Source organism: Cricetulus griseus, chromosome 3 (genome assembly GCF_003668045.3).
Source record: "Cricetulus griseus strain 17A/GY chromosome 3, alternate assembly CriGri-PICRH-1.0, whole genome shotgun sequence".
Lineage (NCBI taxonomy): Eukaryota > Metazoa > Chordata > Mammalia > Rodentia > Cricetidae > Cricetulus > Cricetulus griseus.
Genome location: NC_048596.1, coordinates 181,767,396 through 181,907,319, shown reverse-complemented (window position 1 = coordinate 181,907,319; position 139,924 = coordinate 181,767,396). Strand labels below are relative to the sequence as shown.

General features: G+C 47.7%; 6 protein-coding genes across 22 annotated transcripts in view; 4 read left to right on the top strand and 2 right to left on the bottom strand.

Annotated features, from left to right (window-relative positions):
- The window catches only part of Ripor1 (RHO family interacting cell polarization regulator 1), an 18,033-nt gene extending 1,141 nt beyond the window's left edge, over positions 1-16,892 (bottom strand). Inside the window, exons 1-18 of one of the 3 annotated variants that reach the window (XM_027405838.2) lie at positions 16,603-16,749; positions 6,623-6,749; positions 6,354-6,506; positions 6,120-6,198; positions 5,717-5,740; positions 5,569-5,622; positions 5,285-5,437; positions 5,126-5,189; positions 4,996-5,039; positions 4,792-4,917; positions 4,134-4,282; positions 3,929-4,058; positions 2,318-3,718; positions 2,118-2,230; positions 1,129-1,261; positions 748-883; positions 479-640; positions 94-252 (exon numbers count right to left, since the gene is read on the bottom strand). In XM_027405838.2, the coding sequence (XP_027261639.1) occupies positions 94-252; positions 479-640; positions 748-883; positions 1,129-1,261; positions 2,118-2,230; positions 2,318-3,718; positions 3,929-4,058; positions 4,134-4,282; positions 4,792-4,917; positions 4,996-5,039; positions 5,126-5,189; positions 5,285-5,437; positions 5,569-5,622; positions 5,717-5,740; positions 6,120-6,198; positions 6,354-6,506; positions 6,623-6,726 (3,184 nt within the window). In that variant the 5' untranslated portion in view covers positions 6,727-6,749; positions 16,603-16,749. Of the gene's footprint in view, positions 1-93; positions 253-478; positions 641-747; positions 884-1,128; positions 1,262-1,315; positions 1,872-2,117; positions 2,231-2,317; positions 3,719-3,928; positions 4,059-4,133; positions 4,283-4,791; positions 4,918-4,995; positions 5,040-5,125; positions 5,190-5,284; positions 5,438-5,568; positions 5,623-5,716; positions 5,741-6,119; positions 6,199-6,353; positions 6,507-6,622; positions 6,750-16,602 lie in introns of those variants that run through there. The other 2 variants (XM_035442640.1, XM_035442641.1) reach the window with 2 other exon arrangements.
- Positions 16,893-27,117: 10,225 nt separating this feature from the next.
- Positions 27,118-41,671, top strand: Agrp (agouti related neuropeptide). Of its 2 annotated transcripts, XM_035442638.1 has the most exons (7): positions 27,118-27,176; positions 28,952-29,097; positions 31,266-31,446; positions 40,628-40,749; positions 40,866-40,997; positions 41,154-41,236; positions 41,433-41,671. In XM_035442638.1, the coding sequence occupies exons 5-7, from the start codon at positions 40,868-40,870 to the stop codon at positions 41,613-41,615; spliced, it is 396 nt and encodes a 131-aa protein (XP_035298529.1). In that variant the 5' UTR covers positions 27,118-27,176; positions 28,952-29,097; positions 31,266-31,446; positions 40,628-40,749; positions 40,866-40,867; the 3' UTR covers positions 41,616-41,671. The 2 variants fall into 2 exon arrangements, with proteins under 2 accessions (XP_035298529.1, XP_035298528.1); XM_035442637.1 differs by lacking the exon at positions 40,628-40,749 and having other exon boundaries at positions 40,866-41,236.
- Positions 41,672-42,271: 600 nt separating this feature from the next.
- On the top strand, positions 42,272-85,334 carry Atp6v0d1 (ATPase H+ transporting V0 subunit d1). Its single transcript, XM_027405834.2, has 8 exons — positions 42,272-42,544; positions 70,140-70,311; positions 78,508-78,686; positions 79,962-80,041; positions 84,072-84,149; positions 84,261-84,437; positions 84,526-84,603; positions 84,710-85,334. Exons 1-8 carry the CDS (start codon positions 42,415-42,417, stop codon positions 84,869-84,871), a joined length of 1,056 nt encoding a protein of 351 aa, XP_027261635.1. The 5' UTR covers positions 42,272-42,414; the 3' UTR covers positions 84,872-85,334.
- A 434-nt stretch (positions 85,335-85,768) lies between these two features.
- Positions 85,769-91,337, bottom strand: Hsd11b2 (hydroxysteroid 11-beta dehydrogenase 2). Its single transcript, XM_027405833.2, is given in 7 exon segments — positions 85,769-86,885; positions 87,043-87,180; positions 87,294-87,479; positions 87,596-87,808; positions 90,959-91,114; positions 91,117-91,167; positions 91,170-91,337. Coding segments are annotated over 7 exon segments (1,194 nt in total). The 5' UTR covers positions 91,216-91,337; the 3' UTR covers positions 85,769-86,481.
- Positions 91,338-110,798: 19,461 nt separating this feature from the next.
- Zdhhc1 (zinc finger DHHC-type containing 1) lies at positions 110,799-136,377 on the top strand. Of its 13 annotated transcripts, none has more exons than XM_035442633.1 (15): positions 110,805-111,057; positions 120,214-120,292; positions 121,861-121,925; positions 122,876-122,922; positions 124,540-124,782; positions 129,841-130,016; positions 130,150-130,215; positions 131,674-131,775; positions 132,072-132,196; positions 132,281-132,439; positions 132,668-132,780; positions 135,232-135,314; positions 135,519-135,612; positions 135,746-135,824; positions 135,934-136,377. In XM_035442633.1, exons 5-15 carry the CDS (start codon positions 124,540-124,542, stop codon positions 136,215-136,217), a joined length of 1,524 nt encoding a protein of 507 aa, XP_035298524.1. In that variant the 5' UTR covers positions 110,805-111,057; positions 120,214-120,292; positions 121,861-121,925; positions 122,876-122,922; the 3' UTR covers positions 136,218-136,377. The 13 variants fall into 13 exon arrangements, with proteins under 13 accessions (XP_035298526.1, XP_027261630.1, XP_027261629.1 ...); XM_035442632.1 differs by lacking the exon at positions 121,861-121,925 and adding an exon at positions 118,462-118,645; XM_027405824.2 differs by lacking the exon at positions 121,861-121,925 and having other exon boundaries at positions 110,804-111,057; positions 135,235-135,314.
- A 152-nt stretch (positions 136,378-136,529) lies between these two features.
- The window catches only part of Tppp3 (tubulin polymerization promoting protein family member 3), a 4,379-nt gene continuing 984 nt past the window's right edge, over positions 136,530-139,924 (top strand). Inside the window, exons 1-2 of one of the 2 annotated variants that reach the window (XM_027405832.2) lie at positions 136,530-137,412; positions 139,819-139,924. The exon at positions 139,819-139,924 is cut by the window's right edge and continues 88 nt beyond it. In XM_027405832.2, the coding sequence (XP_027261633.1) occupies positions 139,825-139,924 (100 nt within the window). In that variant the 5' untranslated portion in view covers positions 136,530-137,412; positions 139,819-139,824. Of the gene's footprint in view, positions 137,413-137,435 lie in introns of those variants that run through there. The other variant, XM_035442636.1, reaches the window with a different exon arrangement.

Below are 139,924 nucleotides of genomic sequence, written 5' to 3'. Positions count from 1 at the left end.
TTGGGTAAGAGGCTTTGTCCTCATGATTTCATCATTCATGATTTCAGGACCATCCATGGGATCAGCATTCTGTGGCCAGGGCCACTGCCTCACCTTCCTCTGCAGTCTCTGTCACATAGGCATCCATGGAGGGGCTGTCCAAGGCTTCTACATAAATCCAGAACTGGAAGATGGTGAACTGCTCCCCAGGGCCTGGCTGGGGCCTCCTAGGCAGCTTCCGTCCCAGGGCATCTTCCAGGAACTTCAAACACACTGAAGGAGACAGTACCACAGCCTGAGTTGGGAGAGACCCAGGCCTCTAAGGAGGAAGAGAATGTCCCCATTCTAGCTCAGCCCCAGGGGCTCCTTGTCCATACTGTACTCTGAGAACAACCACTCACTAGTTCTCTTCAGTGCTCAACCTGTCAGTCAGTATGGGCTGACAAGTCCTTCCCTAAGGGAGTTAAGGAAGGAAGGGGCAGGTAGGCAGCTCACTTACCAGCCTCAGCTAAGCCTGGCTGGCGCAGGGAAAGTCGGGCACCGTACTGGCTGCAGAAAGTGAGGAGCACCTGCTCCACCGGGCAGATGAAGGGGTTGAGTCCCTCTGTACACTGGTCCCAAAATGTCAGGAAGCCAGACCGAGAGGCAGAGAACTGCACCACTGTGAGGGGTGAGGAAAACCATCAGCAACAGAGGTCAGGTGGGGGGTGGGGTGGGAGTGGAGGCATGTAAATGGGAGTAGGTTAGGTGTAAACTCCAGGCCTTTACCTTCCTGGGCAGAGCTGGCAGAGTTCCCCCATAGCTTGCTGCGCTCACATACTTCCTCGAGCACGCGTGCTTCCCTCAGCAGCCGCTCTAGAGCCCATGCCTCCTGGCAGCGCAGGGGCCCAAATGTGCCCAGTTTCTAGAGGGCAGGGTTTGCCAAGTAATTTAGACCTCATGGTAAGGGTTGTGGGGGGATGGAGTCAGGGGAGTACAGGTCTCAGCATGCATTGGGAGAGGCTGAAGTAGGAAGAGTACAGTAGGAGTCAAATGCCAGGACTCTGGGGCATTGGTGTGTAGAATTGAGAGGCTTAGAGGGCCAGGATTGGAGTGCAGGGCTCCCTGGGTCAAGGGTTGAGGGGGGAGGGAGTGGGATTAACCCCTCACCAGCAGGAGGCGGCTGCAGTGGTACAGGTGCTGGACCAAGGTAGCATCCAGGGCTGGACACCCTGTGCTTAGGGACTGAGCATTTGATGAATCTAATCTGTCCTCTGCCACAGCCTCTGGGCTGCTTGTGGGCCTGAGAGAAAAATGGAATCAAACACCCCAACAACACACATTGCCTTCTGGTCACCAGAGATTATTTTTATTAAGTCCCTCCCACCCAGAATGGAAGAACGATGTGCAGACACAGACAATAGGTAAGTTCACAGAGGACTTCCAGGAGGATGAGGCTGCAACCAGCAATGAGTAACATGGGTCTTTATAGTCAGTCTGCCTTTTGCTACCCCTGCTAAGACCAAAGGGGCTTCTGGGCCTGAGATGGGCGCCAGTAGGGTTGCAGGCGGGATGGTCTATAAAATGTGGACTGCAAGGGACGCAGGGCTTGGGACTGGAACCTAGGAAGTCTTAAAGGGAGGAGGGACCGGGTACGACTCTCAAATCTGAATCTGTAAAGTCTACTCCAGGAATGAGAGCTGAGAGACCGGGACCTCCGGGAGAGTCGGGATCTTGATGGAGGGGGCTGATACTGGGGGACACAGCATACATGGGGAGGCACTGAAAGAACTCCTTCACAGGGTGAGTCCAAGGTGAGGTCAAGGGAAAGAAGAGAGGCAGGAGGCTCACAAGCTGATGGGGACTTGCAGGGGAGGCAGACATTGCAGAGATGAGCAGGGTGGCCAGAAACACTGGGATAGATGGAGTTGGTGACATGGCATCAAACATTCATGAGGTATACAAGGAAGAAAACACAACTGCACTTGCCACAAGCCCATCCTCATGTGTTCTCCCTAGCCCCACCTCACCAGTTCCCAACTTGCCTTTCTGCCAACCCACCTACTTCTCCTCTACTTCTCCTTATATTGCTTTACCCCTTCCCCTTCCCCTCTCCCCGCCCAACTAGTTCCCAGTCTTGCCTTGCCTGGCCATCTCACCTGGCCCCACTGTCTTCATCTTCATCATCATTGAGGAAGCTGAAGCTCTCCAGGGCATGCTCCACAGTGATGCTAAGGCTGGAGGCTCGGCTTCGAGTCAGGCCTTGTCTCTGCTGAAATTGTAAAGGGGGTCAGAGCTACTGCCACTGGCTGGCAGCTCTCCCTATGCAGCCTACTCCAGCCCAGCCTAGCCTCCTTACCATGAGCAGACTCTCTAGTCGAGTCACCTCCTGCTCCAGACCCTGCAGCTCAGGGAACTGACCACGATAGTCATCCAGGGCAGCCATTAGGGTCCCCAGGGCCTCTTCAAGCCTTTTGTCCCCAGCTCCTCCAGTTGCTTCGGGGACTGGGGCTTGAGCAGCTGTGGCCGGGCTAAGTTCTGAATGTTGGGGTGCAGGGGCTATGGATGAGGGAGAGAACCTTGGGCTCTTAAGAATTTGTTCTGGGGAATTTGGGGCAGGGCTTGTGAGAGTCTCTGAACCAGAACAAGCAAGACTCTGGGAAGAGGTGCAAGATGCTGTGGGGTCTGTTTTAGTGTAGGGAGTGGAGGCTGAGTGACTGCAAGGCAGAGGTTTAGTGCCTGGGAGTGTGAGGTCTGCAGAGGAGCTGGAGGTTAGAGCAAGGTCTATAGCAGAATTGGGGCTTTCCGTTGTAGAAATGGGGCTTGTAGTGGTCAAGACTGGGTCCATAGCATTGGTGGTATGACTTGTAGTGGCATGAGTTGACATCCCAGTTTTTTGAATAGGGCTAGTGGTATTGTAACTGGGGCTTGGAGTGGCATTGGTGGCGCTTGGAACAGTGCAAGTGGGACTTACAGAGGTGTGGGTAGGGCTTGGGGTGCTATGTGTAGGGCTTACGGTAGTGTGGGTGAGGGTTATAGTGGTGTGAGTGGGGCTTGGGGTAGCCTGGACTGGGTCTGCAGCATTGGGGATAGAGCCTGTAGTGGTAAGGGTAGAGGGCATAGGTTTATGGATAGAATCTATAGTAGTGGAAGTTATGTTTGGAACACTGTTGATAGGGCTTACAGCACTATAGGTAGAACATGTATGTTTGAGGCTTGGCAACTCAGAAGGGTTGGAGTCTGTGGCTTTGTGAACTAAGTCTAGCTGTGTAGATGAGGCAGGGTCTATAAGTGTGGGGGAAGGGCCAGTTGTACTGGGGGTGGGTCTTGTGGCAGAATGGCCAGCGTCTAGGATAGGAGGAACACTACTCAAATGCTCCACATGGATGGAATCTGGATATGCGAGTGGGCTAGGTCCTGGGGTTAGGCTTTCTGAGCCTACAACTTCCACAGCCTCAGTCAAGGCAGCATCCACACTGGCCTCACTGATGTGGCTGAGAGTCCGGCTGTAAGGGGCATGCCCATTGACTAGGGCTGGGGACACAGCTGGCTCTTCATCCATGGAGCCAGAGGTGAGGGTCTCTGGCCTTCGGAAGGCAACTTGGATGGGCAGGGGCTCTGGCTGTTGCACCAAGGGCTTGGGAGTTGATGAATGTCGAGCAGTGCCTGAGAGCTGTGGGCTGGATGAGTCATCTGAAGACTCAGATGACAGGGACCAAGCTGTCCCGTTCTCTAGCTCCTCCTGCCGCCGTAACATGTTCTAAGAGAAAGAGACACTTGAAGGTTATACAAAAAGACCCTGGGAGAGGCAAGCGGATCTCTGTGAGTTCGAGGCCAGCCTGGTCTCCAGAGCGAGTGCCAGGATAGGCTCCAAAGCTATACAGAGAAACCCTGTCTCGAAAAACAAAACAAACAAACAAACAAAAGACCCTGGGAGATGGTAAGACCTGGGGCCTGGATTGTGACTCACATAGAAGGCCTGCTCCCGAAGTGAGGGTGTGTCTGGTGGGCTCTGGCTATATGTGGAAAATCGCTTAGTGACAGTGGAAGCTTTGTTGACTGTAGAAGCAGCTGACGGCTGGTCATCCTTGTCAAAGGGACTGTGACAGTAAAAGGACATTAGCCATGCTACTACCTTTCTTTTACCCTGCCATAAGCCCTTCATCCCTACCAACCTCCATATGACTTCCAGGCTGAGCTTGATAGTGCCAAGGTCATTGATGTCCACAGCCACAACCTGGGGCAGGGCAGCAAATAGGTCCTTGGTCTCACAGGAGACACTGCCCACAACTACATGGTTAGCCAGGCCCTTGAGTTCTGTCACCTGTAGCCAAGAATACATGGAGGGTCACGTGAGTGGGTGTAGGGGCTAATGAGCTCCAGGGCATTCAGAAATCTGAGTTTGTATGGAGGTTATAAGGTAGTCACAGGATCATGAGGCCATGCAGATTACAGGAAGATGACAAGTTCTAGGGATCACAGGGCCATGGAGGCAATCTGGCCTCTATGAGCATCACAGAAGTCTAAGTTTGGCAGGGTCATTGGAATTTTAGGTTCACAGTTCAATGGAAATCAAATATCCATAAGTTTGAAAGCTCATCAGAAGGTCTTAGTATCAAAGTCATGAGGTACAGGAGTTACAGATTGTTTTCAAGGCCACATAAAGAGGGTTATGGGTGTCACAGAGGTCATGAAGTCACATTTACAGGGCCATGGAGCTATAAGGGACCTCAGGAATGAGAGAGCCTTAAGAGAGATGGTTATAAGGAATTCACAGGATAATGGGGTTCCATAAGAAACAAGCTGTCTTATGGAACTGGTCAGAAAAATCACCTTGATGGACAGGAACTCTGTGAGTAGGGGGAGGAAGACAGTCTCCTCACTGTCCCACACCTGCTTCCCACTGCTCTCTATTCGGCCCCGCAGTTTCCATCGCTGACGGCCATATTTCATGCAGATCTGGGAAAACAGGCAGGGTGAAGCAGCTCTTGGGATTGTGACCCTTCCATCCCAGCCTTCTCATGTACAACCTCATACCTCATATTGATCGCCCACACACAGCCTGGCAAAGCCAGCCAGCCCTGGGCACAAAAAGGAGAAGATGAGCCATGCTGAGAGCCTTAAATATACCCATTCCTGCCTCTCTTCTGCCCTTACAATTCAGTACCTTTCATCCGGAGATGAAACTCGCCCAGCTGGGCCTCCAGCTCATTCTCCAGAAGACACATGCTCTGGGAAGGAGGGGTAAGAATGTGAGGGAATGAAGACCGAGTTCTCTCTCATGAGCCCACACCTTGCCTCTGCCACAGTGGTCCTTATCTCTTACCTCTGTGTACTCTCGATGCCCTCTAGTGGCCTCAGCCAGGCTATCCCGTGCCTCTCGACTCCCTGGAGATCCTGTGCTATAGGCACGGACCATGTTGTAGGCACCATCCCGGAGACGCCGCTGGACACAGTATGCTTCATACAGCTCATCGATCTGGGAAGGTAACAATAGGGGTAGCAAGAGAGAACTGAGACTCACCACTGGGGTTGCCCACGGTGGGCCTTCCATCTTTCTCTACGACAGCCAAACCCACTTCCCACTCTGCATGCATATTGCACAAGTACCTTACTGGCATGGAACTCCAGTCGTCGAAGAAAACGTTCAATGGACTTGACTTGCTAAGGGAGAGTTGAGTCAGAAAGAGCCTAAGTCCTAGGACTCTTTCCTCTCTCTGAGCCACCCCCCTCCCAACACAATTCGATATACACTTACCTTGTCCAAGTCATACAGGAAGCCCTACAGAGGGAGATAAGAAGGGATACTTAGAAAGCATCAGGAGGACCCCAGGAAAGTACCTGCCCATCCAGCTATTCCCCAGTAATCAACCAAAATGTTTCCTCCTTTAACAACCGTCTTCCCAGTATGAACCCTGGCCATCTCCTGTGCCACTGCGATAAAATCTCTTGCTGTCAGGAGAGAAACCTGAACTCTCCCACTGGAAGCTTTTGTAAGGCACTAGGTCTCAAGGAGAAAGTGCACTCCAAGAAGTTGGGATAGAATCACCTACCAGTTCACCTTAGAACACAGCTCAATATCATACAAGGTTGCTTTGCTCAGCCCCTACACTGTACAGACAAGAGGCATTGGTCCTGGGCATCCCCTAACATTTACTCACTAGGCGGGAATTCCTCTTGGACTCTTTTATCTGGCCCTGGAGCTTCTCCTGCTCCTGTTGATGCACTTCCAAGTAGGCCCTAGAGGAAAGGCAAGTGACAAGAGTCAACTTATCCAGCCCCAAGGTGATAGGGTGCTGGCAGTAGGAAAAGGGTGCATGGTTGAGGAAGATTCAAACTTGCACAGAGGAACTTGGTGGAATCCTGGGACATTGTACAAGGAGGGCGTTGCTTACGTCAGTCCCCGCTTAAGGGCAGCATACACCAGGTCCAACCGCTCTGGCTGTGGCACCTTGGGGGCTGGGTGAGCTACGGAAAACATCCTCGACACTCGGGAGAGCACTAGGGGCTTCCGTGGGGGCCCTGGCGGGCTGAAGACCGTGAAGCTCCTGAAGAAGAGACTGACTTTAGAAAAAGGTCAGCAAGAATCCCCCAAACCCTCACTACACACCCAGTCCCAACCCCATCTAACGCTCTCAACCCCATTAAACCCTTTGTCGCGTACCTGGGCCCGCGCTCGTGGCTGCCGAGGACGCCTGCGAAGGACTGGCTCCTATTGACCCGGGCGCTGAGCAGGCGGCGCTGCGGCCGCACCGACAGGGACATCATGGAATGAGTCCGCGCGGGGCTCCCTGGGGGTGGCGGGGGTGTGTGTCTAGCACCAATCGGGTCCCCGAAGAAGCCCCCTTCCCGTGGCCGGGTCCCAGGGCTGGAGCAGGCGCCCCTGGTCTCCAGGTTCAGCTGCCCCAATGGGCTCTAGCCTTGGCAGTCTTAGCCTCATTGGCCCCCTCGCTAATGACAGGGCAGTGGCAGGCGACTCGGCCTCGGACTCAGCGTGGCCTCCGCTCTGCCCCTACTTCCTGCGGAGGTAAGGGCTCCGCCTGTCGCGGGGCAGGAAGGGGGGTCGCTCGGGGACCCTCCTCCAGCTGGGAAGCAGCAGGAAAGAGGCGGGGCGCGCGAAGAATGTGCGGAAGCGCCTGTTTACCCGGGGGCGGGGCGGCATCCCAGCCCTTCCCCTGACTGCCCCCCCTGCAAGTGGCCGAAAGCTCGGGTGCCACCACCCCGGGAGGCCGTGGAAGGTCATGGGGCGGGGCACGGGTTAGGATCTCAGCACAGCTGAAAGACAGGCCTGGCCAGTGCAGGTTTGTAATCCACTCCCGTAACCCACCGCCCAGTGTAAATGGTGACCCCGACTCACAGACGCCTTGACGCCACGGTTCTCCCGGCTGGGCGCCCGGGGATTCCCAGAGTGGGGGGCAGTGCCGAGAGAAGTGCCCCACCTCCTCCACTTTTCTATAGACCCTTCTTGGAAACTAAGTCATGGACGCACGCTTCCCCTGACATGGGAGGGAAGAAGTCCGGGGCCGAACCCCCACCCCAACCTACTCCAACGAAACACGCACCCCAGAATTCCTATCGGGCATCTCTTGTGGCCATCTCTAGAGCCCTCACAGCTCCAAGCCGAGTCCTACCTCTCTTCTTGGAGTTCATGGTGGGTTCCGGACGGTCCCGACCGGTGCTCACCCACTGTGTCCCGCTGGCCTGGGGCTTTTGGTACTGGCCCTGTTGGGCTCCAAGCTCACTGCCGGCGGCTCTGGCCCCGGTTTCGGCTGCTCTCAGCGCCTCCCGCCCGCCCAGTTCCTGCCTCCTGACTCAACCCGCCGGGATGGGGCGGGACTGGTCCCCCGGACTAGGGGGGCACCCGACCTCTGTCTGCCTGGCCTCTACAAGGGGTGACTAGGGCCTTTCCTCCGGAGTAGGTTGACACAGGGTTTGAGGTCAGGGGCGCCTGTGAAGGGAGTTGACCACCAGAATGAAAAGACTAGTGGGACAGTGATAGAAAGGTGTGCAAGCGGTTGGTTAAGAGGACCCAGGAACAATTCCCAGGATCCACATGGCAGCTCACACTGTAACTCCAGTTCCAGGGGATCCGACACCTTCACACAGATATACATGCAGACATATATGCAGGCAAACCACCAATACATATGAAATAAAAGTAAAATTTAAAAAAGAAAGGTGTTCAAAAGTGTTTGTCAGGCTGCTGAGAAAAGATTCACCGTAAAAAGGACTACGAATTAGGGTTCTGTGGGTGTGAAGGGGCAAAGTAAGAAGTTGGGGGTGGGGGTTGAATGCAGGGATTGTGCCAGTGAAGGATAATAAGGACTCTGATGAAGCTTAGAAGAGAGGGGAGTTGAAAGGGTGGGGGCTTGATCAACCATATATTATATGCTGCTCCAAGACACCGAGGAGGAGCTGGGTGAAGAGAATTCCAAAACCCCCTGCATCACCTTTACAACCACAAAGGGGTTGCTCAGTTTGGGTGTCACCCTTCTCTTGGACCTAGGAAAAACAATCAGGTCCTATTACCCAGCCAGGGCTTCCCCCTATAGTGGAAGCTAGGACAGAGAAGTCAACCTTCTATCCTTGGCTCTTCCCTCAAGTCCTGAATTCCCTTTACTGGCTTTCTTGATCCCAGCATCTCTTTCTTGAATATCCCTTGTCCACATCCGACATGAACTATGCATTCCTGTGTACTGCTCACCTAATACAAGCCTTTATGCATCTTTCAGCTCCCATACCCAACACCCTAGCCTTATCATCTTCTCTGGAATGCCCTTTTCCCAAACCACAGCCTCACTGTTGATAATTGATAATTATCAGTTTCCCTCCATCACCACTACCACATCTGCTTGTTACCTGAGACCTCTGGTTCCCTGAACACAACTCATTTATTCAGCTACCCACTGAATGGCAAGCATGTGCCAGTCACTGGAGATACAGCCCAGAATTTCACAGACACCACTGTGCACAGAGATCACAGTCCGCCTCTGCTTGCTTTCTCTTCCAGCTCCCTCCCACCTTCCTTCCCTTGCCTTTTCTGCATCCACAGCCACCCTCTATCTCTCGCCTGCTGTTAGTATCTTTAGCACTCTGCACTCTGTCTTGCCTGTCAGAAACCAACCCTGGCAAACCAACTCCCTGTCCTTGCAGCTCCTACACCCATCCTGGATTAAGCTGGGAGGTCTTGGCACAGCAGCTAGAATCACAGTGCAGTTCTTAACCTCAGATGGTTCTTGCTTCCTACCTGGGAAATTATCCTGTACAACGCTAGTCTTTTCTTCCCTTCTCAGAGAAGATGGATGTCTCAAACTTTCTCTTCAACTTAACAGCAAATTCAAGTCACTCTCACATTAAAAGTGAAAACAAGCCTGAGAACTATCCAAAATGCCCATCAATAATAACAGAATCAATATGTGATAAAAAACAATGAAAAATAAACAAATACATTCAGTAACATGAGTGAATCTTACAGGCATATCAACTACCAGCAGACACAAAATACAAGTTAGGATATGTATGGTTCCCTTGATAATAAAGTTCAAAAACAGGGAGAAAGTATACAAACATGGTGGCGCATCCCTATTATGTTATCACTCAGGAGGCAGAGGCAGGAGGATCAGAAGTTCATGGCTACCCTAGGCTACATAATACCTTGTCTCAAAAAACAAAAGCACACAAAACTAATTTATGATGGCAGAAGTCAGATTAGTAATTGTCCTGGTTGGGTTTTGTAAACAACACAAATGTAGACTTATATGGGAAGAAGGAATTTTTGTTGTTTTTTGTTTTGTTTTTTTCCAGACAGGGTTTCTCTGTGGCTTTGGAGGCTGTCCTGGAACTACCTCTTGTAGACCAGGCTGGTCTCAACTCATAGAGATCCACCTGCCTCTGCCTCCCAAGTGCTGGGATTAGGGTGTGAGCCAAAACTGCCCAGCTGGCAAGAGGGAATCTTAATTGAGAAAATGTCTCCATCAAACTGGACTGTAGACAAGGAACATTTTCTTCTTTCTTTCTTTTCTCTTCTTTCTTTCTTTCTTTCTTTCTTTCTTTCTTTCTTTCTTTCTTTCAAGACAGGATCTAGTTATGTAGCCTTGACTGACCTGAAATTTGCTATGTAGATCAGGCTAACCTTGAACTCATAGTGATCTGCCTGCCTCAGTCTCTTGAGTTCTGGGATTAAAGACATCAACCACTACAACTGGCTTTGCATTTTCTTGGTTAATGAAGGATGTGGGAGAGCCCAACCCAACTGGGGGTGGTACTGCCCTTGAGTAAGTGGTTCTGGGGTATATAAGAAAGTAAACTTGAGTGAGCCATGGGCAGCAAGCCAGTAAGCAGCAATCTTCTATGGCTTATGTTTCAGTTCCTGCCTCCAGGTTCCTGCCCTGCTTGAGTTCCTGCCCTGACTCCCCTCAGTGATGAAGTATAAAATGAAATAAACCATTTCCTCCCCAAGTTGCTTTTGGTCATGGTGTTTTACTACAATAATGAAACTCTAATTCAGTAGTTATCCTTAGGCTGTAACTGGAAATAGGCAAAAGGAGTGTTAGCAATGTTCTATTTCCTGCTGTGGGATCTATTTCCTGATCATACATAGGTGTGTTCTATTACAAAATGTATCAGGATGTACATTTAGGACAGGTGTGTGTGTGTAGTGATGGGATCTTAGCTATATTCTCCAAGCTAGCCTCAAAACTCTTTTTTTGAAATTTTATTATGTATACAGTGTTCTGTCTGCATGTATGCTTGCATGCAAGAAGGGGGCACTAGATCTCATCACAGATGGTTGTGAACCACCATGTGGTTGCTGGGAATTGAACTCAGGACCTCTGGAACAGCAGTCAGTGCTCTTAACCTCTGAGCCATCTCTACAGTCCCTATCCTCAAAACTCTTAGGCTTGAAGGTTGGTGGTGGGGCATGCCTTTAATCCCAGCACTTGGGAGGCAGAGGCAGGTGGATCTCTGTGAGTTCGAGGCCAGCCTGGTCTACAGAGTGAGTTCCAGACCAGGCTCCAAAGCTACACAGAGAAACCCTGTCTCAAAAAACAAAACAAAACCCTATTAGGCTCAAGCATCTTGTTGCTTTAGCCTCTTGAGAAGCTTGGACCTTAGGTATATGCCACTGTTTCTAAATACTTTCTGCATACATTAGATTTCACTATATAGTTGGATTTAAGCAATTACAGGGAATCTACAATGTAGCTCAATGTAGCTCATTATATATATATATATATATATATATATATATATTATATATATAAAAGCTTTGGATTCAATCACCAGAAAAGCACATATACACACATACATACATGCACACACACATGCACACAGTGAATGAATAACTATAGAAAACTATAGAAAAGCGGTGGTTTATTTTATTTAAAAAATAAAAAATAAAGCACCTGGGAGGCAGAGGCAGACAGATCTCTGTGAGTTAAAGGCTAGCCTGGTCTACAAAGCAGATGCCGGGACAGCCAGGACGGTTACACAGAGAAGCCCTATCTCAAAAACCACACACACACACACACACACACACACACACACACACACACACACACTAAATAAATAAATAATTACATCCCAATGTGTCTTGCTTTAGTTACCCCATTGCTCTGCTCCTTCTGAGTCAAGTTTCTGGAATAATGGTCTACTTCCACATCCTTGCCACACCCACCTACTCCTCTTCCCATGCTGGCTGGCTTTTTGCACCCACCCCGTTCTTAACAAGGTCAACAATGACCTCTCTGTTGCTGAATCAACCCAGTATCTAATGTCTAGTCCTTCTCCTGCCTGATCTCAATAAAGTATTGGACTTCGTGGTTCCCTTCCTCTTCATTAAGCCCTTCCTTCCCATGAATTTCAAGAAGCAATGGGGCTGAAGAGATGGCTCAGCAGTTAAGAGCACTGACTGTTCTTCCAGAGGGCCTGGGTTCAATTCCCAGCACCCACATGGGTCACAACTGTCTGTAACTCCAGGATCCAACACCCTCACACAGACGTATATAGGCAAACCACCAATGTGCACAAAATAAAAAATAAAGAAATAAAGAAATAAAGAAATAAAACAGAAGCAGGGCTGGAGAGATGGCTCAGAGGTTAAGAGCACTAGCTGTTCTTCCAGAGGTCCTGAGTTCAATTCCCAGGAACCACATGGTGGCTCACAACCATCTGTAATGAGATATGGTGCCCTCTTCTGGAGTGCAGGCATATATGGAGGCAGAATGTTGTATACATAATAAATAAATAAATCTTAAAAAAAAAAAAAACAGAAGCAACATACTTCTGTTTTTCTATCTACTTCTCACCACACATTTCCCCACAGAGGACCTGTTTCTCTCTTTATCCCCAAATGGACTTCAGCCCTTGGGCTTTGTACTTTTCTGCATCCTTATCTGTACAACCAAACCACTTTTGTAAGCATCAGGCCTGCCTATCCAACTGCCTCCCAGATGTCTCCCAAAAAACTAACTGACAATGTGTCAGGCCTGCAAGGGGAGATGATGAACTGGGTTTGAGGTTGTTGGACTGACCTGGCCACTTCTCCAAGTTTTAACCATCCCATAACAGTCTTACTATCTATTTGCACCCTTGTTCAAAACAGAAACTGGGAGTCATCCTTGGTCCTGCTATGAGTTATACCACCTCCACTCAGTCACCCACTCTTGGCTGATCAAGCTTTTAGATGTCTCTGGATCCAGTCCTGGTGTTACAAGCTTATAATCCCATCTACCTGGGAGGCTGAGGCAGAAGGGTCAAAAATTCAAGCCTACCTGAACTACAAGGGGTATAGCTCAGAGGCAAAGTGCTTCATCAACTTGCTTAAGGTCCTAGTTTAATGCCCAGTATACATACCTACATACATTCACACATATAGAGTGTATCTCTAGAATCTGCACCCTCACATCAGGCCCAAGCTATTACCAACTCTATCTTAGGATCCTAAGGCTCCCTGTCTTCCTTTTCTCCTTCAATCAAATATTCTTTATTCACTAACAAGTCTTTTGAAAATTCCAGTCACCAACAATGCCCAAAACAAAAACAAAACAAAGAAAAACAACCCTGTCCCTTTTTGAGTATTTACCTATGTAGGTAAGTCTTATTAGCCCTGTTTCACAGCTGAGGTCAATTGGCTGTATGTGACCTTGGGTGAGACATTTTCTGTTTCTTGAGACAGGGTTTTTCAGTGTAGCTCTGGCTGTCCTGGAATGTGCTCTGTAGACCAGGCTGGTCTCAAACTCACAAGGCCGCTGGGCGCAAGCCTTTAATCCCAGCACTTGGGAGGCAGAGGCAGGCGGATGGATCTCTGTGAGTTGGAGGCCAGCCTGGTCTCCAGAGTGAGTGCCAGGATAGGCTCCAAAGCTACACATAGAAACCCTGTCTCGAAAAAAAAACAAAAACAAAAACAAAAACAAAACAAACAAAAAACCTCACAGGGCCAAAACGCTTCTTAAGCTTTTGGACTTCAGATACTCATGAGAATAATAACCATAACTACTGCTGGAAGCATGAAGAAAGATATCTCCATCTACAGAGAGTGTTTAGGGGAGGGAGAAGTACATGTAGTACACAAATATTTTAATGATCATTAATTTACCTGAGATTACACAGCTAGTAAGTGGCAGGGCCCAGATTCAAGCCTAGGCTTTCTGATCTAAGACTCTAAACCTTTAAATTCTCTCTATTCAGACTATTAGGAAAAATTCACAGCTACCTCCTGCCCCTAAAAATAAAGCCTATGCTTCTTTCCCATGCCGGTCCTCCTCTCTAGCAATTGTGACCCCTCCTACCACACTCAAGGTCCTTAGCATCTGGACAGCAAACTCCATCCTCCCATACCTCTTTTCCACTGTGTGTGTGTGTGTGTGTGTGTGTGTGTGTGTGTGTTGCTAGGTTAAAGCTTAGGATCTTAGGCAAGCACTCTACTGTTGAGGTACATTCCCAGCCCCCTCTTTTCACTACTAACTAACTTTTCACTACTAACTAACCCCCTTTCCTTTTTCTTCTGTCTCCATAACTTCTTCTTCCAGGAAGCCTGCTCTGAGTTGGTTCCCCCTTTCTGGAACCTCTATAGCTTCCTCTCTCTGATCCTCAAGGCCACATAGCTAAATTGTAGTTCTCCAGGGCCTATCCTCCCACCAGTCTATACCCTCTGGGTCCTGGAGCCTACATGATTGCCCACTACTGTAATTTCCTGGGCCCTCCACCAGCACCTGAGCATCCGGGAGATGAAGGAAGTAGGGAGCAGAGTGTGAAAGTGGAGCCGCCAGTCTTTGGAACAGGATCTTGACCTGCTAGAAGGGTAGAGCATAGGACACAAGTCTGGGTCTACCCTGACTCCCCTACCCAACCTAAGACTCTTCTTTTCCCTTCCTACTTGTTACATCACATACCACATGTGTGATCAGCAGCTGCTCCCTGGGACAGGGTGGTGGTGTCCTAGGATTTTGGATTCAGAGTATACTGGTTGTTCCATCCATTTTCTTTCCCTGGTAGCAGCTGGCTGCCACTATAACCCTATACTCAGGAACTGTTTGAAACACCAACGCATACCTCACCTTACTGTTAGATGGCCATGAGGAATGTATAATTGACCATTTCTGGAGGAGGCAATCTCTCTCCTGTTGGGGTGGATGGAAAGGGCTGACACCCGACTCCCATCCCCAGCTAATGGAGAGGATCTCTCTCAACTGGAGGGTGCTGGCTGCTAAGAGACAGAAGCCTTAGTTCCTGTCAACTCTGCAGAGTGTTCTGGACATGGAAAAGAATCCAGGTTCTAAAGGTTATGAGGTGTGCAGCTCAACAGTGAATGGAATCTTAACTGCCTGCAGGAACCCAGTTCTCACAGACTCCCCAGTAGCTCATGTGTGCCAAGACCTGCGTGGGACGGAAAGTACGACTAACACTATTATCCATCTAGTGCAGTGGTCGGTCATGTTAGCCATAGCCTCTCCAAGAGTCTCTGGGTCCAGCCCGGCTCAGCTGTAGGGCTACACAGTAGACTGAGGTAAACATTAGCTATAAATAACCCAGGCAAAAGGGTGGCTGTGAGGGAGAAGGGGGTCGAGAGCAGAAGCCTGTCCCTGTCTCCATGGCAACTGCCCCAAACCCAGCTGCTGACGTCATCTAGCAGCCGCCAACCAGAACTAGCAATGAAGAGGGGAGGGGGACCTGCTGTGGCCTAGGACCCCCACCCCACCCCGGAACCGGGTGGAGACTGCTTGTTGGCCTCACTTCCTGCCAGCCTCCTCCCTGGTCAGCTGGTCACATTCCCTGTCCCGCCGTGCGTTCTGGGAGCTGGACGGCCTCCCCCAGCTGGGTCTGGCTAGGACTCGAGTCCCAGCGGTGGTGGATTGGGAACGCTCTGACTCACCCTCGCTTTCCTCGCCTACTTTTCCACCTAGGCTTAGCCTAGTCCAATGCTCGGTGTGCTTCCCTCCCTCCCACCCAAACCCAGGCCCCGGTACTGCTCATCCCGCTCTGCTGCCCACAGGACCCAGGACCGGGTAGAAGGTAGACGAGGGAGCCCTGACAGACCCTTGTCCGGCTGTAGTGTTGTGTAGCTGTGTTACTGTTTTTTTCCCCCTACGCATCCCCACTGTCAATACTAGGATGGTGGATGGTGCAGGGGCAAAGATTCAGATCCAATTCTTGCTTTTTTCCCACACAGCTGTGTGACCTTGAAAACGACATTAACTTCTCTGACCCCTTATGTACATCTACCAGATGGTCACAGACCTCCTCAAAAGGCTGCACATCAGCTGAATGCTGCAGACCCAAGACGCACGCAGCCACAGAGAGGGTGGCCAGGACACCGTTATTATATTAGATTGTAGATACACCAGAGTCCAGCCAGAACTGATTTGGAAGAGCCGGTAAGAGAGGTCAGATTCAGGCTTAACTCGGAATAGGAGGACAGAGCGTGTTGAAGCTGACTTAGCCGGGGCTCTCTAGTCCAGGTGAACAACCCCTTCCCCAAACCAGTTCTACAGGATGCTCAGTTCTGACTGTTTGTCGAGTTCCCATAGCAGCTTCCATTTCCAGGGACAGGGTCTGGTCACCGACCTCCGCCAGTACGACCTTCTCTTGCTTCAGCTTTGGTTTGGGTGGAGTGTGTGGCCTCGGGCAGGCTCAGTCACCTCGGGCCTGGCCCTAAAGCAGCTTAGGTCGGAAGGGCCGAGAAGACTAGGTCATCTGGGAGGTCTCCTGCACCCTGCTGTCCCCTTCCCAACCCCAAATCAACCTCCCGTCGCGCGGTGGGCAGCGTAGGCTCGGGGGAAAAAGCCAATCCCGGGCCCAGATAGGCGCCGTAGGCTCGCCCTCGGGCCTGCCCACCGCGGAGCCCCGGGGCACGGCCGCCGCGGCCTGGCTGCGGAAGGAAAGAAGGCGGCGGGCGCGGCAGACCCGGAGGCTGCGGCTTTTGTGGGGCGAAGCTGCGTCCTCCGCGCCCGGGGTGGGGGGTGGGGTAGGGGGGTAGGGGGTGGGGAGGAAAGACACCGCGCGATCCGGGTCGCGAGAATGGGGTGAGGCGGGACCCGGTCGCAGATCCCGAGAGCCGCTGGGCGGCGCGGGTGCCGGAGGCACGGGATCCACCGCCCGCCCCCTGTCCCGGCCATGGCCTTCGGAAACGGCGCGGACACTCACATGGCTGCGCTGGGCTTCAAGGACCTCGCGCTGTCGGTGCTCTCGGCGTTGCCTGGCCTGCTCGCGCCGCAGCTGCCGCTGTCGCCGCCGCCGGCGCCTGCCCCTCCCTCAGCTCCGCCGCCCCGCCCCGCCGGCCCCACCTCCTGCGTTCCCACCGGCTCCCGCACCCCTAAGGGGCGCCCACAGCTCGCTCCACCTTCGCGCGTAGCCGGGCAGAGTGGTCTGCCTACCGTGTCAACCAGCTCGTGGGAGGGGAGACCTTGGGGAACCCGAAGGCGTCTGCGGGAACCGGGCAGCTTCCTGGGAATCGCATGCAGACCTTAAAACTGGGGTAGGGGGCGCTAGGGAACCCCTCCTACTTCCCTCTTACCCAGATCTCTGCAGTTCTAAGGACCTCAGGCCCCCTTCCTGTCACTAAAAACAGGTTCTTGGAGCTGACACTGAAAGTTGGGGTAGTTGGAGAAAATGGTTAGGGTCTGGAAAGCCATAAGGGAGGCCGGAAGCCTAAACATTCCACAGCTTCTGGGTCGAAGCACTGTCCTGCACCCTTTTCCACCTTTTCAGCCAGCTTCAGTTCCCACTGTAGGGTGAGTGGGCTATTGTCTGGCTAATACATCAGGGCTCATAGCCAGGCCATGCATGCATTCACCACTCTTTGAGTACTGCTTTCTGGGGAGTTACAGATTCTGCTACTGGGATATAAGTGGCTAACATGGTAAGATCTGGGTATGCATACTGGGAGCACATAATTGCCATCCAGGTCAAAGCCTCATCTTCTCCAAAGCTAGGTCTGGAATGCTGGCCCTTCCAAGGAATGGGTTATGGTTGAATAGAAAGCTGGCCCGACTGATCTCCCATGTGGTAAACAGGCTGACTCCTGTCCTCTACCCCTCCCATTAATCAGATGCTACTAGCGCTTTCTAGCCCTTTGTCCCCGATCCTCACCCCTTGGCTGTCCTGTTTCCTGACTCCTGTAGCACCTCATGTTTTGAAGTATGTCAGGCATACTCAGGAATGGTTTGATGACTTTTAAAAGATCCCTGGATTTCTGAGCCTGGCTCCTGGTCTCACCAATCCAGTATGGCAGACACGGAACTCTAGGGATACCAAATTCTTCATCCTCTCAGCCTCTTACCAGAGACACTCTCAGCCTCTCTCAAGCCTCCAGTCTTTTCCCCAGAACACTTGCTTGTTTCAGAGCCCTGGATGCTCTTGTAAATGCCTCACCCCATCCCTAGCTCTTTTTTTTTCTTTTTATGTGCATTGGTGTTTTGTTTGCATGTATGTCTGTGGAAGGTTTCAGATCCCCTGGAACTGGAGTTACAGACAGCTGTGAACTGCCCTATGGGAATTGAACCCAGGTCCCCTGAAAGAGCAGCTAGTGATCCTAACCACTGAGCCATCTCTCTAGCTTCCCTCCCCAGTTCTTTTGATTATCTGACTGGGTACTTTGTCCTTAACCTTGTAAAGTATTACTTCTACCCAGGCACCCGTTTGTGGTCAGAAGTTGATCCTCTCTGGAACTCTCAAAACTGGTAACCCTAGGCCTCAGGCTATCTCTGAAGTCACCCCTTCAGCAAGACATTCTTCAAGTACCTTCTCCACAGATAGCCTCCCCTCTCTCCACTCTGTCAAGCTTCTGACTAACTCCTTTCATGCCTTGTATCAGCACCAGGTAGCAATCAAGTCATGTGCACTTTGGGGCCCTGTGAGATTAAGGGACCCGACTGTGGTCTGTAAGCATTGTGGGGGCAGAGATCTCAGAAGTGCTTCTCACCATTGTCCTGGCCTATAGTGGGAGTTGAAGGACTATTTATTGAATGAGTAAGTGAATGAGCAAGTGTCAGTATCCGGCTCTACTGTCCTTCCCTTCCCTCCCTTCTTGTCTTCTTCATTATTTCTATACACTAGGTGGGTGCTCTCCTACTGAGCTACTATGTCTTTGGTCCACTGAGACAAGGTCTTGCTACAAAGGCTAGGCTAGTCTCAAATTCACACTATCCCTACTTCTGCCTCCAAAATCTGGAATTGAGGGTATGTGCCACAATACCTGGTTCCTAGTCCTCCAGTTTGTACCCACTTAACACTTTTTTAAATTCATTCTCTCCTCTCCTCTCCTCTCTTCCTGTTACTAGTGTTTGGTAAATCCATCAATGAGTATTCACTGAGCACCGAGAGCTAGGCAGCATGATGGTTGCTGGAGTGACAGTGACATAGAGCTGTCCCTGTGTTGTCAATTGACTAATCAAGGCACTTTCTGAGAAACTCTTACTTTGTTTTTTGTTCTTTGGGTTTTTTTGTTTGTTTGTTTTTGTTTTTGAGACAGGGTTTCTTTGTGTAGCCTTGGCTGTCCAGGAACTAACTCTGTAGACCAGGCTGGCCTCAAACTCACAGAGATCCTCCTGCGTCTGCCTCCCAAGTGCTGGGATTAAAGGCGTGTGCCACCAACGCCCAGCCCCAAGCAATCTTTTAAACTATTAATCCAGTCATAGGTTCTACTACCTAAGGGGTTTCAATGGATCCTCATTGCCATCTAGACTGTGATAGGGCCTTAGAGAAATCTGGCCCAAGACAGCCACTCTTCTTTATCTCTCATCTACTCCGCACCACATCTGTACTTCTACTAGACCAGTTTGCCTGGAGTTCCCATCCTCTGACCGTGACTCTTCTCCTAATCTGTCTTCTGTTTGGTGTGCTTTATCCCCCACCACATCCTCTTGGAAAACAAATCAAATGCCACCCCTAACTGTGCCCTCTGGTTTCCCAGTTATTCTATCTGGGCATCCATCCCTGTGTACTGTTCTTGTCTATAGCCAGACCTATGACAAGGAGCAGATTGGACTGCAGTGATAAGATGGTACCCTCTGAGTTTACTGGGCCCTTCCCCCTTTCCAAGAGGCATTGAAGGAAGGGGACATCTGAGGGCCATGGAATGCTAGAGAACTTCCAGGCCTCTCCCCAACCACTAGCAAGCAGGCCTTGGACAGATAGAGCAGAAACTCACTTCACAGAGGAGACACCTGAGGCTAAGAGAAGGCAACCACTTTCCAGGTCATGTGGTTAGGAAGGGCTAGGTCTGAGTTCCAAACTGGCTCCCAGAACCATAGTCAGTTTTTCTCTTTCCTGATTCAGGCACCCTGAGCACATCTTTTGCCAGGCATTGACTTTCAAGTTGAAGAAACATGGGCACTTCTAACCTGGAAGAGCTCACATTCATGGAGGAATAGACTCAGGCCTGAGAAAAATCCCCTTAGCAAAATCAGAGGGTGGTAAGGGCCCTAATGCATGGTGCGGACTGCTCCATTTGGGAAATTGTGCATTCGGGTTTTAAAAAACCAAACCAAACAAACAAAACCAGAGGCTTCCTTCCTTTTCCCCCACAGGTTACAATTTTTTTCAAGATTTGTGTATTGTGTATAGTGTTCTGCCTGCAGAGATGAATGCAGGCCAGAAGAGGGCACCAGATCTCATTACAGATGGTTGGGAGCCATCATGTGGTTGCTGGGAATTGAACTCAGGACGTCTGGAAGAGCAGCCAGTGCTCCTAACTGCTGAGCCACCTCTCCAACTCTTTTTTTTTTTTTTTAAGATTTTTTATTTATTATGTATACAGTCTTCTGCCTGCATGCCAGCAGAGGGCACCAGATCTCATTCAAGGTGGTTGTGAGCCACCACGTGGTTGCTGGGAATTGAACTCAGGACCTCTGGAAGAGCAGTCAGTGCTCTTAACTGCTGAGCCATCTCTCCAGCCCCCTCTGCAACTCTTTGAGACACAACTTCCCCTTTGCTTTCTGGGAAGAGATAAAATAGAAACCTCCCCACTACCATGTTTTGACGATGTCATTTATTAATTGGCCAGATATTTACCAAGCTCTCAGGAAAACATTTAAGAACATAATCACTCACCTTCCAGGGACCAAAGTTAAGGTCACTACCATCCTTGTCCCTGGGGGCTCAGGATCAAAACAGGTTTTGTTCTGATCTCTTGAGTTTTTGCATCTTCTGGGTCATCAAAACTAAAAATGTGTGTGTGTGTGTGTGTGTGTGTGTGTGTGTGTGTGTGAGAGAGAGAGAGAGAGAGAGAGAGAGAGAGAGAGAGAGAGAGAGAGAGAGAGAGAGAGTATTGTGTGTGCTGGTAAGTGGAAATAGTTAGGAAGGGTCCTTAGTGTGACATGTTGGAGGTTCTTGGCAGGTAGAGAGCAGGTCTTTGAGGTTCCTGTGAGATAGGATGGCAGCAGAGCTTAAGGCAAGAAAGGAGATGCAATCTCTTTTGCTAGAGGAGAACAAAAGTCCAATATGGCTGGAGAACTATGAACGTATGCAGTGGTGAAGGGGCTAATCTTGAGAAGCCTTAGGCACTGAGGGAAGGGCAAGATTTTTATCCTTAGAGTAACGACAACCTTGGCTTTAAGCTGGGGGATTTTAGAGTCATATCATATCTGTGCTTAGCAAAGGTCATCCAGGCAGTAGGATGTGGGTCACAAGGACCTTGGTACAATTTCTAGGTGAGTTCATAGTGGAATGGGCCTCGCTGGGGATAATGGGGAAGGAGGAGAATAGGAAAAACTAAAAGAATATTTGTAAGGCAGAATGCAGAGGTTGGTGCTTGAAGAGCTCTGGAGAGAGGGAGGCAAGGGCATTGGACTTTGGTGTTTCCTTAATGAGGGGAAGCCTAGAGAACTGAGTTATGAGGACAGTGACATGGTTAGTTTAGGCAGGAAGCATCTGAAGGGAAGTTCCCACAAGGCTGGACACATGGGTAGAGGAAAGGGGGATCTAGGCTAGAGACAGCTTTTGGAAGAGACAAAGATCAATCATGCCAGTAAGATGTCTAGTGAAGGTTAAAATATGCGAGTAAGGTGGTCTACTAGAGCTCTATCAGCATATGGTGGTGATAGAAGCAGGCTCATAAGGACTAAGTAGCGGGTTGTATGCCCTTACCCAAATCCATTTATTCTCTGAACCCTTCCAGCCCCAATATAGATCTTTGTGTGTGTGTGTGTGTGTGTGTGTGTGCAGGGGGTGTTTCAAGATAGGGTTTCACTGTATAGCCCTGGCTGTCCTGGAACTCTATAGACCAGGCTGGCCTCAAACTCACAGGGATCTGTCTGCCTCTGCCTCCTGAGTGTTGGGTTTAAAGGCGTGGGACACATTAAATCTTACTTTTTATCATGTATGTCAGAGATGATGGGCCAAGGATGTTCCCTATGTTCAAGTTCAGGCTTTAGCATTCCTCCCTTGTGGTTCTTGGAGCAATTTCTTTCTGATGCTTTAAATATATGCATTCATTCACTTGTTAAAACTGAAATTTGAGGGCTGGGCATGTAGCTCATTGGTAGAATACTTGTCTAGCAAGTACAAGGTCCTGTACACTATCCCTGAATCATTAAAAGAATGTAATTTCCGGATTGGAGAAATAGCTCAGTGGTTAAGAGTCCTGGCTGCTCTCCCAGAGGACTGAGTTCAGTTCCCAGCACCTACATGGTGGCTCACAGCCATCTATAAAGGGTTCTTCTGTCAGATGCCCTCTTCTGTCATCAGGTGTACATGCAAATAGAGCACTCATATACATAAAATACATAAATAAATATTTTAAAAATCTTTTAAAATGTAATTTTAAGTTAGTTGGGTGGTGGTGATGCATGCCTTTAATCCCACACTCGGGAGGCAGAGGCAGGCAAATTTCTATGAGTTCAAGGTCAGCCTGGTCTAGAATGAGTTCAAGGACAGCTGGAGCTATGGAGAGAAATCATGTCTTAACCCTCCCCCCAAAAGAATGTAATTTTAGGAGGCATATCATCTCATTAATAAACAACAATGAGATATACCTTCTCCCCCCTTCAAATTGACCATGATGGGCCTGATGCATGAGTGGATACTCTGAAGAGAAGGGGAATTGGCTTGATGGTTTCAGAGTAGTGTTGTCAGTGTTATCAGAGTAGCAAATACAAGGTTGTTTCCCTCTCCCTGTTAACCTTCTTTGAAAAATTTACCCACAAAAAACATTTGTTCAAGAAGGAAAAGATCAGCTGGGTGGTGGTGCATGCCTTTAATCCCAGCACTCAGGAGGCAGAGGCAGGTAGATCTCGGTCTACAGAGCGAATTCCAGGACAGCCTCCAAAAGTCACAAAGAAAACCTATACTGGAAAAAAAAAAAGGACAAGATCTGCGTCTGAAAATGTTGATTACTCTTTTTTTTTTTTTAATTCAGAGCTAAATAGATGACACAGTGCATCAGTGAGGGATGCTTGAGGAGGTTGTGACTGCCTGTAGGCACTCTGTGGCCAGTGGGAAGGGAAGGCCTGAGTAACATCAGGGCTGAGTGGCAAGAGAAAATGTTACATTTTTTAATATGTTGACAGTTTGTGGTCCCTCAACACAACAAGCACAGTGGGTGGAAAGAAGTTCCAGAACAACCATATCTGCATCCATTGCCCATGAGAGCTGTCAGCACCTTCCTGTGTCAGTAGACCATCTTGTCCCAGAGTTGTGATTTCTCTTGACTGAATTTTTCCTCTTTGTATTTACTTATACTGTGATACATTTCAGTGACCTTGGCACTGGTTTGAAAAGCAAACATGGCCATAACTTATTTGGACAGCTCCAGACTGGCTTCTGCACTAGGAGGTGTAAGTTTCTACGCAAAAGTAGGCTGACTTCCCTGTGGACTCACCCAACACACCAAACTGTGTCTCTGTTGTGGTCCTTGTTGGTCCAGTTTCAAGCCTCCATAGGGAGCAGTGTGTGTGTGTGTGTGTGTGTGTGTGTGTGTGTGTGTGTGTGTGTGTGTGTGTGCTGGTTTAGTATGGGTAAGGGTGGGGTGACTGTGTCTCTGGAACTGGGCTGGGCGTCCTTCCTTCCTTCCTGGCTCCTTTCTCCTAAGGGACAAGTGGGAGGAATGTCCTTGCCTCTCCCAGGTCATAGGATGAGCTATTCCCCTAGGATCCTTTTAGGCCAGGCCTCTTAGTAAAGGCTAAGGAATATGGCTCCCAGTTGTTTCTGTGTGTATCCCACTGTTCGAAATCTGACACAGACATAGCAGGGAGGGCTTATGGAGATGAGAAGCGCCCTGGACACCAGGCATCTGGCAATCCCTTCCTACCCTGGGCTGTGACTGGCCAGTGAGGATCCCCCAAAGTGACCCCTGCCCTGTCAGATCCAAGCCCAAACACAGAGTGGGCCTTTGGTGCCACCGTGTGGGAAGTATACATAACGCAGTTACAAACTTACCCATGCCAGGAGTGCCCCATCATCTAAGTCCTGTCTCCCTAATGGGGTGTGCAGTGTACAAGCTCAGTTGGTGTGTCAGTTCTTCTTACACTCAGACTTGGTCTCAGCTCAGGCACCTCCTCCACAGCCCAAAGCCTCTTCAGGAGCGACACATTCCCTGTCCCTTCACTTCCTAGTCCTCACTCCTTCCTGTCCCCATCTTCCCCTTTTTAGAAGATCCTTTTGGCTTCTGTAACTGCTACTCTAGGATTTCTAATTGCTTCTCTCTTGCTAGTTCTTTTTCTGGTGCTTGGGGGCTGGGTCCCCTTCCCTCTTCCTTGATATTCCAACAACTTCCAGGACCTTACTTCTGAATTCACATAACACATTGTGTTTTAGTCTTCTCTCTCTCAATCCTTTCACTCCAAACTCAATATGCAGAGTTGATCTGATCTCCTCACAACTGTGCCACTGTGATCATTTCCCTGACACTTGAGTCATTATGCTCCAAGAGAGCCTCTACCTGTACTACCCTGCTCTTAGCTATGTATCTGAGAATTGATTTCCCTGAGTTAGTCTAGTCTTCAGGGGTGGATTGCCTCTATAGGCTGTGCCCATCCTCACTTTCTTACTGGTCCCTCATCTCTGACCAGTTCCTCCCTAAGAGGGCCTAAGTTCTGCCAGACTGAACTTCATGTTCTCTAAATGCACCCCCTTCTCTCATATCTGTCTTGAGCACCTGAATGCCTTTTCTGGTTCCTTTTCCTGACTCACACCTGTCTATCTGTTAGGTCCCAGCTGCAATGTTAGTGCCTTTTAGATAGTTCCTATGAACTCCAGGTTTTGTCAGGATTCTTTCCTTTGCCCTCAAGACATCCTGTATTTGTTTCCTCTATCACTATCATGAACTAACTGCCTGTTCTTACCTAGAGTAACCTACTCCACAGCCACATCTAGGCTGCCAATTGTCTATGCCCCGAAGACCCAAATATATATATTAAAAAAAATGGAGTTTTCTGGGGCAGTGGTGGCGCACGCCTTTAATCCCAACACTCGGGAGGCAGAGGCAGACGGATCTCTGTGAGTTCGAGGCCAGCCTGGTCTCTAGAGCAAGTGCCAGGATAGGCTCCAAAGCTACACAGAGAAACCCTGTCTTGAAAAACCAAACCAAACAAACAGCAACAACAACAACAACAAAAACATTGAGGAAGGCCATGATTTCTTCACAGTAAACCAGTGGCCAAGTTGATTCAGGATCCAAGACTTACCTTTCTTTCCTAGGCTTCTTTGCTCCCCAAGATACCATTGTGAACTTAGGATCCTTGAAGGCCTGATAAGACTTGACAAGAAGAGTATTGTTCTAGGTGCTCTTGTCCTTGAGGGACAGCAGCCATTAGCTTAGGCTCATTAGCACCTAGGGGGCTGTCCCAGGATGCCAAGGGAGCTGGTATTCAGTGACCACAGGTTAACATATCTGATGACATCCTAGTGAGACTCCCTTTTCCTTCAGAGCTATGCAGTGGGAATGATGGCCATACGTCATTCAGGGAGGGCCTGAATTCCTAAAAGGTGCTGGTGGCAGCAGTTATGGGTCCCAGGTTAATTATTTCTAATGTCATACAGAAGAGAATGTGCTGAGTGGGACCTCCCCCACTCATCCTTGGCTTCCCCAGACCTATTCTACCCATTACCGGATTGGAGTTTAAGGTTATTTCACTATCCCTCAGCCTTTGAACAACCATTGTGCTCCAGTATCACGGGAACTCTCCGCTGAGAATTCAGGGTCCCACCTTGGGTCTTTGATACTGCTGTGTCCTCTGCCTGCCCTCAGTAAACAGAACCAAATTTCTCTGTAAGTGAACAAAAAGTGCCAAAGAGGATGCCACTTGGCACTTAGGAGGTGCCCCTTCTACCTTAACAAATTTACTAAGCAAACAACCAAAAATAAATACAAAGGATCCATCCTTTTTTTTTTCTTGTGACTCTGTTCACCAAACTACTTTCCTTGAACTGACTTCTTTAGAATAGCCACCCAAATCTCTGCCATTGCTCCCCTCCCAAAGCTGCTTCTTTGTCACTTAATACAAATGTGATGGCATGCTCAATGATTACTTGCTGCGTTGTGAGTGGCTAGAAGCCTGTGCCCTGAGATATTTTTTTTCCGCTCTTGCCTTGTCTAGACCATGCCATCTTGGTTGTTTGTTTCAGACGGCCCAGATGTGCAGCATCTCTCGTCTGAGCTGCCAGGATTCACTTGCTCTCTCTAGTCTTTCTTGCTGCTGTTTTTCTCTGAATTTTTAGCATGGAACAGTGGCTTGACAGCTTCACACTAAAGTGGAAAACTTTCCCTGAGAGCCCTCCTTGCTTCCTTCCTGGAATCTGCTTACTTCCATCTCCCTGGCCTATAAAGCCCATGACTCATTAGGCAGCCAGGAGTGCCTTCTCCACTGGGATTTCTCACAGGAAACCTGAGAGCAGCTCAGGCACTGCTGTTTTCACACTGCCCACACTTGGCCCTGGCTTTTCTTATCTAAAACCCTGATTTGTTCTATCACAAGAGGCAGCAGAGTTGTTAGTTTTTCCCTAGATTTGGGCACCCTCATTAAAACAGGGCTTTGTATCCAAGGGGCCCAGAATGGAGCTTCTGCAGAACTTTAAAACTCTCCCAGTTTCAAAATCCTACAAATCATGAAACCATCTTTGTTTCGGTGTCTGCATAATGACAGTCTTTGGATCTCCCTAGAAATCTAGAAAACTATAGGATTTGTATACAAACACACACTTTGAGAGAATCTATGACAGCTGGGTGAGGAGTAGGGTGGGATTTTGATAGAATTGACAGATGGGGTTCATATCTGAATGGAATGTGCAGTATCTCAGCAAATGTTTGAAAGGCTGGAGGAGTGTTTGTGTTGAATTCCTGAGGGTTGTCAAAGGCCCAGTAGAATTTTAAAAATGCTTTATTGTTGCTGTTTTGTTGACAGGGTCTTGTTACGTACACAGTACAGGCTGGCCAGGAACTCACTATATTGCCCAGGATGGTCTCAAATTCCTGGCAATCTTTCTATCTCAGCCTCCCAAGTGCTGGGATTACAGATGTGTGCTCCATGCCCAGCTAAACATATGTTTTACAAATATATTGGTGAAAGAAGGCAAAGTTATGAATGTGGTTAATGAATTAAGTAGGCTTAAATGAAGTTTGAAAAATCACCTTTAGAGTTCACTCTTTTTCCTTTTTTGTTTTTTTGAGACAGGGTTTCTCTGTGTAACAGCCCTAGCTGTCCTGTAACTCACTCTGAAGACCAGGCTGACCTTGAACTCACAGAGATCTGCTTGTCTCTGCCTGCTAGGTGCTGGGATTAAAGGTATGAACCAACCATAGCCTGGCTTAGAAGTTACTTGTTTCTTCTTCATTAGAACACCCTGTAACAATAACCATCAGTTTCTTCTCCAGCCCTATTTTTATTTCAGAAAATTTTTACTAAGTCTCTCAAATAGGCCTTGAATTTTTTTTTTCCCCGAGACAGGGTTGCTCTATAGCTTTGGAGGCTGTCCTGGAACTAGCTCTTGTAGCCCAGGCTGGTCTCAAACTCACTGAGATCCGCCTGCCTCTGCCTCTTGAGTGCTGGGATTAAAGGTGTGTGCCACCACCACCCACCCCAGCTTTGAACTTTTAATCCTCCTCGTTTAGCCTCCAAGTAGTTGGGATTACATGTGCACATCACCACTTTTGGCAATGCTTTTAATATGTTTCAGAGCTATCATTCCTCAGCCATTAGACTCATTTACTCACGTGAATCAAGCCAGACTGGGGAGGCTGAAGCAAGAAAACTGCTATGAGCTAGAGGCCAGCCTTGGTTACATAGTGAGTGCTGGGCTAGCCGTGGTTATATAGCAAAATGTCTCAAACAAAAATCCCAAAAACAATGACAGCAAAGTTGTCAGAATCACTTATGCCAAACCCTAACAAAATGAAGGAGACCATGAGGTAAGAGTTCTAATGTACACATGTGCTTGATAAAAACTATTTTAATGACTTCCAAAAAAAAAGAAAGAAAAGAAAAAAAACCACAACTTTGCACAAAAGTAAACACACACACACACACAACACACACACACACACACACACACACATACCACCCCACACTTCTATAAGGACACTTACCTTGAAACTGCTTCTTCAGCCTTGAACAGATGCCAACTAGTTGATGATCTTTGTAGAAAAAGTAATTATTTCAAAACTACTTATGATACTTCATCTTAAAAAATCTTTGTCCTTCCTTGTCTCTCTAGGTGTGCCTATGATTCATTATAGCATGCATAGTCTCAATTGTAATCCTCAGTTTATTCTTTTGTTGTTGTTTTGTTTTGTTTGAGACCGGGTCTCTTTATGTAGTCCTGGCTGTCCTAGAACTCCTTATTTAGACAAGTCTGGTCTCAGTCTCACAGAGATCCACCTGCCTCTACCTCCCAAGTGTTGGAATTAGAGGCCTGCACCACCACACCCAGTCTTCTGCTGCTTATTTTTAAGTATATTCACTTGCGTGGAGAACTACTTTCTGGATATTATTTCAAATTGGCTCACTTATTTTGCCTTGATCTTGAAACATTTTACCCAAGACATAGTATGCGGGAAAGTAAAGGCAGAGTGCCTAACTTAATAGCTTATGAATTTCAAGACAACAGCAGGGCATGAAACTAATCATAGACCCTTTGGAGCAAGGAGTCCATGCAATTATGAAGTTACTAAATGATGCTGAGATGCTAATTGAGCTTTGACAAACTCTTGAACCAAAGTAGAGTCTGTTCATATGAAAACTAATTATGCACCCATCCATTGTGCAATGTCTGGGTGCTTCTGACTGATGTTCATCAATTCTAGAGGAACCTCTAGATTCCAATTTAGTTCTCTGAGAAGCAGAGCTACACACACAGCCTGAAGTCATTTAGCATAGAGCTAGTTTTTGTTGTTGTCATTTTCTGAAATCTGATGAGGAACACAGAGAAGACAGAGCAGGGTGAGGGTAGAGTAGAGGGGGTGAGGATGAATGAAAAAAATAACAAAACGAATTAAAGGAGGCTTATAGGAATTCCTTCCAGTGGAATTTTATTTTGTGACCTTTCTCTCTCTTCCTTCCAGGTCTGGGCACCAGATGAACAAAAAATATAAATAAAAGGACATGGCTGCTCCTGAGGAGTTGAGGTTTTTATTATACATAAAAGGGAGAGAGAGTACAGGCAGAGACAGAGGCATCTGGAAGAGTGCAGAAGACTGAACCAGGCCATGTGAGAGGGGTAAAGGGAGAGGGGAGAGGAAGAGACAGCAACCTGGGGCCAAGAGGTCAGGAGTGAGCTAGGAGACCAGGAGACCAAGAGGGCAAGAGAGGAGCATAGCCAAAAGGGCTGGGTTATATAGGGAAGAGAAGCTAGGGGAAGGCCAGGGACTGGAGAGGTTGTAGGTAGAGGGTACGGTGTGCCATCCAGGGTGTCTCCATAACAGGTATTGGCAATGCTGAGAGAGGCCAGCAGACAACGTCTGCTTTGATATGTTAATAGACACCTCAGCCAGTTTGTCCCAGGTTTGAGACCTAACGTGTGTGTGTGTGTGTGTGTGTGTGTGTGTGTGTGTGTGTGTGTGTGTGTAAAACAGAGACCATGTGACAGGCTATGAGGAAGTTCCAAAAGGGAAGTGCAGGTAAACATGTAGTCACAAGGGGGCGTATATTTACTTTCAATAACAAAACACTCAGAAAAAAACCTGATTATTATTACATACCTAGCATATACAAAATATTACTGACTTCGGTATAAATGTATTATAGAGCTGAGGATATAACACAATGGCAGATCATTGTCCAGCATGCCTGAGGCCCTCAGCACTACAAAGAAGGAGGAGGAGAAGAAGAAAGAAAAAAGAGCCAGTAGTGGTGGCACATGCTGTATTCATACCACTTAGGAAGTGGAAGCAGGAGAATCAGGAGTTCAAGATCATCCTTTACTATTTAGCAAGTTCAGTGTCAGCTTGGGTCACTGTGTCTCATAAGAACAACAACAACAAAGCAATGTGTACTCATTAGAGAAAATCAAAGAAGACAAACCCTTAACTACAGAGAGATGGATAGATGATAAGCAAGCATCGTGGAGATGCAATGACAGAATACTTAATTTTATTTTTTTTAGATTAGTGTGTGTGTGTGTGTGTGTGTGTGTATGTGTGTGTAGGTGGGAATGTACAGGTGCCTGAAGAATCCAGAAAAGGCACCTAGGAGCTAGAGTTGTAGGTGGATGTGAGCCTTGAAGTGTGGGTGCTGAGAGGAAACTTAGGTCCTTTGAAAGAGCAGTATGTGCTCTTAACCACTGTGCCATTGCCATTTCTCCAGCTCTAATTCAGTTTATGAAAGGATCTAGATAGTAGGCATAAAAAAAAGTTTACTCAGCCGGCATTGGTGGTGCACACCTTTAATCCCAGCACTTGGGAGGCAGAGGCAGGCGGATCTCTGTGAGTTTGAGGCCAGTCTCCAGAGTGAGTGCCAGGATAGGCTCCAAAGCTACACAGAGAAACCCTGTCTCGAAAAACCAAAAAAAAAAAAAAAAAATTTACTCTTTGCCAGTTGATGGTGGTGCACACCTTTAATCCCAGCACTCGGGAGGCAGAGGCAGGTGGATCTCTGTGAGTTTAAGGCCAGCCAGTCTGGTCTACAAAAGCTAGTTCCAGGACAGGCTCCAAAGCTACACAGAGAAACACTGTCTCAAAAAACCAAAGCTGCCTTTATTGACTGTGTCCTGCTCCTGGGAAAGGTGGGATTAATATCCAAGCATGAAGGAGCTCATTAAACTTAATAAAATTCTGCAAAGAACGGACAGCTGAGAAATGTTAGTCTTATCAATATGTGCAGTGGTGCTGTAACCCTGTATTGACTGTGGATGGAAGGATGTCCTCAGATTTCCCCCATGCACTCACACACAGACACAAACATGCACTATTTATTGTCTCTGACACTAGCTGCTTACACCCTGTAAAGGGGCTGGGTCCAGTGAGATAAAATAAATAGGAGTGGGTTTTTCATTTTTCCTTTTACACATAAGAAGTCATTTCCTGCCTTCAGGTTCCTGCCTTGACTTTCCTGGATGATGGACTATAAGCTGTAAGCTATAAGCTGAAATAAACCTTTTCCTCCCAAAGTTGCTTTTCATCATGGACTTTATCATAGCAATAGAAACCCTAACTAAGATAGGTACTTAGATGAGGTACGAACCCCAAATCTTCATACTTTAAAATACCACATCTTTCCTTAGGCCTTTCTCCCAAAAGCCCCAGAGAAAGGAATCATGTTTGTCCCTCCTGAACATACCAACAGCTTTTGCTAAAGCCTTGGGGAGAGGGACTCTTGTCTCTATCCCACATTTCTGTCTGCATACCTCCTTTAAAGATCCGATTCCTTTGTAATCCACAGATTTCAGCTTTAACAGTCAGTGGGGAACTGAGAGACACTGTGCCCATTGTCCTATTGTGCCCCTCGAGAGCCCTAGTGACAGATGAAACCAAAGGCTAGAACTGGAACAGTAACTGCTGGCATTGTTCCTGCCTGCAAGCTGGTGTTTGCCACCTGATACCTTGATGGGACCCAAGCACAGGTAAGAGTCTGCCAAGCCCAGGATGTGATTGAGGTGGTGTGGAGACTTGTATGGCCCAGGGTCAATCTCACCTCCTTTTCTCCAGTAGCTCTGGGACACAGACCATTGCAGATCCTTCATTTTGGTGAGGACAAAGCCAATCCTGCTGTTCTTGCTATGATCACTCTTATATCCCTGATACCTTGTTGATTCAGGCTTAAACTGGCTTCCATGTGGGCATGAACCTGACAATTTCTGAAACTCATCTAAGTATACAGCCTGTCTCCTACAGTTCAGAGTATATAAATCTCTGATATGTTCAGGTAATTGGAAGGAGGACATGGTGAGAAGAGAAACCCTTTTACAGTAGATGTCAGGCACCAAAGCCCTCAGGCTTTAGGCCAGAGTATAAGAGTTACTGTGAGAAAGGGGATGGGCTGTTAAACCAGAAGCAGAAGCCTAGGGAATCATGTTTGGAGAGCAGGTTAGATTCTAAAACCAGCATTGATTTATTTTCAGAAATGTCATAAACTTTGCATTCATTCAGCTAGTCAAGTGCAGTTACTGCTTTTGAGAGACAAAGGCCTATCCCTGTTAGTCAACAGGGTGACACTGTTGAGGGTTTTATCCTTGGATGCAGAGATAGCAACCAAAATATAGCTGTCTACTGGATCAGCTTTCGATCAGAGTTCCTTCCTCACACTTGCCTGTGATGTCTATTCTTGGTTGTCAACTTGATTACATCTGGAATTAACTAAAACCTCCCAAATGGAGGGCATACCTGTGAGGGATTTCTGATTAGTTTGAAGTGAGAAGATCTATTTCTAACTGGATCTTTGAGGTAAGAAGACATACCTTTAATCCAGATCTAATTGGGGCCATGCCGTCTGTTGGAAGCCCATATAAAGACATAGAAGAAGGAAGATTTTGCTCTTTGCTGACTTGCTTTCACCTTGCTGGCAAATCCACTCCTTCACTGGCATTAGAGCCCATTTCTTCAGGATTCCAGTGAATACTGAAGACTAGCTCAGACACCCAGCCTCGTGGACTGATCAACTACTAGATTCTTGGACTTTCCATTCATAGCTAATCACTTTTGGATTAGCTGGACTACAATAATATATATGTAAATGTATATGTATATATACATGGACACACACACACACACACACACACACACATATACAGGGAGGGGAGGGCAGAGAGAGATTCATTCATTCCATAAATTCTGTTACTCTGGAGAACTCTGACTTCAACCCCAAGGACCTCAGGCAAGGGAGGGGATTTGAGTAGGCCCAGGCAATGGAAGGAATCTGGTCCAGTTCCCCTGACATCTGCTTCCTTGCTGAGTCATATAAACTTTTCTGTAAAATGAGACTTATCATCTGCTAGGCTGCCAGGATCAGAGACTATTGTTGTCAAGGCTTCTTTCCTTCTTGTCTAGTCATTCCCCTGTCCTAGGCCTTCAAGAACTGATGAGAAACACTGACTGAATCCACCATCTCCCAAAGAATGGAATTCTTTTTTTGTGGGGGGGGGAGGGTTTCGAGACAGAGTTTCCCTGTGTAGCTTTGGAGCCTATCCTGGCACTCACTCTGGAGACCAGGCTGGCCTCGAACTCACAGAGATCCGCCTGCCTCTGCCTCCTGAGTGTTGGGATTAAAGGAGTGCGCCACCAACGCCCGGCAAGAATGGAATTCTTTAATCATAACAACTTGAGAGGCAGAGACAGGTGGATCTCTGAGAGTTCAAGGCCAGCTTGGTCTACAGAGGGAGTTCCAGGATATCCTCCAAAAGCTACAGAGAAACCCTGTGTTGAAAAACCAATAAATAAAAAATTAAAATTAAAAAATTAAAAAAACAGAACCAAAAGCTGAGTATAGTGGCACATACGGAGAATGCCTGCTCTTGGGAGGCTGTGGCAGGAGGATAATACAAGTTTGAGGTCAGCCTGGACTACATATTGAGTTCTAGGCCAGTCTAAACTACAGCCTAAGACCCTGTATCAAAAATTAACAAAAGGGCTGGAGAGATGGCTCAGGGGTTAAGAGCACTGGCTGCTCTTCCAGAGGTCCTGAGTTCAATTCCCAGCAACCACATGGTGGCTCACAACCATCTATAATGTAGTCTGGTGCCCTCTTCTGGCCTGCAGGGACACATGCAGGCAGAACATGGTATACATAATAAAGAAAAAAAACTTAAAAAAAATTAACAAGAACCTCAGAGAACTAGTAGTAGTAGAAGTGCTTTTCACCACTATAATAAAATATCTGAAGCAGGACTTTTATGGGGAAAAATGCTTAGCTGGATATAATGGTGCAGCTATAATCTCAGTACTTGGGAAGCTGAGGCAGGAGGATCAGGAGTACAAGACAGTGGCAGCTACATGAGATCTGGTAGTTGATAGCTACTGAAGAGAGCGAGTTATTTTTCTTCATTGGTGTCACATGCATTCAGGCAGCACTAATCGGACTCTGGGTTATTAAAAAAAAAAAAAAAGTTTTTGAAGGGGACTTGTTAGGGAAGCTCCAGTGGTGTTCAAGGGGAATGAAAGGATATATATGATCAAAACATGTTGCATATATGTATGAAGCTATAAAAGAATAAATAAAAATTCTATTACAAACCAAAGGCTTATTTAGCTCACAATTTTAAAGGCTGAAGAGACTATGTGGCAAATTGCAGACTTGGCAAGAGTCCAGTGACAGATGGCCGAGTACAGGCTAGGCCACACAGTCACCTTTCCAATATGTGAGGACTCAGGCATTACGCTGGCCTGCCCCTGTCACCTGGCAGAATGCACTCAGGCAGCCCAGGGTTCCGTTGTTGTGTAGTCTGCACACAGGTGCAAAGGACCCCTTTAAAGAAAGACCCTGCCCACTTATGCTCTCTTTCCCACTCTTTCCTGCTGTTCCCCTGGGGCAGACAGACTGTTCTGTCTCCTTCTTCTCTTCTGTCCTCTCTCTGTCTCTGTGTCTCTCTACCTCTTTTCTCTTTCCTTCCCCACCCCTCCCCCCTTTTTTTCTAATAAAATTTCTCACTTAAGCTCTGTCTGCCTGGCATGTTTGTCCCCCACCTCAGTCAACATTGCCAGCCATGGACTCCACCAAGATTCACCTTGAGCTTTATCATAACACAATAGGCAGTGGGGACCTGAGTGGAGCCCCGCTTGTCCCTTTTCTAAGAAATCAATGGCAGGGAACTTACAGGTTCTTGGAAGATAGCTCCTCCATGACCTAAACCTCCAAATAGGTCCTTCTTAAAGATTCTACTATCCCTCAGTACTGCCCTCTGGGGGTTAGACTTTAACCACAAAAACCTGCGTTGGGGAGGGAGGCAAACTATACTCCAACTCTAGCTCTAAGGAAAGCAGGACACATTAGAAAGACAGAAAATATTTTTTTTTTTGTTAACTAAATTTTTTTCTTAAGATACATTTTCAGCCGGGCGTTGGTGGCGAACACCTTTAATCCCAGCACTCGGGAGGCAGAGGCAGGCGGATCTCTGTGAGTTTGAGACCAACCTGGTCTACAAGAGCTAGTTCCAGGACAGCCTCCAAAAGCCACAGAGAAACCCTGTCTCAAAAAACAAAACAAAACAAAAATACATTTTCACAATGAAAAAAAAAAAAGGCAGAAGATTCTAATTGTAACAAAAATTGAATTGAGGCTGGGGGTGGTGGCATACACCTTTTATCACAGCTCTTGGGAGGCAGACAGGCAGGCAGATCTCTGTGAGTTCAAGGTTAGCCAGAGATATATACTGAGACTCTGTCTCAAAAAATAAAATAGGGTCAGGTATGGTGGTGCACGCCTTTAATTCTAGCACTCAGGAGGAAGAGGCAGGAGGATCTCTGTGAGTTCAAGGCCAACCCGGTCTACATAGTGAGTTCCAGGCCAGCCAGTGCTACATAAAGACCCTGTCACCAAATAAATAAAAGTAAAATAAATTGAATTAAATCAAAGATTGCTTATTTTCAAAAATTAATATAGGTAGGGACGGGAGAGAAGACTCAGTGGTCAGAGCACTGGTGCAAGTGTGAGGACCAAAGTTTAGATGCTAAAACTCATATAAATGCCAGGTTCCCATGACAACCCACCTGTAATTTTAGTGCTTGGAAGGCAGAGACATGGGATCCACAGAGTAATCTGGCTAGCTAAACTAGTGTGTGGGTGAGCTCTGGGTTCAGTTGAGAGACTGCCTCAAGGAATAAGGTGGAGGGTGATCAAGGAGGAGTACAACTTTGGGCCTGCATGGGCACATGCACACCTAGAAAAGTTACTCTACCTCTATCAATCTATTGATCTATCTATTATAGATCGATAGATAGATATAGATATATGTATACACAGGGAATTATGTCAAGTAATTCAAGCCATGTTTAGGGCAACACTGGAGGGCAAAGGGGATTGGAGTGGCAAAGGGTGTAAACATGTTGATTTTCTCCCCTGGACTCTACTTGCACTTATGGATGATACTGGTTTCTATGGCAGCAGATTTTCTGCGCCCATGAATACTCACAGAAGTTGTACAATGGAGTGATGGCTACAGATGCTTGCTGATGACTCACTAGCTGAACCTTGGAGGATGGCTGGCTTCCCAGTTAAAGTTGAAACAGAAAAAGTTAACTATTCATTGGGCTGGACCTTTGGGAGAGAACCAGGTTTGAGACAGAGTATGTGTTAAGCAGTGTTAACCATACTGAGTAGTAAACAGTGTGTCAGTTATGAATCCAAGGAACTTATACTGCCCCAGCCCTCCCTAACTCCTACTCAAGTTTCATGACCAAAGAAAGGTCTCCTCCCCTAGGAAGCCTTCCCTGAGGTGAGTGCCCAAACTGGACCAACAGGTCCTTGGACATTCTTGAGTCAAAGTACTTAGCCTGTTGAAGTTTGTTTGAGACAGGGTCTCTCTATATAGTCCTCACTGTTGAGGTTGGCCTTGAACTCACAGAGAGATCTGCCTGCATCTGCCTCCTGGGGTTAAAGGCATACCTAGACACTTAGCTTTAAAATAACAACAGTATTTTATAATGTAGCTTAGACTGGCCTCAAGTCATGACCTCTCTCCTACTTGCAGCATTACAGATATGTGCGTCTGCACATGACTTATGTCACTATTTTATTAACATTTTATTTATTATGTATACACTGTTCTGCCTGCAGGCCAGAAGAGGGCACCAGATCTCGTTATAGATGGTTGTCAACCACCATGTGGTTGCTGGGAATTGAACTCAGGACCTCTGGGAAAGCAGTCAGTGCTCTTAACCTCTGAGCCATCTCTCCAGCCCATGTCACTATTTTTTTTTATTATTATTATTTATTAGTTCTAGTTAGGGAACAAGCTTGTTTCACATGTAAGTCCCTTCTCCCTCTCCCTCCCCTCACCCCCATCCCTCCTCCCCCACCCCCAGCCTACCCCCACCCCATCCACCCACCACTCCCCAGGCAGGGTAGGGCCCTCAAAGGGGGCTCTGCAACGTCCACCAAATCTTCCTGTGCTGGTCCTGGGCCCTTCCCCATGTGTCCAGGGCCAGAGTGTAACCGTTCATGTGGGATGGGCTCTAAAAGTCCCTTCTTGCACCAGGGAAAAATACTAATCCACCACCAGAGGCTCCCTGGAGTGCAGAGGCCTCCATATTGACATCCATGTTCAGGGGTCTGGATCAGTCTTGTACTGGCCTCCTGGACAGCATCTGGGGTCCATGTGCTCTCCCTTGTTCAGGCCAACAGTTCCTGTGGGTTTCTCCAATCTGGTACAGACCCCTTCGCTCTTCATTCCTCCCTCTCTTCAACTAAATTCCCGATTTCAGCTCAGTGTATTTCTGTGGATGTCTTTCTCTGCTTCCACTGGATGAGGGCTCTAGTTCCTGGGTCGGTCAGCGGAAAGGTTCGTCACTATATTTTTAAAGTTGACATTTGTAGTGAAATATTTTCTTTTCTTTTTCTTTTTTTCCCCCGAGACTGGGTTTCTCTGTAGCTTTGGAGCCTGAACCTGGAACAGCTCTGTAGATCAGGCTGGCCTCGAACTCATAGCGATCTGCCTGCCTCTGCCTCCCAAGTTCTGGGACTAAAGGTGTGTGCTACCACCACCTGGTCCTTTTAAATTTTCTATATTTAATATTTTCAAATTATTTATGTTCAATATACAATTTTCATTTGCCATTTAGGAAGTTCTTTATTGTAAAGATAATTCTTTTATCTAATGGCAAACAACAGCTATGATAATTATCCTGGATCTCCACATTGGATGAATTCTTTCTTAAGACAGTTCCTTCTGTATTTCTGGGGTAATGTCCTGTTATTTCTGCAGTGTCTGTTGGACCCTGATGCATCAGCAGACCTGACATTTACTTCCTTTAGAATGCTGTGAAGTCAGAGAAGAGTTTGAGAGTAGTCCTGCTGATCTGAAAGCTTCTGAGGCTCCAAGTTTAGGATTGTCTCTTCTGCCAGAGAACCTTATTAACACAGCATATGGCTTTGTTAACTGAATGTCCCTGCTGGTAGACACCACCTTGCTGCGTATCACCTATCGCACTGTATTTTGATGGTTGGGTCTCTTCCACTGGACCTGACCAGGGTCATGGATTGCCCCATAGCACCATAGCCCTTGTCTGCCACTGTCCAATGGGCTGATACTCTTGTGCACATACTACCAGGTGAAGATAGCTGACCCTCAGAGTGGAAGGAGGCACTAGTGGGGACTTGAAGAACTGTCCTGAGGATAGGTACTACGTTTCCAGAGCCCCCATTCTCCTGCCTCAGTCTCCAGAGTATTGTGATTATAAGTGTGCTTCAGCTCATTGGTGCACCTTTCCAATTCACAAGCTACCCCTGCTTAACCTTTCCAGCCAGAATCTCCAGTAATAGAGGCTGAAGAAAAGATACGGGAGCCAGGCAGTGGTGGTACACTTTTTTAATTCCAGCACTTAGGAGGCAGAGGCAGGTGGATCTCTGGGCCAGCCTGGACTATGGAGCAAGTTCCAGGATAGCCAAGGCTACACACACACACACACACACACACACACACAAACAAACAAACAAACAAACAAACAAAAAACCCCAATAAATAAATAAACAAGATCTGGGAAAGCATCTCACGTACACTTCATGTACTGCTGTTCTTGAGTTCCAAGTGACACAGCTAATATATAGCCCTACTTCTTTCCCTTGTCACTCCATAGAAGACAAAGTTCAGAAGTGGGGCACCAAACTTCCAGATCATCTTCCAAACAGGTATCAATGGCAGGCCTATTCAGTGACAGCCTCATCAGTGACTTCCTATTCAGTGACTGCCTATACTATTCTCAGGGGAGAAAAAAGGGCTGCCCTTTGCTGTCCTAAAGGGTGAGTTCAGGGACTACTCCCCTAAAAGGGCTTTCCCAAGCTCCTCATGCTTCCAACCTGGGAAGGAGAAAGTAGCCCCTGAGCTCTGAGGACTGTACCCTGAGTCACCTACAGGAGAATACAATGCCAGCTGGACCCCAGCTATCAATGTCTGTCTGTGAACAGGCTTGCTATAGGCCCATTCTCTGCAGAGCACCTCTTTCCCATGAAGCTTGAACCCAAACATTAACTGATGTGTACTCCAGGTGAAGGCTCCCAGAGGGCAGTCTGTAGTTTTCACTCCTGGTGGGAGGTTTTCCTCAGGCAACCACCAATCAGAAGAGTCCATATGAACTGGCTATATCCTTACAATTCTTTCAGCTTTTCTTATTGTACTGGGGTCTCCAAGATGATTCATTCTGTATTCCTTTTCCAAATGAACATATGAATGGTTTTTTAAAATTAATTTATTTTTATTTTATTGGTGTTTTGCCTGATGTTTGTCTGTGTGAGCATGTTGGATCCTGGAGTTACAGACAGTTGTAAGCTGCCATGGTCCTCTGGAAGAGCAACCAGTGCTCTTAACCATGAGCCATCTCTCCAGCCCCATGATGATTTTTTAAAGCCAACCAAGGGGCTAAAGAGTTGTCTCAGAGGTTAAGAACATTTGATGCTTCAGCAGAGGACCCAGGTTCAGTTCCTATTTATCACCTATATGGTGGCTCACAACTATCCATAACTCCAGGTCCAGGGGATCCAAAAACACTATTCCGACCTCCTTGGGCACCAGGCATGTACATGGTGCACATACATGCATGCATGCAAAAACAACATCAAAAACCCTACCAAGAGCCTGGCGTTGGTGGCGCATGCCTTTAATCCCAGCACTCGGGAGGCAGAGGTAGGCGGATCTCTGTGAGTTCGAGGCCAGCATGGTCTACAGAGCGAGTTCCAGGACAGCCTCCAAAGCCACAGAGAAACCCTGTCTCGAAAAACCAAAAACACAACAACAAAAACCAAAAACCAAAAAAAAAAAAAAAAAAAAAAAAAAACCCTACCAAGTGTGGTGGTGAATGCCTTAATCCCAGAATTTAAGAGGTAGAGGCTGGTGGATTTCTGTGAGTTGGAGGCCTGCCTGGTCTTACATAGTAAGATTCTGTCTCAAAAAACAAAACAAACAAACAAACAAAAGGGTCCCATGGGGCCTGCTACATTCACAAATGGGAAGCCCTCACCATGTCCCCAAGTTGATGAGACCGGCGTGGGCAGAGACCTGACAACACAGGGAGGAAGGGAGCTGCCATTAACACTAATGAAGCAGGCAGGCTGAAAGCTTTTTACTCTGAAACCGTGTGCCCACCCTGGGAACAGTGCGTTCTGCTCCCTTGGTTTACAGAAACCCTAGGTGGAATAGGGCTTGGGGACAGGAACAGTGGTGGGGGTCTTAAAGAAGGGAAAGATGAGGTAGGGACAGAGGGTGTGGCTTTAGCTGGGAGAGGTTTTTTGACCTGTCTTCCAAAGAAACCTTGGGTCTAGTTTTTTACTCCACTCCTGGCTGGTGACACTCACTGGCCCTTTGGTGCCCTTGATCAAAGTTCCTGGAAGCAAAGAAAACAACATGCTATAAAGAGGCTAAGTGAACATCTGTGGGACCAGAAATTAAATTAAGATCACAGGGCCGCCTGTCTCATTATTGCTAATGGTTCTAGCCTGACCCATCCCTAGGTTCTGGTCTTATGGAAATTTTAGGGTCTGGACACCCTATTTTGTTCCCAAAATTTAATTGGTTCCTAGAGGCTTATGCCAAATTGGATAGGTACTTCTCCCAATAGTTAGGGTTCTAAGGAGAAAGCCAAACTGTGTCCCATTTTTTTCAGGGAGGGCCCCTCAAGCCCTGGCTGCAGGAAGCAGTCACGTGTGGGCCCTTTATTAGACCCTGCCATATAAGCTCAGGGCACAAGTGGCCAGCAACTCTTTAGGCAAGGATCAGCAAGCAAAGGTAAGTGCAAAGGCTAGACAGGAATTCTGACTTCCTGGGGTTATCTCTCTTGGCATTTGTAGGGTATTCTAAGGATGAGAGGAGACTTAATGGGGGGGTCTTTTCTGCTGAGCCAGGCATGCTGACTGTAATGCTGCTGAGCTGTGCCCTGCTGCTGGCATTGCCTCCCACGCTGGGGGTCCAGATGCGCTTGGCACCCCTGGAAGGCATCAGAAGGCCTGACCAGGCCCTGTTCCCAGAATTCCCAGGTGAGTATGGTCAGGGTGGGCATGTGTGGGGTGAGGACAATTGTTGGTCACAAATCTGCCTGTTCGGGCTAAGCCCTCATTCCCGAATCCCAATCCCAACCCTGGAGGTGCACACTTGGTGCATGGTGGGTGTGGCCCTCACATCCTCTGCTCCAGGTCTAAGTCTGAATGGCCCGAAGAGGACAACTGCAGATAGAACAGAAGAGGCTTTGCTGCAGAAGGCAGAAGCGTTGGCGGAGGTAACTCTTCAGGGAAAGGGATAAAGTAGCAGGTAGGCAGCATCAGATACTATCCTCTCTCCCCTCTTCTGGATCATCTAACCTGGGCAGAACTGTAGACCTTCCCTGCCCCACACTCCACTGACATCCTACTGGGCTCGGGGTGGGAGAGTTCCTGAACCTATGGTCAGACGTTCTTGTTCCTCTATGAATGCAGGTGCTAGATGCACAGAATCGCGAGACTCGTTCTCCGCGTCGCTGTGTACGGCTGCACGAGTCCTGTCTGGGACAGCAAGTACCTTGCTGCGATCCGTGCGCCACGTGCTACTGCCGCTTCTTCAATGCCTTTTGCTACTGCCGCAAGCTGGGTACTGCCACGAATCTCTGCAGCCGCACCTAATCAATGGATGTTGGGCAAAGGCAGAGTCGCGAATAAAGGACGGGACCAACCCTAAAGCTGTGGTTATTTTGAATGTGGCTGTCGAAGGGTTGTTGGTCTCACAGGAGGGTAGGGGGCGTCGTTATGCCGGAACTACACACACTACAACGATAACCTAACCTCAGGGTCTGGGCTACTCCATCTTTTGAGCCACGTCTACGGGCGATTTTTAAGGCACCAGGTCCCTGTGGGGAAAGCAGGAGGCCACACGCCAGCCTCAGAGAATCTAGGGTAACAAATGCAGGGAAAGCCGGCTTACGGGGTGTAAAGTCTAGCTGGTGGCTAAACATTGGTTTCAAACCCCCCCCCCCCCCTTTCTCTGGACCTCTGGTAATGAGACAGTCTCGGCCGCGTAAGGAACAGCACACACGCTCACCTTTACCTGGTTGGCTCCAACGGAGCCACACAGAAGTGCCTAACTCGGGGACACTAAATTGAGGGCCCCGCTCGAATCCTGCGGGTATTAGCACCACCACGCGGTCGACCTCCCGCATTGCTGCTGCTTTGCTCTCCGCCAGGCACCCAAGGCCCGCCTCGCCTTAGTGCGCAGGCGCCCCAGAGGAGGGCTTGCGCGCCAGGCTACCCGGAAGCTGGGTACATTTAAAAGCCAGCCCGGCTGTGGTCACGTGAGACGCTTTGCGTCACCTGACGTACTTGACAGCCCTCTGCGGGCGCCGTGTCAGCTGATCTCGAAGTCGGGTTGCGTGCGGGCTCATCAGGGCTCTCTGGTCCCGCCGCTCCCGCCGCCCCCGCCGCAGCCATGTCGTTCTTCCCGGAGCTTTATTTCAACGTGGACAATGGCTACTTGGAGGGATTAGTGCGCGGCCTGAAAGCCGGGGTGCTCAGCCAGGCGGACTACCTCAACCTGGTGCAGTGCGAGACTCTGGAGGGTGAGCCGCGGGTACGGGCTGTATGAGGGGCCCAGAAAGGCCAGAATGGAGGCCGCCCTGAGCCGGGAAGCGGAAACGGAGGGTCTTGAAGGCCTGCGAGGCCTCTGGGAATCCGCGAGCGGATGGCGGGCACGTCAGAAGGGAGTCTACCTGTGGTTACGGCTCTGTGCGGGGCCCAGACATAAACAAGACTTTAAAAACCGCAGTGGTTTGCCTCTGCTTAGGTTGCCTCTAACCTCGTTGAGCTAATCCTGTAATTTAGAAGGATGAGCCCCTGAGGATTGATTAGCCGGCTCGAAGTGTCCTCCTACAAACCTCTTCACCCTGGCCCAACCCAAGGCCTGCCGGGTGACAATGCATAGGGAAGTTAGGTGGAAAAGTCTCTCCCCTCCCCCAAGGTCTTTGGAATCATTGTGTTTTGGTGTTGGACTGCGTGTTGAGCCTTTCTGGGGAATTGGTAAGCCAGTTTGGTGAGAGGTTCCTCCCACCTTTGAACCGCTGGCTGTGCAGTGTCTTCCAGGTGGAATCTGAAGTTCGTGCACAAGTTATTAGCCCTAACTCCCACCCAACCCCCAGCGAGTGGGTACAGTAGTTTCCCACACAAGTGGCAGAAGCCCCCCCCCTTTTTTTTAAAGATTTTATTTTTTATTTATTACTTATACAGTCTATACAGTCTTCTGTCTGCATGCCAGCAGAGGGCACCGGATCTCATTCAAGGTGGTTGTCAGACACCATATGGTTGCTGGGAATTGAACTCCGGACCTTTGGAAGAAGGGTCAGTGTTCTTAACCGCTGCGCCATCTCTCCAGTCCTAGAAGCTCCTTTCTTAACACTAAATCTAGAGTAGCTGTTCTCAACATGTGGATGGCGACCCCCCTTGGGGTTGCCTAAAACCATAGGAAAACACAGATATTTACATTACAATTCATAACAATAGCAATGAAAATAATTTTATGATTGGGTGGTCACCACAACCTAAAGGGTCACAGCATTAAAGATTGAGAGCCACTACTCTAAATTTAGTAAAACGACTTTCAGACCCATCTGTAGCAAATTTACTAAGTTAGAGATGTCCCTAATTCCAGACCCTCCAACCTGGTGCTAGTGCAGGATGGGGATAAATGATTCCTTTGAAGAAAGATATTTATAGCTGGCAGGAGGAGGCTTGGTGATTACCCAATTTAGAAACTTTTCATCAGAACACCTCTAGAGTTAAATTGAGCTCATTCAGTTAGTATTTACCTTGAAAACTAGACCTGTCAAGTGAAAAATATTGTTAAAATAGGATACTTACTGAAGTTAAAGTGCAGTAGTAGATTTTATGATTTTAATGTTAACCTTCAAGGAAATTTGTTTACTTTCACTATATGAGTAGCAATGGGGAGGGGAGGATGCTTCAAGATGCTGGGTTGTGGGAACCAGCCACAAAACTTAGTTTGACTTCATTGTTGGAAGAGGAGAAATAGAGAGGCTGTCTGGGGCACAGCCTAATACCTAATTGGCACTTAATGTGAGTTCTGTGGATTCACTGGAACTTGAAGGTTTTTTTTCTGCTACAAAGATGTTTAGTTTTTTTCTTTGAGGAAGAGCCTTATTTGGGTAAATCTAAAGGTGAACACTATTGCCTTTTTTGGCTTCTCTTTTGGCTTTCCTTACTCCAGCTGCTGCCTGCTCCCCTGAAGAGTTTCTGGGAATCTGTGCTCCTGTGTTTCCAGCAGATACTCCATCATCAACAATAAACATACTAGGGCATTCTTCCTGCCAAACTGATAAGCAATGGGTCCCCTTGTGGAACATCATCCAGACCTTTAGGATAGCATTTAGGGACCCTTCCTCTTTCACACATACCCTTCCCTTTTATGCACAGTATACCCCAGCACAGATGTGATAGGACTTCAAAGTCCAGAAAACATGAATCTCAACCTGCCAATTCCTGGATTCCCTTAGACAAATTGTTTAACATCTCTGGACACAGAACTCAAGTCATCTGACATATAAGCAACATCCATCTCATAGAGGCTATGAAATGGCCACGGTGCTACTTCGTGTAAAACACTTAGCCCAGCACCAAGAACCCAGTAAGGGTCAAAGACAAAAGTCTGAGTTCAGTAAATGTTAGCTTATATTGTCTGTTATAATTTGCTGTTCTCTTTGCTTCCTTCTCCACCCATAAGCACTGGCCCACTACCACTTTTTTTCTCAGTGCTGTATTTGAGCCTTGTAGATACTTGGAAAGTGGTCTAAACTCTGAACTGTAGCCCCAGCCCTCTTTGTTGTTCTGTTTTCAAGACAGGTAGCCCTGACTGTCCAGGAACTTACTCTGTAGACCAGGCTGGCCTCAAACTCAGTCATCTGTTTGCTTTTGCCTCTCAAGTGCTGGGATTAAAGTGTGCACCTCCACTTCCTGACTTCCAGCCCTCTTTTTTATTTTCATTTTGAGATTGGGCCTCTCTAAGTTACACTGGCTGGCTTGTACTCTGTAGCCTAGGCTGACTTTGATATTGTGTTCCACCTTAGCCTTCTAAGTAGCTGGAATTGTTTTTGTATTTTTGTGTTTATTTTTAATTTTTTGTGCATATGTATGTGTGACATGTACATGTGAGTTTGGGTACTGTTGAGGGCCAGAGAAAGAGTTGCAGATGACTGTGAACCATGTGGATGCTGGGAATTGAAGCCAGGTTCTCTGGAAGAGCATCCAGTGCTGTTAATTGAGGCACCATCTCTTCAGCCCCTTATTTATTTATTTATTTGTTTGTTTGTTTGTTTGTTTGGGACAGGATCTCACTCTGTAGCCAGGCTGGCTTAGAACTTACTGTATAAGACTCGACAGGAATTAGTGGTAATCCTCCCAGTGCTGAGTTTACAAGTGTGAGTTACCACACCTGGCTGCCTACCTCATCTTTGAAACTCTAGCAGTGGTTGACTAGAATGTTGTTGCACCCATTCAATCACAACTCCTGTGATATTTGTTATTGATACTTTTCTAGACATTTCTTGACTTATGTTTGGTATCCCAGGGGCTTTGTATACTGGAAATGCACAGGGCCTTTAACGGCAGAACATAATCAGAAGCAGGGAAGAGGGCCAGGGAGATAGTTCAGCAGGTAAAGGCACTTGCTGCCAAGCCAGATGACTAGAGTTCAACCCTTAGGACCCAAATATGGAAAACCCAGCTCCCACAGGTTGTCTTCTGACCTCCATAGTGTGATACTTTTTGGTTGTTTTGAGACAGGGTTTCTCTGTGTAGCCCTGGCTTTCCTGGAGCTCACTTTGTTGACCAGACTGACTCTGACTCAGAGATCTTCCTGCCTCTGCCTCTCAAGTGCTGGAATTCAAAGCATAATTACCTCTGCCGGCTCAGAGTGGTGCTTTTAAAAATCATGAGGACCTAGAGATATGCCTCAGCAGTTAAGAACATTGGGTGCTCTTCCAGAGGACCCAGGTTCAATTCCTAATACCCTCATGACTCACTGGGGTTTGTAATGCTAGTCCCAGAGGATCCAGTACTTTTTTCTGGGCTTAATGGGCACTGTACCTACACAGTGTACAAACATACACACAGGCAAACACCCACACACATAAAATAACATGAAAAAACTTAAAAAGCAGGAATAGGGACCAAATCTCTATTTGTCTTTTACACAAAGGCTCTTTGTGATTTTTGAAGATGATACTGAAAGCCTGGGTAGATGTTATTGCTTTCCCCATCTTCAAGGGGAAGAGGGGAAAAGATGAGAAGTGAGGAAACCAAAGAAATTTGGGAATCCCAGTAAGATCTTTTTTTGGGGGACGGGTAGTTTGAGACAGGTCTCACCATGTAGCTCTGGTGTTTTGGAACTCACAGAGATCCCCCTGCCTCTGCCTCCCAAGTGCTGGGATTAAAGGTGTGGGCCACTATACCTGGTTCCCCAGTAAGCTTTAGGAATGCTGTGGGGTGGTAGAGATTTTTAAGAGACTGTTTCAGATATTGAGCAGTTTCTAGAAGGCAGAGGGCAGGACTAAGGGTGTTTGTTTGCTATGCAAGACAGTTTGTAAGTAAAAGACAGGTGCAATGGTGTACAATGTGTCTGTAATCCCATACTCAAGAAGGTTGGAGAATCGAGTTCAAGACAGTCTTGGGATCCTGACTCAAAAAACAAAACAGAACAGAAAATATTTGGCAAGTATAGCATCCAAGCCTCCTAAATTCCACTCCAGTGGGGTGTCTGCCCTATTGACTCACCCACTGATAGAACTGTCTAAGATGTCCAATGCCCGTATATTCCATATTGTACATCCTACCTGTCTCTTCAGGAGTATGAGGAAGTATTCTGCTGGGTGGTGGTGGTGGCAGTGCATGCCTTTCATCTCAACACTTGGGAGGCAGAGACAGGCAGTGTTCTGTGAGTTCAAGGCTAACCTAGTAAATAGGTAAAATTCTAAGACAGCCAGGGCTACACAAAGAAACACTGTCTAAAAAAAAGAAAAAAGAAAAAAGAAAAAAGAAAAAGAAAAAAAAGAAAGAAAGAAAAAGAAAACAGCAAAAAAGCAATTGTGTTAGACTATATTCTTTTCAAGCAGGTGTGAGGACCCGAATTCGGTTCTCTAGAACCCATGTAAAGCCAGGCATGTTAGTGTATGTCTGTAATTTCAGTGCTCTTATCAGGAGATGGGAGGCAGAGACAGGAGAATCTCCAGGAGTTTGCAGGCTACCTAGCCTGTTGTACTTATTAAAAGCAACAAGAATGTCTGACTCAGTCTGGCGGTGGTGGTGCATGCCTTTGATACCAACACTCTGGAGGCAGAGGCAGACAGATATGTTAGTTCAAGACCAGCCTGGTCTACAGAGCAAGTTCTAGGACACCAGGGCTACGCAAAGAAACCCTGTCTCAAAAAACAAAACAACAACAAAAAGATACTCTGACTCCACTGATACCTAAGGTTGTCCATTGACTCCTCTGGGCATTCAGTAGCAAGTATGTAACTGCATTCATACATAAACATGCACACACACAAACATCTGAGAATTTAAATGAAGGAATTTTGGCTATGGCTTCAGAAGCTTCAGTACATGTTCAACTGGCTCCATTGTTTCTGGGCCTGTGGTGAGGAAGACCATTAAGGACAGGGAGAACTAGTGCTGCTTGTCTCATGGTGGTCAGGAAACAAAGAGAGTCAAAGGAAGAGACCATGGCTGAGTATAGCTTTTATTGTCCTACTTCCAGTTAGTCCCCACTTTCTTTTTCTTTTTTTTTTAAGATTTTATTTATTTATTATGTAATCAACATTATTCTGCTTCCATGTATATCTCCACACCCAAAGAGGGCACCAGATCTCATTATGGATGGTTGTGAGCCACCATGTGGTTGCTGGGAATTGAACTCAGGACCTCTGGAAGAACAACCGGTGCTCTTAACCTCTGAGCCATCTCTCCAGCCCCTAGTCCCCACTTTTTAACACGTACAAAAATGCTCTACTAGCTAGAGATCAGGTGACTGATATATGAGCCTGTGAGGGGACGTTTCATATTCAAACAGTAACTGATACTCTAATTCTGTTTTCTTCTACAATTGCTTGCATGAATAGTTCTGTGCTTGGAAACATTTTTTTTTTTTGATTATTTTTGAGACAGGGTATGTAGCTCTGGCTGTCCTGGAACTCTCTTTGTAGACCAAACTGGTCTCAAACTCGCAGAGATTTGCTTGCCTCTTCTCCTGAGTGCTGGAATTAAAGGTGTGCATCACTTTGCCTGGCAGTGGGAGCTTTTAATTATCAGCTATTTGGTTGCTATGAAATACAGTCTATATAGGGGACACAAGGATTATTGGGTCCCACATTCACTGGTTTTTAAAATAATGAAGTCTTGCCAGGCTGTGGTGGTGCACGCCTTTATCCCAGCACTTGGGAGGCAGAGGCAGGAGGATCTATGTGAGTTTGAGGCCAGCTTGGTCTACAGAGCGAGTGCCAGGACAGGCTCCAAAGCTACACAGAGAAACCTGTCTCAAAAAACCAAAACCAACCAACCAAACAAACAAAATTCTTGGCCTAGGGATGTATTGATAGTGGTTGCCTAGCATGTACAAGACCCTGAGTTTGATTCCCAGAACAACAAAACCAGGATATGCTCTCCACCTTAGTCTTTGAGACAGGGTCTCTCACTGACACTGCTGCTCATCACAGTGGCTAGGCTGGCTGACTAATGAGCTCTGTCTGTCCCCACCTGCCAAGTACTGGGGTTACAGACTCTGTGACTCCATGCTCATATTTGTTTTTTTGGTGTTTCAAGACAGGGTTTCTCTGTGTAGCTTGGAGCCTGTCCTGGCACTGGCTCTATAGACTAGTCTGGTCTTGAACCCACAGAGATCCGCCTACCTCTGCCTCCCGAGTGCTGGGATTAAAGACAATGCCACCACCACCTGGTTCAGATTTTTTTTAATGGTGGGTGCTGGCAGTCTAAACTCAGACCCTGTGCTTGCACCACAGGCATTATACCAACTGGTCTATCCCCACAATCCCTCAAAAGTACTGGGATTCCTCTTTGCTCTGGTGTAATTGTCTCTTCACATTTCGTTCTGTAGTTTAGCCTTATTTCATAAGAGATAGTCTGATGTGAAGAAACACTGGAAATCTAGGCTGGGCTTGGCTATTCAGCATTTTTGTGAAACTGAAGGTACAAATGTTGATGTTGTCTTCCATCAGTCACATGCCATTTGGCATTGATTAATTGTGGGATGGCTAGGAATGTGGCTGGAAAGTTAAACACAGATTAACTCTTGAAAGATGCAAAAGCCAGAGGACCTTGAGTTTAGAGTATGGGAAGGTAAAACTATTAAATTTGACTTTTAAAGGTAACTGCAATTGGAAAGTAGGCTGGTAATAGAGGCTACTTTAGAGGAGAAAAAAATAATCTGTGGGCTCTTTTTAAAGATGTATTTTATTATTTTATGTGTATGAGTGTTTTGCTTGAATGTATTTCTGTGCATTATGTGTATATTTGGTGCCCTTAGAGGTCAGAAGAGGATGTTGGATCCTCTAACAGTGGTTTTGAGCTACCAGGTGGGCGCTGGGAATCAAACTCAGTTCCTCTTCAAGAGCAGTACATATTCTTAACTGCTGAGCCCATTCTCCAGCCCCAGTCTGCAGGTTCTTTTGGTTTGGTTTGGTTTTTTTTTTTTTTTTTTTTTTTTTTCAAAACAGAGTTTCTCTGTTTTGCTTTGGAGGTTATCCTGGAACTCGTACTATAGACCAGGCTGGCCTTGAACTCACAGAGATCCACCTGCCTCTGCCTCCCAAGTGCTGGGATTAAAGATGTGAGCCACCAACACCCGGCTCAAGTCTTTTCTTTCTTTCTTTCTTTCTTTCTTTCTTTCTTTCTTTCTTTCTTTCTTTTTTTTGAGTCTGTAATCCCAGTACTTGGGATTCAGAAAGCACAGGGGTATCAGGAGTTCAAAGTCATGCTTAGCTATATAGCAATTTTGAGGCCAGCTTGAACCATATGAGACTCTGTCTAAAAAAAAAAAAAAGAAGAGAAAGAAATAAAAAAGAAGCAAATAAAGAATTAAGGTTGGTGAGGGTTAGGTAAGTGTATAGATGACAGAATGAAATGATGACAGCATGTAAGAGAAAGAGCAGGTAGGGAAAAAGTGAGATTGAGATGAGACTGAGCATCGGTAAGCTATCTGAGTGAAGGCCCCTACCTGCTTCAGGTGTGAGATGTGGACTTGAAAGACAGCTTTGGGGACTGCAGTAGAGTTGTAACCAAAGTCCCCAAAGGAGTATAGAATCAGCATAGAGACCAGAGATTGGACTCTTCTCCAGAAGGTACTTTAGTTAAGCAAAGTTGAGAGTGGGATGCAGAAACAATACTGTTAAGTGGCCAAAGGCATCTTCCTTTGAGATGGATAACCCCAAGAGAGGACATGGAAGTAAAGGTGATGGTGAGTCTCAAACATGGCCAAGAACTTTATAGGAAGAACTTTCATTTGGTTTTTATTATTCAGAAGTCATGAGTGACTTTAATGAGGACAGAAGGAAGTGGCAGAAGCTAATGAAAGTAGGTTGGCAGAGATGCTAAATAGATACAATGAATCTCATTCATGAACAAATCCTAGTTTAACCACTCACTGGCTTTGTGACCTTGAGCAAGTGATTTATCCTTGACTGTAAAGTGGAAATAGGATCCCTTAGCTGGTAGTTGGCCCCAGTGGTTCATATCTTTTCTCACAAGGCTATGAACTTGGAAGTTTGAGGCCAATCTGGGCAACATAGTGATACCATCTTTAAAAAGGGAGGTGAGCATGTATCTTCAGGATGTTTGTGAAGTACTAACATGGAGCTTGTTGCTGAGTGGATAGTCAAACTAGCTATTGCCATTGGTTATTCCTGTAGTTACTAGGAAGCAGGTGTCATGGGAGGGCCTTGAGTGGACGGTACAAATGTATTACATAGGCTTCACTTAGGGCAGGTGTATCTAACATTCAAAGCAGTATTGAATGCCCAGTAGTCATGGGGTACTTTGGCGAGAATATGTGCCTGCCTGCCCTGCCCGCCTGCCCGTCCGCCCTCCCTTTCTCCTCCTTCCCTTCCTCCTTTCCTTCCTTTTTGTTTGTTTTTGGAGATAGGATTTCTCTGTGTAGCCCTGGTTGTCTTGGAACTCATTCTTTAGACCAAGCTGACCTTGAACTCACAAAGATATACCTACATACATCTGCTTCCCAAAGTGCTGGGATTAAAGGTGCTTACTACCAGGCTGGAGAGATGGCTCAGCAGTTAAGAACACTGACTGTTCTTCCAGAGGTCCTGAGTTCAATTCCCAGCAACCACATGGTGGCTCACAACCACCTTGAATGAGATCTGGTGCCCTCTGTTGGCATGCAGGCAGAAGACTGTATCCATAATAAATAAAATCTTAAAAAAAAAAAAAAGATGCTTACCACCACCTACCCTCGGCATGTACTTTAAATGGGTGTGTTATATAGCGAATGAGTTAATCTCAATGAAGACATTACCCCCCCCCAAAAAAAATTTAGTCAAGTTGAAGAAGTGGGAAGAACACCTTAGGGAGAATTAGTGACATTAGACATATCAGAACTAGAGAGTATCAGAGAAGCTCTGCAGTTAGGAGTAGAATACATGAAGTATGTACAGGGCCTGTGTCTGGATAGAAGTTCTGCTGGTGTGTTGAAGGCCATGTGTGCCTCTGAAGTACATATGGGTCAAGAGGAATGAGAGTTAAGGTTTTTTTTTTTTTTTTCCGGTTTTTCGAGACAGGGTTTCTCTGTGTAGCTTTGGAGCCTATCCTGGCACTCGCTCTGGAGACCAGGCAGGCCTCGAACTCACAGAGATCGGCCTGCTTCTGTCTCTTAAGTGCTGGGATTAAAGGTGTGTGCCACCAACGCCTGGCTGAGAGTTAAGGTTTTTAAAAAGAGGAAGATGATTAGCTTTGGTTAAAGTCAATGTATGGGAAATGTCTTAAGAGTTGATGGTGGGCTGGAGAAATGGCTCAGTGGTTAAAAGCACTGACTGCTCTTCCAGAGGTCCTGAGTTCAATTCCCAGCTACAACATGGTTCACAGCCATCTATAGTGGATTCTGATGCCTTTTCAGGCATAAAGGTGTCCATGCAGATTCAGCATTCATGCATAAAATATTTATTTATTTATTTATTTATTTATTTTTGAGAAAGGGTTTCTCTGTGTGACAGCCCTGGCTGTCCTAGAACTAGCTTTGTATACCAGGCTGGCCTGGAACTCACTGAAATCCACCTACCTCTGTCTCTCAAGTGCTGGGATTAAAGATGTGCACCACTACTGCCTGGCAAAATAAAAAATCTTAAGGAAAAAAAGTTGCTGTCTGGGAGCTAGAGAGATGACTCAGCAATTCAGAGCACTTGTTGGGCTTGTAGGGGGTGGGGAGGGGCAGGGTTCAATCCCCAGAACTCACATGGTGGCTTACAGCCATTGGTAACTGGGCTGGAGAGATGGCTCAGAGGTTAAGAACACTAGCTGCTCTTCCAGAGGTTCTGAGTTCAATTTCCAGCAACCACATGTGGCTCACCTCTATGGCCTGTAGGCAGAACATTTTATACATAAATAAATAAATATTAAAAAACCCCAACCACCAGTAACTCTAGTTCCAGGGATTCCAGTGCCGCCTTCTGGCCTTTGAAGTCACCAGGCATGCACCAGGTGCACACATATACATCAGACGAAAACACTTACACATAAATAAATCTTTAAACAATTTTGTAAAGAGTTCTTGGCAAAAAAAAAAAAAAAAAAAAGAGTTCTTGGCCAATTTGATGGTTCCAACCCTGATTACCTGTGAACCAGGACTCACATGGTGAAAGAAAAGAACTGAATCCCTCTATTTTCCTCTGCCCTCTACACATGTTCATGGTTTTGTGCAGACACAATAAATATAAATGAATGTGGAGGGGTTCTGAGGTCAGGCATGGTGGCATGTACCTTTTATTATAGCCTAGCACTTGGGATACTGAGGTAGGAAGGAAGATTATGCGTTCAAGGCCAGCTTTGGCTCATAGGCACACCTTGTCTCAAACAATAAAACCAGAAAACAATTTATTTTTGTTTTGTTTTTATTGGAAACAAGGTTTATCCTTGGCTATTCTGGAACTCTCTCTGTATACCAGGTTGGCCTTGAACTCAAAAATTCACCTGCCTTTACCTCCCAAGTTCTGGGATTAAAGGTGTGTGCCACTATACCCTACTTTGTTTATTTTATGTGAAAATATTTATGTGTTTCATTGTTTGCCAAAGGAGACTAAATAGGGTTTCTGAAAATGAGATAAGCACAGCTTAGACAGCAAGATTAGCTATCTCAGTCCTAAATCCATCAGTCAGATGTGGTCCAAAGGAAGAGATGCCATACTCCTTACACTCAGGTGACAAGAAGAGAGGTGTGCAGGGGGCATTGGAGAAATGTCTGCACAAGGCAATAACCCAAGGGCAGTTTGTGCTATGGAAGGAAGGGAATAAGTATGAGTCAATGAGAGACTGAGTCTCACACATGCCTGTATTGTTCCAACTACCTTGGGCAATGACATCATTGTATGGAGAGACCCCTGAGCCCAAGGATCAAGGAGCTGGTATGATCATTGATGACTGTGCCTGCTGCCTTGATTGCTTTCTTCTAACTTGCTGCTGCTTCTGCTCCTCAAGAGAATGAGGCCTTTACATTGGGGATAGAGGCCAGGGAGAGGCAGAAGCTGCTGTGAGCAATCTGGATCTTGATCCTTTTCTGGATGAAGCAGGGGGGAGTTGTGGAGGAGGTCGAGATTGGTTGTAGGATATAAACAGAAACTTGCTCTGGATTCTCAGAAGTCAGATGAGGGGCTGGTGGCTGTGGGTGACAGCATGAACTAAGGGAATGAAGGATCAAAAAAGGGGACGAAATCTACTTTTGTTAGATATCAGGTGAGAGGTATTGGAAGTCAGGCTTCTGACTTCAAGAAAGACTTGGATAAACCCTGAAGCTGTTTCTGAGGTGTGGGGGACCCTTGAAAAAAACGGCCTGAGTATAGATAGAATTGTAGAAGAGAAGGTGTTGCCTCTTGGATGTGTGAAGGAGTCCAGTAGGCATGTGGGGAAGTAGCACTCAATTAAGATACCAGTCTGGATACTATCAGTACACTGGCTGGAAGGAGATTGACATGCTCAGCTATTTCTAGGCTTGCAGCCAGGGCAGCCTGCCTTAGAATCCCAGTCCTGCTCATGAGTTCTGCCAGGTGATTAGAGAAGAGTCGTAACTGTGGGCTAAATGTGGGTAAGTGTGGTCTAACAAGGACATCTGGCATGGAGCCTAACTTAGCAACAAGGCAGATTGAGAAACATGCTGGCATTTCCCGTTCCTCAATTGCTGACATCTCTCTGTGTGATTTTGGAGTGTAGTTGGGTTTGTTTCTTGCTTTCTAATACATACACATGGAATACATACACATCTGAATCTACACAGTTTTTGTTGCTGGTCTGTTTTGGATTTTGAGATGGTCTGGGCTCTCTATGTGGCCCAGGCTGGCCTTGAATATGCTATGTAAGCTAGGATGATCTTGAACTTTCTGATCCTCCTGCCTCCATCTTTGAGGTGCTTAGATTACGGATGTACATCACCAGCATGCTAGGCAAAATTGTCACCTTCTTGTCAAAACACTGCCTGTATATGTGCTGTATGACCCTGTAACCCCATTTATAGAATTATATCTTATAGATGAGCATAGACTAGTAGGCACAGAGGTATTCATGGAAGCCTTGTTAGTAAGACTATTAGAACCAGTGACATATTCAGTAGTATGGCTGCAGGGTTAGATAAGCCATGCAGTACCCTTACAGTGAAACACTAGTAGTAAGGGTTTTGTTTTGTTTTTTGAGACAGGGTTTCTCTGTGACTTTGTAGACTGTCCTGGAACTAGCTCTTGTAGACCAGGCTGGTCTCGAACTCACAGAGATCCACCTACCTCTGCCTCCCAAGTGCTGGGATAAAGTCATGCACCACCACTGCCCGGCAAGTAGTAAGTTTTCTAAGTGCCGATTTAGAAATATATTGTTAGGGGGAAGTGCAAAGCATTTCATATATCATAATCCCACTGTAATAGAACACTAGAAGGCATACACATGAACAAGGATTTGGAAGCAAATGCCCCAAACTATCAAGAGTTATAACCTCAGGGAGAGATTGGAGAGTCTAGGAGGGAGGAGTAAATTAAGTTTTCTTCTATTTTTTAATTATAAACAGTATGAACAAATAATTCAGAAACTTAGAACAGGGATAGGATGATGGATCAGTGGTTAAGAGCACTAGCTCCTCTTTTAGAGGACCCAGGTTTGGTTCCCGGCATCCACATGGCAGCTCTTAACTCCAGTTCCAGGGGATTCCCCCACCCCACAAGCACAAGGCAGGTGCATGGTGTACAGATGGACAAAACACCCTTATATGTAAAATAAATACTGAAAAAAAGAAGCATCAGGTGAAGATACTTAAGAAAAATTAGGACATACAGGAACCAACAGTTAGTAATCATCCAAGTTCAGACTTGTGCTGGTGAGCTTGGAACACATGCCTTCCAAATTTTGGTTCACAGCATTATAGGACTAGTCTGAGGCTTAAGGAGGTTCAAGCCCCTCCCCCACTTTTTTAAAAATTTATTTATATACACAGTGTTCTGTCTGCTTGTATCCCTGCAGGCCAGAAGAGGGCACCAGATCTCATTACAGATGGTTGTGAGGCACCATGTGGTTGCTGGGAATTGAACTCATGACTTTTGGAAGAGCAGTCGGTGCTCTTAACCTCTGAGCCATCTCTCTAGCCCTCACCCCCCACCAAGCCATTTTTCTTTACACCTGAAATCTTAGAATCTAGGGAATATGTGAGGGCCTAGGTCAGGCCTAGACTCCTCATGTATCCCAGGCTAGAGCTCCAGGGTCCCTGACCAAGTTCTTTCTTGCCTGGCACTTTTTCTCTTCCCTTCCCCTCTCTGTCTCCATCCCCATTCCTGATTTCCCTTCACATTACCTCTTGCACTACTATATACATACGTTCACCTGATTTTATCTGGGAAGCTATTTATGGTCAAGCTAGTAAGAACATAAGCTGTGCTCCAGGAGGGCCTATCGGAACATTTTTTTTTTTCCCCCTCTGTGGCTTTGGAGGCTGTCCTGGAACTAGTTCTTGTAGGCCAGGGTGGTCTCACACTCACAGAGATCCACCTGCCTCTGCCTCCCAAGTGCTGGGACTAAAGGTGTGCGCCACCAACGCCTGGCCCAATCGCAACATGTTATGGTGAGTGATGATATACTTTTTTTCTTTTTAAGATTTTATTTATTTATTATGTATATAGTCTTCTGCCTGCATGCCAGCAGAGGGCACCAGATCTCATTCAAGGTGGTTGTGAGCCACCATGTAGTTGCTGGGAATTGAACTCAGGACCTCTGGAAGAACAGTCAGTGCTCTTAACCCCTGAGCCATCTCTCCGGCCCAATAGTATACTTCCCCCTTCCCCCCCCAGACAGGGTTTCTCTGTGTAGCTTTGGAGCCTATCCTGGAACTCACTCTGGAGACCAGGCTAGCCTTGATCTCACAGAGATCTGCCTGCCTCTGCTGATAATATACTTTTTCTTGGATTTACTCAGCAGTTTCTTGGGCCTGGTTTATTTATTTATGTTTTGCTTTTCAAGACAGGGTTTCTCTGTTGCTTTGGAGGCTGACCTGGAACTAGCTCTTGTAGACCAGGCTGGTCTCGAACTCACAGGGATCTGCCTGCCTCTGCCTCCTGAGTGCTGGGATTAAAGGCATGCACCACCACCACCCAGCTTGGGCCTGGTTTGTGAGGTGGAAGCAGTATCTAAACTCTTGTCTGGGAATTTTGAGGTAGCCACTTAAAAGAGGCAAATGTCTGCTATTGAGGACCCCTGCAGACTAAGGCTTTCTGGATGGCAGAGGTAGAATGCCTCAACACCTTAATTTATTTTTCCATTTTGTCTGTTTTTGAAACAAGGTCTCACTTTGTGTACAGGGATGAACTCAGAGTGCTAGTGATCCTCTTGACTCACTCTCCTGAGTGCTGGGTTTACAGGCATACACACTTTGCCCTGTCAATACCTTATTTTAAATGTTTTTGCATAAAACTCATCTGGTAACAATAGTCTATCTTTCCTGATTTCTTTTTTCTGTGTTTGTTTTCAGACATAATCTCATTATGTAGCTCAGACTAGCCTTGAAATCAGCATCCTCCTGCTTCGGCCTCCCAAGTACTGGGATTATAGGCATGGGCTATGGTACCCAAGTCTCCGCTTTCTTAGACATTCATATGAAACAGCAGAGTATCTCACATAAGAGCAAGTAGGTGTGAGATAAACAGAACCATCATCCCTGAGGGCCTACGTCTGCCTCTAATATTTTGTCTTTGGTCCCCTAGTCTTTTTTTTTTTTTTTTTTTTTTTTCTGAGACAAGGTTTCTCTGTGGCTTTGGAGGCTATCTTAGAACTAGTTCTCTTAGACCAGGCTGGTCTCGAACTCACAGAGATCTACCTGCCTCTGCCTCCCGAGTACTGGGATTAAAGGCGTGCCCCACCAACACCCGGCTTTATATTAAGGGCTTATGTTAAGGACAAACAGGTACAAGGAAATGCTATAATAGACTCTGGTAAGTCATCTATGCCTGCTTAGGTTCAGGACTGTAATACCTCTCTGATCAGCCGGGTGTGATGGCGCACTCCTCTACTCCCAGCACTCAAGAGGCAGAGGACAGCCAGAGATATTACACAGAGAAATCCTGTCTCTGGGGAGGGGTGGGGGAAATCCAACAGTGCAACTCTAACCAGAATGGATGCTCAAATTTTATTTTTATTTATTTATTTAGGTTTTGTGAGACAGGGTTTCTCTGTGGCTTTGTAGACTGTCCTGGAACTAGCTCTTGTAGACCAGGCTGGTCTCGAACTCACAGAGATTCACCTGCCTCTGCCTCCCGAGTGCTGGGATTAAGGGCATGAGCCACTACCGCCAGACTGGATGCTCAGTTATATAGTGTCTGTGTGTGTGTGTGTGTGTGTGTGTGTGTGTGTGAGAGAGAGAGAGAGAGAGAGAGAGAGAGAGAGAGAGAAGAGAGAGAGAGAGAGAGAGAGAGAGACTGGATGAGTGATAGCAGGGTCCTAGAATTTTGAATTTGGGGAGATAAGCTAAGACTGCTACATGCTGAAGGGGGTCACTGTGACATAGATTATCTTATTTCTGAATAATAAGTGTCAGTAGAGACAAAACAGTTGTGAGAGTTAAAGGGAATTAGAGATTTGGAAGGGTCTAGCTGAGCTGAGCTAGAAAAGAAGATTGTGGCAGGCTGAGCGTGCCCAAGCTTCCCTCAGCATCCTGTTAGCCTTGTTCCTCAGGAAACTGTCTGCCAGTGTAGATCAGTTTCTCATGCCAGATTCATACTTCTCTGTATTCTGGCTTTTCCAGATACATGTCTACTTCTGAGTTAAATTTTTAATTAAGTTGTTTATTTTTATGTGTATTGATGTTTTGCCTGCGTGTCTGTGCACCACCACATGTTTGCTTGGTTCTTCAGGAATCTAGAAAAGGGTATGGAATCTTGTGGAACTGGAATTGCACATGGTTGTGAACCCCAGTGTGGGTGCTGGGTATCCAACTCCTGGAAGAAAGAATCCAGATCTCTTAACTGCTGAGCCGTCTCTCAAGCCTCTATTCGTTTTTTTTTTTTTTTTTTTTTTTTTTTTTTTTTTTTTTTTTTTTTTTTAATTGTGTATGTACATATGTGCCCCATGTGCACTCCTGGTGAGAGGAGGATAGTGGATCCCCTGGAACTGGAGTTATGGATGGTTATAAGCCACCATGTGGGTGCTGGAAATTGAACCTCGATCCTTTGCAAGTGCAAGTGCTTTAAACTGCTCTCCAGCCCCTTAAATTCTCATTCTTTATGACACATTTCTGCACCTCTCTGCAGGTGTCAGCATTCTCATGCCTGCAGGGGCTGATGGCTGGGGGAGATGGAGACCAAGAGTCTAAGGCATGATGAAATTGGAAGGATGTGTTGAGAGGGAACTGGAACTAGAGCTGGAGCACCCTCTTCTCGCCAAGAACCAATCCCCTCATGGTTGTCCACAGACCCTTTCTCCCTTCCACCACAAGAGGGTGCACTAGGATCACTCTGCCAATGGGAGACACAGCGTGTTGTTATGAACTCTTAAGGTATCTTCAGGTTTTCAAGTAGGAACTTGATGTTCCCCAGGGATCAAGACCCTGCCTTTTAGGTTCCTAGAAAATACACCCTTCACCAGCTTTCCACCCTTGTTGGTTCCACCTAGAATTCATCAATAGTATAGACTCCCCTCAGTTTCCTTTGGGCCTCTTTTTTTTTTTTTGGTTGTTTTTTGAAACAGGGTTTCTCAGATATGTATGTGTAAGCAACTCTGAGAGAGAACTAAGCATGGTACCAAACTCCAGGTAAGCAATGTTGGCCCACTAATTCTGCCAAGGTTGGGGCCATTAGCAGGTCACTCCCTTTGTCTCCTTCCCCACTTTAAGAGACAGAAGAATGAAAGGCCACTTTAGCTAGACTACTATTTTATAACCTGGATCCCTTTTCCACCCATCCATACCCAGCATCCTGCAGCTTCCCTGATGGACTGTGGAGATATGTTCAGGGTCCTGCACTGGACTGACCATCTGAGGACAGACAGGCATACTTTCAGCAAGCGAGGGGTTCTGTGAGGGAAAGTCCTGACTGATTGCTGGACACTGTTCCCCTGGCCAGTTCTGTTCTAGCCAAGGGCACTTGCCCAGACCTTGGACTTTCAGGGAATGGATTCAGGCCTTGACCTCAACTGAGACATCATATTTGGTTGGTATATGAGGCCCCCTTTCTGAGGAGTCTTTTGTCTTGTTGCTGTCTGAACTCTGAGGGCTTTAAATCTCCCAGTGTCTTTCCTGCATCTGCCACTAGTCTTGTTATGGCTGTTTGCTGGTGCCTAGGCCACCAATCTAACCTAAGCCTCTGTGTGACCTTCAAAGTTTGTGTTATAGGGTGTCAGAGTGACCTGGGCCTGACCTGGCTAGAATATGGCAGAGCTAGACAGGCTCCTGGGGATAACTTATCCAACCTCTTATTTTATCCGGGAAATTAGGTTCCAGATAAAGCCCAAGGACTTACACATGGTCTCCTAACATCTGTTCTGGCTCTTCATGTCTAATCACTCTATATTCTCACTTTTTTTCCTTCATTCACTATTTAGCTTGTTTATTCAAGGCTCCCTGGGCTACACCTGTGTATATCTAGCCTCTGACTCAGTAAGGGGTAGTTAGTGGAAAGAATCCTGGCTTCTGGGGCCCTTGCCAATCCCTAAGGCCTTGCCACAAGGGATCTAGATTAGAGTTAATGAGTTGGGAGTTGAGGAATTTAGGTGAGATGCAACCCATGATCGACTGCACAGGACCCTGAGCCTTCCAAGTCACATGTGGCTGCTCATTCATTTTCTCCACTTACTGTTTCAAACTACTTTGCATATGGCCAGGTCTAGGGGAACAGAGAGTCTTGGATGACCTTTCACTCCTTGCCAAGAAAGACTGTGTGCTTCCCACATCCTGCAGTAGCTTCCATCATTTGGATCTAGCTTTTGTTTTTATTTAGGGGAGAGAGACAGACAGACAGACAGACAGACAGACAGACAGACAGACAGACAAGAGAGACAGAGACAGTGTGTGTGTGTGTGTGTGTGTGTGTGTAGGGGTGTCTGTACATGTGTGTCCAGGTACCCATAGAGTCCAAAGGAGTCGGGACCCCCAGCAGCTGGAGTTACAGGCAGTTTTGAACTTCCAGATGTGAATGCTGGAAACCGAACTCTGATTTTCTGCAACAAGTGTTTTTAACTGCTAAACTATTGGATCTACCTTTTAAACTATAAAGCTTACTAAGCATGGATCCACTGCCTTGTCAGGGGCCAGTCTGGGACCACAGTGCTGATTACATCCAGTCTAGCTTTTTATTACTGCCCCACACACCTCTATTGTGTCCTTGAGTTGATCCTGGGGATAACCTAAAGTCAGGGTGAGTGAAGGGACTGAGCAGGACCAGCCTGGGTGGTTACTGCTGGAAAGTTGCCACCTTCTTGCCTGGTCCAAGTATCTTGGTTCTGCAAGACATATGTATGGTGTGCCCTTGGCCTGGGCTGCTCTGTGCAGTTAGTTTCCTTGAGCTCTAGGGAATAGAGTTTCATACTGAAGGCAACATGTCTTCACATATATGAATGAGGCATGATCCTTTGAGCCTGTCCATAAGGTTGAGGCCAAAGCAAAATAAGTCTTTCTTATGTCTCTCCTTTGGACTATCTCTGAGCACATGGATTTTTGTATAGTCTCAGAGGTCAGAACCTCTAGAACTGCACTTTTCCATCTGAGCAAGCCTTACCTTTCCTTCATGTCCTTCTAGAGGTCTCTGTGTGGAACAGGAGCCCAGCATCAAGAACTGACGGGATCACTCAGGTGCTGTGGTCCAGCAAACCCAGGACCTAGACATGGACATGAGTCAGCATTTGAGCACAGCTCATTGCTACTGAGGTCTTCATTTGACTACCTGGCACCTAGCCAAGTGAGACCACTTTACCTCTCTTTCTCACACCCAGACAGATTCACATCTTTGGGAAATGCAAAATGGTTTTTCTTACAGGCCCAGATTACTCCTGTTTGCAGATTCTACAACTGTAGTAGCGAATCTAGAGAGGAAAGTTTGTATAAGGCCAAAGTGCATGGTAGCAGCAGAAGAGGTGTGACACCCCCCCCCCCAACTCCCAGGGTAAGGTCCCTCAATTGTCAGGCTAGGTTGTGGTTGGGGAACACAAGGAAGCTACCCTGGAAGCCTTGTCTTTTTGGTCATACCAGTCCTTTGAAGCCTTAGGACCAAGGAGGGAATAACCTGGGAAAGACTGTCCAGTTGGATTACCACTCAGGTAGAGGAGAGCTTCTTGGAACTTGCCCTGGGTGCAGCAGTAACTAGTTCTGCCCCTCCCTTTGGCACATGAAGCCATTGCCTGACTGCCACCCTTCCTCATGGATGAGTTGACTTCCTCGTGGGTTATGAGAGATGCTTTCATTGTCCCAGCTACAGGGACGGGATGTTCCTAAGATCATGTGGGTAATTAAATGTGACTGCTGCCACCTGCCACCTGTCCCAGAGCTGGGAATGGGGTGGCTAACCTCGGGTAGGCATCCTGATGACTCTTGGACATGGGGAGTGATCTTCCCACCAGTATCACCACTATCAGCTGGACCATGAGTTAGTCCCACCCCTTGCTGTCAATGCCCTACCTTAATGTAAAATAAAATTCATGTCCAGAGACCACAGAGGGAGAACTCAATGTCCTTCCCTGCAGGAGCCCAACCTCATACCACCTGAAACCCAATAACTGTGTATGCCTGTGCCGGCAGTAGACTCTGCTGGCCTGCCATGTTCCAAAGCTTCCCATGGAGCAGGAGCTACACTTGGCTACTCTAACCTCCTATTTGTTCCAAAGACTCTGGGACTGTAGCTCAGAGCAGCCCAGGATGTAGTGTATGGGGCAGAGTTGGGTCATAACCTCTGCCTAGATTTCTGGGCTACTCAGAGCTCTGTATAATCTTTTGTTTTGGTTTTGGTTTGGTTTGTTTTTCGAGACAGGGTTTCTCTGTGTAGCTTTGGAGCCTATCCTGGCACACTCTCTGTAGACCAGGCTGGCCTCGAATTCACAGAGATCCGCCTGCCTCTGCCTTCTGAGTGCTGGGATTAAAGGCGTGCGCCACCAACGCCTGGCGCTCGGTATGATCTTGTTGGTAGGGAAGTAATGCATGGACTTGGTACAGGCATCCTAAATCTTGAGCCAGCTCTATTCTTCCATCTCTAGTAGATAGTAGAGTTGTACTGGTGTATTTGCATACTTACAGGGTATAGGGATCCTGTTGGCAAGGACATGGAGGGCATGGTAGAGCCCATGGAAAGATGCTATAGACAGACCATGGAAAGGAGGATCAGGGAAATTCTTGGTAGGGCTGGATAGGGCAGCTTGAGCTGCAGCTGGAGTGGAGACTATTGGGCTGAGAATGTTTGTTAGGAAGCTTTGTGTGGAGTCCTGTCTGCTAGAAAAGATGGTCTGTAATATACTGTGTTGATGTCTCTTTATACAGGTGCCCTGGGGGTAGGGCTGGACACCCAGTGCAAGTGCTGGGCAGCCAGCCAGGAGCTTGTATATAGAGATGTACTATAAAGTACTCAGGGCCAAGTTGCAGGACAAGATTTGAACCCACATTTTTATGGCTCCAAAGCTCAGATTTTTCTCTCGTCTTGAGCCAGGAATGGTGGTAGGTACATGCTTATAATCCTAGCACTTAGAGACAGAGGCAGGAGGGTTTTAAGTTTGAGGCCATCCTGAGTTACACAGAGACTCCTATTTAAACATATGCACACATGCACATACAATATTTTCCCTTCTCTGCCCATGGAGTGATGTTTTGAAACCAATGGTTTGGCAATGTGGGTCTGTAGAAGGAACTGGAACTATAGCATAAACCAGATGTTGAAAAAAGGGTATGCCTTCCCTGGCCAGGATAAGGGGCTCTTGACACTCTAGGAGTGGTTAGGAAGAACAGGTAATATTTAGGGAGGGAGAAAGCTGGCGTTTAATAGGAAGAGTTGAAACACAGAGATGCTCAGTTGGCATTAACCTAGGGGTTTTCAGAGTGCCTTCAATAGGCCATAGTGGAGGCTCAAAGGCTGAAGTCAGTCTGTGCTGAGGCCTTAGGTAAACCCAGGGTTAATGGTTCCCATGCAGAGGCTCCCACGCTTGTATTCCAGATGTGGCACTCTGACCCTGTAGATCCAGCCAGCCAGTGCACACATCTGCTTTAGAGCTGACATGAGCCTGAGAAACGCCCCTGAGCCTAGAGAGGAGGTTTTGGCACAGCATATTCACCCAGAAGTGTCAGGGTGGCACAAACTATTTCATCCCCAGACTGGCCATCTGCTCATATCTGTCCATCCTGTGTTTTCTCATTTTGAACCTTTGGAAATAATAACATTGGAAGGGGATTCTTGTTCCTTCAAAGTAGACCAGGCCCATGGCTTAGCCACCTTTGCAGGGTTGGCACATTAGGCTCTATGAAACATGTTATAGCATCTGGTTTCATACAATTCCTGAAAACTCCTGAGCTCCCCAGGAGAGTGTCGTTGAGTAACCTCTGGAAAAGCAGAAGTGAAGTCTGGGAACACACTGTCCTCTTACACTTTGCTTTGGCCAGCTGGCCAGCAGGACCCCTCTGTGCACCATGAGGCCATGGATAAGTGTAGAACTGGGCCACTCTGTTTAGTGTGTTGGTCCCTTAGGGCATGTGGGTCCAACTCTTTGGCATAGGCCATGACCCTGTTTTCCTGGCTGCCTAGGTCCTTGAAGAACTGCTGTAGGGGCTAGCAGGCTGGAGAGGCCATGTGCTACCTGCCCCTGGGAGCCAACTGAATGATCTGAAGGATCCTCTTCAGGATTGACAGGCTTAGGGAATGCTTTCAGGAAGAGGGTGGGGGCAGGGTTGCTTAGCTCCACCTCACACAGCCTGGTTGAATCACTACCAAGCCAATGCAGAGAGCACTAGTCAGGTTGCAGCGGAGTGGGGGGGGGTGCCACTGTACTGTTTAGAATCCTGGGGTCAGTCAGTAAGGTCAGTAGTGTCAGCAGGGACTAGAGTCTTCCCACTGAAAGGTCATGACCAGAGGAGACTGGGGATTAGGAATAAGTAAAGTTTTCAGGACAGGTGGAAGCTATGAGGCTAACCTGAAGCCGATACAGGCTTATAAACAAAATAGCCATGCCAGGTGGGTATTGGTCTGTGGTCCTCCTTGGTACCTCCAAAGAGCTCTGCTGGAGCTAGGACAGTGGCCTTTGACACACGTCCTCAAGATGACAGAAGCTGCCCTATGGAAGAGGGAGGGCAGAGACTGTTAGTTTCTAGGCTTATAGTGTATCTTCCTTCTTCAGTCTTCCTTGCTGGGCTTGAGGAAACAGCTCTGTTTCCTCTACTTCAGGGACTTCTTAATAAGGCTGCCTATGGACTTCCCTAGAGCATTTGCTGGGAGCTTAGACAATAGGAAGGGACTATTGTCAGAATAGTAGTAGCATAAAATCAGAGAGTCAAGGGCAAAAGGAGTGTAAGGCTAAAGACATGAGACCTTGGGCTGTTGGGAAAACAGAGCTGAAGCTTCAGGACCACAAAGCTTCTTGAGTAAAGGTGATAGTGACATACTGGAAATGGATGACTTCACTCAGGGGTTGGTGTGGAGAATGGGCTTGGGAACTGAGAGCTGAGGAGTAGAGCAGGAAGCCTGCATGGCACTTGGAGATGGTGTAATGGAGGATAGTTGCCAGAACATATGAGACAGGAACTTAGGAAGCATAGGAGGTCTAGGATGATCCTGGGGGTGGGTTACACAGGAGCAAGCCCAGGCTTCTTATTGGAGACCAGGAACATAGAGAAACTGAATTAGTCCACTTCCTCTCAGCTAGGGTTTAGGTCACACTAAAGCAAGAACTTCCTGATAGCAATAGCATCTTTCTGAACTTGAGAATCAGCTTCTGAGGAATTCTTTTATTGTGAGAGATTCCAAACTGGCCAGACTCTACTGCTGCTGGGCCACTGATAGGATTTAAGGAAGACAGCTGGGCTTGTGGGTCGACCCAGAGTTGTCCTCAAGAGTCTGCTATAACTAGAATACAGTTCATACCTCAGATGAGGCATGTGTGGTCCTCTCAAAGACTATCAGTGATGCTTGCTATTAGGCTGCTGAGCCCAGGTCTTAACAGTAGAACTAGCCCCTGTTGTCCTTAGGTGCCCTTGAGGGTCTGGGCTAGAGCCCAGTGGCTGGGTCTCCCACAAAGCATCTATAAGTTCCAGGCCTCTCCTGTACTTGGATCCTATCCCCAGTCACATCCCCTCCTCCACAGCCTTCAGAGAGCAGGAAGCTGAGGAGAGAGTGTCCTAACCCAGCTTGTCCTAGCCCTGGCCAGGCCTGTCTGAAGGGCTTGGGGCTGCCAGCCACTATGTCTGGGCGCCAGGTTTCTCCAGCAGGGTCAGAGCTGGTTTAGAAGCCCTGTGTGGTCCCCTCGTGGGCGAGCTGAGGGATCAGCCTGCCTGCCTCCCTCCAAGTTGCCTTCTTGGCTGGCAGGCTGTCCCTTCTCCCTGGGTCACAGGGAAATGTGGGTCTTAGCCAGAGAAAGTGGTCTGGAACAGCCCATTGACATTGTCTCTGGGGGCTTTTAAAAATGAGCCTCGGGCAGGATTCTCAGTAGTCTCCTGGGTTTGCTCTGATCTGACAAACTCTAGCAGAAACCACCCAGCCGCCAGCATTCCAGCAGTGCTCAGAGCCATGGCTTCCCCAGATGCAGCGTCAGCAGAATGCAGCAATGGAGGATCAGTGGTGTTTGTTCTGCAGCCTCTATGAAGTCCCAGGGGCAGAGCTAAACAAAGGAGAGAACCCCAGTTTTGCCCTGCCCAGTCACAAGCATACATTTCTAGCTTCTGTAGTAATTAATGGTTGGTGTCAAAAGTGACACTAGAGGGATTTGTCACTGAGTCATGATAGTGTAGGACTATGCCTGCTATTGACAGGTGGGCAGTGAGTGTCCAGATGGCCTGCAAGCCAGTTTCTTTGCCTCTGGGTGACTCTCCTGGGTCTAAAGGCTATTTAGGCATCTGGTTCCATACCTGAAAGGCCTGCCCTACACAAGGAATATGGAAGAGTGTGGTCAAGGAGGCTCATAGAATGAAAGAGGCCTGAGGTGGGGACCAATAGCATCTATTGGGCCTGCATAATATCCTAGCCTCTTTATACTCTGACTGTGAGACTCTAGACAAGGTTCTGGCTCCATGAGACTTTTTATTGATAAGCCTATGAGATAGGCATGGCTGGAAAATCCAGCACAAAGATCGCTCCTGGCATAGGAATGAGACCACTGCATGGTCTGTGTTTCCAGGTCTTCTGAGGCGAAAACTCAGGTGAGTACCAGGTCTTTGATGGAGAGCCACTGGTTATTTAAGACAAGAAAGTGCTTGGCAGTGGGGAAGTTGCTGAGCTAGCCTTCCCAGAGAGAAGCCATGTGATGCAAGGCAGAGTCTGGGACAGAGGAAGTTTCATGCTACTGGAGAGCTTATCAGGATCCCCAGTGGGAGGTGACAACTTGCTTAGGGAATCCTCCCAGAGCATATGCCCATGTGCAGAAGGGCACAATGTCCAGAGGCCTGGATCCTTAATGCTTTGGCTTGTGGGATCAGGAAGACTGACTATGGTTTGAGGCTAGGCTTGCTATCCTAGGAACCAGTGGGACCACTGACAGGGAGGCACTCTAATAAGAGGATTGAATTTTGCCCTGGGGCCTTCCTGTGCCTCTATCTTGATCTTTAGACCCAAGCTGTGAGCTGAAGAGAAAATCTTTTGTCTTGAAGAGAGCTTTCGGTTGGCTATAGTGACTGCATGGATAATTGGACAGTATGATCTACCTGATGGTCTGAACCAGAATACCAATCTAGCTGCTGTCAGCTCTGGAGCTTCTCTTAGAAGTTTGGGCACTTGGTGGCCCTGGACCAGAACCCCTTGCCTATGCCACAACCCCCCAGTAGCAATGTGTTTATTGGTAGATACAAATCTAGAAATCAGGGCATGAGCAGGTCCACTTCATTTCATTGGGATTGCTTATTTTTTTAACCATTTGTTTCACACCCACAAAAACCATTGCAGAGGCATTAATAACCTTTTTTTGGAAAGTCAAGCAAAGCTGAAGTTTATTTATTATTACCATTGTTGTTTTTCAAGACAATGTTTCTCTGTGTAAAAGCCCTGGCTGTCTTGGAACTTGCTCTGTAGACTAGACTGGCCTTGAACTCACAAAGATCTGCCTGCTTCTGCCTCCTGAGGGCTAGGACTAAAGGTGTGTACTACCACTGCTCGAGCCAAAGTTTAAGAGGTCAATTTTATTAGAGTGTCAAAGAAAAACCTTAGAGCAGTCAAGTTGTAAATCTCAGTAGCTGCCCAGAGGAGGAGACTAGAAAAGGAAAAACAGCCATGTTCATTTGAGTTAAACCAGTGTGGAAGTCAGCCATGTGGCAGCATACATTTTCATGGTGGGAAACGGGGCATTAGAGTGAAAACCAAAATGTTAAGGAAGATATGCTTATGTGAGATAGAAGAAAAGGAAAAGCTATGTTTCTCAGAGAAATTCAGAAAGCTGACGGGCTTATGAAGCAGCATGGCTGTGCACTGTAAGAAACTACTATACAAATGTTCTAAGACATAAGTGTTACGTATTTCATTGTCACTATTGCTGTCCCATCTCCTCCTGCTTATTTCAAATTTTTTTTCATGATAGGGTCTCAGTCTAGGCTGGCCTTGAACAACTGATCCTCCTTCTGCCCCCAAATGCTGGTATTATAGACATGTGCCATCCTACCTGGTTTTGTACAGTGCTGGGGATTGAACCCAGGACTTTGTATATGCTAGGTAAGACCTCTGCCAGCTGAGCTACTAACTCAGTTCCATTGAAACATGTGCAAACATCACTAAAAGATAACTAGCTGGCTTCTCTTAACCTGCTTTGCTTCTCTTTTTATCATCTTTAGGGTGACCATAGGAGATAGTAGATGTAAATGGAAGAGTTGGGATGAAGGCAATAGATCCTCCTGTAGGCCTCTAGAAGTTAGAGTTCCACTCTGCAGTGCATAAGAACCACAGAACCAGTCCGCAGGCATATAGGTAGAAGGTGTCCATTCCAGCACTTTTGTACCGTCTCTCCACACTCTGCCACATTTGCTCTTCCATCTCCTTTTACAGGCTTGACTGCAAGTCAGACATTCTTCATTGTTCATTTGTTTGTTTCGAGACAGAGTCTAACTGTATAGCCCTGGCTGGTCTACAAAGTGAGTTCCAGATAGCCTGGGCTGTTTCACAGAGAAACCCTGTCCCCAAAACAAAACAAAAGAATGTCTCAACGGTGTTTGGCATTGTGACACACACCTTTAATCCCAGCACTCAAGAGGAAGAAGCAGGAGGATCTCTATGAATTCTGGGTCAGTTGGGCTACTTAGTGTCTGTGGTGAGAAGGCAGGCAAGACAGGTGTTTCCCTATAACCTCACTGGTCAGCTACTTTATCAGGGTCCAGGCCAGGGAACAACTCTGTATAAAACAAAAGATAGAGCCTGGAAAATGATATCCAAGATTTTCCTCTGACCTCTACAACCATACACACAAACACACATATAAAAGAATAAAATAAAATAATAAAATAAACCTAAGAATACACCTCAGTGATATAATACTTGCCTAGCATGTATGAAGCTCAAAGTTCAGCACTGCAAAGATAACAATCACTGGCTTCTGTGTGAGGAGGAATAGACTGGGGCAGGGGCAAGTCATTCTATTAGCTGTGTCTCTAAATGCTCAAGAGAACTCTTAGTATTAGCCTATCTGCCTCCAGCCACTGCTAAGGGAAGTCCATCTCCAGGCCGTACATTTACCCCTCAAGCCCCTTTCAGTCTCTCTGTGGCCTGGTGTTTCCTTTATGCTTCCTAGTCCCTACCCTTTGCTGTAGGCAACCCAACATGGCCTTCTCTGCCATATTTTTGTGCTGTTTCTCTCCTCCACTCCCAACAGCTTTAGGTATTTTTTTTTTAATGTGCTTCATGTCTGAATGTTTTGCCCCTCCAATCCTAATGGCCTAAAGAGCAGAGCCCATGTTATATTCTGTTCTGATTCAGGGTCTCAAAGGCTACAGATTGTAAGTGATACATTGTGTTGAGGTTTCCCACCCTCATCGTCTTGGTGTACAATTATTCTATTTATGTTTGTACTCTGGGGCTCAGCATGCTGGCTTCTCTGTTCCTGGGGTCTGGAGCATCTAGTCCTTAGCCTGGCTACTTTGTAAATTGGCCCTGAATTTTGAAATTTCCTGGTAGGGAAATGGAAGTCAGGGTGGCAGCAGGATGCAACTTCATGGGAAGAGCTAGGCCCAGAATTGTTTAGGGATGGAAACTTAGGGGACTGGGTAAAGAGAAAGCCTAGCTCTTTCCATCTACCCTTGGATTTCAGACTTGAAGCTGCACCTTCAGAGTACAGATTATGGCAACTTCCTGGCCAATGAAGCATCACCTCTGACAGTGTCAGTCATCGATGACAAGCTCAAGGAGAAGATGGTAGTAGAGTTCCGCCACATGAGAAACCATGCCTATGAGCCGCTTGCCAGCTTCCTGGACTTCATTACGTGAGTGGACCCTTAGTGCTGGTCAGGGTAGCTACATACCTGCAGAAGTTGACACCAGAATGGCCTAGGCCAGCAGCTATTGTGCCTCTGTCAGCTGACCAGATGGCAGCTCTGTCAGGCCGGCTGTCATTAAAGAATGTCTTTAAAGTATTCTCAAGTGGTGTAACTAGGTTGGTTGTTCAACAACCCTGGACTCCAGGTCATAAAGTTTTGTTACCAATCTCTTCCTGTTCTATCACTGTTTTGGAGGTGTTAAAGTCACAAAAGCTGGGAAAATTGGAGTTCCCCTATTCACTTATTCTGTAACACCCACATCAAACACTCATTAGGTTTCCTCCTACTCTGCTTATGCTAAAGTTAAAGGTCCAGGTGTAGACAGAACTCTGAAGAGCCTGGGATGGGCCACATCGTCCTTCTGCCCCCACTTAGGCTGAGGCTTATTTTCCATATGCTCTGACGGGTCAGAAAGCCTGGGAATGGGTTTGAGTTTGAGGAGGCTGAATTCCTTTCCCTTTTTCACAGCAGCTAAAGTGGGTAGTTCCCCATGTTTATAACAACCTTTGGTTGCACTAGGCTTCCTCATTGTGGGACTCTTGGGTGGAGCTCTGCCTATACAAGCTTTTAGAGAAGCTAAACAGAGAAGACCCTGGACTTCAGGACTAGAAGAGGCTACTTAGACTAGTCCTGTGTACCTGGGACCCTGAAATGTAGAGAGTCTCCTCTGAAGGAATGACCTAAGTTATGACCCAGAACCTGGCAGATAAAGAATGGCTCTAGACCAGTGGCTGCCTCATGCAAGTGATGAGCTGAAGTATGATCATTGGCCTGACTCTGAGTGTGCTGTGCAGTTTATGTTGTTAGGAAATGTATCCCCATAGTCTAAGTGTTTTGTTTTTCCCATTCCCTACCCTCTTTCTTGGGAAAAGACACATTACTGCATTTGTTTCTTCAGAGACAGGGTTATATGCTGACTGCCCAGCCTGACTCCTCCTCTCAGCCAAGAGCAGCCAGCTGCACAGATTCCATCTACTCAAATGGGGTATTTAGGCAGAGGGCTCCATCCTCAGGAAAAGGTAATAGGCTTGGACACCTGAAAGGTACAGAGAACTCCTATAGGCTGGAAAGCAAGCCTTTTCCTGGCTATAGATCTCCTCCCCCAGGTACCTTGTTGCTGGTCTCATCTTCAAACCATCTTTCTCCTCGTCAGCGTATGCCAACGTGGACCTAGTGGGACAGGGCAGATGGAGTGTATCATGTGCTGCCACTGTGTGTGTGTGTGTGTGTGTGTGTGTGTGTGTGTGTGTATGTGTATCACACATCACTCTACCATCTGTCACTTAACCCCTAGCCTTGGCCTATTTCCCTTGCCCCAAGGCCAGAGTTGAGGACATACCAGGAAACTGAATTTATTGCCAGAGCTCAGCCTTCACCTTCAACTTGTTTGCACAAGGCTCCTTCAGCTTCCTGGTGAATGTTCTGATCTTGCCAGTTAGGTTGGCTGGAGAAGCTTGACCCCATGCCAGTGGTCATAGAGTAGATGTTACCCATATTACTGCCAACTTGCCCACCTGCCTGTGCATCTACCCTGGCCTGTTTTGGTGTCAGCCTGCCAGGCTCTGAAACTGGAGAGGGCTCTGAATGTGACTGAGACAGAGCAGCCGCCAGCTCTTTGCTGGAGGTTGGCTCCAAGCACCAAGTGTGCTTAAAGCAGCCAAGTGTTATCATGTGGCAAGCTGTCTGAATCCACCACTTCCGAGCCTCTTCCATTCATGGGCGATTGTGGCTTATAGCCTTCCCATCTACCCCCACTCAGGAATAGCTCAGCAGCCGTAAGTGGGCTAGTCTGAACCTGTGGCTGCTTGTCCTTGACCCTTTCATCTCCAATGCCTGCTCCTCTGCTCTCCAAATCAGCCACCTCTCACTGATAACTGCAATGTCACCACCTGAAGCTACTACACTCCTGAAATCGCTGGGTCAGGCAACCACCCCCACCCACAGCCCTCAGGCTCTCCAGCCCACTTTCAGTCCCTTACAGGGCATGGGTTCTAGATTCAACAGGACCCCAGGCCTTGCTTCCTTCCCTCCTATCCCTCTGTCTTCATTTCCCTACCTCCTAGCTGAGATTCCCTGGCCTATCATTTGAACTGTCTTCTGCCAACATTTGCAACTCTCTTGGCTGTCCAACTCATGGTCCCACCCGACTGGCAGCCCCCCAGCTCTGGAGGGATCCCAGAGCCTCCAGCCTAGAGCTATCCTCTCTCCACCTCCACTGCTGGGAGCAAAGCTGAGAAAGCCAGCTATTTGGTGGGGTGTGGGGAATTTTTTTTTTTTTTTTTTTTTTTTTTTTTTTTTTTGACAGGGTTTCTCTGTGTAGCTTTGGAGCCTATCCTGGCACTCGCTCTGGAGACCAGGCTGGCCTCGAACTCACAGAGATCCGCCTGCCTCTGCCTCCCGAGTGCTGGGATTAAAGGTGTGCACCACCAACGCCCGGCAGATGTGGGGAATGTTATTCCTACTAACAGACATACATGCTTACCTACTTAGCTAACCTTAGCTTGTTTCTGCCCAGAAACTTTTTGCTGTCCCTATTCAGCACCCTCAACTCCCATCAAGAATAGGATGACCCTTCCCCATCCCAAACATCATTCCTCTCCTGCCTCTAGCCTCCTCATCTCTGGGCAGATGACCTACCTACTCCTCTACAGAGTAATCAGAAGCCAGTACACCTCCCAACACTGCATCTGCATCCCGCTCCCTAAGTCTATTCCACCCTCCTCTCCCCAAGATCGCTCTACCAGCATTCAGAATCCCCTTACCCTTTCCTGGATCCTGAGTAGCCACTCTTCTTTACTTCTGTGTTTCCACCTTCCCTTTCCTATCCCTCCCATGTGCTTCTGACACCATTCCTGAATCTCTAGCATCATTGACCACCCTTAAAAACAAATTTCATGGCACCTGTTTTCATATTCCTCATCTTTTCCATCACCTCCCCTATCACTCAAGCCTGCCGTCAGTTCCCAGACGTTCTGTCACTCCACAAGTCCCTGGCTGTGGTCACTCTTGGCTTAAATGTGGCCACTGATAGTACCCAGCTCTCCGTAGTTCCTTTCTCATGTCTGACTAACTTAACTCCTGTTTCTTCAGCTGCTCCTTCTTTTCCACTGCCCTAGCCGATCACTTGAGTGTGAACAGAATTTTGGAAATGGAAGAATGAAGCTTTCCTTTGGGCTCTATGCTGGGGGTGGGTTGGAGCTCCCCCAGGCTGGGGACTCATGACCCAAGGGATGGCTACTTGGCTGAGGAGAAAGGTGTTTGAGGGGAAAACTAGGGATGGGAATCTAGGCTGAAGAACTCTGGCTGAGTCCAGAGCCAGTGCCAGGAAGAAGCTACGTGGATGCAGAGATAGTGAAGCTGAGAGAACAGATGGTGACAATAGATGGGGTTCCCTGGCATAGTGTAGATAGTCAAAGTGGACTGTTAGCATATCGTCTTAAGGTGACCCAGCTCAATTTTATAGTGCTAACACATTTAGTATGTCATTCTTGCCAGGTCTAGCCATTAACTTGCTGTGTGACTTGGGATAGAGCTTGTATTCAGGGTTTTGTTTGTTTTGTTTTTTTTTGTTTTTGTTTTTGTTTTTGCCTTGGAGGAGACTTTTATCAGGCCTATTCCATGATGTTTTCCCATAGGAGAGTCAACCCTGGAAGAGAAGTTGGGAAAGTTGTTTTTAGGAAAGTAAGCTTGGTCTCTGGGACATCTTAAGGCGGACCTTTTTTTTTTTTTTTTAATAATTGTACTTAGACAAATTTTAAATTAGAAACAAGCTTCTTTTACCTGTCAGTTCCAGTTCCCTCTCCCTCCCTTCCTTTCCTGCCCGTCTCCCCCACAGGTGGATCTTAAATGCCCTTGTTTTTAAATGAGTAAGCCTCTAACAGGGGCCATCCCCAGTGTATAACACCTACCTGTAGCCTACATGCCCACTGGCAGAAACTGTGTTTAACCTGTATCATCTGGGAGAATTGTCATCAGCTGAAGTAGACACCTGGAAGGAAGCTTTGTCCCAGACAATGATCTCAAGTGTCCAGTAGGCCCACCAAAGCATGTTATTCTCTTCAGGGCATGTTGCCCCCCCCCCCCCCACCTTGGCCCTGCTTGGTCATAGAGCGGTCATCGGGCTTTCCCAGGCCTTCTTATCTTGACTGCTCCCAGTAAGCTGAGTGTGTGGGTGGACCATACGTTTCTGTTGACTGAGGCTCTAGGGCTTCTGTGGGTTCTGTTTCCTTATCTCTCCCTAGCATGGAAAGAGAGCCAGTATTAACCCTGTCCTTCTGGCTTGGGGAAAAGCACCACTGTGAGAGGCTCTTCAGGGCAGGGCCCCAGAGGCTCAAATCAGACGGGATAATCCAACTGGGCCTCGGAGGAGGGTCAGAATTTTAATGAGGAGAAGGTCTGAGCCTGCTAACTCTTCTGTGGACCATATCTCATTCATTCGGGTTGCAAAGGGGGAAGTTAAGGCTTAAGAGGTGATGTGCTGAAGCCATAGCAGAAACTTCTGTTCATTTTCAATCCTGGGTGGGGCTCTTCAGGACCTAGATGTAATTGAATATAGATATTGTCACTAGCAACAAATGAGTAACCCTTGGTGGGGGCTGTAGGTGGACAAGTTGGCAGAAGTACCTGGTTACACACAGCCTCCCAGACCAAGTGCTGAAAAGCCATGTTGCTCCAGCAGATGGCACCAAAGGGCACAGTGGAGAGACAGGGTCGACTAGGGACTCTAAAGGCTTCTTTGAAGGAAGTAGCTTCCTACACTCCAGCCTGAGATTTCTCCCAGCCCAAGCAATTTGGAGGCACAGGGCAAACAAGGGAGGGCCTCGGGGCAGAAGATTGTAGACTGCCCTACCCCCCACCCCAAAAGGGCCTCTTTGGCCTGGTGGGCAGTGGGCCATCCACTCCCCAGCTGTCTTCCTCTGGAGGGAGATGCTGACCAGCTGGAACTTCATTCTCTCTTTTGAGGCCAAATGAGGGGAGACATGGCAGAGCAGCTCTCTGGGGGCAGGGAGGCAACTGCCGAAGCGCCAAGCAGACAGGAGACAGGTTCCCTGCTTGCTGAAGGTAGGAAGGTGTATGGCTGGATCTTATCAACTCTGCCAGGCCTGTCCTGTCTTCCATCTCCCAGGAAAGAGGATTCTGAGCCTTGCTGTGCAGGCAGGGAAAGCAGGGGCCTCCAATGAAGCAGCCTTACAGTTGGCTCACGGGGAGGGAGGGAAGTACTCTGCCTGGCACAGGATAGAGGCTGGCCTGGCCTGAGTAGAATGAGGAATAGAAGGGCTGAGTGCTATGATTTGAGTGGCCCTTACTTGGGCCAACATTTTCCTCTGTGCTCAACTAAAGCTTGTAGCAAAGAGAGGCTTGGGGAAGTTAGAGAGGAGGGGAGAGCTGCTACTGGTTCTACATACACTGTCAGATTTGAAACGTGAACCACAGCTGCCTTCTTCTACTCACTAGAAGGGTAGCAGTTAAGTCAGGTGGCAGCCCCTCCCTACAGGGCCTACAGGGTTTTCTTCTAAGATACTCAGACACCATCTTTGGGCTCTCATTCCAGCCTTGCTCCTAGCCTAAACAGATAAAAGAGACCCTGGGTTGTGGGCACAAGGAGAGGCAAGAAGAGGGATAAGTTTAGAATGAGGAAACTGGGTTGTGGGGTTGCTCTGAGAAGACAGAGGTGGGAAGTTTAGAACTGGAACATAAGGTGTTAGTGATGTGGTCTATAGGTGTGTTGGACAGTGACTGTAAGACTAGAGCTTGGCTGGGTGGTGGTGACACATGCCTTTAATCCCAGCACTCAGGAGGCAGAGGCAGGCGGATCTATGTGAGTTCGAGACCAGCTTGGTCTACAAGAGCTAGTTCCAGGACAGCCTCCAAAGCCACAGAGAAACCCTGTCTCAAAAAAACAAAAAAAAAAAAGAAAGAAAAGAAAAGACTAGAGCTTATGTTGAGATAGGGCCTAGTAATAGCCCACTCTAGGTTTTAATCTGCCATGGTGCTAAGGCCACATGGACACTTGAATAATGTAAGTTCAAGAGATGTGCTGTTCTTTATCCAAAGGGTATTAGAGGACAGAAGGCATTTTTAAGCTCTGGGGTAGGGTCTTTGTGGGTGTCTCTGGATAGGCATAGATTTTAGTGGGGCTGGATTGAGTGGTGTTGTGTCCTGGTATATATGAGATAGAGGCAGGAGATACCTAGAGTGGAGGAGATACTGGTTGAGGCCAAAGCACAAAGCTCTGGCAGGCTCATTCTCTCTCTATTCTCCCACTCTGCCAGTTCTCTGGGGTCAGGGATGAGAGACTGGCAATATGGGCCTCTTGGTTTACAACTGGAAAGGGCCTTGCCTGAGGCCCTTGGTTTTTTTTGGGGGGGGGCTGTCTCTTCTCAATGTATATCTTTTTGTTTGTTTTTTTTTTGTTTTGTTTTTTGTTTTTCGAGACAGGGTTTCTCTGTGGCTTTGGAGGCTGTCCTGGAACTAGCTCATGTAGACCAGTCTAGTCTCGAACTCACCTGCCTCTGCCTCCCGAGTGCTGGGATTAAAGGTGTGTGCCACCAATGCCCAGCTCAATGTATATCTTGTAATGACCCAGCCAGACTGGGTATGGGAAGAGGACCCCTGCTTGGTCCCAGGCCCAAGAGACCAGAGGTTATAATGGCATTGAACTGTGTGGTATCTGGGGGAGTGTTCAGCCAGCACAAGGAGTATGGGTTGGGCTAGGACAGAAGCTGGAGCATTTTCCTGCACCTTCTTTGAGAACCTTATAGGAATACTCCAGGAGCCAGCTCGTTAAGTTGAGCTATGGGCTCTGGGCCACCACCTTTTTCTCCCCTTTATTCTGTTGGTACTGGGTACCGCCTCCTACCAAAGCCTTCCCCAGTCTCAACACTAGGTACTCAATATTTGTCACAAGGATGGAGCCTAGCTCTAGCCCACCTAGAAACAGAACAAGGCCTGTTGTCAGGGCCCATTTCACAGTAGCCTCCATCTTAGTCCTTACCCTTCCATAGCTCTGCCTGGCCTTTAAAGACATTCTCCTGAGGCCTAATTGAGCACCTTTATACTCTGAGTTTACTACTTGTAACAGGATGGTCTACTGAAGCCTGACTGTAGCTGGAGTCCTCTCCCCTTCTTTATCCTGTCCCTCCTCCCCATAGGTGATTACACAAAACTCTCTGCCCCAGTTCCTCTGTGGCTATGTTTTTTAGTTGGAGACAAATTGTCTTGGTTGTCCCTTGCCAAGTCTTAACTAGGCAGCCCCACCCTCCCCAGCTCCACAGCGCCCTCTGCTGCCCATGGTAGACAGAGCTATCCTCTTGCAGGGCAAGCCTAAGAGGCTAAGCCTAGAACTGACTTGAGTCAGACTAGCCTCTGAATCTTATACAGGCCCTCCTGAGTAGTTGGCTTAAACTGGCATCTGGCTCTCAGGAGGAATGCATTTTTCTGTCTTCAAAGTGAGGCTGTACAGTCTTCTAAATGGGGATTCTATAACTCTCTTCTTGTAGAAGCCTCTCCTCAACCCATTCCTTAGCCTTTTCCCTCTTTCTCTTTTGCCCACCCCCCAACTCATAGGAGCCAGAGTAGCCCTAACTATACTGTTGGTATCCTGTATTCAGCCCACCTATGGCCCTAGTGTTTGAGATGGAACACTCTGCCAGTCTTGACAGTACTCAGTTCCTTAAATCTAGTCTCACTCAGTGTGTGCCTCCAGGCCTTTGTATACTATTCCCTCTTTCCAGAACACACGTTCACCTCCAAGTCCTTTTATCTGTCGAGCTCCTGACCACTCCTACCCATGGGATGGGTTGTGTACGTCACTTGCATATGCCTATGATTCCTGTGTACTGTTGTAACACTGTTCACACTGTAGGAGAGTTACTTGTGTTCCTGTCATTTGTGAGGCATGAATCCACCATCCTTTCAAAGGAAAGGCTGCATTTATCCTGTGTTCCTATTACTGGGGGTAGGGAGGTGGTGGTAATTGTGGTGGCAGGAACCTGGGTGGACAGTGCCCTCAGGAGCCTATCATAGCATCCATGAGCCAGCACTTATGCTTAGGAGGTGCTGACTCATTCCTTGTGTGGTCAAGGGTATTGGGCTAGGCCTTCTACCCTAATAGTCTGCCCTGTTGTTGTCTGCTTCTCACAGTTATAGCTACATGATTGACAACGTGATCCTGCTCATCACAGGCACATTGCACCAGCGTTCAATCGCTGAACTTGTGCCCAAGTGCCACCCACTAGGCAGCTTTGAGCAGATGGAGGCCGTGAACATCGCACAGACACCTGCAGAGCTCTACAATGCCATTCTGGTGGACACGCCCCTGGGTGAGCCACTGTGGTGGAAACAGCAGCTGGACAGTGGTCTTAGCATTAGAGCCTCAATGTGGGTCTTGTAGATTGTAAGAGGTGGGGCAACCCTAAAGCAGCAAGTGAGAGCCTGCCTGCTGCTGCTGCTGACTTTGCCCTTCCCTCAACTTACCATTCTCATTATTTCCCATCCCACTTCTCCTTTCCCATTGCCTTTTCTAGGTCAGACAGGCAACCCGCAGGACAGGCTTAGACTATCTAACTTTGGAAATAGTCTAGTTTTTCAGAATTCAGAGGAGGACTGAATGAACTTATGGGGAAGGCTTGTGTCCCTTTGAGTCCTGAGAGGTCTGGCAGATTGTGGCCCTAAGCAGGGATGCAACGGCTGGCTCCTTGTGAGGTGGAAAGGAGAAGCTAACAGCTTCATTTGACTCCACTGAGCAGGGCCTAGGGGCCAGGTCAGACAGTGTCCAGCAGCATGCAGGGTCCATGTCAGAGGCCAAGGAAGGGAGGGGAATCAGGATAGCTTCCTGTTAATCCCGCCTCACTAGTGCTGGCTCCTGTCTGACTAGAATGCTGGAGGGAAGGCACGAGGATCATACTAGCTAGTACTCTTATCGTCAAAGCCTAAACCCTGGGGAACTATTCCAGGAAGCCACCAGAGTTGAATCAGAAGGTTCTAGGCTGAAAAGCCACCAGCCATATCTGCTCACCTAGTTTGCCTTTGATTACCCCCGTAACTCTGAGCTAGTTCTGGGCTGTTTGTGGCTTCTGCAGTTACTTCATCTTTAAAAGAAAGACATCAGGTAAGCCCTTCTTGGGAGTGAGGTTTCTTGATTCTGCCATGGCCTCTTCTCACTACCTAGTCCATGCCTAGCTACTGAATTCATTCTTACCTAAAGGAGGAGGCTAGCTTCCCAGGTGTGGGCACCAGGCCCTCATAGGGTATACAGAGCAGTGTATTTCAGCCCCCAAATCCTAGCTGCCCCTAGAGAAAGAGAATCTCATGGCCTCTTATGCAAGCCTGTCTTTGGCATGGTCTAAACTTGGGTCTGCCCCAGCAGCGATTAGATCATGTTATGGCTGGCCGCCTCCTTTATAAATCAGTTTTAGGAGCAAGGAGGCAGGAAAAGCTCAGGTCAGTGCACATGGCCCAGAGAATTGCTTCTACTACTTCCAAGGCAGTATCTCAGGCTGTGTTGGTTCCCAATACCTAGCCTAATGGGTCTTGTGACGTAGGTCCTCTCATTTAGGCTGTTTACCCATTCTTCACATCCATGTCTTCCTCCCTAGCTGCTTTTTTCCAGGATTGCATCTCAGAGCAGGACCTTGATGAGATGAACATCGAGATAATCCGCAATACGCTGTACAAGGTAGTGTTCTTCAGAAGCATGGGGAGCAGGGGCTTGACTTGTCAGTGGGTGGGTCTGTGGGCCTGATAGGGGGTGATTTATGTGAGATGATGGCCAGGGTTCATGTTTACCAGCTCCTGTCCTGAGGGCCTAGCCTCTCTCTCTCAGGCTCTGTGATGGTTGCATGAAACAGGTTATCCATTCTAGTGTCTGTAGCAGGCTTAGATAACATCAGCAGCAGTGACTGGTGCTCTATCACATGGCCTGTCAGACCTGGCTTCTAGACAGCCACTCCTGTAGCATCCAGGAGGGGCATGGGCCACCACGCAGGCCAGAGTCCTCAGATCTACACCATGTAAGCTTTTGCCAACCAGGACAGGCATGTGGGGTAGAGATCCAGCCAGGCATTATGACCTTTTCAGGTTTTCAGACCCTGAGCCAATACCTTGTATCCCACTATCTTCAGCTTCTACTCGCCTTTTGCTTCCCATTAGCCTCTGGGGATAGAGAGTGGGTTCCCTTAGTCATGGCAGAAATTAAGAGGTATCTATCAGATCTTTTGGTCTTTTTGTGGAGCCTGGGCCAACATACAGCCAGGATCTGGTGGAAGATGATAGAAGTTACAATAGTGTAGGCAGAGGGATGGCACATACAAAAAGAAAGCAAGGAGTCTGGGCCAGGCCAGATGGCAAGGGGTTTACTGTGACAGTGCAGGTTTTACATGGAATGTGGGGAGGAGATCCCAATGAAGAGGCAGGCACTGAGCCATGTCACCCAGAGCCTTGAATGCCAGATCAAAAGTTTAAACTTTAGTTGGGAGTGGTGGTGCATACCTTGAAATGCTCAGGAAGCTCAAGCATGAGAATTTTTGCTAAGTTCAAGATTAGCTTATATATGTCATGAGTTCCAGGTTAGCCAGCTCTCCATAGTAAGAGCCTGTCTCAAGAAAAGTAAGCCAGCATAGTGGTACACACCTTCAATCCTAGTACTTAGGAAGCAGAGGCAGGCAGATCTCTGTGAAATTGAGTCTATGTATTAAGTTTCAGGGCTGCTTAGTGAGGCCCTGTCACCAAACAAATAAACTGCAACAATAACCAAAAAAGGTGAGCTTGAAGTTTGGGCTGGCAAGATGGCTCAGGGAATGAAGCTGCTTACTTCCCAGGTAGACAACCTAAGTTTATCCTGGGACCCACATGGTGGAAGGAGAGAACCAATACCCACTATTGTCTTCTGACCTTCACATGTACATGCACACAAAAATAAGTAAAATGTGAAAAGTGTTCTTAGAAGGCCCTCTCTGACTGCAGGGTCAGGGGCAGATTAGATGTAAGGGGTACATGCAAACACACACACACACACACACACACACACACACACACCAAAAAAAAAAAAATCTTATAGTGTCCTATCCACTCACCTGGCTCATTGACAAATTCCCTGCCCTAGACAAGATGAGGGGTGTGGCCATCCCCCTAGCCTTACTCAACCCTCACTGGGCCTGGCTGGTTTTAGCTGGAGTCATTGGCAAGGATTGCCCAGGAACCAGCTCATAAACACCAACCCAACACTATGGACTCCATGCCAGAACTGCGTGCCTGTCAGGCAATGAATGTTCCAGCCCAGTGGCCCCAGATGGGAGATTAAGTGGACTGTCTGGCAGGTGAACTTTAGGCAGCTGATGTAGAACCATGGGCTGGCAGACTCCAGGGTACAGGGTGGGATTGGAGAGGTGACCTTGGTACCTGGACCTTGCCAGTTTCTGGAGGAAAGTGTAGAACTTAATGCTAGGGTCAGCTTGTCTGGGGATCAGTACAGCTAGGCTAAGCAAACAGGTTAGGTAACAGGGCATGGAACCTAAAATCTGGCTAGTGGTTTCCCCTACAGATAGAAGTTGAAGGCTCCACTAGGGTAGGTCCTAAAATTCTAACATAACCAGCTTGGGGGCCCATAAGGAAGGCTACACAGGACTGACTCCTGGAGGGACTGAGAAGTACCACCAAGCCCTAGCAGGGAGCTGGGAACCATTTCTACCTGCAGGCTTTTGTTTCTCTGGTATCTTCTGTGTTAGGCTCTGTTATCTTCCTTCCTTCCTTCCTTCCTTCCTTCCTTCCTTCCTTCCTTCCTTCCTTCCTTCCTTTTTCCTTTTTTTTTTTTTTAAAGATTTATTTATTTATTTATCATGTATAAAGTGTGTGCCAGAAGAGGGCACCAGATCACATTACAGATGGTTGTGAGCCACCATGTGGTTGCTGGGAATTAAACTCAGAACCTCTGGAAGAGCAGCAGTCAGTGCTCTTAACTCCTGAGCCATCCCTCCAGCCCTCCTTCCTTTTTCTTTCTTTCTTTCTTCTTCTTCTTTTTTTTTTATTGTGATTTTTTTCAAGACAGTGCTTCTCAGTGTAACAGCCCTGGCTGTCTGGCATCTGCTCTGTAAACCAGGCTGGTGTTGAACTCAGAGATCTGCCTGCCTCTGCCTCCCGAGAACTGGTATTAAAGGCATATGCCGCCACCACCTGGCCTCTAGGCTTTTTCTTACTGACTTATACTGGCTTTTTGTTTCCTGTGATCTCAATGGCCACCTGCAGGTTCTCCACTGAGCTCATCTTGCATAGTGTCACTGTGCTTGTGGGGCTCCGGGTCTCATCTCATGTCTCTTGTAATGGCAGGTCCTGTGGGTCCAAGCCAGCTCGGAAAACACCTGAATGTGCAAAGGTTTTCATACCTTGCAAGCCCCCTAATCCCAACTCAGAATAGTCTTTAGTATGTGCATCCAGCATCTCTGTGTCCATGCTACATATGGGGCCTTAGGTGGTGTCTGAATGAAGTTTCATGCAAGATTGTTACCCATGGGGTCTGCAAGATCATGGTGGGGATAAAGGTATTGCAAAGAAACCTGTGTGGCTTTATGAATGAGAGTCAGGAAAGATCTTGTATCTGGGGCTGACCTGTCCTTTCCGCATGCCCAGAAGATCTAATTTGCCTGTACAAAAAGTACTTATTTCTGCCGGCAGCCCATGTACCTAGTTATTGACTGTGACTATTGCTTTCACATAGGCAATAACCATCCTTCAGCAGGAACTGACATGGTAATTTGGTTCCTGCTGTTGATGCCAAGGAGCTGCGTGGGGATGGGAGGAGTTCTACAAGGTGGATTGTTACAAGGGAAGACTTATGGATTCAGTCCGGACCATTTTGTGAATTCTGTGGATAACTTCTCATCACTAGCCCTTGGATACCTGGTTTTGAAGCTGGGGAAGGGGGTTTTTGGAGACAAGGGGAAAAGGAAGGCAGAACACCAGGAAGAAGACAGAACCCCCAAGCTTGGCTGTCCAAGAGAAAGGGGTGGGAATATGTTCCCTGAAGCAGACAGTAGGCTAGAAACTGTTTTGCCACTCCTAGATAGAAGGCAGCAAGCTACTGCTACTTGGGTAGTTAACTTTGAAATTGGTAGATGTTTTGTTACAAGGAAATTGTCATAGAATCAACTGGCCCATCCCTACCATAAAAGGCTTAGAGGGAGGAGAAGTAAACTGACTGACTAGGTGTCTTTTTGTTTTCTCTTTTTCTTTAATGTTGTGGTGTTTTGGTTAGTTTTGTTTTTTGTTTTGTTTTGCTTTTTTAAGATTTATTTATTTATTGTGAATACAGGTTCTGCCTGCATGTATTCCTGCAGGCCAGAAGAGGGCACCAGATCTCATTACAGATGATTGTGAGCCATTGTGTGGTTGCTGGGAATTGAACTCAGGACCTCTAGAAGAGCAGGCAGTGCTCTTAACCACTGATTCATCTCTTCAGCCCCAGGTTTTTGTTTTTTAATGTGCATTAGTGTTTTGCCTGTATGTATGCCTATGTAAGGATGTCAAATCACCTGGAAATATAGTTACAGACAGTTGTAAGCCACCATGTGGGTGCTGTGAATTGAACTCAGGACCTCTAGAAAAGCAGTCAGTGCTCATAACCACTGAGCCATCTCTCCAACCCCTGACTTGGTTCCTAGTAAGTCTCCCAGCATTGCTCTCCTTGCTCTAAGCAAATACTATCCTCTCTGCAGGCCTATCTGGAGTCCTTCTACAAGTTCTGCACTCTATTGGGTGGAACCACAGCTGATGCCATGTGTCCTATCCTAGAGGTGAGTTCCTGCCCTACCTCTCTGCCTTTTGTTCCCACTGATCCTTGCCAACTGACTGGCTATGGTATCCCTTGTCTTCTCTCTCTCCTCACCTATGCACTGGTCCTGCAGTTTGAAGCAGACCGCCGCGCCTTCATCATCACCATCAACTCTTTCGGCACAGAGCTGTCCAAGGAGGACCGTGCCAAGCTCTTTCCACACTGTGGCCGACTCTACCCTGAGGGCTTGGCTCAGCTGGCTCGGGCTGATGACTATGAACAGGTCAAGAATGTAGCTGATTACTACCCGGTGAGTGCCCTGGCTGACAGGGTTTAGGCAGCCATCTTGGTACACCCAGTAGCACTCATATCTGTGCTTCTTTCCATTCCCTGGCCAGGAATACAAACTGCTCTTTGAGGGTGCAGGTAGCAATCCTGGAGACAAGACTCTGGAGGACCGATTCTTTGAGCATGAGGTGAGCACAGGGCCTTGTGGAGCCTGCCCAGTCTAGGGAGTGTTGTGGCTTAGGACTTACACTTCTGGCCACAGCCCCTGTGCATCACACCTGCATCTGTCCACAGGTGAAGCTGAACAAGTTGGCCTTCCTGAACCAGTTCCACTTTGGTGTCTTTTATGCCTTTGTGAAGCTAAAAGAACAGGAATGTCGCAACATTGTGTGGATTGCTGAGTGCATCGCCCAGCGCCATCGCGCCAAGATCGACAACTATATCCCCATCTTCTAGTGTTCTAACTCAAGGTTCCCAAATGCACTGTGTGTGTCTCTGTGTGCTGTGGTGGAGCTCATGGCTCACTTGTCTGACCTGGTACGGTGTAGCACATTGTTCTGGGGTTGCCCACCTTCCACAACTCCCTCTGGAACTGCTCTTAGACCTACAAAGGGATTAGGGACCTCTCCCCTGATGAAGAATGGACCAATATCCCCTCCAGAGCAAAGAGCCCCCCAGCCCTATGTTTACAGCCATTGACATGTCTAAGAAACTTGTGTCATTTTCATGTCCCTCCCTAACCTGAGAACCTCTGGGGCAGAATGGTCCTCCTTTCTCCTCTGTGGGTCATCCCCAGAGCCATGGCCCATGGGAAGATTAGAGAGTGTGTGTCTTTGGGGTATGGGGGAAGTAGCTTTGCAGCCCTCTCTTTCAGCTCTGACCCTCTGAGACAATAAAATTCCCCTCTTTAAAAAGCCTACTGAGTGCTACCTCCTTTGAGCCCTAGTACCTCTCCTTGACTCCCAGCTTTCTTCATCACTGTACCCTTGAACCCTCTCCTGCAGTCAGCAGCCACAGACAGGGTTGGGGAGTCCCTGGAGGAGGCTCTTTCTGCTAGGAGCTCATGCACAAAGATAGGTTGAGGTGTAAAGCTTGTTAGAGAGGAGTTGAATATTGGCTTCACCAAGCCCTGTAAATTGGCCATTACCTTCACCTCTCTATGCAGAATCCCAGATCTAGGGATAAGAGATTTATTTGCCTGAGGTCAGTAGAAGAGGGATATGAACCACAGAGTGCCTGGGAAGTCCAGTCAGCTTCCCTGCTGCTCCCAATCTCTGTCACATAATCACACCAAAGGCAACCAGGCAGTCACCGCCTTCAAACACTCACTGATCTCCCCCATTCTAGGAGAAATAAAAATGTGTCTTTATTTTCAAATGCCAACAGCCGGCAAATACAATATGCAGCTTCCCTGTGGTTTGGGAGCAGGTAGTTGAGGACCTGATTCTTGAGCCAGTCAAGAGGCAGTTGGGATTTACTCTGGACTTGCAGCACTAAAGCATTGGTGCCAAGACAATCATGAGGAGGTGCCCACCTGCCTAATCACTATTAAGTTTGATCGGACTGAGTCCGATCAAAGGCTACAGATAATCTTACACAAAACTCTCCATCAAGCTGGGTTCTCCAAGTTGCAGTGTGGAACATTGTGCCTGGTAGGGTTTGTGTGAATTCATGGAGCAGCAGAGAGGTCCAAAGGTTCCCTAGCAAACTTCAGCCTCCCAGGCCTGGACTAGGCATCAGCAGTGGAGTCTGAGCTTTTCTTAACACAGACCCTAGGGCAATAGATCTCAACCCACCTAATGCTGTGACCCCTTCAATACAGTTGCTCATGATATGGTGATCTCCAGTCATAAATTATTTTTGTTACTACTTCATAACTGTAATTTTGCTACTGTTATGAATTATAATGTAAATATTTTTGGATAGAGATTGGTCAAAGAGGTCACGACTCACAGGTTAAAAACTGCTGTTTTAGGGTGAGCTTGAGAGGTTTATAATGGCTAGGAACGAGGGCCAAGGGCTCATGGAGCCTCTCTGCTGGAGCACTTAGTCAGGCCATTTGTGGCTCACCTAGCCGCCACTAGGGAAGGGTTTGGGTCCTGGGGTGTGTCCTGAGCAGGAGCAGGGCCAGGTTGGCCAGACCTCAGTGCTCGGGGTAGACAGTGTCTGATGAAGAAGTTTTGCAGGAAGCGGCGCCGCAGGCCCTCTGGCAGGTAGTAGTGGATGAAATACATGAGTACCAGGCCACGGCCTGGGTAATAACGGCGACGTGGCCGAGCTGCCAGCAGTGCATCAATGATGGCATCTACAACCGGGCTGAGGTCAGGCACTGCCATTCTGAGTGAATGCAGAAATTGCCCATGCAAGTGCTCAATGTAGTCTTCACCGTAGGCCTGCAGCAGCTCTACAGGCAGGTTGGCCAGCAGCAGTTGCTTGCGCTTCTCCCAGAGGTTCACATTGGTCACTGACTCTGAAGAAGGAACAGCAAGATCAGAAGGCAGCAGCTGGAGAAGGCAAAGGCCACTAGTCTATTTAATGTGAACTCTGCCTATAACCCAAGCCATGCCAGATCCTCAGACCACACACCCAGGCCACATGCATGTCCTACCCCAAACCTGAACCCTCACCTGTCTTGAAGCAGCCAGGCTGGATAACGCTGACCTTGATACCCCAGGGAAGCAATTCACAGCCAAATGTGTCCATAAGTAGTGCTACAGCTGCCTTGGAGGTTCCATAGGCTGCCAAGCAGGGATACGGCATGTCTCCTGGGAATAGAATAGAGGAAAAGCCGCTCAGCTTTGGCCAGGGATTCCCCAAATCATTCTTCCCCTAATAGCAGGCCCTTTACAACTGTGCCTCAGTGTGGGAGTGCACTTACCTGCAGGGCTGCCAACTGTCACAATACGTCCCCTTGAGTGTCGAAGGAGTGGCAGGAGACCCTTAGTCAGTTCAAGTGCACCAAAGAAGTTCACTTCCATGCAGTTTCGGAAAGTTGCCACAGGAGACAGCTCCACATCGGCCACTACACTGTTGAGGCCAGCATTGTTAACCAGACCCCATAGGCCTGAGGGCACAAAAGCAGGAGGGAAGCTTCAGGTCAGCTGACAGCAAACCTGCCATCCCTGCCTCCCTCACACTCACCCAGCCATGCCCAGCCCTAATGGAGCCACATCTGCTGACCAGTGCCTGTGGTGTGAGTCTTGGTGAACTCCAGCACACGCCTGATGTCCTCTGGCTTGGTCAGGTCCATCTCCAGCAGCTTTAAGCGAGGGGAACAGCAGGCACGCAGTTCTTGAGCACCAGGGCTATTCAAATCCAACACAGTGGCCAGCACCATGAAGCCCATGGCATCCAGTTTCTTAGCTGTCTCCTTGCCAAAACCAGTGTCACAACCTAACCGGGGTAGGATAGCCAGTGAATTCCCACAGTGGTCCAGCCCAAGACAAGCCAAGGATCACCAGTATTTGGGTAGAATTTAGGCTCCCAAACACTCAGCCCACCCTCCATCCTTTCAGACAAATGTATGTTATAAGTTTGTCCTCTTGGTTGAACCCTGAGCATCAGTTCTGTGACAGCTGTCATCGCCCTGATTCTCTGTAGCTAACTTATCAAATGTGACTGATAAACTTTTATAGAAGAAACAGAGACCTTGCCGGGCAGTGGTGGTGCACACCTTTAATCCCAACACTCAGGAGGCAGAGGCAGGCGGATCTCTGAGTTAGAGGGCAGCCTGGTCTACCGAGCGTGTTCCAGGCCAGGCTCCAAAGCAATACAGAGAAACCCTGTCTCGAAAAAGAAAAAAAACAAAAACAAAAAGCTAAACAGAGACCTAGACTGGTCCCATCTTGTCTTATGAATCTACCGCCGAAACCAGAGGGATATTTTTAAAAATGACAGCATCACTCTGCTGCTGCTAATTACCAAAAGTTTTTTGCTTCCTAGGGATCCTAGGGGGCCTTAGAATAAAGCCACAGCCTCTGATGACATCATCCTGGTCCTGTCCAACCTGAACACTCCTCTCAGCCTCAGCACCCCCCACTATTGTTCCAGGAGCCCCATTCCCAACTTCCCCTTGAAATCTGTCCTTGGAATTCCAATCACTGACTTTGGGCACATGTGTTTGCTGAGCCCCAGACTACTTCCCTCTTAGGACAGGAACCATGCATGGTAAGTGAAGAAAACAGACATGCACTGGAATCCCTTCCCACACCACCAAATGTGACCTGAGGTCGGCTGCCACTCATGGAGGCTTCATTTTCTTGTCCTTGGTATGCAGAGATAAGAACCACCAGGCAAGGCCCCAGTGTGGGGGTCCCTGGTACTGATAAGCCCTTGCTTCCTTGATGGTTTCCATTCTGATCCTGACTCTGTGGGTGGCCAGTGAGAAGAGGAGGAGGACCAGTGAAGGAGGAGGAGGTGCTGTGGAGCCGCCAGCCCTGGGGTCCTGCTGAGCAGAAAAGCTGCTTTGCAGCTAGGCTTCCCCACTCCTGGACAAACAGCACCCCTGCTTGCCTCAGCCCCGCCCCCTATGCTGAGAGGAGAACAAAGCTGGGCAGGGGGCTGCAAACCAGGCTTTGTGTGGCTGGGGCCTGCCAGCCTGTGTTGAGGGGTCCTTCTCAGGCAAATCTGACTGGGGGAGGGGAGTGTGTGTGCACAGACACACACACTTGCCTCTGCTTCCCTTCTGGAGCAGATAGCACTCCACTAAAGCCTGCCAGAGCTTCAGCTCTGGGGTCCCAACACTCACCCACATCTTATCCTCTTGCTCACCTGCAAACATCTGTAATCTCCCTGGATGTTCACACATGAGCTTGACTCCTGTTACCCATCAGCACAGATATATACACATGCAGGCACACAGGGTACCACACCACAAAGCCCAAGCTTGACTCCATGTCTGAGCTTGTGGAGTAGATTTAACAAACAGCTCTTGGACATTCTTTGGGAGGAATGAGTGACAGTTCTGCAGGTATAAGGCGGTGTTCTTGGCAGGTGGGGCATGACCCGGACACTTAAGTGCCTTGCTGCTTAGTGGTAACTGGGAAAACCCCCAGAATTTGCAGACATAGGGAAGCTGGAAGCCAACTTCCGGTCTTATACAGCAGTAGGCTTCAAAGAGATGAAGAGAGCCCAGGTCACCTCTTGCTCAGGCTTAAAACTGGAAGTAACAGCAGTACCAAAGACCTGAGGTGAGATTTCCGGAAAGACTGCCCAGCCAGGCCAGTATAACCTGAAATGGCTTAGGACCTGGTGAAGTAGCTCACAGATTAGAGGATAGGAAGGGATCTGTCCTATAATCTAGTCCCTGCTTCACTCCAAGAGAGTTTGGTAGCTTTCCTTCCTCAACCTCCTGAAACTGGGATTCCCTGAAGATTTACACTCATCCTGGAAGTCTCTTCCATCTAGCCTGATCCCTACCCCCTCTGCTGAACATAACCTATGTGCCACCCTCCTCTACCTTAGTACAATCTAGTTTCTCACCTGATGTTCAGGTCTCCCAAGGAAACTTCACATCCCATCACACCCCCATAGTCAGACTGGTTATTGACTATCCCCTTCCCAAATCATATGCTTATTCCTGTCTTAAGCCTTTGTCCCATGCCCTTTCTGTGATCCAAGACATATTTCATATTCCACCTGTCTCCACCCAACTTCCTCCAAGCTCCAATTCAAGGATTTCCACCTGAATTCTCCCAACCCCATCCAATCATACAGATCACCTATAAAGGACCAAGATCTCTGAGAAGCCATGGTGGTTGGGGGAAAAACAAGGCTGCTCCTCCTCCCATGCAATGGACCAATGCCCCTTGGCCTTCCTCCCCCTCCCCATTTCCTGCTGGGTCTGCAGCCCCCCTTCCCCTTCCCTCCCTCTGATGACAGATTTATTCCCTGCTCCAGACAAAGAGAGCTCAGCCAGGCACCACAGACACCTGAGTCCAGCTCTCCAAGGCCTCTTTCCTGGGCACCCAGGACTGGGCAGGATGAAGTGCTAGGGGCAGACTGCTGCAGTTTTGGCAGGGTAGATGGATCCAAGCAGCAGCTACTTAACTATCCAGCTGCTGTGACCTCAGGCAGTTCTGAACTCCAAGGATTCCAGTCTGTGGAGGTCAGGGGGAGCAGAATTCATATCTAAGCTCTCTCCTGAGAATAGCAGATCGTGTGTTCCAGTGACATAGGGATGCCAGGAAGAGTTCGAGGGATGGCATTTCCTTTCTCGGGACTTCTATAGTCCCTTAGAGTACCGCCCTCTGCTCCACACCTAGTCTCTTAGGGAAGAGCACAGCATAAACTCCGTCTCTCTTAAGTCACTAATTTTCATTGAGCACCTGCCCACTCTCTACCTAACTTTCCCTCTATCACTCCCCTGGCCGCAGGTAGTTAACCCGGACTTGGTGAGGTGCCCAGAGCTTCCTACTTGGCTCACACTCTTGCATCTCGGAGAAAAGGACTCCCACTTCTGAGCTGCTGAGTGCGCCTTGATGGTGCCCTCTAGGTGTGCGGTCCCGCCCTCCAGCCTGGAGTCCCTGCGCTCTACACACTCACCGGTGATGAGCACCGCGCGAGTGGCCACGGGCAGGCGAGGAGGGCGCGCCAGGCGGGACAACGCGATCCAGCCGGCAGCAGCTAGCACCACGAGTGCCGCCGGCGGGGGCAGCAGGCGCTGGCACAGCCAGTCGAGCGCGGCCAGCAGCGCCAGCACAACGGGCGGCCCAGACGTAGGTCCGAGCGCAGCAACTGCAGCAACGCGCGGCCGCCACTAGCAGCCAGGCGCCGCCCGATGGCCAAGGCCAGCGCTCCATGACTGCGGACCGGGCCGGACCGGGCTGGGGCGGGGCGGGGGCCGGGTTGGGGAACGCGGAGAGGGACTCGGCCAGGACACGGAGTGTAGAGAAACCACGGCCTGGGTGGGAGGGATACTCGCTTTCTTTGCGGGCCCTCGGACCCAGCTTATAAAGCGCCCCGGGGGCGGGGTGGGGGCGGGGCGAGGGCGGGGCTGGGGTGGGCTTTTCTGCACTTCTATCTCCGCACCCCACGCCAGGCAGGTGCCCCCCCCGACCCGCCCCCCTCGGCTAGATCCGCTTTCGAAGAAGCCGGAACAAAGTCCCAAGTTGTTGCACGAGGCGGAGCCGTCAGTCGCCGACTTCGCCAGGGAAAGAACCAATCTGCCCAACCCTGTGCCCTGCATCTCATTCACTCCTGCGCGCCTACCGGCACGCCAAGGTCTCTGAACCTCTGTGGTCAGGTGTGCTCACACTTCCTCAGAATTCCTACCTACCTACCTACCTACCTACCTACCTACCTACACACACACACACACACACACACACACACACACACACACACACACACACCGACTTTCATCCAAGTATTCCATTGATAACGCTGTGGCTACTATGACTTCCAGAACACTGCATGGAACCAGTCAGAGTCTGCTCCCAGCCACACCCGCGGTGCCATGGCCTTAGGTTCCTGGTGCACACACCCAAATGTGCACTCTTGCCTGAGCAATTCATAGCCACATCTAGGGGAGAAGATTATCGCCAGGCCGGGATTCTTGGGAGTTTTCTGTTTCACCTCCCCTCTTTCTTCCAGAGTCCAGAACTGGGGAAGCCACACAAGTGTATGTGTGTGGGTACGAGTGAGACGTCAAAGGATCATCAAAGTCTCCTTTTACTTCACCCCTCCCCAAGAACCAAGCTAATGGGAACACCTGGAAGAAGTGTCAGGACAGGGTGGTCCCTGACCTGCTACCCTGATTCCCCAGGGGATGAAATAAGTAGTGTGTGGGTGCGCTTCCCTTTCTGTGTGTATGAAGGTCCTTGTTTGTGTGTGGCCTGGCACCCCCTGCCACCCCCGTGTCTGGCACTCTATGCCTAACATGCATGCCAGGGCTCTAGCAGGCTTTGGGGGTTAGTGCCAATAGCTGGGTGCCAGGCCCTATGCAGAGTAAGCACAACCCATGGCAGTGGAGATCCCTGCTTCTGTGAACCTCCAGACCTTGCCCAGTTCCTCATCTCTGTCCTTTCTGGGTCCTGAGAGGCCATGAACTTCTAATCATAGCTCTCTGGCCTGTGGCTCATTCTCTGTCCTGTGTCCAGACTCTGTCCCAGAGTTTCATGAAAACCCTTCCAGAGCTGCTCTTCCATACAGGCATCGGTTCCTGATGGGTCAGAGACATCTCCAAGAAGGAGCTGGAGTACAGACCCACTTGAGGGGGAGGAGCTCTGGGTGGAAACCCCATCTGTAAATGGGGCCTTCCATATGTAAATACAGATGATGGTACAACCCTGACCTGGGTGGCAGGATTTGCCTGAGTAAGGTGTGTGTGTCTGACCGTGGGTATGTGACCTTGTGTTCTTTTGTTTCTATGCACTTGTGTCCATGGGGTTCTGTGCCGTGTTGTGGTCGTATATGTGCATGTGTGTAGGTGTACATGTGGTATGTGTATTTCCTTCTGTCTGGGTCATCTTGCTTCTAGAAATTCAGAGAAACAATCCTTTTCCAAAACCACTGACTCCTATTATCCTGAGCCAATTGTCCAGGTCCAGAAGGGAACAATATACCCTACTTTAACTGAAAAAGTTACATTCATCAGCCCTCCTGGATCTGGCTACCCTCCTCAGACTCCACCCACAGCCTCTCTAGTCTCAGCCCCTTTAAGTACTTCCCTTGTGGTAGAAAAGGCAGAAAGCAGAATCCTAGAGGACTGTCAAACTTGCTCACAGTACTAGTACTTAGAGCAAGGTTAGAAAGGAGGAGTAGAGAAAGAGAAGCAAGACCGTGAGGTGAGGGGAGACTGAGAAGCAGGCCTCTACCCTGGTCCTGTGAAGTACACGGGGAAGCCCGGGATTGGGCGGGAGAGAGATTGGCTGAGAGCAGACGGGGTAGAGGGAATTGCCTTCGGCTGTGGGATACAACATGGCTGGGCTGCTTCTAGGACCGTGTACCACTCGCTTTAGGAGGAACTAACATTCCTATGGCACCTGCTCCCTACCCCACCCCATCCCATTTTCTAAGAGACCATGGCACCTCCCTCCTAGGATCTGTTCTCCTCAGCCACTGACCCTTTCCCCTCATCAGGTGGAGGCGCTATAGAAGTGGAAAGTGTTTCAGATAATCATAACCGGGAGGGGCCAGCCCAGCCCCGTCTGAGGCCTGGTGCCAGGTTGAGCCTGCCTTGGGGTAGAGAACCAACTTCTGCCAGAATCAGGAATCTGGCCTGGTAGGGGCCTCCATGGAAGAGGAGTGGGGATGGGTGGGGTGGGCATTGGGCAGGAACCCTAGCAGATAAGGCAAGATCTAGAAGGGCAGGTTAATGGAGGTTTACCAAGAATAGAGTTCCCAGAGCCACCTGGTCCCAAACACTCAGACCACAGTCTTAATCCTTTGTCCCATCTCCCAGCCTCAGCCTCACCCTTTGATCAGAAACCTGGTTAGCCAACCATTGCATGCCTCAGGCTCTGGAGGACCAAGGGTCTGTAACTAGAAGGCTGGCTGCTCTCTTGCTTTGATGACCAGTGACTCACTGGCACCATCTGCTGGCTCTCTGGGAGGGTGCATCTGTAAAAGCGATATTCTTGGAAGCAAACTTCTGCCTTCAGCTGTCCCTGTCCCCCCCTCCCCTCCAAGCCGGACTGCCCAGCTCTGTCTCTCTTTGATGCTGGTTTTTCCTCCCAGTTCTCTGCCCTTCCTCAGCCTTCTTCATAAACTTGTCTTCCATGTTCATGAGTGTCTGGCTGTGGAGGCCTCATACTCACCTCCTCCACCCATGAGCTCATCTCATCTTCCTACTCACATGCTGGCGACACCCACACTCTGGCTCTCCAGCCAAGGCCTCCCTCTTGACTCCAGGCCCACGCATCCAGCTGCCCTGGATGCCTCCCATGGACACCATAAGCCACTTGCACTCAACATGTCCAAAGTTGGTCTCAAACCCTGGAAGACATCTTCTTCCCAGAATATCCCTCACTCCATGCATTGGCCTCCAGACTTCTTGTGTTCTGACTCTGGCAACCTCTGTCAGAGGCCTTTTGGGGTCTTCTCAGGTCCAGCCTTAGCACTTAAACTCAGGCTTACATGCAAAAATCTATGCTTTTGAGAACTGTGTCAATACAGAGCTTCACTTACCACAGTGGCCTCCTGGACTTTATTTTATGGGCAGAAGAGAACATGGCGTGATCTTGAGCAAATAAGACCTCTGTCTCAGATGGCCAGGAAGTAGATTTGGGAAGAAGATGTAGGTCTGGAGTCTTGTTGCTGCAGCGAGGTAAGGGACAGGAATAGAGGTCTTATGAAGACAAACAGAGCTTAGAGTGTCTGTAGATTTGCAAGGGCTGAGGCCAGAGGCATTTGGATGCTTGTGGGCTAATGTGCCACCGGAGGCCTGGAGATGAATAACTCTCTTCTAAATACTCTACATGTCACCCAAAACCCTCTCATTTTTTCAGAGGTACCCTATTTAATGTGTGCACTTGGAGACTTTGTCCCTTGGTTATCTGGGGGTGGGGGGGTAGTGAGATCCAGATCCCATGAGCATCACCTAGATTCCCAGGCTGTTTCTGCGACTCTCTTGAATTATTTTATGGCCTCCAAGATTGACGGCAGATGTTTAGGGAGTAGGGTCCTGGAAGGTGGGAAACATTTTGTGCTCTGCTGAATTTTCTGGATCAGCCCCAGGGGAAAACAAGGCCCAGCTGAGAGGTCTGGGGAGACTACTTAGTGGACTCTGAGTCAGGTCCTTTTGGGTCCTCAGATGTGATTTAGAGTTAATCCTAATCTTTTCACATTTATTGTGTGTTTTCCGAGTGCCAGTCCTGTGTTCTGCTGGGCTTTTCTGTTCTCCCAGCATCTCTCTGAAGCAGACATTCTCATTAACCTCTTGGTATACGTAAGGATATGGACTCAAGGAGTTAAGTGCTATGCCTTTGTCAGCATTTTTTTTAATCTTTCCCAATTGCAGCCTCCTTTACCCAAGGAACAAAAGAGGTGGGGTTTTTTTGGGGGGGACAGGTCTCACTATGTAGCCTGGGTTAGCCTGGAGCTTGTTATGTAGACCAGGCTGACCCAGGACTCTGGAATTCTCCATTCTCAGCTTCACAGGTGCTGGGATTGATGGTGTGAACCACCATGCCAGCCTTTTTTTTTTTTTTTTTCCGAGACAGGGTTTCTCTGTAGCTTTGGAGCCTGTCCTGGAACTAGCTCTAGGTATATAAAATAGGTATACTTGGAGGTGTGAGGGTACATGTCTTTAATCCCAGTACTCAGGAGGGAGGCAGAAGCAGGTAGATCTCTGAGTCTGAGGACAGCCTGGTCTACAGAGTGAGACCCAGCACAGCCAAGGCTGTTTGTTATATGGAGAAACCCTGTCTTGAAAAACCAAAATGAAAATAATAAAATAGGTATACAAATCAAGCATTTACTGATAAATCATTAAAATTAATTTTAGAATAATTCTTTGGTGTATATATAATTTTATCATTAAAGAGGAGTGAAAATTTGTATGCTAATGAAATATAAATACTTGTTAATTTTTACATAAGGAAATAAATCTTGGTTGAATTATTATTATTATTATTATTATTATTATTATTATTATTATTATTATTTTGGTTTTTCAAGACAGGTTTTCTCTGTGTAATAGCTCTGGATGTCCTGGAAATTGCTCTGTAGATCAGGCTGGCTTCAAACTCACAGAGATCTGCCTGCCTCTGCCTCTTGAGTGCTGGATTAAAGATGTGTGCCACCAATGCCCGGCATATTTGAAGTTCTTTTATATGTATATATGTGTGTGTGTGTGTTTGTGTGTGTGACATATATCTGGAAGTCAAAGGACATATTTGAGGACTCAGTTTTAACCCTTTATGTGGGTTCGAGGATCAAACTCAGGACATCAGACTTATGCAGATGAACCATCTTGCCTGCTCTGTTTTTGTGTTTTTGAGATAGGTTCTCACTCTACAGCAGCCAAAGATGGCCTTGAGTTTATGGCAGTCCTCTAGCTTCAGTTTCCAAGTGTGGGATTACATGTGTGAGCTACCATGCTTGTGTCGGTTAAATGTTTGATACTGTGTGACATAGAGTATCTTCAGTGTTCCTCAGAGTTGATCAGCATTTAAATTTTATATGTTAATGCTGGGAAAACTGTTTTGCATAACTATGTAGTAGAAAACAGAAGATGTATGTTTCAGAAATTATTGGACATTGTATAATAATCCCAAAGCAATATTTATTTAATGATTTTGCTCTTGTTCTGTTTTGCTTTTTTTTTTTTTTCTTTAAAATTTTTTGTTGTTTGAGACAGGGTTTCAACTATGTTTTCCTGGCTGGCCTTGAACTAACTTGTCTCTGCCTCTCAAATGCTGGGATTAAAGGTGAGTGCCACTACACTCAGCCTTGTGTTTTTTTTTTTTTCTTGAGATAAGGTCTTACATAGTCCAACCTGGCTTCAAACTCTCAATCCTTCTGTACCAGCTTCTGAAATGCTGGAATTATAGACATGTGTCACTCAGCCCAGCCTTCATTTAATGTTTTTTTTTTCAAAATGAAACTTAAGTCAACAACTCAAATAGCAATTTTAAAAATAAGACACTCTAACATAATACAATCCAAAAATTTATGAATTTGATACACACTGAGGACTAACAGTAAAAATATTCAGTTTTTAAAAAAATCCATACCAATATGTTTCTATAAGAAAAAAAGAAGCCTGTATGGATAGAAAAATACCTCAGTCTATATCACACATAGTCTGAAATCTGAAGTGAGGTGTTTCAGGCATCTTTTTGTGCGGTTGCATGGTGCAAGGTCTGCGTGTCAAGTTTTCAGAAGCAAGTCTGTAGTAAGTTTGCAGGTTGTAACACAGGTTAAGGCTGCCAGAAACACTTCAGACTCATTACATGTTTGATTTTGAACTAATCATGTGTGTGTATATTAAAAACCATTTTGCTATTGTCAAATTTTTCTCAGCCCCTCCATTAGGCCAACCTATATGGGGTTTTAGAAGCCAGTCCCTGGGGCTAAAGAGATGGTTCAGTGGTTAAGAGCACTGACTGCTCTTCCCTTAAGTTTTGTAAAGGGTAATGTGGGTGCTCTTATTAAGAAAATGCAGCCCATTGATTCCCTTCTCATAGGCATCATCTCAACCTAACGTTTTTATGGGTATTCTTTTGCTTACTGTTGCTCCTCTTTAGGATTTGCTGAAGATAAAAGTATATAAGCTGAATTAGCAAGAGATAGGCAGGCAATCCCCCCCCCCCCCCGCCCCCAACAGGGTTTCTTTGTGGCTTTGGAGGCTGACCTGGAACTAGCTCTTGTAGACCAGGCTGGTCTCAAACTCACAGAGATCTGCTTGCCTCTGCCTCCTGAGTGCTGGGATTAAAGGCATGTGCCACCACTGCCTGGCTAATTGAGTGAGGGTAACTTCTTTTTATTTTTGTTTTGTTTTTTAAGACAGGATTTCTCTGTTGGTGGCGCACGCCTTTAATCCCAGCACTTGGGAGGCAGAGGCAGGTGGATCTCTGTGAGTTCAAGGCCAGCCTGGTCTACAGAATGAGTTCAGGATAGGCTCCAAAGCTACAGAGAGGCCCTATCTGGGAAGCCACCCCCCCCAAAAAAAAAAAGAAAAATAAATAAATAAAATTTTGGTTGTGAGCCTAGCCTTTAACGGCTGAGCTATCCCTCCAGCCCTAAATAAATAAAATTTAAAATTAGTTAAAACAAAACAAACAAACAAAAAAACCCTGGGCCCTAGGACATATAGACATCTAGACTCTCTGCCCTTAACCAGGAGAGCACACACTGCCCTGGCCTTTAGTTAGGAGGCAGGAGGCGGGCATGTTCAGGGAGCAGTCCCCAGGAGAAGGGCTATCAACTTTTTTTCCCCATCTGGATCAGAAACAAGTCTCCTAAAGGCAGAATTAAGGCAACTGGATGTTTACAACTAATTCCAAAGCCTTGCTTCTTTACAGCTGCCACTGCCCCTTGTTTAGGCCCTTTCTTGGTAGAACAACTGTAAGGGATACAAAACTTGGTTGAGTGGCTGGCTGGTGTCACTTATTTGCATATACATAATTCTGCCCGCCTTTGGTGGCTAATACGACCCTAGGGAAGCACAGGCAGTCTTCTGATTGCTGGTGAGAAGGCCTGTATGTGCTTTTTTTTTTTTTTAAACAAACTGAAACCAGATGGAGGGGGTTTTGTTCACAGTCTTGCCTCCAGTTCTCTCCAGCGAATTCCATGAAAAGGCAACCACCTATGTTTGAGCGGTGCCTTTCTCTGTGGAGGTCTCTCACCACTGGTATGCAAATAATGAGTGGGACTGGTGTTTCTAAGCATAAACACAGGGGTGGGGGTGGTGCTCTGTGGTCTGGGGTATTCTGGAATGCAAGGTCATCTGCTGGAGCCCCAACTGTACTCTAATGTCACCTTCTGTGACCTCCCTCCTGTTCCTGTCCCTTGAGGTTGGGGTCATTTGAGGGAGGAAATGTGGGGCTAAGTTTGAGTCAGAATGATCTGAGCCAACCATTTGCTAAAGAAAAAAAAAAAAAGAAAAAATGTGAACTCCAGCTGGGTGGTGGTGGTAGTGGTGGTGGTGGTGGTGGTGGTGGTGGTGGTGGTGGTGGTGCACACCTTTAATACCAGCACTCGGGAGGCAGAGACAGGCAGATCTCTGTGAGTTCCAGGTCAGGCTGAGCAAGTTTTAGGACAGCAAGAGCTACACAGAGAAACCCTGTCTTGAAAAACAAAAACAAAAATGAACAAAACAAAAAAAACCGCATGAACTCCAGAGAGCTATATACACCCTGTTTAGCCTCAAACCCTAACTCTCTGGATGGGTTGGTTTTTGTAGTTCAAAGCCACTCTTGCTTCCAGTCCCAGGAAGGCCAGGCATCAAGGTGATTACTAAAAGTAAGTTTTTATTAATTAATTAATTAATTTATTTATTTTTGTGACAGGGTTTCAATATATCATCCCAGTTAGCCTGAAACTTACTATGTAAACAAAATTGTGGTGATCCTCCTGGCAGCCACTGTGGCCAACTGTTGAAGTTGTGTGTGTGTGTGTGTGTGTGTGTGTGTGTGTGTGTGTGTGTGTGTGAATATAGGCACCAGTGTGAAGGTCAGAGGACAACTTGGATTTTGTTTGAGGCAGGGTCTCTTTTGTTCCATCCTCTCCTGTACATGTCACAAGTTAGCAGGCTAGTCAGTCTTCAGTCTTCACTTCCCATCCCTCCACAGGAGCACAAAGATTCCATGTGCTTGTGCTATGTGTTCAACTTTTATGTGAGTTCTGGGGATTCAAACTTAGGTCCTTGTGCTTGTGCAGAGAGACCTTTTATCCACTGAGCCATTTCCCCAGCCCTATTGAAGTATTTTTAACTGCCAGCCAGGTCCAAAGCTTTGTAATGTGATCATTAAGCGATTCCTTGTTCAGAGAAAACAGTCAAGTGTACCCACTGGTCTCTGTGTGTGGGGGTTAGCACTTTTTCTTTGGAACATGAATTGGGCATTGTCATAGTGAGGTAGGACCCAGTCCCCAGGCAGGGGAGAGAACACCCCTTTCCCAGCGCTGACCTTCATTCTTAGCTCAGAATGTAGTTCTTTTGGATTCTGAGCTTTTTCAGATAATTGTGTCGGGTTACACAAGGTTTTGAGATATGAACACTCAAAGAAAAATCTACCAGGAGGAGGCCTGAAAGGTCCCAGCACAGAATTCGCTTTAAAGTATTTGAGGAGAAATTCAGGTGTCTCAGCCACACACAATTCTAAAACAAAGTAAGCAAAAGCAGCCAACAGCCAGCATGTACCATTCCCCATAGAGAGAAGCAAGCAGAGAGATGGATTTCAGACTGGAAGCAAATCTCCTCCCCTGGAGCCCTGGAGGGCAGTGCAGGTCAGCAGCAGAGCCAGCAGCTGGAACAGACTTCCATCCCTTTTCTTCCCTCTCCCCTCTTCCCCCCTTTCCCTCCCTGTCCTCTGCTTTCCTTCCTACATCTTAGGTGACACACACAGTAAATACAAGCCCTTAGTTTTCCAAGAAACATAAAATAAAAAGTGAATTATGGGCAGCCAAAGCCTTAAAATCTTTGGTTCCTGGGACTCTGTGGGCACATTTTTCTCACACCGTGATTTTTATTTCATTTGCCTCTTAGGAGCAGCCCTCTAGCAGTTCTGTTGTGTAAGGGGCTGGTTCCAAACACCTTGTCCCCAACTAAAGACACAGAGTAAATCTTATCTAGCTCCGAGGAGAGCTCTGGAAGGGTGACATTGTGTTCCTAGCCTCAGTAGCTATAGTCAACAGAAGGAGAGATGCCAGACTCTCACCAAGGATGCTAAGAGACTATTTTAAATATTGGATTCTGGTACTTCTTGCTTAAAGCACAGAACACCCATAAAAAAACTTAACAAGGAAAAATTAATGGGTGAAAAATGTCTTGAATGTAGCAAATAAAAACCAAACCCAAACAAAGAAGCACCCCCAATTTCACAAGAGGTGTGGGAAAAATATAATTTTTTTGAAGGAAGGAATTATAATACTGGAAGTGAACCTTTTGTTTTCCTTTTCCAGCACCCAACACAGCACTGCATCCATGCTAAGCAAGTGATCTGACACTGAGCTACGGCCCTCGTTCAGGAAAACCAACTTTTATATAAAAATGATTCAGTGAATGGTTATTTACTTCATAAAAGGCAATTTCCTGGTTCCTCTTGAGATTGTATAAAACTTCCATAGGCTTCACATAAGAGTAACACCTTCAACTGGTAGTGCCGGTACTCACCTTCTGTCTCCTATAATTTTTTTGTTTGTTTGTTTTTCGAGACAGGGTTTCTCTGTAGCTTTGGAGCCTGTCCTGGCACTCGCTCTGGAGACCAGGCTGGCCTCGAACTCACAGAGATACACCTGCCTCTGCCTCCCGAGTGCTGGGATTAAAGGTGTGCGTCACCAATGCCAGGCTTACCTTCTATAATTTTTAAGAGAATCTGTTTTTTTTTTTTTGTTTTGTTTTGTTTTGTGGCATGAAAGCTCTGCCTGCATGTATGTCTACATGCCAGAAGAGGGTATCAGATCCCACTATAGATGGTTGTGAGACACCATGTGGGTGCTGGGAATTAAACTCAGAACTTCTGGAAGAGCAGCCAGTGCTCTTAACCTCTGAGCCATCTCTCCAGCCCCAACACTCAGAAGGCAGAGGCAGGCAGATCTCTGAGAGTTTAAGACTAGCCTGGTCTACAGAGTGAGTTACAGTATAGCCAGGGCTATTATACAGAAAAACCCTGTCTCAAAAAACAAGTAAAACAAAAGTGTAACACCATCTTTCTCTTCTCCCTCTCTCTTTTCCTTTCTTTCTAATGTAATCATTTATTGTTGTTTGTTTGAAACAGGGTCTCTGTATCCCAAGATGGCTTCAAATTACTGTCCTGCATTTCTGTCCTCCTACATGCCTTCTGTATGTTGAGATGCCCAGGTCAGCATGCATTTACTGTGTGCTGTGTTTTATCATTTTTAGTGGAGCAGTGATGAGCAAGAGCAATGTGATTCCTCGTCTGTGGTCTCCCTTCTTATGATCTGGCTGGAGGAAGAAACCTGAATGAGATCACTACACAGTGTCAGAGCCACTGAGAGAAGGAACTAGAAAGCAGAGTTCCATAGTAGAAGAGGGACTGAGGCCTTCTTCTTTGAGGCTCAGAGAAAGGTTTTTTTGGAGGAAGTGCTGCTCCAGGTGGTATGAGGACTATCCACAGGTTCTGCTGTCTAGGGCCCAGGTAGGATGAGCTCCCCTGACCCAGGCAGCTCCTCTGGCAGTTCTCAGAACCAGGAGAGTGTGCTGGGTGGAGGGAACCAAGTCTTTCCAGGAAGAGAGGGACAGCAGCAAAGCCACAGAGGACAGCTGCATTTAGCAGGCAGGTAAAGTCTTGGAGACTGAAGGCTTCAATTCTAATTTCACGGTATAGGAAACACAACTTCTTTGGGAGAGGAAGCATTGAGGATTTTAAGCAGGAAATGAAATAGTCTACTTTTACTTTTCTTTTTTGAATTTTTATTTTGTGTGTGTTTCTGTGTGCTTGACACCCCGTGTGTGTGTACAGATGAGTGTGGATGTGGAACCTACAGACATTGGGTGTCATTTACTCTTCACCTTATTTTTTTTTTTTTTATTAAAAAATTGTGTGTTGGCCAGGTAGTGGTGGTGCACGCCTTTAGTCCCAGCACTCAGGAGGCAGAGGCAGGCAGATCTCTGTGAGTTCAAGACCAGCCTGGTCTACAAGAGCAAGTTCCATCACAACCTCCAAAGCCACGAGAAACCCAGTCTCAAAACCTCTCCACACACACACACACACACACACACACACACACACACACACACACACACAAATGTATATGTGTGTTGATGGGCAGTGGTGGCACACACCTTTAATCCCAGCACTCGGGAGGCAGAGGCAGAGGCAGGTGGATCTCTGTAAGTTCCAGGGCAGCGTGGTCTACAAAGAGAGTTCCAGGATAGCCAGGGCTGTTACACAGAGAAACCCTGCCTTGAAAAAAAAAAAAAGTTATGCCGGGTGTTGGTAGTGCACACCTTTAATCCCAGCACTTGGGAGGCAGAGGCAGGTAGATCTCTGTGATTCGAGGCCAGCCTGGTCTCCAGAGCGAGTGCCAGGATAGGCTCCAAAGCAATACAGAGAAACCCTGTCTCGAAAAACCAAAAAAGAGAAAAAAAAAGTTATTTGGCGGTGTGTGTGTGTTTGATGTGGAGGCACACAGAGCATGTGTAGACATGTCGGAGAACATCCTTATGACTCAGCTCTCTTACTACCTTAATGTGGGTTCTGGGAATCAAACTCAGGTCATCAAACATCATGGCAAATGCTTAACCTACCAAGCCATCTTGCTGGCCCAGTTACTATTTTGAGATAGGGAGGGTCCTCATGAATCTGTAGCTTGTTGATTCCCCTAGACTGGCTGGCCAGGGAGCACCAGGGCTTCTCCTGTCCCTTTCTCCCAGAGCTGGGATTGCCCTGCTGGCTTTTACATGGATGCTGGGGATGGAACACATTTGGCACTCTGTCAACCCAACCATCCCCTCAGCTCTTCCTCCTCCTCCTTCTTAAGGCTGTGAGGAGATGGGAGTGGCACGGTTCCCAGTGGAAGCAGTGCTGCCGATCAGGAAGGACTAGCCAAGTGGATGGGCTTACTCTCCCAGATCCACTGGAGAGAGTACTGAGACACAGATAAAGTGGTTCCAGACAGGAAGAACTCTGGCTGGCCACCTCCCACCCAGGATAATTTGATAATTAAATTTAATGACAGTCATTGACAAAATGGACAGCATTATTTCTTAGTAGAAAGAAAAGGAGGGTCTGGACTGTACACACCAAAGACCATAATCCCTCAGATACTTTCTGTGCTTCATATGCAGGATAAACTTTCAGGCCTCATTATAGTCCTATGCAGTAGCTATTAGTAGCCCCATTTCACACAGTAGAGAGTTAGAGAAGTTATGTCACTAGCTGGTGACTGTCAGAGTTCAGGTGGAAGTAGGTGACCACTGATTTGCCCTGAGACAGGAGTCCAGTTCCAAGAAGCCTGAGAGTGCATGGCCCTGACTGAGACCTTCTGGCTCAGGGTAGAATGGCCCCACCTCTATCCATAGTGTGCCCTCTCACAGTTCCTAGCCGGCTCATAATCTCCTTGCTCATATGTGTTCCAGGCTTTAAAACAGTTCGGACTCATAGTTGGCCTTTTCCCTCTATAGCCAGGGCTCTTCTATGGTGGGAATACCTGCCCTAAGGGTTAGAGGCAACAGCTCTGAGCTGGAAGAAACCTTGAGGGGCTGACTTCTTCCCCAGAAAGAACTCAGGTCTCATGTTTTCACAGCAAATGGCCCTAGGGAGAAGGGGAGAGAGCAATTAGGTCAACAATCCACTGCAGTGAAGGGTAACACATTTGAAAAGGCCGGAGGGTGAAGCCAGTGCTGCTGACTCCTGGATCTGTTCTCATCTCAGGGGACAAGAATGGACTCACATGCCAGGGAGATGGACAAGAATCTGGCTGAGCACAGTCTTGGCAGCCATGCTTTCATGTTTCCATTGCTCCCAAAGGCAAAAGGGACTCCTGGAGGATCTTGGTGTTTTGGTTTTGTTTTGCTTTTTGAGACATGGTCGCCCAATGTAGCCCAGGCTCCCCCTGAAACCACAATCCTCCTCTTGATCCACCTTCTGAGTGCTGATTACAGGCATACTCCACTAAACTGGGTGTTCCCTTGAGTATATTAATCCAGACTGATGGGGAACCTACTTATCTGTTTGTTTTAAACTTATCTATTACTATTTTAGTATGTGTGTGTGTGTGTGTGTGTGTGTGTGTGTCCACATGTGGAGGTCTGAGAACAATCTGCAGGAATTCATTTGCCTCTTCTACCACACGGGGCCCTGGGATTGAACTCAGGTCATCAGGTTTGGCAGCAAGCACCTTTACCTGCTGGGCCATCTCTCCAGGTCAGGGTGCTGTTTATACAGCAGGAAGAGTTCTCTGTGGCCTTTCTCAGATAGTGAAGTACTGGCGATCAGACTGGGGACAGGGACAGGGAGGGGGGATGGGGAGGGGGCTGGGGACAATTTAGAAAGAACATGATGGAAATGGATGCCCTTGGAAAGCAGATTTGGGTGGGAGCAAGCCTCTTCTCTGAAAGTCCCCTTTGTGGGGACACAGGGAGAATCTGAGCTGTTACTGGGGTTTTTGTTTTAAATAAAAGCATCTGTCAGTTACATAAAAACATACAATTGGTTGTATATATGTGCGCTTACTCTTATTTGAAACTCACTGTATTTGTTGCCTATTGCTGCCATGACAAATTACTACAGATTTAGTGACTTACTACCATACAATTTATTATCCTGAAGCTATGGAGGTTACAACTTTGAAATGGCTTTCACTGGGCTAAAAGCAAGGTAACAGCAGGCTGGTTCCCCTGGAGGCTGTACGGGTGACTCTGTTTCCTTGTCTTTTTTGGTGTCTGGAACCTTTTCTCCTTGACTCATGTCCTTCTCTCACTATAGCCTTCTTGCTTCCTTCCATAAGGACTCGTGATTGTCTTGAGTCTCCGTTTCTGAGACCCCTAACTTTATTTTATTTGCAAAATTCCTTTAAAAGTGAAAGGTAAGGTATTTACCAGGCCCAGGGATCAGTATACGGACATCCTTTGGAGCTTTTATTTCAACTGCCATTTACTTTAATAACTAAAGATAAGCCTGGAAGCTGGGAGAAGAATGAACTGGTAGTAGGCAGGCTGATTTTAGGGAGACTAGACAGGATGCGGCTGTGAAGTCAGCAAGAAAGATGCTGGGGACCAGGCCTGGATGGAGGGAGGGAAATGGATGGATGTAGGACATGTTTCAGGGGAGAGGACAACCTGGCCTTGGGTCTGTCTCAGTTCAACGAAGAAGAACCAGGCAGTGGTGGTTGGGGAGAGAGGTGTCTCCCATAGGCTCAGGCATTTGAATATCCTGTCCCCAGTTGGCAGCACTGTTTGGGGAGGTTGAGGAGGTACTGCCTTGCTGGGGGAAGTATGTCACTGGGATCAGGCTCTGGTAGATTACAGCCATACTTTATTTCCACTTTGCTCTCCCTGCTTTCTGCTCTCTGCTCCTGCTGCTATGCCTGCCACTTGTTGCCATGCTTCCCTGCTATGATGGGAAAGCAATGGGATGCACTATCCCTCTGCAACCAAAAGCCCAAATAAACTTTGCTGTAAGCTGCCTTTGGCCACGTGTCAGCATAGCAACAGGAAGAAATTAATAGAGGAGTTGAGGGCAGGAGTGTTGCTGTGAAGAGCCTGACCATGTTGAAACTTAATGGGCCATCCTAGCAGGAACCTGGAAGACCATAGTACTGAGAGCAAAGTGGACCGTGAAAGCCTGAGGTTTCAGAGGGAAGCATGGCTTTAGCAGCAATGGGGCTGAAGGTCATTCCTGTGGTATTTTGGCAAAGAATCTAGCTGCCTTCCACCCTTGGCCAAGGCTAAGTTAAAAAACAATAGACTAATTTCTTTATTGGAGAAATTTCAATACCGCATAGTGTTGGACCTGTGGTGTGACTATTATCGATAATGTTTAGGTGTGTCTTGATGGAAAAGAGCAAGTGGGGCAGAAAGGAAGAAGTAACGTACAGTTTGGAGAAAAAAGGGTCCCAGTAAGTTTAACATTACAGCCAACCCTATGCTGGCTGTAAAGAGATTAACAATTACATTAAGGAGAGGCCTGATTTGCACAAGAACAAAGGGGAGGGTGCCCTCAGGGCAAGACCCCCCCCCCCACAAGCTAAACTTCCAACTTGTAAATTTCTGTGCCTAGAAATGAGCTGCCAAGGACAGTTGCTGCTAATGTGTCAGAGGGGGTGCAGGACCATTCTGGCTTTAGAGACATGAAGGATGCTAGAGTGAAGGGGGTCACAATTCGTCCTCTGCAATTTCAGAGAGCCACTGAGGCCAGGAAGCATGTGGCAGATGAAGCCCATGTAAAGGCCCTGAGAGAGGGCAGAAGGACCTGACATGTCATTGCATGAGGCTGTGAAAATGAAACCTGGGTTGCAGGTGAGATTCTAAGATGTTGGTGATGCCAGAGCTGTGAACATCTACCAGGCAGAGCTGAAGACAGGTAGAAGAACCAGCCTGAGAGAGAGGTAGGTTGCCAGCAGCAACGCTTGAGGGGCAGAGTTCTGTAAAATACCAGGCTTGGATGTTCCCACTGCTGGGTTCCAATCTTTCGTTGGTCCAGTATTTCTTTGCTGTTTCCATCCTTCTCTTTGTTTTGTTTGTTTGTTTGTTTGTTTGTTTTTGTTTTTTGAGACAGGGTTTGTATAACAGCCCTAGCTGTTCTGGAACTCCCTTTGTAGACCAGGCTGGCCTCAAATTCACAGAGATCTGCTTGTCTCTGACACCCGAGTACTGGCCATCCCTCCCTTTTGAAATGATAATGTATAGTCAGTCTGTGCTAGTATATGTTGGAAGTATGTAATTTGCTTTTTTAAAAAATTTATTTATTATGTATACAACATTCTGCTTCCATGTATATCCGCACACCAGAAGAGGGCACCAGATCTCATAACGGATGGTTGTGAGCCACCGTGTGGTTGCTGGGAACTGAACTCAGGACCTCTGGAAGAGCAGTCGGTGCTCTTAACCTCTGAGCCATCTCTCCAGCCCCTATAATTTGCTTTTTTATTTTACAGAGGGTTACAATTAAGAGATTGCCTTGAAGTTTGGGTGTGGTAGTATACACCTTTAATTCCAACATTCGGGAGGCAGAGACAGGTGGATCTCTGTAATTTTGAAACTAGTCTGACTTAAATAGTGAGTTCCAGGCCAGCCAGGGAAACAGTCTCAAAAACAAAACAAACAAAATAGAACAATAAAACAAACAAACATTGCCTCGAGTCTCAGAAGAGACTCTAAACTTTAAATAGTGTTGAGATGATCATGGGCACTTTTTTTTTTCTTTTGGAGCCTGTCTTGGATCTCACTCTGTAGACCAGGCTAGCCTCAAATTTGCAGAGATCTGTCTTGCCTCTGTCTCCCAAGTGCACCACTGCCATAGGGACTTTTGAAGTTGTACTAAATGCATTTTGTATTATAATAAGACAACTGGTCTATGGGGGAGGCAGAAAGTGAAATGTAGTGGTTTCAGTGAGAAATGTCCCCCATTTGCTTAGGCATTTTAACACTTGGTTCCCAGCTGATGGCACTGTTCTGGGGGTTTAGGAGGTGCAGCCTTGCTGAAGGAAGTATGTCACTGGGAACAGGCTTTGCGAGATTATAGCTTCACTGTACTTCTAGTTTGCTGTCTCTGCTTCCTGTTTGCAGTAAAGGATGTGATCTTTTAACTTTCCTGCTGGTGTTACTATGCCTGCTGCTTGCTGCTATGCTTTCCTGCCTTGATGGGTTTGTCCCTCTGCAACCATAAGGCTAAATAAAGGCTTCTAAAATCTACCTTTGGTCATGGTGTCTCAGCACAACAACAGAAAGTCACTAATATATATGAAAAGATGCCCACATGTAGAGATGGGCTGATGGGCTGTATGGCAGTGCTCCCCAGGAGGCAAAAGTGTAGGAGCAGGCTTTGTGGCAAGGACTAAGAGTGAACACAGGGATCTGTTGCATGTAAGACACTCTAGACATGCAGGAGATGTACCCTGGAGGCAGGAGAGAGTCTGGGGTCTAGAAGGCTGACTCCTGGGTCCCTTTCCTTGCTGTTGACATTCATCGGCCCATCTTCTACCTTTGTTTCTGTGTTACCATCTCTATTTGACCCCGGGTTCTCCATTTCTAAATAACAACTCAGGAGTCATATGTGTCTCTGAAATTGGAGTAACACTGATATTATCTTCAAATTTGAGCTTTATCAGTTAGTCCTGAAAGCAAGAATTTAAATTATAGAGAGGCTAACTTGCATAAGGACCCAAACTGGCATGTGACAGAACAGTTACGTCACATTTATTGCACACATGTGACTTACACATTTTTAGCAATAGATATGCTTTCTGTTTCTATCTGCCCACTCTGAGAGGGAGCCAGCAATTTACCATTTTAGGGCCTTGGAGGCTGTCCTGGAACTATGTAGACCAGGCTGGCCTGGAACTCATATGATAGGCCTGCCTCTGCCTCCCAGTTCTGGGAGTAAAGGTGTATACCAGCATGCTTAGCTTAACAAGGGGGTCCTTCAGGGGGAAGAGAGTCTAAAGGTTTTGTCCCCTAGAAGTCCCAGAAGGAGCCTTCAGAGCCCCAATTTGAAAATCTTTGTGACCTGGGGCAATAGCTGATAGCTGTGGACTCAGTAGCAGAGACAGGAGAGTGGTGTGTGTGTGTGTGTGTGTGTGTGTGTGTGTGTGTGTGTGTGTGTGTGTTTTCAAGTCCTTTGGAATGATCTGAGAAGGAAGTCTAATGGAGGAGACCTATTGAATTTCCTGAAGATGGGAGATCTCAGAAGGAATTATGCTTGGTTTAAGGGCAATAAAGAAATTAGAGGGGCTGGAGAGAAGGCTCACCAGTTAAGAGCACTGATTGTCTTCCAGAGGACCTGGGTTCAAATTCCAGCACCCACATGTCTGTAACTCCAAGATCTGATACTCTCACATAAGCATACATGCAGGCAAAACACTAGTGCACATAAAAATAATAAATTAAGGAAAAGAAATGAGATATTTTGGGGCTAAAGCAATGGTTCAATGGGCAACAGTGTGTTCTTCTTTTGTAGAGGACCTGAGTTTGGTTCCCATCACCCATGTCCGGGGGTTCACAACCACCTGCAAGTCCAGCTCCAAAGGGTTATGATATCTTTGGCTTCCTGGAGCACAGACACAAACACATACAATTTTTTTTTTCCTTTTTGATTTTCCCAGACAGGGTTTCTCTGTGTAACAGCCCTGGTTGTCCTGGGACTCTTTTTGTAGACTAGGCTGGGCCTCAAACTCACAGAGATTCATATGTCTCTGCTTTTCGAGCACTGGGATAAAAGTTGTGCACCACCACTTCCCAGCACAAACACATATAATTAATTAATAATATTTTTATTTTTGAGACAGAATCTGGCACCTAGCACATTCTTTTTTTTTTTTTTTTTTTTTTTTTGGTTTTTCGAGACAGGGTTTCTCTGTGGCTTTGGAGACTGTCCTGGAACTAGCTCTTGTAGACCAGGCTGGTCTCGAACTCACAGAGATCTGCCTGCCTCTGCCTCCCGAGTGCTGGGATTAAAGGCGTGCACCACCAACGCCCAGCTCCTAGCACATTCTTTAAGAGTGCAGATGAGTCAGGTAGTGGTAGAGCATGCCTTTAGTCCCAGCACTCTAGAAGCAGAGGCAGGTGGTATCAGTGAGTTGGAGGCCAGCCAGGACTGTTTCACAGAGAAACCCTGACTTGAAAAAACAAAAACAAACAACAGTCATACCTGCACTTTAAGGTAGAGGTGGGAGGAACACAAGACACACAGACACACACAGACACACATAGACACGCAGACACAGACACCCAGACACACCCAGACACACCCACCCACCCACCCACCCACCCACACACACACACACACACACACACACACCAAAATAAACAAAAGAAAATGAACAGAGCCTAGATTGATACTAAGAGCGATTTCAGGAGAGAAACTAGATACGGGACAGTTTTAGGGATAGTAGGATCTTTGGAAGACAGACTGTGCATGGGGGCGGGGCGGCGGGGAGGGAGTGAATTGTCTTGACGAAAGGTAAAGTAAAAAAATGAGGAACAGGCACGCTGGGAGCCAAGGATACTGGCAAACTCCGCCCAGAGCGAGGATACCCCAGCGAAGTGACGCAGCGCGGTTTGGCCACTGTGGGGCGCCGTAGCCCGCGCTGTTGCCAGGGGAACCGGCCCCGCGCCGGGTGAGGCCCAGCCTGCCTTGGCCTGGCACGGCTGCATAGCCAGCCGGTCTGAACTAAGGCGGAAGGACTTGGAGGCCCAGCCTCGGTCCGGGATGGAGCCACGCTCCGAGACGCATCTCCTCCGGGTCCGGGGGACTGACTCTGCCCGGACGGTCTGAAGTACGGCCGCCCTGGGGAGGGTGGACGGGCAGGACGCGGCCCAGCCGCTGGCTGACCTTGGCAGGCCGCATCTGGCGCAGGTGAGGAGCCAGCGGCGTTTCTCACCTCGGGCCTGGCGGGAGCCACCGGGTCGGGCTGCGCCGGTGCCCGGCCGGACTCGGGGCCAGTCTCGCTCGGCCTGCTGGGCTTCACCGACCCAGTGGACTTTGTTTTAGCACTAATCAGGGTTATAGGTCCGCACCGAGCGCTCACCGAATGCCAGGCTGTGTGCCAGGCGTCAGGCCTAAGAACAGACGCCTTCAGTCTCCAGAACCCACAGAGAAGGAGGAGTTGGGAGCAGGCACCAGACACATGACTAGAATAAGTTCAGGTCGCGTTAAGTGCGCTGGTGGCCCTAAAAATGACTTTTAAGCTAAGACGTGGAGGTTGAAAAGGGTCCAGAATTGTGAGTAGGGGAAGGGTATTTCTGAAAGAGGGAAAAGCAAACACAAAAGTCCAGGTAACAGAGCAGGACAGAAAACTCGAGGCGAGGTCCTAAAGTTCATCATGAGGGGTTTCGACTCTTATCCCAGAAGCTGAAAGGAATAATCAGAGTTGGATGAGTTTCAAGTTTTGAGAAGAGCTTTATATTCTGGCTGCTGAAGATTACTCTAGTTCTGCTGGTGTAGTTGAGCTTCCTAGAACCCAGAAGTTCCTCCGCGCCCACCTCTGTGCGCAGGGGATGCAGTTGTGTTTATGAGACAAAGTGAGGAGGTCCACATGCCAGACTAAGCATTAGAGACATCTGTGGGAACCGTTTGGAATAATAGGTCTACTTCAGAGCGTTGAATTAAGCGAATTCCATGAAAGCACTTCACGCAGCCCTGGCCTAGAAAAAGTGCCTTCTAAATGGCAGTGATGGTTGTTATTATCGTGGAAACACTGTAAAGGAGCAATGATGGTTAGGGCGGCAAACATCCTAAGAAGTGGCTTCACTTTCTTCACCAAGGGAGAGCTAGGTTAGATGAGGGGTGGTCACTCTTTTTATGGAATTGATGTTTTGCTGTGGAAGACCAGATGTATATAGATAATCACCCTGAGACACAATAAAAGCAATAGTGGTGTTTAATTAGTCTGATTTCCCCCCTATTGTTTTTCTTACTTTGTTCTGTCGCAACTTTGTTCTTAATGACTTTCTTGGTGTGTGTTCCCCAAGGCTGGCTCCTACAATCTCTAGTTGATTTCCTGGTTACAAATCGACAAGCCTTGCTTCCTTTCCTTGGTTTTGTTTCTGTTCCCTGTTGTTCTCTGTTACTTATTCCTTCTTCTGAACTTGTATCCCCCGAGTTTGTGGTGGCAGCTGCAAAAGGAGAATGATACAGAAATGTTTGCACACCATGTCAACTCAGGAATGATTTCAAGTTTTTCTTGCCATAGCAACTAACTTTGGCATATTGTTTATGAGAGAGAAAATAAAAGCCCAGCCACATTATTTGAGGCCAAAGGCCAGAGAGGTCTTTGAGAACAGCTTTAAGTTCTAGCTTATTTTCTGGGAATGATGTGATATGCATTCCTTAGTTGAACTATAGCCACTTCTCAGAATGTTTAAGACCGCAGATTTTTCTGGCACCTGTGGGAAGTTTTAATAAACACTGTATTTGCCCCTAGAAGTCTTTTATAAATGGTTCTGCACTGTAAGCCAATGTGCTTTGCGAAGCATTTTCTCTCCAGCTCCCCTTTATGTGGTTTAAATTGAGACATGTTAGATCTCAGTGAAAATTATTTTAGAAGCAGATCCTTGGGAAAGGCTGAAAAATGATTAGCATTACTCAGAGGAATCTTGCAGGGAAACAGTAATGTCTCTAAGATAAAGGAAAGCTGCTTAGGAGTGCACCTTCCCTTTGGGGTGCACCTTCCCCGTGGGGTGCACTTTCTCTGTTGGGTGCACCTTCCCTGTGGGGTGCACTTTCTCTGTTGGGTGCACCTTCCCTTTGGGGTGCACCTTCCCCGTGGGGTGCACCTTTGCCTTGTTCTGGGACTACAGGGCACTGATTGGCTCTTGGCCAAGGCCTAAACCAGTGTCTTGCCCAGCAACACCGTTAGACTGCTTGATGTCTGTTTCCAAGTTTGACAAGACCCCTAACGCTCACAATCCAGTGGCTCAGAATTGCCTTGAAGGGTAAGAAAGCACTTGAACAAGCAGCCTTGTCAAATGGTTGTTAGGCAGGAATTCCTGGTTTTTCTGGCCTGGTATAAACCTTTAGCTCACATAAGTTCATTTGGTTCACCTCTAGCACTGTGGTACAAGAAGGGCTAGAGGTGACACCCTCTCAACTATATCTTATTTGATGTGTGTGTTGTGTGTTTTGCTGTTGCTGGGGATTAAATTCAGGCCTTTCCACAGAGTTATCCTACTTCCCTTTCTCTCTCTGTCTCTCTCTCTCTTAAGATAGGGTCTCACCTTGTAACTCTGATTGTCTTAGAACTTACTATGTAGATCTGCTCTCCTGGGACTCACAGAGATCTTCCTACCTCTGAGTGCTAGGATTAAAGATGTGGACCACCATGACCAGCTACTTTTTAAAAAAATAGTAAATGCCCATGATTTAAAAAAAAATTGAATAATATAATCAAACACACAGTAGAAATAAATCTGTCTCATCCCCAGCCCAAGGTACTAGATCTTCATGGAAACTACCCTTCATTTGGATTCTGCCATTTCCTTCCCAGAATAATCTGTGCCTATAGAAACATAGATATCTGTCTGTCTGTCCCTTATGGGTGGTTTTTGTTTGTCTTGACAGTCTTGCTATGTAACCCAGGCTGGGCCTGGAACTTGCAATTCTCCAGCCTTAGCCTCCCAAATGGTGATGGTCTTTTTTTTTTTTTTAAAAAAATACTTTTAAAATATGTGCATTTGTGTATATGTCTACCTGTCACATATGTGGAGGGCATTCACTTGCTTGGAGCTGGAGTTACAGGTGGCTGTGAACCTCCTAGTTTGGGTTCTGGGAACTGAAATGTACTCTTCTGAAAGAGCAATGGCTGCTCTTTTTTTTTTTTTTAAGGTTTATTTTTATTTTATGTTTGAGGGTATTTTACCTGCATGTATTTCTGTGTGCCATAAGCATGCCTGGTGCCCTTGGAGATCAGAAGAGGGTGTCAGGCTTCCTGGAACTGGGGTTAAAGATGGTTTTGAGCTACCATGTAGTGGGTGCTAGGGTCAGAACCTTGCTGAGCCATCTCTAGCCCCCCAGCCTTGGTTTTTGATAGCTCACTCTACAATTGTGTGTCTTGTGTGTTCATATAACTTTATCTTTTTTTTCATGTAACTTTATCTTAAGAATAATGTCTTCCCTTGCTTTTGATGCTGTATAACGTTCCCTTGTATGCGTATACCATAGCCATGTTTATATTTGTTTTTGTTCTTTATTATTACAAGGAACAATGCAGTGAGCTTTTGTGTGTAAGATAAATACAGAAATGGAATGTCTGGACCACAAATTAAATGTGTTCTCAGGTTTGGTAGACATTACCAAATCTCCTTCTGGCTAACTTTTGAAACATGAGTAAAGAAGACACCCAAAGCCAGGCATTGGTGGTGCCCACCTTTAATCCCAGCACTCGGGAGGCAGAGGCAGGTGGATCTCTGTGAGTTCGAGGCCACCCTGGTCTCCAGAGTGAGTGCCAGGATAGGCTCCAAAGCTACACAGAGAAACCCTGTCTGGAAAAAAAAAAAAAGAAGAAGACACCCAAAATAAGTGGGATTAGTGGGATTTGTGAAATTTGCCCCCAGCTCCCTTGAACTATGAACAGCAGTGCAAGAGCAAGAAGGCGGCTCTGTCTCCAGGCAGCCCTGGTTCCTGTTTCCAACCTCCTCTTTCATGCATAGCTTAGATCTCTGAGCCCTCTAAGCCTCCATTTCAGCTTCTTCTTGTTGTTTTGAGACAGTGTCTCACTACTTAGCCCTGGCTGTCCTGGAACTCACTATGTAGACCAGGTTGGCCTCAAACTCACAGAGTTCTGCCTCCTGAGTGCTGGGATTAAAGATACACACCATGCCACCTGGCTTTGTGTTACTTTTTTATCTGACCCAAGCAACTTGCCTTCCCAGTTTCTAGGTCTCCTTTGATATCCCTCTTTATTAACTGAGTTGATTCTGAAGTTCTCCGGCGTCTTTTAGGAATCCAGGGCTGTCCACAGGTTCTCCAGGGGCAGGACTTTATACTCCAGTCTCATTGCTTTAGCTATATCCACATGAATATCAGAACAACATTCCAAATTTATCAATACTACTGATATTATTATTTAAGCTAGGATTTCATCGTCTTGATACGTTGCCCAAGTTGGCTTTGAACCCCTTGGCCTAGTGATAGTGATCTTCCTGCATTAGCCTCCTGGCTACTTTTTTTTTTTTTTTTTTTGAGTGATGGCAGGCAGGGAGTAGATCAGCTGTTATACCATTCATTATGAGACATTATGAGAACTCAAAATGTTAAGATTTTGTTTCCTTTTTTCTTTTCTTGGCTGTTTTGAGTCAGGGTGTCACTATCTAAACATTGGTTAGCCTGTAATTGATTATGTAAAAGATTGGCCTCAAACTCAGAGATTCACCTTGCTTCTGCCTCTGGAGTTCTGGGATTAGACTCATTTGTCACCATTTCCAGCTAAGATTTTCTTCATTGAATGCAAGTATATATATTAATGTAGCCTGATTTTATTTTGACAATGTTATTTAAAGATTTTAGCAAATGAATGTTTAAAATAGGAAAGATTATTCTTATACTGGCAGTGGCCTTCACCTTGTAGGGACAAGGGATGGACCTGCATAGCCCCTTCAGTCTTCTGCAGATGTAAAGCAAGTCCATGACTTAGGTAGCAGATATTAGGTAACAGTCTGTGCATCTCCTTGCCCTTTCTCCCTTCCATCCTTGCCAGCATCTGTGTTTTGTCCTTCTTATATTTGTTTGTTTGTTTGTTTTCTGTTTGGTTTTTCAAGCAGGGTTTCTCTGTGTAACAGTCCTGGCTGTCCTGGAACTTACTTTGTAGAATAGGCTGGCCTCAAACTCACTGAGATCCACCTGCCTCTCCTTCTAAGTGCTAGGATTAAAGCCGTGTGCTACTACTGCTGCTTGGCTAATTTGTCCTTTTTAAGAAGAAGGCACATGAAGAATATTTTACCAAGGCTTCTGTACTACTCAGCCCACTAGACATGCAGCTGGGGGCACTGTATGGTCAAGGAGAAGCTATACTCCTGACCTTGACCCTCTGGCCAACTCCTTCTAAGGTGTAGGGTTACCTAGTCACTGCCCTCCTGGGGCAGCCTCCTGTTGTTATCTCATCCCGTGTCCTTTCTGGTCTTGTTTATGTCTCTTCTCTACTGAGACTAGAAATCAAAGCTGTTTGTCATTCTCTGCTTTAAAATAATTTGACTCTCTGGGCATTGGTGGTGTACCCCTTTAATCCCAGCACTTGGGAGGCAGAGGCAGGCGGATCTCTGTGAGTTTGAGGACAGCCTGGTTTACAAGAGCTAGTTCCAGGACAGCCATAGAGAAACCCTGCCTCGAAAAACAAAAGCAACAACAAAAAATTCCTTTGACTCCTTATGGCTTCTTGAGCAGTGCCCAGAGCATGTCACCTAGGCCTAAGTGATCTCAGCCTTGCAGCCACTCAGTGTCTATCTCTCACTGCTCCCTGACATATTCCATCTGAGTAGCTTGCCCTTGCAAAGCACTGCCCCAAACACCCAAGTACCCAATGCCCTGATGTTGCTTGCTCTGTGTCTTTCTGGGACTCAGAAAGGAAGGTTGGAGAGAGCAGGTACCTAGTCTTATCTGTACCTTCAGTGTACATAGGCCTGGGCCCCAGTAAGCCTGGCCTGGCCAAGGGCTGAGTGCACCATCTGGTCATATTTTTGGGGAGCAGAACCACATATCTTTCATTTTGAACTCCCAGAAGGCTGTTGAGAGGGAAGGGACAGCCAGAGAAAGTCTCCAAGCCTGATGACAATACTTACTCTCATCTGTGGGCCCCATTTTGGATTTGATCCGACTTCCCAGCCCTTGTAATGAAATTTTTTTGGGCCAAAAAGAATTTGTGGCCTTCAATTCAATGGTAGAAAATCATCAAGTTCGGAGTTAGCTCTCTCAGGGTTTGGGGGTAGGCAGCATCCTCCTGGCTGTCCTTTGTGTCTGCTCCTGAGGGTTACTGCTGCTTTAAGACATTCATCCCTGCATCTAAAGTCGTAGGCAAGTGGCACGTCTCTGGACCAACAATATCTTAACTTGAGTCAAAGCTACTCCCAAGACTGTTTGCAGCAAGTCTCCACCTTGGGACGGTGATTCCTCCTCCATCAGGACTCCAGTAATTTTTTTTTTTTTTTTTTTTTTTTTGGTTTTTCGAGACAGGGTTTCTCTGTGTAGCTTTGGAGCCTATCCTGGCACTCGCTCTGGAGACCAGGCTGGCCTCGAAGGACTCCAATAATTTAACACTAGGGATGCTTGTGGCCTCTGTCGACATATCAGCCACACGCTCTATTTCTCTCTTGAGAAACAGACTCCTTCAAGGTACATGGCTTTTTAGTTGTGGGGTTGACAAAGGCAAGACTAGGTTTGGGGATTAAATTCATATATCCCCTTCAAAGTGCTTGTTTGCTTAGATGGAATATAGCCCAGGAAGAGGGTGCTTATGTAGTATTTGCAAGGCCCTGGGTTCAATCCCCAGTACTGCAGACTATTTGCCCTGATTGTGGTATTTCTGGAGAACCCATGTACAGTCCACAGAGATCTGCCTCAGAGAACCACCAGCTCAGCTGTATTCATGGGGCTTGATCTGATGACCTTTGGTTATTTCCACAAATCAGGGACAAAGATTTGCTCACCTGGGGATGTTCCAAAGAAAATTTTGTCATTTTTTTCCTTTGTCATCTTTGATTTAAATTTGGACCCTAAGCCTGACTTGCCCTTTTTCTATCACTATGACTGAACAGCCCTGTGCCTTGAGGCAGTTTCTAAAGGAAGAAACAGAGACATGTGGCTGGGAAGTCCCTATTTTTGGTAGTGGCCATAGGCATAGTGACAAGATCAGAATGTCAATCCAAGACAGTGTGGTGGCATAAACTTGATATCTAAAGGCTATCCTGATCTATACAGCAAGTTGAGATACATATTAATGGATTAATAAAATCCATTAATCAAATTATCTAGTCTCTTCAACTAAATTAAAAGGAAAAATAGAGAGAGAGCTGTATGTCAAAATACTTGAGCTGCATATACTCACTCACACTTGCAGCCTCAGCTCTCAAGGGCACGAGGCAGGAGGATTGCTAAGGATTTGAGCTAACCTGGGCTACTTAATGAGTTTTAGGGTAGTCATGGATGCAATGAGGCTCTGTCTTTTTTTTTCTTTTTTTTAATTAAATTATTAATATTTTCACATGTACTTTCCCTCTCCTTCTCCCTCCCCCCACCCCCATTCCTTCTCCCCCATTTTTTTTTTAATGGCAGTGTGTGTGTGTTTATTGGGACCACCTACCCCACTTAAGAAAGCAACTTCAGAACTGTGTTCACAGTTAGGCTGTAGCTACTCTACAATGCCTAGCTCTCCAGCGTCCATCTGAAGGAGAAGCACATATGGTCTGTGCCATCACTTGAGCAAAGCAGACTGCTTGCAATTCAAAAGCCTTTGGAGGTAAAGCACCCAGGAAACTTTGGCTACAAAAACCATTTGGAAGAATGCACCCTCTACTTTGGGTGGGAGTGCATAAAGAAACCTTATTGTTACAGGTCTCTTATTGTAGTAGAGTAATTATCTACTGAATTATCCACAGATTTTTTTTCAAACTCCCCTTCTAGCATCTGTTATGAGAAATTGTTAAACACTTTAAAACGGGCTGGAAAGATTGCTCAGTGGGTAAAGGCACTTGCTGCCAAGACTGACAATCTGAGTTCAAGCTCCAAGACACACATTATGGAAGGAGAGAACGTAATCCTCCAAGTTGTCCTCTGACACACATGCACACATGTGCGTACACATGCATGCGCACACACAACAGGTACACATGTTTAAAAGAAGAAACACTTCAAAGCTGCCAGAGTGCAGCTATTGGTGCTTTACAGGAGGCAAGGGAGGCTTATCTAGTTGGGGTTTTTGAAGATACTGGCTGTATGCTATCAATGCCAAACATTGAATAATAATTTTAACATCCACATATGTGGAGAACATGCTTAAGAATCTACTATGGGACTGGAGTTGGTAAAGTGCCTGCCTTATGAGCATGAGGCTTGAGTTGAATCCCCAGAACCCATGGAAAAAGCCAGACATGGTGGCTTATGTTTATAATCCCAGCCCTGGGGAGGGGGTGGCTAGCCAATCTCATCTACTTGTTGAACTCCAGGCCAGTGAGAAATCCTGTCACCAAAGGGAAAAAACAAAACAAAAACAAAAAACAAAAGGTGGACTGGCTGGAGAGATGGCTAAGTGGTTAAGAGCACTGGCTGCTCTTCCAAAGGAACTGAATTCAAATCCCAGCAACCACAAAGCAGCTCATAACCATCTGTAACTTCACTCTGTGCAATCCTATGTCCTCTTTTGGCCTCCATGAATATACATATAGACAAAATGCCCATAAATATAAAAATAAATGTTTTAAAAATTATTATTTTTTCTGTGTATGGGTGTTTTGCTTACATGAATGTCTGTGTACCGTGTGCATGCCTGGTGCCTGTGGAGGCCAGAAGAGGGTGTCAGATCCCCTGGAAGTGGAGATATGGCTCACGGCTGCTCTTCCAGAGGATCCAGTTCAGTCGCCAGCATCTACATGGTAGTTTACATCACTCTGATTGCCTTCCCTTTGAAAGGGTGAGTGTGGCAGGAGAGATGATGGTTCAGTGGTCAAGAGCACTTGAAGAGGTCCTGGGCTCATTGCTTCCCAGCACCCACGTCAGATGGCTCCTAACTGCCTGTAAGTCCAGTTCCAAGGGGTCTGGTGACCTCTTCTGAACTCTGGGAACCTGTACTCATGCATATGTGCACACACACATGCTGTAAATAAATAAGCAAATAAGGAAATATAAGGGTGGATGGCACTTAAGCAATGGCACCAAGGTTATCCTTTGGCCTCCACACCCAAACCCATGCATACTCCCCTCACATGTGCACTCAGATACACACAAGCATGTACACACAAATGGATACATTTACACACAGAAGAATCTACTCTGATATAGAGTATTTCATTTTCAATTTTTTATTTGCAGCTGGGTGTGGTGGCACATGCCTATAATCCCAATACTTAGGAGGAAGAGGCAGGCGGTCAAGACCAGCAATGGCTACATAGTAAGTAAGAGCTTGTCTCAGAACAACTTTTTCTCATTTCCTATTATTGATAATTCTGAATGTTAGTTTTTTTTTCTCTTAAATGATCAAAAGGTATCAAAGTATAAGATTTTGGCTAGGCATAGAGGTACATGCCTTAAATTCCAGAATTTGGGAAGCAGAGGTAGGTGAATCTCTATGAGTTCAAAGCCAGCCTAATCTACGTAGCAAATTTCAGGGCAGCTGGAACTACACAGAGAGACCTTGTCTTAGAAAAAGTAAAGGAATGATTGTGAATGAAAAAAAAAATAGGGGTGAGAAATCAGATATTGGCCATTTCCCCATTGTGTGTGTGGATTTTTCTTTTTCTGAGATAGGGTCTCACTGTATATCCCTGGCCATTCTGGAACTTAACAGGTAGACCAGACTGGCCTTGAACTCACAGAGGTCCACCTGCCTTTTATCTTCTGAGTGCGCCATACCTGGCATGTGTGTGGATGTTTAATATAAAAAGATAGAAAGCATTGGCGGGTAGTGATGGCACACATCCTTTAATCCCAGCACTAGGGAGGCAGAGACAGGTAGATCTCTGTGAGTTCAAGGCCAGCCTGGTCCACAGAGGGAGTTCCAGGACAGGCTCCCAAGCTATAGAGAAACCCTGTCTCAAAACAAAAACAAAAACAAAAACAAAAAACAAAAAACAAACCAAAAACAAAACAAAACAAAACCCACAAAACAAAAACAGACCCCCCCAAAAAGGTCTGGAGAGATGGTTTAGACGTTAAGAGCACTGGTTGCTCTTCCAGAGGTCCTGAGTTCAATTCCCAGCAACCACATGGTGGCTCACAATCATTGTAATGAGATCTGGTGCCCTCTTCTGGCCTGCAGGGATACATGCAGACAGAACACTGTATACATAACAAATAAATAAACCTTAAAAAACAAAACAAACAAACAAAAAGATATAAAGCATTAATGCAAGTCAAAATGTTCTGGTCAACAAATTTTGGCAGTTCAACTTTATAACAATTATGGATAAACCTGCTAAATTCTTGGTAATAGTGTTTGGAATTAAAAAATACAAATTTTTGGCTGAGAAGTGGTTGTGCTCACCTTTAATCCCAGCACTTGGGAGGCAGAGGCAGGCAGATCTCTGTGTTTGAGAACAGCCTGGTCTACAGAGTGTGTTTCAGGACAGCCAGGGCTGTTATACAGAGAAACCCTGTCTCAAACCAAACCAAACCAAAAGCTAACCAACCAAACACAACAACAACAACAACAACAACAAAAAAGCCCCAAATTTCTTTCTGAGGGCAACTAAATGGTTTTCTTATAATTTTTATCATATGGTGGATTACAATCACTGTACTTTTCTGAGTTGTCCTTCATGCAAGTGTGTACTCACATTGTGTGAGTCTGTGTGTATGTGTGTGCGGGCTTGTGTGCGTCTGGGGACTAAATCTAGGACCTCACATATGCTAGACAAGTCCTTTATCACTGAGCTATACCTGTACCTGCAAGTCTGTGTTTTAATGTCTGTTTTCTTGTTCCTGTGGCAACTTTAACCAGTCCTCTCATTTTGGACATAGACCTTGTAGAATCAGACACCGTACTGCAGCCTATGGATAGGAGACAAACCAGAGAGCTATTTGAGGTAATTAATTACCACGAAGTGCGCATTTACTTGTAGGATTTGCCTGCAGTACCACTCTATGTAGGGGGCATCCACACCCCCGTTTTTCAGAGGAGGAAATTCAGTGCTTTCAGCTAATAAGGGCAAAGCCAAAAGACAAACCTAGACCTGGTTCTTCCAAAGCCAGGGCTCTCCCATCCTGTGCACTACTTATCAAAGGCCGGGCAGGTAATCAGGGGACTTGACCTTAGTCTGAAGAAAACTCAGGTCACTCCCTTTAGCTTTGAGATGAGACCATCAGAGATGGCTTCACGAGATGTCAGGACTGGTCTTAGGAGGGCTGAGGGAAAGTGTGGCTTTGAGTGAATGTCCAGTAGTCAGGATGGCAGGCAGTTGGGACAGGAAGTAAGGGTAGAGGACGCAGCCATGTGGAAGGGGAACAGAGGACGACTGAAGGCAGAGTGGACTGGACCACCTGGCCTCATCATAGTTCAATTAGAGAAAGGTACTAACAACCAAGATGATGAAACCCATTAAGAGTATAAGAGCCTTCATTTTGACCAGCAACCAAGAGTGGGTTCATGCTCCAATCTCTTGGTGCTGAAGCTCAGGGTACAGTGATTTCAAAGGCAAACCCCACAAAAACCACAATTCAATCTCCGATGAGGGTCAGTGTAACCTTGCAACACTTGCTTAAGCAGAACACAGTAGTTACTTCAGAACACAACAATTAATTTGACTTATACCTTCAGTTATTTTAAGTTTATATAAATACGAGTTATTTTATTTAATACATCTGCACTAAGGTCAGGGTCATGGAAACCCCAAGTGTGTTGCCAAGGCAGATGTGACTCCTGGGGGTGGAGGCTGAGAACTGTCTAAGCAGCCACAGATGGAGTCAGAGCAAGACGGTGTTACCTGAGTTTCTTATATACATCATTTTATCTTATACATATTTGCTTTTATTTCAGATGTTTTCAAGTCACCGAACATTCACTGAGCATCTGCTACATACAAGGTGTATTTCCTGATCCTTGGGGGAGGAGAAGTGGGGGACAGAAGTGAATGAGTTATAGCATGTTCACTGTCTTTGAGGGACACTGGTGTAGCAAAGTGGTAGACATGGGGATGGCAGAGTACTCTAAATTACAGTCCCAGTCCCAGTAAGGTCTGAGCACAAGGACCCCTGACTCTGCTCAGGACCCCATGGAAATCTTCCTGTATCAGGGGATGCTTGAAGTGTTCAGGGGTCGTCCAGTTGCATTTTGTGGTCTGTGAGTCAGTTACTCCAGGTAGAAGTGCTGAGTTTTTTTTTTTCTTAGTCAGTTTATTATCTACTTTTACATAGCTGCAACAATAGAACCTGACAGAAACTGCCCAAAGAAGCAAAGATTTATTTCTCATTGTTTCAGAGGGTTCAGAGGGCTCTAACCCATCGTGGTGGAGTAGCTCTTTTCATGGTGGTGGAAGCTGTTTACCTCATAGCAGACTAGGCAGTAGAGAGTAAGGCCGGAGGTAGGCAGGGATAGCATCCCTAAACCCATCCCCAGTGACCCATTTCCCCTAATTAGGTCCTACCTCCCAGAGTTTCCAGAAGCTCCCTCAAAACAGCACCCCTAGCTAGGAGACACTGTAAGGGACATTGCAGATGCAAACCATATGGGCTCCTGAAAAGTGTCTAGCTCCTGACTTTCCCACCAAGAACTCAGAACTGGCCTGTTTCCCCAGGTGTCAGTGACACTGTTTGCTTGGATTGTCAGCCCAAAAGATACTGGTGGGCAGGGCTCTTCCTCCTGTAAGGACAAGCTGACCCTACTGCCCCTACTGCCTTGGCCAGCTGCTGGGCTGTAGCAAGGCAGGCCAGGGTAGGGGGTTGCTGCCATCTGGTGGTCTGGCTCTGGCCAAGGCTTGGTCTTTCTTGGAGCTCTCTCAGTGACCTTTACCCTTCTGGTAAATCTATACAACACCCAGATTGACCGGGAGAAACATGATCATTTATCCTGCTAGAAGGAATCAAAGAAGAATCCTCCCTTCTCTTGCATATGTGCTCATCCTCAGCCAAGAAACCATAGATGCCCCTCTGAAGCACAGGGGAGAAGTTCTTGGTCCCTGGTTCTAAAGGGATTATGTGTCTGTAAGCAGCTGAGGCCAGATCTCCTTTCTGAACACCCCCACTGCCTGTTTCCCTCAGCAGAAAGGATAAGAGGGGGGGCCTCTCTGACACTTGATTTGGATCTCTGGACGGAGGTGACTAATCCTAACAGAATCAGCATGTGTTCTCATCGCTCTGGCCCCAGCCTGATATTGTTACCAGATGAGAACATGTCTTATTGAGTTTCACTCTTATGGCTGTGGAGACAGAGCCCTTTGAGTAATGGGCAGCCACACTGTGTCCTGAATAACACTGGACCCCCCTCCCTTGTCCTGGCCAAGCTGGGGTCAGAGCCTGTTCTTTATTACCACCCTGCCCCCAACTGCATGTTAGTATTAGGCTAGGACCCCAGGTTCCCCTGTGGAGTGTACAGCCCCTGCTTGCTGGTCCCTACCCTCTCGCTAAATCCTGGCAGCAGCCAGGGACCTGGGATCCCACTGGGCTTTTTGGGGCTTAATACGCTGTACTCTTCTCTCTCTGGAGATGAACATCTGCAACAAACCCTCCAACAAGACAGCCCCTGAGAAGAGTGTGTGGACAGCGCCTTCCCAGGACAGTGGACCTTCCCCAGAACTGCAGGGCCAGCGGTCTCGCCGGAATGGATGGAGCTGGCCCCCTCACCCGCTCCAGATTGTGGCCTGGCTGCTCTACCTCTTCTTCGCGGTGATTGGCTTTGGGGTCCTTGTTCCCCTTCTGCCTCACCCCTGGGTGCCTGCTGGCTATGCTGTATCCTTGGACTATATGGAACTGGAAAAGTTGGGGAGAGGGATAAATAGAAGAAGGCAGAGGTCTGAAGCTGGGTTCAGGGTTTTAGGGAGCACATGGTGGTGTAGAGCAGGGTTGACTCAGTTGATTTTCTGTCGGGCTCAGACTTCTCACTTGACCCTTCCTCTGATAAAAGTGAGTGTACAGCCCCAAAGTTCCTCCGAGCACATAAATATCAGAGAAGATCTGACAAAGACTCTGGAAGCTTCTTCAGACTGATGCTGAGCTAAAGAAAGGGCAAATCAGAGGCTGGGTATATAGCTCAGTTGGTAGAGTACTTGCCCAGCACATGCAAGATCTTGGGTTCAATCCGCATTTGAAACAGCAAGTTAGGGAGCAATTATTCCACTTGTGAGAGAATTTGTCATGGTACAGTTTCCCCACATAGTAAGTTTCTTGGTAAAATAAAATGTGGTTTTATTTTATAGACATTATTTTGCTATGCCTAGGAATATTTGCACGCTTATTGATTTTAGGATGAGGGTGTTTATGCCAAAAGGTGGCACAGAAATGCCCCGCAAGCTCCTAGAAAACAGTGACAAACACTAACTTGGTCGAGCTTTATGGTCTGGCTGTCCTATTCCTGGTCACAAAAGACATGGCTACAAGGCTGGGTGTAGGGCTCAGTGGGCCTCTGTGTGCCCCTGTTCAGAGAGTTCCTGTTACTGTCCACTGGCCTCAGCCTCCTGAAGAGGATAAGCTGGAGGGAACATGTCAGCAGGGCTGTGCTGATGAGAGCAGCTTCTCAAGCTCTCTGGTCCACAGGAAGGGTTCTGTTTGTTTCCAAGGCCTGAGTTGAGAATGAGGGCTTATTAGGAAGCATGTGAACATGCTAATGTAAGTGTGCTTTCTTGGGAGACCCCAGAGCCCTGGGCTGGTGAGTGACAAAGGCAGTTGAGTGACAAGAGAGTTTCTCGAGAAGATTGTCATCCTCAGACATTAGCAAAGTCATTGGGGGCTTCCTGGTTCACAGGAGCCCAAGGCCAGATCATCAGCTGGATAACTTGCCTTAAGATTCATGGGCCTGCATGTGATTAGGTGGAATGCTTCCTGGGACATTCTCTGTCTGAAATAGCTCCACCCCTGGTTCAGGGTTGCCCAGGTACCCTGCGTGTACCTGGCTTGTAGTGAGGAGGATCAGAGCAAGTAGCAGTAAACAAAAGTAGCATTTACTGAGCACTTCCATATGCCACACACTTGGTCCTTATGATAACCCTGTAAGGAATGGATTTTCCCCACTAATAAAGTATATTAGTTAAGTTTCTTTTGCTGTGATGACATACCATGAACAAAAACAAGTGGTAGGCGAGTTTCTTTTAATGGTCCCAGGGGGTTAGGTAATGTTCATAATGGTGGACTGGGCGTGGCAGTAGGCAGCCATGAGGCATGAGCAGGAACCTAGCTGATCACATCTCAACTGCACACAGGAAGCAGAGAGAGAGTGAGTAGGAAGTAGAACAAGGCTATGAACCTTCAAATCCCGCCCCCCAATGATGTACTTCTCCAACAAGGTTGCACCTCATAAAGGTTCTATAACCTCCCCAGAGCACCAGTAGTTGGTGACCAAGTGTTTAAATACATGAACGTATGGGGCCATTTCTCATTCAAGACCATGTGAAGAAAGAGATTCAGACAGGACAGTGCCTTCTGAGGTCACACAGCTGCTATCCAGTGAGGCCAGAAGGGCAGCTCAGGCTGAGGAAATGGAATGATTTGAGGGTTTGATCTTCTTCATATTTTCTCTTTATCTTCTTTGAGCCACGTGGAAGCTCCCAGAGCCACCTAGTCTGGCAGCTTGCCCAAGGTTATATGGTGCCATCAAAGTCTCCTTCTGTTAAAGCAAGCTCTCAGGGCCTCTGAGGAATGAAGCAGGTACCAAGTCCCCACTGTGGGCCCAGATTGGGCCTGAGCTTCAGGGATGTAAAGGTGAGCTTTAGGTGCTTAGTGGCCCGGGGGAGGGGAGATTGGTAGGTTGAACACAGTAGTTACCCTCCATGTAAATGTTGGGAAGGGGCTCAGATGGCAGACTGGGAGCAGAAAAATGCCATCATCTCTAGCAGCCTGGCACACACCTAGCAGCACACACCTACTGGCAGCCCCCTTCTCCCAGCTCATTCACATGCTTGGCCCCCTTTCCTCCACTGCTGACAGCAGTCAGCCATCACCACTGTTGAGTTCACCTCTTTCCCCAGTTTCCTGCTGCTCCTTCAACTGCTCTCTGCCTCTCTAACCTAGATGGCTGTTTAATTTCCAAGTAAGTCTCCCCGTGCATTCCTATTTCTGGCTACCTGCAGCTGTAGAGTACTACACACACACACACACACACACACACACACACACACACACACACACACACACACACCTACCTGATAATGTTTCACCAGCTCAAAATCTAGCAGCTTTAGCAACTTCTTCCTGCTTTAAGAAATGAAGCTTGGGGGCTGGAGAGATGGCTCAGAGGTTAAGAGCACTGACTGTTCTTTCAGAGGTGCTGAGTTCAATTCCAGCAACCACATGGTGGCTTACAACCATCTGTAATGAGGTTTGGTGCCCTCATGCTCCAGAACATTGTATACATAATAAATAAATCTTAAAAAAAAAAGAAATGAAGCTTGGCCGGGCAGTGGTGGTGCACACCTTTGATCCCAGCACTCAGGAGGTAGAGGCAGGTGGGTCTCTGTGAGTTCAAGGCCAGCCTGGTCTACTGAGCGAGTTCCAGAACAGTCTCCAAAGCTACAGAGAAACCCTGCTTTGAAAAATAAAAAAAAAAAGAAATGAAGCCTGGGGGCTAGAGAGATGGCTCAGAGGTTAAGAGCGCTGGCTGCTCTTCCAGAGGACCTGGGTTCAATGCCCACTAACCACTTGGTGGCTCAGAGCCATCTATAATGAGATCTGGTGCCTTCTTCTGGCATGTAGGCAAAATACTGTATAATAAATAAATAAATAAATATATCTTTAAAAAAATAAAAAAATGAGGCTTAAGCTTAGGCCTCATGGCTTTCTGCATGTGAAGTCTGCCTGTCTATTCAGCTTCCTTTTATTTCACCTGTTTTGACAACAATGATCTCTTCCAGAAGCCCTTGCTTCACCAACCAGCTGAGTCAGAGGTCAAGAGCTGACAGCCCAGTGGGCCAGTCTGGTTGGCAAATTGTGTAAAATTGTAGGATGATGAACACCAAACATGTACAGGTTTTCTACATGTTTTAAAAATCATTTCTTTTAACATTTAAACATTGAGAGATCTCACATGGAAGCCTAGATATTTTTTTTTTCCGAGACAGGGTTTCTCTGTGTAGCCCTGGCTGTCTGGGAACTCGCTCTGTAGACCAGGCTGGCCTCAAAATCACAGAGATCCACCTGCCTCTTCCTCTCAAGTGCTTGGATTAAAGGTGTGTACCATTATCCCTGGCAAGCCTAGAATATTTTAATTCCCTTTGAAAGCTCAGAATTTGGCAGCCTGGGCCCTCATCCTTATATGGCAGTCATGAGCTGGGACAATACTTTAGCCACCCCTCTGACTGACACCTTTGCATGGCTCTGGTATCAGTCCTTTTCCCTGTGCCTAGCCTTCCAAGGCCCTGTTACACATTCTTTTCCACATCTCAGCTGCGATGACACTTCTTCCGAGAAGTCTTCCAGATTCTGTCAGACTAGATCAAGTCATCAGCTACAAACTGATGGAACTGATCTATTGTTTGATTAGTATCCGTGCTTTCCATCATGCAGAAGGCTTCTTAGGGCTCAGGACCAACTCTCCATATTCCTTCATGCCTGGTGCAAAGGGAAGAACTGGGTAAACAGTTGAGTGAATGAAAGGTAGAGAAGGCTGGGAGAAGACAGGAAGCTAAATGTTTGCCCACAGTGACTTCTGGAGTTGGGAGAAACCAGAGCAAGGTGAATTCTGGCTCTGGGCTAAGGCATGAACTTTGGCTAGAGAGCCATTAGAGCCACTGTAGGCCTTGAAGAGCTTAGGCATGGGCTTTTTGAAAGCACACTTCTGGAACACAGGAAGAGTAGACTCTGGAAGAGAAGAGTGAGGTTCTCAACCAGCAAAGAGGTGAAGAGCTGACCCATAGCATTGGCCATAACAATGGAGAGCTCAGTGTCAAGCACAGATTCAGCTCTTTCAGCTGTGGTACAGCACATTTTGGAAGCCTACCTCATACAGACAGATGAATTTGGCTACTGAGTGAGAGTAAGAAGGCTGTTGGGCAGCTGGTAGGTGAAGGATAAATAGGTGAAGGATAAATTAGATCCTGAGGGATGGAGGGATGCTACCTGCCTGGCTAGGAGGAGGACAGAGTGCTCATGGCTGAGTGGGTAGAGGGAAGAAAAGAAGCATCTGCCTGGATGGAACTTATTGGTGAGCTTGTGTATAGATTTTGCAGCCAGTTAGCAGCATACTCATTTCCTGTAGTTGGCTCAGCTAAATCCTGGGAAAGCTTCATTTTACTTTCAGAGGTTAGCTACACTGCCCTGTTCGGCTATCCCCGAACATGTGAGACTATCCCAGACACTCAGCTTAGGGTGCCAAGTACCTGGACTTGAGGGGGAGGCAGCAAGTAGATTAGTCCTGTCTGCAAGAGGTTCTCCATCTGTCCCTGGCTATTGAAAGGGGGTAGCTACCTCCATCTCAGAAGTTGCTTCCTATGAAAGCAAGGAAAACAAGCTCAGAGTTTCAGCTTAGATCTCTGGACCTTAGGAGATGATGTCTTTTAGTCTTTTTCACCTTCTGAAATCTGAGACCAGAAACTGGCCTGTACCAGGCCTGAAATGGTAAGGCCCAGGCCCTGTGGCTAGAGACCTTCTGTGGTAGTAGTAAGTAGTCCTGACCTCTGGGCTCCATTATCATATGACCCTATTCAGTCCAGGGCTTAGGGGTCCGAGAAAGAAATCTGGTGACAGGCAGAGTCTCGGTACAAAGGCAATCTGCATGGATGGGGAAATCCTCTGTCCAAGTAAGTGGGTGGGGCTCCTGGTTTGCACAGTACGGACTGAGTCTTTAACCTGTTGGGCTAGTGCATGGGTGCCATCTTTGCTGGCCACCTTGTGGTGCACCTGACTGCTGTCTCCATCGATCCAGCAGATGCCAATGTGCGGGACAAGAGCTATTCTGGGCCCCTGCCTATCTTCAACCGCAGCCAGCATGCACATGTCATTGAAGACCTGCACTGCAACCTGTGCGACGTAGATGTGTGAGTGCGTGAGTGTGAGTGAACATGTGGGCCATGAATGTGCCTGGAGGGTCACAAGTTATATTCAGGGTAAAGAGGGCATGCCAGGCTTCACAGTTATTCTTATGCCTCTGAACACTTGTCCTTTCCATAGGCAAAGTTGTGGTGGAGGCACACCTTTAATCCCAGCACTCAGAAGTCAAGAGGCAGACAGATCTCTGTGAGTTCAGGCCAGCCTGGTCTACAGAGTGACTTCCAGGCCATCCAGGGCTCTACAGTAAGACCCTGTCTCAAAAACAAAACAAAAAGAGTCTTGGCAGAGCTGGCATGGTGGTGCATAGCATAATCCCAACAATTGGGAGGCTGAGGAAGGAGGATTTCAGTGAGCTTGAGGGTATCCAGGGCTACATAGTAAGACACAGACTCAAACAAACACCCCACAAACAAACAAAAAAGACAAAGTCTTGGCAGAATGGCCCGAGAGTGATTAGAAAAAAGGATGAGGAATAGTATTTCCTGTAGCAAAAACAGGAAGCATTTGGCAGCACCACATCATTTCTAAATGGCTTCCAGTAACATCTTTAGTTTCTTAAAAGCACCTGGATAGGGACATGAGGGGGTTAAGCCTTAAGTGTTCTGGGATAAGTACTGTGTCCTTTAACAAAAGAGTCAGAACCTACTGCTCAGACGGAGGTGTCCTGAAATCACAAGGCTACTGAGCAGCAGAGTCAAGGTCATATTAGCTGTGTACCCCCAATCAGTTACCCATGAAGGGTCTGAGGCCAAAGAGGCAAGTCGTTTGTTCCATGTCCTACTGCTATTGACAGACATGGAACACCCATTCTCCTTTGGCAAATCCCAGTACCTCTTTCCTACATTACTGGAGTTTGGAAATCTCCAGACTCAGGTTGGGGTTGAGGGATAGAATGTAGCTCAAGGCCAGCTCCACACTTAGAATTTGCAGGCTAAAGTAGCCTGTTAGAAGGGGTCTGTCTACAGGAACCCAAAGGCCTGTTGTCATTCCCTAAGCAGCAGCTAGCAAATGTTCTGAGTGGCTCTGGTGGTTGCTCTCTGAGACTGACGGAGGAAGGTCATGCTATGCTCATACTCACTTGGGTCTTCTGTGATGCCTCCTGGGGGAGACCCCACTTGTATTCTAATTCTCTCACATGCCCCTAGATGACAGTGAACACCTCTTCTTTTGGCTCCTGTACAGTTAGCCCACACAGGCCTTCTGGAAGAGTGCCAGAAAATTTCCCGTAGGATGGCAAGGAAAGTGACCCCAAAATGGAGCTGTTAGAAATGCAATTAATGCACCCGTTGGGCAGCTATGCACTCTGCCTCAGGTCCACACCTGTATCTGTGTGTGATCTGGCACAGAGGTCCTTGCTTGGAAAGGACTCCTCCTTTCCTTCTTATGTGAACTTTACGTAGGTATGTAGTTCAAGAGTAGGGCCCCACAAAGCACCCCTCTTCCTTCTACCGTGGTTCTCAGAACCCTCTCCAGGGGTCCCACCCTGTGTTTCCGCCAGAGGGCGCGTGTGCTCCTCATTGCAGCGATCCGGGAGGGGCGGAGGTGCTTGTGGGTAATTAGGAAGCAGGCCTGACTCAGGTCCTTACACCTGCCAAGGTGGGGTGGGCTGGCCGACCGCGAGGTCCCTTCCCCAACCTTCCTCAGGAGTGCGCGATCGAAACACTGCAGCGCCTGTAACAAATGTGTATGCGGCTTCGACCATCATTGCAAGTGGCTCAACAACTGCGTGGGCGAGAGGAACTATCGGTGAGAGTCAGCTGGGGTCTGGGACTCTATTGAAAACTCCTTGTAACATAGTTGTGGGTAGGGATGTACGCATGCTGAGAAGGTGATACTTGGGATGGATGAGGGTGGGTTTGGAGTCTTCCATCCTATTGGTCCAGATGAAGATGGGGAGCCTGATAAGTAGTTGTCCGTCTTCAGGCTCTGTGACTTTGACTTCTGAGGAGTTGGGGCTTTGGGTTCAGGAGCCTGGCTTCTGAGCTTCTGGCCCTTACTAAGCTGGGTTCCTGAGTGCTGACAGCTGCCTGTGGCTGGGCCAGGCTCTTTTTACACAGTGTGGCATCTGCTTTGTTGGGTGTTCTGCTCCTGGTGCTGGTGGCCACTTATGTCTTCGTGGAGTTCTTTGTCAACCCCATGCGGCTTCGTACCAACCAACATTTTGAAGGTCAGTGTGGGTTCTAGACACAGACATGTTTTAGTCAATGCACCCCTGATCCCTGGCTAAGCACAGACTGCCTATGCCTTGCAGTCTTGAAGAATCACACAGATGTGTGGTTTGTGTTCTTGCCTGCTGCCCCTGTGGAGACCCAGGCTCCTGCCATCCTGGCCCTGGCTGCCCTACTCATCCTTCTGGGCCTGCTTTCTACAGCTCTGCTTGGCCACCTGCTCTGCTTCCACATGTATTTAAGTGAGTGCCTCCTCCAAGCATTCATGGGGGTCAAGTCTCTACTACAGGGAGGTACCTTTTGGGCTGTAGAGCCTTGAAGTGGTGAACCTTACCAGTGTTGGTTCCTTGTGGTAGGCCTGGTTTTGCCCTGCTTCTTATATGTGGATAGGGATTTGAACCTAGTGCTGGGTGCCCTCCATTCTAAGTTCCACCTCTGCACCACTGACCCCCTCTTCCCACACCCACCAGTGTGGCACAAACTTACCACCTATGAGTACATCGTACAGCACCGCCCAGCCCAGGAAGCAAAGGAGACCCACAAGGAGCTTGAGTCATGCCCCCGGAAGATGCGGCCCATTAAGGTACAGAGGTGGCCCAGAGACCTGGGCATGAAGTGTGTGTGTGTGTGTGTGTGTGTGTGTGTGTGTGTGTGTGTGTGTGTGGCTGTGCATCAAGAACCGTTGAGTAGACCCTGCAAGGGAAGGAAGCAAGCCTAGAATCGCAGCTGGAGTGGGCTCTGGGGAAGCAGGACCCAGCCTGTGCTGGGCCGGTGGGCACCAACATAGCCAAAAGCTATGCAGTTTCTGCAGTCCCATGTACCTTCCTTCCACACGCCAGGCATGTAGCACAGGAAGCCAACCACCAGTTATCAACTAAGTAGTTAGGCTGTAATTATCAGTTATCATCTGTATTCTTGACTTCTTACATCTTATCCTATTTTAGTTTTAGAGCAGGGGCAACTGTTAACAGTCCATGTTAAAGATGGGCCCATTGAGGTCCAGAAAGGTTAAACAGAAGCCTGGTCTGGGAAGAGTTAAGGTCTCTACACACAGAGAACAAAGCAAGAAGCCTGCAACCTAGGCTTTGGCCTGGCCAGCCCAGCTGCTGACCAGCCTATCTCTATTCCCATGCCCCCTGGCTTCCTGAGGTCAGCAGCTGGGGATGGAGGTGGTCCAGTCCTTAAAGCCCCTAGGGACTGTAAAGGCAGGGGGCCCAGGCAAGCTTTGCTGGGAAGGCTGAGCCCTGGATCCCAAATCCTCATGGCAACTGGATACACAAACAGGCTGGTGGGCGGGTTGGAAAAGGACCCTGCCTCTCCTTTTCTCATCTCCAGTGGCGCAGGCTGAGGAGTGTTAGCAACTGGTAGAGAACCCTGGCATGCACACACCTACCCTGGGCTCTGTGCTGGGCTCTGAGCTGCGTACAGATAGTGACAGCCATCCTAGAGTATCAGGAGAGGAAGTAGGCAAGACTTGCTCTGTGATGCCCAGACTCCAGGGTCCTGTACCTTTTGGGCCCAGCTGTGATAACAGCAAAGATGTTTAATTCAATTCTGTTTGTCTACAGCTAACTTGAGGCACCCAATAGGAGCTGGGTGCTGGTCCTCTTTCACAGAAGAGAGGCTCTAAAGTACTGCTCAGGAATGTGCAAATATTTGAAGGTTTCTGAGGATCAGTTCTGAGGAGAGGAGGGAAGTCTGAATGGGCACCTCCTGGTGATATCTTCAGAATTTGCTTTAGCTGTTTAGGGCCTGACTTCTATGCTAGTGTGGAGACTAGGGGATCCAAGGTAGCCGTTGTTCCCCTCTGCTGGGTTTAGTTCCTACTAAAAGAGGGGAAAGGTGTGGGGAAAATGACCTTCAGGCTCCAGTACCTGGGACTAGCTTCTGACCTCTGTGCTGCTCTGCTTGGGCAGGTATCCTGTATCCTCCCCAAAGGGTCATCTTGGGCACAGTGTGAGCATGGGCTTATCTGTGGCCTGAGTCTTTACACCTGTGCAGTTAGCCTGTGGTTGGCTGAACTTTATCCTAGTCCCTAAAACTCTCAGGGACCCGGCAGGCAGCCTCCCCACCCCCACCCAGCAGGAATTTGGGAGGGGCCCCTCTGTAGAGCCGTTGCCCCCAAAACATAGGCTTGTTTTAGAGACGCTTTCTGTTACAGTGTAGTCTCTGCCTTAGTCAGGACACCTCTGTCACCATGGAAACAACTGCCTAGTAGGCGACAGCTGTCTGTGTGCTCCCTCCAGCTCATGGGCCCCGCCCTTTGCCCTCTGCCCCACGCCCTTCCTGAGCTGGCTTTTCCCGGGCTTTATTTCTTCACCTGCAATTCTCTCTAGCAAAGCTGGAGGCATCTGGCATGCAGTGGTGTTGGTCTAGTCACTCCCAGCCCGTTTGCTTCAGGGTTGGTTACTTCACTGCCATTGCATTCTCTTTGTATGGATGGACTAAGATTCAGGCCTGTAGTACTGTTTCAACTGGGGACAACAATGATTGCACCCACATCCTCCTTCCTAGCAGCCAAAATTACAGCTGGCTCTCTGAGAGTGAAGGATGCACTTGGTATGCTGCCAGTGTGACCCCTTGGTGTTCACAGTCTGGAGCACACAAATTGTTGGTCTGTGAACAGCTTTGTGGTCTCCTGGCCACTGAACCAGTTAGTTCAGTGGCTGGAGCCCTAAGAGGAGCCAGGAGCAGGCGAGGGCCACTCTTGAGTGTCTTGTCCCTAAGAACCTCTTGGCTATGCTTCCCAGGCTGGGCATACTGTACCTAAGGGCCTGCAGCCTTCCTCAAGTAGAATTGCTGGAGTTTGACTAGATGAAATGAGTCCCTGTGATGAGGTAAGGTCTGGAAATAAGTGAAGCTTTGCTCTGAAGAAGGGCTTTCCCAGCTCATCTGAGAACCAGGAAGACAGCCCTAGACCCTTTAGGACATGAGACCAGCAAGCTAGAGAGGCTGGTGACAAGGTGTGCCCAGGGCTTAGGAGGCTGTGGATACAGACATGGCCTCCCAGCCTTCCTGATTCCTCTCTCTCGAGGAGATGGAGTTTTACATGAGGACCTTCAGCCATGTGCGTCCAGAGCCCTCTGGCCAGGCCAGGCCAGCAGCATTAAATGTCCAGTAAGTACCACCTGGCTGTCTCCATGGGAGGTGGGAGAAAGGGAGGTAGGTCAGGGGCAAAAACGTGGGTCTGGGTCCAGCTCAGCAAAGTCGTGGATGGATCAGTGTCTCTCTGTCCTGCTAGGAAGAGAGAACTAGGGAACCTCTAGCAGGGAGGGACTCCGGGGGCAGCATCTAGAGCTCGCTCTCTGGCTTTTACCTCAGTCCTTCCCAGTTTCTTGCCACCCAAGGCCAAGTGGAACCACCACTGCCCTCCTCCTCAGACACACTGGCTCTGCCTCCACGGATCCAACCCCAGGTAGGAGGGACTGGGTTTGGACCTCTGCCCAAGAAGAGGGAGATGGAAAGGAAGCCTCCACTCTGAGGAGTACCTCTGCTGCTTTTGGCAATGTGGGGTCTAGGGAAGTGGCCCACACTCCCTGTCTTTGCAGAAAAAGAGGAAGCGGCGTGTATATAAATTGTCCAGGTCTGGGGTCTTGGGCCGGGAGCCCCCGCTGCCCAGGATACAGGGTGAGCACCCCTCTCTGCTTGGGTCCTATTGCGTTAGTTCGAGGGAGGGAGAGGTTTTAAGGCCGTAGCTGCAGCCCTTGTCTTAACCAAAGTTCCCCTCACTGTGCAGGGACTGGGACCCCTGGCCGCCATTCCAGCTCTTCGTCGGATTCCATCAGTGCCAGCCCGGTACATGTGGCTGGCTCTGCAGGCGCTTACTACTCAGCATCAGCCGAGTCCATGGAAGAGATTCCAGTGGCCCAGACACGCCTGGGTAGTGCTGCGCTGGGCGCCCCAGGAACCAGGGGCCGAGAGTCTGGGCTGGCGCTACAGGCACGTTCTCCGGCCGTTTTTGTGAGCCCGAGCAGCGGCGAGCCCGGGACACCTGGTGGTGGTGAAGATGGCCTGCCTTAGCGCTTGCGGCCCGACTCTATGCAACACCCCATCTTCGCCGCCGCACTGAGTGCACTTTAGGGGCCTCGCGGCCGGCGGGATCGGCCTCCTTTGCCCAAGACTCAGCAATATCCGTGCCGCCAGCCCTGATGCTCCAATAAACTTTTTTTTTTTATGCTTTTGCGGGCTTAGTGCTTATTTTTCATAATGGGAAGAGCAGTGACTCTTCCAGAAGCCGGACTGTGACTGTTACTAGCTGGCCTGGGGCAGAGAGTGGGGTGGGTTAGGAAAGATTGTGGAAGGCTCCCTAGAGGATTTTTAAGTGTTGGGATTAAACATGGGGTCTTGTTTATTATAGTCAAGCACTACTTATTACTCTCCTCTCCTCTGTTCCTCCTCGCGGTTCCTTTGTAGCCCAGGCTAGCCTCGGCATTTTGAACCCACTGCTTCAGTCTCCTGAATGGGGGATGCAGGCTCGGGAGGCAGCAATGGAGGCAGAGGCTGTGAGGCAGAGGAGAGGAGAGGCGGCAATGGAAGGAGGCAGCCCTTCTCAAGGTCTGGGAATTGCTTCCTGATAGTGGTCACCATCAAAGTACCCAGCATTCGGGGCTCCAGAATCTGCACGCTACTCAGAACCTGGGAGTAGCTGGCAAATGCCACATTTAGCAGTAACTGTGGTCTTTGAGCTAGCTGAAGACCCTCGTCAGTGAGGGACGGGATCCCGTTCTTCAATTCAGCTTCTAAACAGTCTCAAGGTGACTCTTTTGAGGAGTCCCTTACGAGTTGGAGACCCTGCTGGAACTTTGGGGGGCTGTTTTCCCATTGGCCATGGAAGTTCCTATCCTAGGACATCCAGGACTGCAGAGGGCAGCTCTGGCTGCTTGAGGACCGCGTTGAAGGGGAGGGGCAGGATAAGGTTGTCGCCGCAACTCCAAGGGCCCAGTGCCTACAGAGCACACAGGGCGGGGTCTGGTGGGAGGAGCCAGCGTGACCTTGGTCACTCTCCCGCCGAGACTGCCTAGGGGGTGGGACTTACCGTCTCTATGGTGACCGAGAAACAAGGGATAATACCACGGAGCCGCCCCGGCTGCAGTCCCGTCCGGGAGCCAGCAGGGAGCGGAGCTGTGGAGCCTCCTGGTCTCCAGCATCTGTCGATTAGTTCCTGGGTCCTGTCTATCCGAAGGCACGCTCAGGAGCAGCCACGAGATAGAAGCCGGTAGGAGAACTGGACATCGACCACCTAGTTAATATCCTCCACAAGGAGGGGTGGGTGGGAGCAGCCTGTACCAACACTTGGATGGTACTGAGCTGAGGACACCAGCTGAGCACCCCGGCCCTGGCCCCAAGCGTTCACACACACCCCTGCCCCCACCTCCTTGCTAGGCTGATTGATGACTGCAGCTGTCCCAGCAGGAGCTGACGGGAGGATTCAGTTCAGAGGCGTGATCACTCCATCCAAGGCCTACAGACCCCAGAGCAGCTGTCTGTGATTTTGTTCCACCTGAACAGCCCCCTATCCATCTTCCCATAGATAGAAATGAGCCTTAGGCTCAGGACCCTCCCATTTCCTTGAGACATGCATGGTGTGGCACTCACTCTCCTGGACATGTTTACCCTTGGTGACCAAATGCAGGGCCTTGGGTTCCCGATTGGGGTTTGCACCTTGGGAGAGGCAAAGGGAAGTGCAGAACCACCTGGGTTACAGTCCCACAGAGATCCCTGAAGTGTGGAATCTTTGGGTTTCCTAGTCGTAAGAACTGCAACTTATGGATAAGCAGGTGTGGTCACCAGCAAGGGGCTTTCAGTGTCTACTTATGGAAGAAGGGGAAGCTGTGTGTGGATGCATGTGTGTGTGTGTGTGGGGGGGTCGTGGTCATTGGTGATTTTTTTTCTAAGAGACAGAGGTAAAGATGGTGGCTGAGAATGATGGTGTGGTCGGGATGCAGTGGGTGTGGTGATGGTGGTATGTCCTTACATGATGCAGGAGTATGGAAATGCCAGTGCTGGTTAGACTCTGAGGGGCTTTGGGGTAGCCTGTGTAAATATCTCTAGGTATATGGATAAAGTGGGAGAGCTAAGGGTGTGGTCAGGAAACTGCTGTATGAGTGTGAGGTGGTGGGTGTTCAACATTTTGCATGGGGGTATGGAAATGTTATTGCATAGATTGGACACTGTGGGGGATGTTCAAGGCAGGGCTGTCAGAAGCGGTAAGTATATAGAATAATTGGATGCTCTAGAGCAGGGTGGGGGGGGGGGCCTCTGTAAGGGCCGTGAGTGCAGAGTCAAGTTAGTGAGTGTGGTTGGGGTCTTCAGGATGGGAATGAAAAGGATGCAAAACGGGGATTCAAGTGTGGCACAGGGTTTGAGCTGTAGAGGGAGTTTCGCAGTGGGGCTGAGGGTGTGGTCAGAGGACTGCTGTAGAGAGCTGAGTGAGGGTGTGGTCAGGGGCTGCAGTAGGGCGCTATGAATATGCACCTCAGTGCAGGGCTGAGGGTATGGTCAGGGGTGATGGCCGAGGGTGTGGCGAGCCAGAGCTCAGTGCATATGAGCTGTGGGAATTCAGGGTGTGTTGAGAAGACCTTAGTAGGGGACTGAAGTGTAGACAAAGGGATGTGTGCTTCAGGGAAGGATTGAAGCACAAAGACCATGTTCCCCCTAGCAGCATGGAGGAGTTTAGGAGCTACTCTATACGCCTCCACTTAGGCTCCTTCCAATTTCCCACTCCTAAGCTCCACAGACTGGGAGCTACAGCTTCAATCAGTGGCAAGGGGCCAGGAAGCCACTGCTGTGCCCTAGGCTTAGGGAGTGCTGGCATGCCCCACCCGTGGGCCCCTGATCCCCAGCCCAGCCCAGCCCAGCAGCACTGGGAGCTTCTCCCTGAAGCCGCCCTGACACCATCCTACCCTTAGCAACACTCTCCAAGCAGCACCACCCTCCCTTAGCAACTGTCTCCAGGCTTCACAAACTGTGGCCAGGCCAGACCCAAGTTCCTGCTCCCCTCATGTTTTTGTTTAACAGCAAATAGTAACAAGGCCAGGGCTGGGCCAGCTGCACCCCTGCCTAGGGCATGCACCACTGCCCTTGCTCCTGCTCTCTTGTCAGGCTTAGGCTGGGCTTTTCTAAGTCTTCATGACCCTTAGAGAGTCACTGTCCTTAGTAAATACCTGCCCATACACCAGCCTTGCCTGGCACTGACCCAGCTTGACATAGAGCTTTCAGGGAGGAAGGGCTTTTCTGTCCCCCCCCCTTTCACCCAAGTAGGCTTTGTGCCAGGGATAGACAAAGCCGTGCCCTAGCTGCTTCCTTTAGTCTTTCTGGACAGTGCCACTGTGTTCTCAGCACTGTGTGGGCACCATGATCTCATCTTCTGAGTCCTATTGAGAACCAGGACTGGCACTGAGTGTCAGGACCTTTCTGCCCATGGCTCTTCCTCAGCTCTGGGGCACAAGAAGACACAAGGTGCTAACCCCTCTCCCCAGACAACCCAGGCCTGACTGAGGGACTGTTCCAGAAGTGTGGCCAACTCAGACCTTGTAGGTTTTGAGATGGCAGTATGGATGTTCTGGGTCTAGAGGAGGGAGGAGCAGTTTGGATGGGAGGTAACTGAGGTGGATCCCTACAGGGTGGCATGGCAGCAAGCACTGATGTAGCTGGGCTGGAGGAGAGTTTCCGAAAGTTTGCCATCCATGGCGACCCCAAGGCCAGTGGGCAAGAGATGAATGGCAAGA

What these genes read in the sequence shown, in the direction of transcription:
- Agrp (XM_035442637.1), top strand. Translation starts at nt 40,868, where the DNA reads ATGCTGACTGTAATGCTGCTGAGCTGTGCCCTGCTGCTGGCATTGCCT. An exon ending in AGGCAGAAGCGTTGGCGGAG is followed by an intron (nt 41,237 to 41,432) that starts GTAACTCTTCAG and finishes CTATGAATGCAG; the next exon opens with GTGCTAGATGCACAGAATCG.
- Atp6v0d1 (XM_027405834.2), top strand. Translation starts at nt 42,415, where the DNA reads ATGTCGTTCTTCCCGGAGCTTTATTTCAACGTGGACAATGGCTACTTG. An exon ending in GCAGTGCGAGACTCTGGAGG is followed by an intron (nt 42,545 to 70,139) that starts GTGAGCCGCGGG and finishes CTTGGATTTCAG; the next exon opens with ACTTGAAGCTGCACCTTCAG. An exon ending in TCCGCAATACGCTGTACAAG is followed by an intron (nt 80,042 to 84,071) that starts GTAGTGTTCTTC and finishes TCCTCTCTGCAG; the next exon opens with GCCTATCTGGAGTCCTTCTA.
- Zdhhc1 (XM_035442634.1), top strand. Translation starts at nt 124,540, where the DNA reads ATGAACATCTGCAACAAACCCTCCAACAAGACAGCCCCTGAGAAGAGT. An exon ending in AACCTGTGCGACGTAGATGT is followed by an intron (nt 130,017 to 130,149) that starts GTGAGTGCGTGA and finishes TCCTTTCCATAG; the next exon opens with GCAAAGTTGTGGTGGAGGCA. An exon ending in CTGCTTCCACATGTATTTAA is followed by an intron (nt 132,440 to 132,667) that starts GTGAGTGCCTCC and finishes CACACCCACCAG; the next exon opens with TGTGGCACAAACTTACCACC.